A 128436-nucleotide genomic window follows, 5' to 3' on the forward strand; every position below is an offset into this window, starting at 1 on the left:
GGATTATTTGTAGATAATAATACCTTTGATACTCAATGAATATAACAATAAATAATATGTATAATGGTTATCCTTGACTTTTATTTTCAATTGGTGACAGTGTAAAATGTAATGTTAGCCGAGCCTGAGACTCGAATCCATGCAGACAGATGAGATGGCAGTGATCTGGAACGGTGAGCATTATAGACCACACGGCCACCCGGGTCCCCCAAATGAATCTGAGAAGCTGCTATGTCCCTTAAAATTTTAATAGAGACTGGATTGGCCATATCACCCAAGAGTGATATAGAACCCTTCGACATGAATGGTTCATACTTCTCCATCATAAAAGTCAGACTGGGGTCTATTAGACCCAACACATGTGTTGCTTTCAATACATGGCCGTGATCTTGACCTCTTAGAAATTAGAGCATTTGGAATAGGTCTGTCTTGATTCTGATGCCTATTTTTCAATTTGTAGCAATCAGAAATAACGTGTCCTTTCTTCTTGCAATAAGTACATGTAGGAAGAGACAATGATTTTTTATCAAGCTTATCAGAATCTTGATTTTTAAAAGTTGTGCCAGATTGAGATTTAGTAGGGCTTGTAAGTACTTTTCTACCTGAAGACTGCTGGGTGGAAGTCTTATTTACAAAAGAAACTTTATGAGATAAGGAATACTTGTCAGCAGCACGAGCAGCATTTTCCGAGGCTTCGACCTTATGCTCATCAAGATAAGTTTTTACGTCAGTATGGACACAGTTCTTCAACTTTTCAAGTAATACAAGTTGTCTAAGACGTTCATAATCTTGATCAACTTTCTTGGCTAAGCACCACCTATTAAATAACTGCTCTTTTTCTCTTTCAAATTCGACATGAGATTATCCAGCTTCTTTTTATAGTTCCTGAATTTTTTCCGATAAGCAATAGAGGACTAACTCATAACCCGTTAAGATGCATTCAGTAACCAGATCATAGTCGGCACTTTGCTGTACTAACAAGGATGCATAGATATCTCGGGCTTTGTCAAAAAGTGCACACTGTAATAATAGAGTCCAATGCTCCCTTTGCCATTTTAAAGGAAAATATTTGTCAACATCTTTTCCTCTGAAAGTGGGCACTAACCAAATATTACCAAAACTTGAATTTGTATGTGAAGCGGGAACATGCATTTCACCTGCCAGCTCTATTTCTTTTATTCTAAATTGATATTCCCTCTTCCTTCTATCTTTGCATTTGCATCTCTCTCTCTCTCTCTCTCTCTCTCTCTCTCCTCTTTCTCTGATTGTAACTGCATTTGCATGTTTCTCCTCTTTCTGTAACTACAATTGTTTCTCTCTCGTGTAACTTCATTTGTTTTTTACGTAACTGCATTTCTCTCTCTCCTCTTTATCCGTTTATAACTGTATTTGTTTATGTCTTTTTCTCCAATAACATTTGCTTTTCTTCTTTCTGTAACTGCATTTGTTTTTCTTCTTTCTGTAATAACATCTGTTCTCTCTCTCTTTCTTCAATTGCAACAACATTTGTTTTTCTTCTTTATCTTTCTAAAGTTCCAGTATTCTTAACTCTAATTCCATCTTGTATTTTAATTTTAATTCCTTTACTTTTATGTCAGAGTCTGATACAGACATACTGATCAAAAGCAAAGCACTTTTATCCAAAACACTCTTTTCTACCAAATACTGGACCAAAATAATTTTTAATTCTTGCTTCGTTAAGGAAGCTTTTTCCTCAGAAAGATCATATTTTCTGGCACGTTAAATCAATTCAGCTTTTATCAAATTCAGATTTTTTCTTACTCATAGAAAGAATTTTAATTTCTTTTTTAAATGTTGTTTGCTTCAGCTCTTACTGGTTTCTGAATCAAGGTCAGGAACTAGGTCAGCATTAGATACCAAGTTTCTATTATTAGTTGTTTACAAAAAACAGCAAGTCAAACAGAACTGAACTGAATTTCTAGACAATGTCAGATCCAGTAAATAAAGTTACATTACAATAGAATATAATGGAATAAAAAAACAACAAATAACAAACAAATAATTAAATTAAATATAAATTAAATCAAATGTAAATAACAACATACATACATGCATACACACGTATGTACATACATACAGACAGACAGACAGATAGACAGGCCGACATAAAGACATGAAGAGGTGATGGTGGACGCTAACATATCCTCCTAAGACAGGTAAAGTAAATCCATCTCTGTAAATGCTGTAGATTGAAAGATTAATATAGCTAGTCAGTACATTAATTAACAGAGCATTTAGTACTGGAATCAAAAGTAAATTTAATAAAATTTATATTAATAAATGGCATTTAAGTTATCACAGCTTAAACGTTTGACAACTTTGTAGAGGTTGTTAAGGCAACTGTTTACGGTGTAATGGCTGTTGAAGCGGCTACTTTTGGAGCTGGAGCGTTCACTAATCTTGGGCTTAATTTTCCTTTAGGTTTACATGGTGTGTGAAACTATACATTTTTTTTGTTGTTGTTGCCACAAATCGTTTAGAAGACAATCTGATATAAAACAAATTTTAAAAACACGCTAAGACTGTTCACACTACCTTAAATAAGTTTAATAATGTGAATGAAATATTAGAAAAGCAATGTCACGATGAATTTAACATGACAGTAAATACAACAAATGCTTGAGACGAGACATCAAGAACACTTCGCTGGATTAAATTGGGTTATGTGCAGTTGCTTAAACACGAAGCCAAGTTATCTTAAGACAAAGTCCCGTTACATAACTGTGGACGGAATGTCTAAGAGAAATATATTTTTTCAAATCCCATCGATAACACTGATGATTGGTTATCTCAACATTTCAAATAAGCATACAACAATATAAAGTAATATATTCCACAATACAGTCTATTAGATTGAAAACAAGACCTATCAGTACTCCATAGTTTTTAAAATCTTGAAATGTACTTGAAAAAGAGGCAATGAAGGAATGAAAATTGATCGCAATGATAAGGAAAGCATAGATAATGAATGTCAAAAACATAACTCTACAATTTTAATAACTTTGAGTAATAACATGGCGTGGATAGACAACTGCAACTCTAAATTATTAGGATTTAATAGTGTGAGATCTTTAAATACATCTACCGAATTAAAAACAGTTTGTGGGTTTGGAAGCTTAAAGAAGCATATATTTTCCTTGATCAACTAAATAATTTAAAACATTCTGCTCCTAATCTATCCTGTTGGAGTTGTAAGTAATTGTGTTTTACAATTAAACTTGAAAATGAGTTTAAAGAAGCCAGTCAAAAAAGAGAAATTTAAAGAATAAGTTTAACTTGAGGGAAAATAAAATTGCATACACGTAAACCACCTAATATTTATCTATTGATTTAAGTTATAAGATGAAATATTTAGAGTATAGGGCTTCGACCTTTAAAAGATGGGAAAAACTGCTGCAATACAAATGTTCTAACGGATAGTACACTACAGATAAATAATTTATGAATAGTACTGGCATGGTACAATGAAGTATAAACGATTAAGAGTCTTTAACTATATAAAACAAAAGATACTATCCGAAACAGATTAAATAAAAAATAAACTAATAATGTCATTGATTAAAACTATCAAAAGACACAGAATGGAGTGAAAAACTGATACTGCTTAATCAGAAAGAGAGAAATCATTGACTAAATCAAATAGTTATTTGCAGTTAAAGACTGTTTCAACTGATGCTACTAATACAAAGTTTCTTGGTCACGATACAAGTCTGATTTATAATAATAAAGGTAAGATACATTTCTTCGAATGTAGTTCCATGCAGCAATTATGTTGCATTTTGCGAATAAATTATTAAATTACCCGAAGCAACACAGATATCATGAGAAAATCCAATAAATTCGACGTATATGCTTAACTACTTCATCCCAGACTTATTAAGACATTATATGTGTATACTTAGGATATTTACCTTTGGTCGTTAGGGAATTAATGACATTAAACATATATATATATATATATATATATATATATATATATATATATATATATATATATATATATATATATATATCTGCCATCAATGAAATACGCATTACAGGGCAAAATTAATTCTTGAGAGATAATTATATTGTTCTCATGCAAAGCACAAGTACAGTAAACAATGATATTCTTAGAACATAATCGAGCTTCATGTATATTCGTTGAAATAGTATATGCACAAACCAAAATATCATGTTATTACTTATTTAGATGCCTGTAATTCGGTAAGTTTCAAAAGCATACAAATGTCGGCATAAAGAAAACTTCAGGGAGATTTAAAAAAATAAATAAAACATGCTTAGGTCATCACATTATTCCACCTAATTGACGTCACATGGTTCTTATTGCTGATATTATGTTACCCGCCCTGGTTTTAAAATTATATTTTTCTGGAAGTTGCATTTCCTTTTATGTGGTGTCTATCTAATCTGTATTACGAAATTACAAATCTCATGATAGAAATCATCGATCTCTAACACATCGTATATCCGTACCAAAGCAACAATCAAAACACACGTGTTCATAGACACTTATCAAATAACAATCAAAACACACGTGTTCATAGACACTTATCAAATAACAATCTTCTTTAACAAAATTTGATTTCGTAACGAATATGCAATCAAGGATGAGTGTATAGGCTCGTAGGTAAGTTGAACCAGTACTTTTCTCTGTCACTACTAAATTCACTTATTTTATATAGCTTTCTTTCATTTCCAATTTTCTTTTTATATAGCTGATGTGTTTATTTAATAGATTCCGACCTTCGACGGTTCTGGAAGCGAACTTGTTTACAGTTTGGGGTAATGTTCCATTAAGATGATTGAGGTCTTTTTCTTCAGAAGATGGTTTTGTGACACAGGTTAAGTGGGGATATATATGTTTCGATATACGTTATTATATTCACACACATACAGAGACAGATCATTCGATCAATCAGTCATGTATGCATATATCCAATGAATTCAAAAGCCAACGAACCATCCATGAATCCATCCACCCAAAAATCTAAGACTGATCTTATTTCCTCCTCATAAGAGTGAATACATCAGGTTCAGGATAATATAAAGAACCTTACAAAATAAAAGAGAAATGCCATGTTAACAAACGTATTTACAAAATAAAAGACAAATGCCATGTTAACAAACGTATTTGCAAAATAAAACAATTAAAAAAGTACAATGACATAAATATGTCTTTAGATGTATCATATTATCTTAGCATAGCAATGGCGTCATTTTCACATTGGCCCTGTGCTGCTAACGTTACACTGTAAACCTAGTATATATTAACAAATGATTAATAGTATCTTTCAGATGGTGAAAGCGAGGATTGGTCGGTATTGTATGTGGAATTAATCTGAGATCACTGATATAATTATTCCTACTGTATAGGACTTATACTTAAATTCAGTGATACGTAACTAGCCTGACAAACGCTACAATAATTGTAACGACACCAAGGTTCTTATCATACACATAATCTTTGCACTGAAATGTCCGAAGTTTGGAAAGAGCAAACTGGAAGATTGTGTTAATAAGTGACATATTATGACTATTCATACTAATGTAGACGGACACATGCATACACAATTTCTAATGCAAACACTTTTCATAAATAATCCATATTTAGCAACATATATAACTCTTGATACATATATGATTGTAACAATGAAGGAAAACAAGAAAAAAAAATCGAAAATTTTCGTTGTATCTCCGAATGGATATTTGCATGCATGTATGTATGACTGGCTGACATACATTTTTTTTAAAAAAAAATCGGCCTTTAAATAGATATTACAGCAGGTTTGTCAAATTTAGGACGGTACGTAATTTCGACGTACAACCATGAATAAAAATATAAAATTGTTATCGCATTTACAAGAGGGAACATCTAACTAAGTACAGCCGTATGATATGTCCCTTTAGATGTTAGAACTGACATCGTTTGACCGGGGCCCCGAGTGGCCGAGTGGTCTAAAGCGCTCTCCGTTACGGATCACTGCCATCTCACCTCTGTCTGCGTGGGTTCGAGTCTCAAATTCGGCCAACGTGCCAGTAGCTTCTCGTGGGTCGGTGGTTCTTTCCGGGGGGTTTTCCGGCTTCTTCCTCCACTATTAATACTGGCTGCCATGTATAGCCTATCGTGTGCTGAAAAATGGCGTTAAACCCTACAACAACTACAACTACAACATCGTTTGGCTTGGTACAACAATGGTGTTCAACATGCGCCTCATGCCAGCAATGCTCCAATGTGTGCAAGTATACGCGGTATTAATTGGTGAATGATTTTTAGCAATTACTGCTATGATTTTATATATATATATATATATATATATATATATATATATATATATATATATATATATATATATATATATATATATATATATTTGTGTGTGTGAACCAAATCCGTTTTGCTAATATCAAAAAATACCTGGAATATCTACTCGAGATAAAGCTTGTAAATATCTGGCGGACCTAAAATGACTTTTTCTTAACTATGTACGCTTGCCATTACATGGGACCATGTGTTGATATCAATAATATCATATAATAGTAATTCAAAATGACGTATTTGTTCGATATGAGCTGATAGAGGGAGGGTGTACGTATATTTGTCATATTTTTGTTAACTTTAAATACGAGGGATTTTGTTTACTGTATTACCACAGACAATGGCATGAAAGCCAAACCGACGTGCTATTAAACACAACATTACCGGTTTTAATCCAAGCGGAATAGAAAAATGAATCTTTAATATTTGGGAAGACCACAGAGTCTAAGCTGGTGAAATATGAAAATGAAAGCAAATATGGTGAAGTAAAGCTGATGTCAGTTACAGATACGTCGCACGCATAATCGTTGATGCGTATCTGATTTCCAGTGAGCGCTGAAACTTCTAGGGGTTCATCTAGGGCGTCTTGGAAATCGTTGTAACTGATGTGGACTGCAAACGGTAGCTTCTTATGGAACAGCTTACAAATAGTCGTGTGCCAATAATCTCAAAGAACTAATTCGAAAGCACATACAATGGCGAAAAATAGTCAAGCGATCGACGCTAATACTATTTTGAAGGAATTTATGGAGGTCTAAAATTGGTGTTAAGCTGCAAAGGCAACGACAATGACTTTGGAGATGCTTTAGAAACACTTGACTGTGCTGAAAAATGAGTAATACAGAGCCATACGTAATAAAGGCACATGTTTGTGAAAGATAACTAAAATACAAATGGTGTTCGAACTCCGAGTAGCGAAACAAAACAGGGTGTTATGTTAAGCGACATTACTGCGAGATACAAGCTTTACATCCATCTATCTGCAATACCCTCTGACGAAAACTTACCTAGGTTAGGCCACAAGACAGATGGGATCATATCACAGTTTGTCCTTTAGTAGCTTCTCCACATACAGTAATCATTGCGATCCACATATTATAACACTCTTCAAAGCCTAGTACGCGATAAACTGGGTTATCTCCCTTATATCATAAATTCGACAATGCAAAGTACTTAGTAAGCTTAAAAGGCATTCAATGAAATACGCATTACAGGGCAAAATTAATTCTTGAGAGATAATTATATTATTCTCAGGCAAAGCACAAGTACAGTAAACAATGATATTCTTATAACAGAATCGAGCTTCATGTATATTCGTTGAAATAGTATATGCACAAACCAAAATATCATGTTATTACTTATTTAGATGCCTGTAATTCGGTAAGTTTCAAAAGCATACAAATGTCGGCATAAAGAAAACTTCAGGGAGATTATTTTAAGAAAAACATGCTTAGGTCATCACATTATTCCACCTAATTGACGCCACATGGTTCTTATTGCTGATATTATGTTACCCGCCCTGGTTTTAAAATTATATTTTTCTGGAAGTTGCATTTCTTTATGTGGTGTCTACCTAATCTGTATTACGAAATTACAAATCTCATGATAGAAATCATCGATCTCTAACACATCGTATATGCGTACCAAAGCAACAATCAAAACACGTGTTCATAGACACTTATCAAATAACAATCAAAACACGTGTTCATAGACACTTATCAAATAACAATCTTCTTTAACAAAACTTGATTTCGTAACGAATATGCAATCAAGGATGAGTGTATAGGATTGTAGGTTAGTTGAATAGCTTGTAGGTTAGTTGAATAAGTACTTTCCTCTGCCACTACTAAATTCACTTATTTTATATAGCTTTCTTTCATTTCAAATTTTCTTTTTTTATAGCTGGTGTGTTTATTTAATAGATTCCGACCTTCGACGGTTCTAGAAGCGAACTTGCTTTCAGTTTGGTGTAATGTTCCATTAAGATGATTGAGGTTTTTTTTTCAGAAGATGGTATTGTGACACAGGTTAAGTGGGGATATAGATGTTTCGATATACGTTGGTATATACACACACATACAGAGACAGATCATTCGATCAGTCAGTCATGTATGCATATATCCATTGAAATCAAAAGCCAACGAACCATCCATGAATCCATCCACCCAAAAATATAAGACTGATCGTATTTCCTCCTTATAAGAGTGAATACATCAGGTTCAGGATAATATAAAGAACCTTACAAAATAAAAGAGAAATGCCATGTTAACAGACGTATTTACAGAATAAAACAACTAAATAAGTACAATGACATAAATATGTCTTTAGATATATTATCTTAGTATCGCAATGACGTCATTTTCACATTGGCCCTGTGCTGCTAACGTTACACTGTAAACCTAGTATATATTAACAAATGATTAATAGTATCTTTCAGATGGTGAAGGCGAGGATTGGTCGGTATTGTATGTGGAATTAATCTGAGATCACTGATATAATTATTCCTACTGTATAGGACTTATACTTAAATTCAGTGATACGTAACTAGCCTGATAAACGCTACAATAATTGTAAAGACACCAAGGTTCTTATCATATACATAATCTTTGCACTGAAATGTCCGAAGTTTGGAAAGAGCAAACTGGAAGATTGTGTTAATAAGTGACATATTATGACTATTCATACTAATGTAGACGGACACACGCACACACATACAATTTCTAATGCAAACACTTTTCATAAATAATTCACATTTAGCAACATATATAACTCTTGATACATATATGATTGTAACAATGAAGGAAAACAAGAAAAAAATCGAAAATTTTCGTTGTATCTCCGAATGGATATTTGCATGCATGTATGTATGACTGGCTGACATACTTTTTTAAAATAAAAATCGGCCTTTAAATAGATATTACAGCAGGTTTGTCTAATTTAGGACGGTACGTGATTTCGACATACAACCATGAATAAAAATATAAAATTGTTATCGCATTTACAAGAGGAAACATCTAACTAAGTACAACCGTATGATATGTCCCTTTAGATGTTAGAACTGACATCGTTTGGCCGGGGCCCCGAGTGGCCGAGTGGTCTAAAGCGCTCTCCGTTACGGATCACTGCCATCTCACCTCTGTCTGCGTGGGTTCGAGTCTCGGATTCGGCCAACGTGCCAGTAGCTTCTCTTGGGTCGGTGGTTCTTTCCGGGGGGTTTTCCGGCTTCTTCCTCCACCATTAATACTGGCTGCTATGTATAGCCTATCGTGTGCTGAAAAATGGCGTATGTATTTGTGTGTGTGAACCAAATCCGTGTTGCTAATATCGAAAAATACCTGGAATATCTACTTGAGATAAAGCTTGTAAATATCTGGCAGACCTAAAATGACTTTTTCTTAACTATGTACGCTTGCCATTACATGGGACCATGTGTTGATATCAATAATATCATATAATAGTAATTCCAAATGAGGTATTTGTTCGATATGAGCTGATAGAGGGAGGGTGTACGTATATTTGTCATATTTTTGTTAACTTTAAATACGAGGGATTTTGTTTACTGTATTACCACAGACAATGACATGAAAGTCAAACCGTCGTGCTGTCAAACACAACATTACCGGTTTGAATCCAAGTAGAGGAGAAACATGAATCTTTAATATTTGGGAAGACCACAGAGTCTAAGCTGGTAAAATATGAAAATTAAAGTAAATATGGTGAAGTAAAGCTGATGTCAGTTACAGATACGTCGCACGCATAATCGTTGATGCGTATCTGATTTCCAGTGAGCGCTGAAACTTCTAGGGGTTCATCTAGGGCGTCTTGGAAATCGTTGTAACTGATGTGGACTGTAGACGGTAGCTTCTTATGGAACAGCTTACAAATAGTCGTGTGCCAATAATCTCAAAGAACTAATTCGAAATCACATACAGTGGCGAAAAATAGTCAAGCGATCGACGCTAATACTATTTTGAAGGAATTTATGGAGGTCTAAAATTGGTGTTAAGCTGCAAAGGCAACGACAACGACTTTGGAGATGCTTTAGAAACACTTGACTGTGCTGACAAATGAGTAATACAGAGCCATACGTAATAAAGGCACATGTTTGTGAAAGAAAACTAAAACACAAATGGTGTTCGAACTTCGAGTAGCGAAACAAAAACAGGGTGTTCTGTTAAGCAACATTACCGCGAGATACAAGCTTTACATCCATCTATCTGCAATACCCTCTGACGAAAACTAACCTAGGTTAGGCCACAGGACAGGTGGGAACATATCACAGTTTGTCCTTTAGTAGCTCCTCCACATACGGTCATCATTGCGATCCACATGTTATAATTATAACACTCTTCAAAGCCTAGTACGCGATAAACTGGGTTATCTCCCTTATACCATAAATTCAACAATGCGAAGTACTTTGTTGTGGCGGTAGTCGTGTAGATTACCGAAAATTTCATTCCATGCAAGCATTTAATAAAATTGTATAATTTATTCTTTTTTAAATTTAAATTCGCTCGCTCAATATATCTTTCCTTCCGATTCTGAAGAACAATTCACTGATTTGACATGTCTTTTTGGATGTTATAAAGAACCAGAAATTTATTTGTCATGACATTTTGGACTGTAAACAAGACCTTCTTCTGAGTTATTTTACGATGCGTTCGTGAAACGGGGCCGGGAATCAGCTCCGTTGCGATTGTTTAATATTTCCTGATATACATCCGTGTAAGGACCGTGCAAGTTGTTTGATTTATTACATACATGAAATTAGCATGTACAGATAAATGCCATGATGCAAGCCTGTGTATAAAACGAAGAAAAAAAGGCAAACACAAAGATTTATTTGTTGTTGTTTTATTTCTCCATAATATGCTTAAATTTTGATTTAAAAATGATATTGATAAACGATGAAAATAAAAAAGAAATGCATTGATATAAATTGCATTTCGTTTACACCAAACTGACAAATTGCTAGGGTATTTTTAAAGTTTGTTTCAATGGAGCTGAGATATTTGCCAGATGTATGTTGTGTAGAAGTGTCAGCGAAGAGATCAGTGTTACAGCGCACTGAATACAAAGCTAAGTCATAGATAAACAGCGGAAAATGATCTTCCTAATGTACGGCCTTCATGAACACCACTTAAAATATGTCTCCAATCAGAAGCATATTTACCAGTACAGTCTGCAATCTATTAACAAGATATGATGTGAACCACAAATCCCAGATTGAGATTGAAGAAAACATGTAAGCTGATAACTTTTAATTAGCACCAAATGTTCAAATAAATCGAATGCTTTTTCTTAAATTAATGAAGATTGGACCTGTAAGTTAAATCGCTAGCAGACGCTGGTCGTCTGTATATTTCGTCACGGCATTTGCACATGTTTTTAAAGGAAACCTGGGTGTGATTTATGGAGGTTACGATTTATGGACGATTTTGTTTTTGTTAAGATTACGGAAAATGTGATTGCAACATATTTGTTTGTATTGCTTTTTGAAAGTACAAACAGAATTTATATTATTCAGTAGTTCGATGAGTCATTCTTTTCATTTCCCTTATGAATCGCCAAACATAATAAGCTAATTTCAATGAATATTGATATTCAATGGCAATGACAATATATCTAATAGCTTTCTTCAATGAATCAGATATTAACATATTCGACATTTTCAGAATTTTGGGTTAAATTCCGTCTAGAACCGCCGATTTATTAGTGTGTTTTTTTTTATAGTGATTATATCAATAGGACCAATTAGTGCAATTAGGGGGATATTACGAAGGTAGTACATTTATCTGTGTTAGGTTCTGTACAAGTAAATCTATCAAGAGTTTGGGAAAATCTATTAAAAAAGAGGTTGAATTTGTTTGCAATATCGCGATCGTCGGTGTAAATAGTGCCATCTTCTATAATTATACAAGGAAGAATATAGATTCGTTCATCCCTATACGATAATTGGCACATCCTTTAGGTTTATGACAGTAGTCTTATTTACTTTACTCCTCAGCGACTTCAATAGAATAAGATTATGAGTGATGTGATCATTAAATGGGAGCGTGTTTATTTCGCGATATGAAGAAAGCGGGTTCAAAAGAGACAAACTCTAATCGTGATCTATTTTAAAAAGGGTCAGTGAGCTAATATTCTTGGGCAGATTAGAGAGAAATTCATGTTCAGCATTTATTTTTAAAAATAAAAATTAAAACTGCATTGCATATAGAAAAGTGAGTACTTCTTTGTACTCAGCAGCTTACCAGTTACACAAACGGTTATAATGGTCACAAATAGAGAAATTGGATACTTTGTATCTCATAGGGTTTGTCGGAGTGGGTAGTGTTGATGGATAGCAGAACATGTTGTTACTCTTGTTTGAGTATTGATTACTTATATAAGGTGAGGCGTTTGTGCCATTTGAAGCCATTAGTGCTAATATCCGCAACAAAAAGAATATTAAAGTCTTCCATGATAAATACTTCGTTGTTAAAAGAAAGCGTCCTCTACCTTGTCTTCAAATTGATCAGTCCACGATGAAAGAGAGACAGACAGACAGTTTGGTGGTTATTAATCAGAGCAGTTATAAATAAATTTCCTATTAAGGAAATGAATACATGTACATGTACTTTATAGTATTGCGTCAAAGCTTGCCAAAGAGGCATTTATTCACTGTCAAAACCTCGAAAACTTGTTAGACTTCCCCACTCCCTAAACAAGAATCCATTTGATTCCTTTCGGCGAAATACTATAATGCATACCTTGCATTGATTTCTGTGTTTCGTTGATGTGCGTGAATATTTCTGGATAATTATTTTTAACAACATCACAGGACTCTTTAATTAATTGATTCGATGCCAATTGCTATACTTTGTGGTATTAATAGGCACTTGAAATTTTGTTGATTACTCATGATTTAATGTTTACTATGATATTGGACATGACATTCTTTGCTCGATCCATTTTAAAACATACAAATCTTAAACAGACCAATGAATATTTCAAGTATGTCATACAACCTATACAATTAGTCATGCAAAGCCTCCACAAATTATTAAAGGAAATGATGATAATGCATTGCTTTGAATACATCTTAATTTCAAAATATTCATATAATGAATTTGAGTTTAAACTCTTAAGGACACATAAATGATCAAACAATAATACCACAGAAGCGTCACCAATAGCTAGTTGTTACTTCAGAGTGTGTTCCGTGTACGCCAAGTTACGTAAATACATTTTTTTTAAAAAAATAGTTCCTTTTATTCTGTTATACATTGTCAGATAATATTTTTTTTTGTCTTGTTTGTAGCCTGGAGGCAATAATAAATGTAACCCATTCGTCTTCTGCTATTTGTGTCGCTAGGTGACAGGTTATAATTTACATGATGTATTTGCATAAGAGTGACGTACTATATGAATGCGTGGAGCTGATTGGCTACGAGGTGTTACCGCGTGAAGCCTACTGTTCGTCATATAGGTATATAATGCCCGAAGAAGGTTCAGACAGCAGTGAGACGAGGAGTAACACTTGAATCAAGAATGGTAAGCGATATTGTATTCATCTGTACGCATATTTTAGCATTACATAAATGTTCAGAATATCATTCGATATGAATAAGATATGCTATTTTTCAGCACTTTGTAATGGAAACAGGATGATTTGCGCAAGATATCTCATAAATAAAATTATTTTGAAAAAGAAAAGAAAACGAAATTCCTGCGGAGCATAGAGGAACTAAGTAATCGTTTTTTATTGTTTACTTAAAAATGTCATCATCATTACGTTTTAATAAGCTGCTTAATTATATCCTCAGTTCTAATTGACTTGCAGAAACTGCTAACTTACGTCGCCGTGTTCGTTGCCGCAGTCGGCGTCGTTTTGAGTTGTCAATTGCCTCCCTATACCGACATGTTCAGGTGGGATGATGGCTTCATCTGCAACAAAAAGCTTAACAGTTATGTCAACTGTTCTGATCCTTACCTGGATCCGTATGCCCGTGAGAATTTCTGTGCTTATCCAACGTGAGTATATTCTGTTTTTATCTCTGACTTACTCAGCCTCTCTATCCTTCCGTTGTCCCTGATCTTTCCTTCTGTTGCTCTGATTCTCTGCCTCCCTCTGCATTCTCAACAGCAAATCATTTCATCGCTTCGATAAATGTGAGACAAATTTTGTAAAATTTTAGACTAGTAATGGTTTCTTTCAGAGGTATAAGATGAGAGACAATGCCGTAGGTTCAACATTTATGCATGCTATTGAAATGCAAGTGCATTGCTTGTTTTGTACATGCATTCATATTTAAAGCATAATTAGAGTCACAAAGGAAAGGAAGTTTATGTCACGGACTTCAATGCCCGCACTGGTTAGCCTGGGTTGAACACAAAATCGAATTTCCACAAGACGTAATAATCATAGAAAATTGGCGTTTTTAAGTCCGCATATTTGCGACAAACGACATTCGATGCATTTTAACCAATGATACACTTCGACCACCACGCTGACCACTAAACATGGTGAACATTTTAAGTTACTTGATTCAACTGCAATTTGTTTTTGTTTTGTTGGGTTGGAGTTTTGGGTGTGTGTGATTAAATATTGCTCAAGTATTTATTTATCTATACATGTTTAAGAAGATATAACTATCTATTTTGGAGGGAGGGGTGCAATTGATCATCGGTGTAAAAGTTGGGAATAACAACGTTCGCTGAGGAAAGTTTGAACATGTAACAGATTTATACACTAAAAATAATCACTCTCTTTATCAAAACTGTATGCCATAAGACAAGTAGATACTAATACATGAATCCAAGTCTATCTTGTTTGACAATCTTTTCATAGACTTTGTAAGATACACACAATATAAATAATTCCGCGCCTCATACTTATGTGCAATGCAATATCAGTATTATAGGTTTTTTTATTGTTCTCTTTTTTTTACCAGGAGCCAGATCGGATACGTACTGGACAATTACCCTACCGAACGCGATGAACTATATAACTTCGTGAAATACTACAAGGGGTTGAACTACAATCCCAACTTTGGGTAAGTAGTAGTGGTAGTGGTAGTAGTAGTAGTAGCAGTAGTTGTGGCTACAGTAGTAGTAGTAGTAGTAATATTGCTAATAGTAGAAGTAGTAGCAAGAAAGAAAGAAGCAATATTTAATAGAGATTGTTCTTTGTAGTTGTTCTGAGCGTCAGAGCAAAAGAAGCAGTAGCAGTAAATCATCATCATCATCATCATCATCATCATCACAATTGGTATCGATATGATGACCATGACAATGTTGTTCCTTTTATTGTTATTGTTATTATCATTATTATTATTATTATTAAGGCCCAAGTCAGGCGCTAAATGGGAATGCAGAGGATTGTGTGACGCCCCATCAGAGAGGCTTGAGACGGTGTTCTACACTGAACCCAACGGACAACAGCAAATCTGCTGGGTAGTGCAGCCTCAAGAACTTTACTTCAAACGATGCTCGTAAGTAACTCGTTGTTTAGACTGAACTTAATGGGATATTATTGTTTTAACACAAAAAAACAATATGTCTATAGATTCGTGTTCAGAAAGTGCTGAGACATATCTGTGAAAGCCATATGTTGACATTGGATGGTCGTAGCGGTACCAGAAACAAAATAATTATAACGTTTTGCCACAGAGTGTAGAATTCAATTCCTTGCCCTCCTTGACCTAAGGTCTTTCACCCTGCGTCAGAAGATAATAGTGGGTTTTTTCCTTTTTAAACATATGGAGAAGTTACACTATTAAGAGTAAAATGAAATAAGCCCAAGACGCATAGCGATTTGGGACGACATAGCTTTTAGAAAAAATTCTGTATTTATAACCTTTTGGAACTTTCTAGGTAACTAATACCCTTTATCTTGTAGGATATAGATGACAAAATAAAGAAATGTATCGCACATTGGCGTCAAAAGCTTTGAAATGTGATGAATATATTCACTTCAGAGTGATATATGTCACGGAGGGGAAAAAAAACGAAGAAAATAAACCCATGAAAAAGAAAATAATCAATGAATTATTTGAAAGTTCTTTTACAAGATAATATTCAAGCAAATACACTATATAAACTCATATGGCACATATATTTGTACAATTATATAATTATGATTAATATGGAATGAGCTTATTTTCCTTTTCACCTGTTTAATATGGCAAATGCAACAACGTTAAGCAAGAGTAGAACTCCTCTGTAGTGTACTTACACGATATGTATCCTTTTCCAGATACCAGTCATGCAACATGTTCAACCAAATCCCTGATATTGCTGACGTTAACCATGTCTGTGTTCCTGAGACAATTTACAACGTTGATGTCATCTTGTATTGTCCTCTTGCTGTGGTGAAGCAGTGCGTCAAGACGCGTCTTCAGGTACCTCTGTCATGTGACTGCAAGAGAGTCGAGTGCCCATTCAAAAAGTTGCCATGAGGAATATGAAAGGAAGACTCCATCGACAAATGAATATAAAAAACAAGATTTTGAACTGGAAACATATTTTTTTGAAACTTAAAGTCAAATTTTATTAAAAATAGGTCAACATTCTATGATTAGATTACTTCTAAATAATGTCTCTGATTGATTGTATTTCATTTGGAATTACGATGTCTGCAACTAAACGTATATTTCAATTTGTAAGATGTAATAAAACGTTTGTATATTTAAAAGGTTGCATGTAATTCAACATCTAAAACGTTTAAATTGCATCATTAATTCTCTACAACAATATGTGTGTCTTGTTTCAATGATTTTCTTGAAGTAGAACACAAACTATTTAGTAGTATGATGATGTATATCATTCATCCTTGTTCCCAAGGATTGTCAATCACAGTTGTACAAATATGTAAATAATGAGCATTCTTTTATTGATATATATGTATATGTAAATATAATGACCCTACGTTCGTAACGCATCATTTTTATATTGTTTATAATTGTTATTGTTAAGTTGTGACGATTGAAATATGCCCTTTGATTTGTGCAATTATTTATCAGTGCCAATAAAACAAACATTCACATGCGTGTGCATCTGAATCGCATTCTTTGTGCATAATTCTCCTTTACCTTCCCATACCCCTTCTCTCTCTCTCTCTCTCTCTCTCTCTCTCTCAAGTCTGATCGAAAAAATAGTTTTAAATTGCTAGAGAGAGAGAGAGAGAGTTAGAATGTCGTGGCTTTTAAAGGACAAATCACCTAAATAACTAAGACCCTTTACAGATGTCATGGCTGTTATAGAAGTACGTTCCCATCATGTATAGATTATGGATCACATGCGAAATTTTAAATTGCATGATCTATTTCTGAACGTTCTTGAGCGTGCACAACAAACAAAAGAAGAAAAAAAAAACAAACACTGATGTATTCAAAAGTCCGGAACCTGCATCTACTCAGTATTCTCTACCACCATAGTATGTAGGGAATTAATTCTTTTGTTGCATTATTAAAATGTTGTATTATTAGTATTTATAAACTGATTTTCTAGTTTTTCCGGTCTCAGAACAAGAAGAGTTATTTTTAGAATCACCCACGACTCTTATTTGTCATTAGAAAACAAAGCTGATGAAGGATGTATCATCTCTAATAGTACTGGCACAAGGTCATATATTTATCCACCGTTTTGTCAAGGTTCTTATGTTTTAATAAATTCAGGAAAAATACCATCATCAGGGAAAGGTTCCGACTGTTGTTTATTGCGATTCGTCTTAATGCATCATCGTGTCATCTACAAAGTGTTCTACAGTAACACAAGAAAGAGTGAAAACAGCAAGCTTTGAAAAATATAATAATTTATTACCCTGGAAAAATACTGTAAAAATGAAGAAAAAAATAATAACTTACGGCTTTAAGAATCAAATCCAAAAATATTCCAAGAATAATCCACGAATACAATTTTAGAAGTCCTAATAACAAAATGTTCTAATGATTTCAAGTTCGAGTCCCGACGAAGAATCCAAGATGGAAGATGACGAGTGCTAAAACCTGTAGAGTATTGAAGTCTACAGTTCCTTTTTGTAACAAGAAATATCACTCCGGTTTTGAAAATCTGAATAAATTTTTATAAAAGCTGTCCTTGTTCAAGAATTTCATATGAGCACACGTATTTTCCAGGAAAAAAGAATTAATCCTTTTGAATCCAAGTAATTTGAAATAACTCCCAAACAGCACAACATACAGTGTGAAGAAAAATCCCAACTACTGAGAATATCTCTCTAAAACAAAGGTGATATCGTATTCTAAAACGCGAAAAGGGGGTCACATGATCATGTTCCAGAACCTCGTCGAAATTATTTACTTGTTAAAGATCATGTACACCCAGTGTGGCCCTTACGAAAACCAATCATTTTATTCTAAGAAATAAAATTAAAAATATTGTTTACATATTAAATCAGTAGTCCCATCATGACCTCGACAACAACCAATCATTTTAAAATAAAAATAAAACTTTTTTACGTGGTTGTTAAAAATTTTGAATCAGGGTCAGGATCTAGGTCAACAACTGGTGTTTACTAAAACGAACAGTCAAGGTCAAACTATTTTCTCAAAAATTATCATCTCTAGTGAAAACATTTAAATTACAATAACATGTAATGAAAAATATTTTAAAAAACTGACAAACAAACAATTAAGTTGAAATAAATATACATTAGATCAGATATAATTAAATCAAATATACATAACACTTTCCCCCATAAAGAAAAAGAAAGATTTATGCATGAAGCTTTCTTTTTACCACAGACTAATTATCCAGGAGGTTAAAAATAACCCATATAAATTACACACAATGTACATGAAATAATACAGTGTTATACACGTGAAAGTGCATCTGCTATTAAATTATTGTTTCCCTTGATGTGCCTGATGTCAAGATTATATTCCTGTAACAACAAACACTACCTTAGTAGTCTTTGATTTTTATTTTTCATCTTGCCGATGAAAATAAGGAGGTTGTGGTCACTAAACACAATAATCGAAGAAGGGGGCGAACTAAGGTAAACTTCAAAATGTTGTAATGCCTATATCAAAGCCAACCTTTCATTCATCATCATCAGTCTCATGACCTAGTGTGGTCGTTGAGGCACTGTGCTGCTGAACATCTTACCGTTCCCTCCACTTGTCTTGATCATGTGCCAATACCTGTGTCTCCGCAAAACTTTTCCTGGTCCATTCTGTGATGTTGTCAGTCCACTTTTTTATCTGTCAACCTCTCCTTCTGCCACCTTGGACGCTCTATCCACAACAGTCCTGTAGGGCAGCGTCCAAGGTGGCAGAAGGAACCTTTCATTCTCGATTGCTGAATAATTTCTTTGGTGCTTATTTAATTTCTTAGAAATGTAGCACACTGGATGACCAATACAATTGTAATCTTCTTTAATCAAAACTGCTCCAACCCCAACATCACATGCAATAACAGACAGTTCAAATGATTGGCTGAAATTTGGAGCTGTAAGAACTGGCGCGCTTTTAAGTATAGCTTTCCACTTGTCAAAAGCCTCCTGAAATTTTTCAGTCCAAAGGAACTTGTTTTTCTTACTGAATAAATTTGTCCGAGTTTCAGCAATTATAGAAAAATTGGAACAAAATTTTCGATAGTATCCGGCCATACCTAAAAATCGCATCAGTTGCTTTTTATTTACAGGCAAGGGAAATTCAGGGATAGCCTTGACCATGGCATCTGTAGGTTCAAATTGTCCATGTCCCACGATATGTCCTAAAAATGTTACACTAGCACAGCAAACTCAAAGAAGTTCCGAATTGTTGCTAAATGTTCTTTTCAATTGCCGTTGTAGATAATGGCATCATCGATGTTAGCATCATAGTTGTCTAGACCAGAGGTAATCATATTCATGAGACTTTGAAATGTACTTGACGACCCTTTCATCCCAAACCGCATTACTTTATATTGGTAAAGTCCATCAGGAGTCACGAATGCCGAAATTTCCTCTGCCCTTTCCGTTAGTGGAATTTGCCAAAATCCTTTCAGAAGGTCAAATATTGTAAGATACTTGGCATTTCTGATCTTATCAATACAGTCACCGATTCTTGGTAATGGGAAAGAATCTGTTTTTATATTTGTCACACTATTCACCTTCCTATAATCAGTACACATACGGAAAATTTTATCTGGTTTTGGAACAAGTATGCATGGTGAACTCCAGTCACTTTTACTGGGCCCTATAAAATCATTCTCCAGAAAATATTGAATTTCTTTTTTCAAGTATTCCTGTTTGAGAGGGTTTATCCTGTACGGTTCTTGTTTCTTAGGTTAAGAATTTACTATTTCAGCGTCTTGGAATGTTTTGTCTGTTGTTGTATGAACATCTGGAAATAAGTGCTCATATTCAAATAATAACTGTTTAAGTTCATTTCTTTTTTGCTCTTGCAAATGTGAAAGTTTCTGGTCCAGATCTTTCATAATTTCTGAATTCCGGAGATTTGTCCCTCCAATATCAGTATAATCTGATGATATTCCTTCACATGAATCTTCACTGAGTGGGACAAGTACAACTAAATTGATTGCATGTTTAACCTGGCTATCTCTTTCAATATACTCAATTAGCATGTTTATGTGACAGGGTTGTTTTTGTTTACGCCTCCCAGGAGTATTTATGATGTAATTTAAATCATTTATTTTCCTGTCAACTGTGTAGGGACCATAATACTTGGCCTGAAGACGATTTTGTGGTATGGGTAAGACGGCCAGGACTCTATCACCAGGCTGAAAGCTCAAAACAATATGATCGAATCAAATCATATTTTTCTAAGTCTGATAGAATCTTTCATATGCCCCTTGGCTCTCAGGGTGATAGGCAGAATATTTGAATTGATGGATGCCTAATTCGTACATACCTTGCTGGAAAATTCCAGACACGAAATTTGAGCCTTGATCAGACTGGACGGATTTGGGAAGGCCAAAATGAGTTTTAAAAAAAATTATCAAAGCTTTTACTATTGATTTTGATTTTATATTTCTCAAGGGAATTGCCTCTGAAAACCTTGTTGACGCACACATAATGGCCAACATGTAGTGGTTACCTGACTTGGTCTTAGGTAAGAGACCAATACAGTCTACCATAATTCTACTAAATGGTTCGTCAAAGGCAGGAATAGGTTGTAGATGAGCTTTGGGATTTTTTTTATTTGGTTTTCCTACCGTTTCACAGGTACGATAAGCTCTTCAGTATTTACCAACATCACTTTTGATTTTTGGCCAAAAGAAGTGAGTTAAAATCTTGTGATCAGTTTTATTGATCCCTAAATGACCAGCCAATGAAATTACACGGGCAAGACTAAATATTTCTGTCTGTATGGTCTCGGAACTACAATATGTTAGTTCACTGACCATTTATCATTAACAGGTACCTCGGGATGTCTCCATTGTCTCATAAGAATTACATTTTTAGTGAAATAACATACAGGAACGTCAGTAGCTTCAGTTTCACGAATGGCTCTTTGAAACAAACAGGAGATCTCATGATCTTCTTCCTGTTCGACGACAAGTGATTGTTGTTTGCCATCCTGATTAGAATAAAGAGAATGAGTCGTTAAAAGAGGATCACTGTGATCAATACCTTCTGATTGATCCAAACAAGGAGTGAAAGTGACATCCTCAAAAGCCTGACCAATACATGTGTCGGCTAAAGGAATAATGTCCTGATCAACATTGCTCTCGAGAGCATTCTTTGCAATAGCTCTGGCAACTAAACAAGCTGGGAATAAATCAGGGAATTCTTTTTCAATTGGATCGACTTTCTGATCCAAGTAAGGCATGTCAGTTACAAGTGGATTAACCGTGGAATGTCTATAGCTAGGTCGTTGCCTAGTAATAAATGAATACTCTCAACGGGTAAAACAGAGACTGTTCCGACTGTCACTGGTCCTGAGAGTAAGTCTGATGACAAATTTACACGATGGAGAGGAACATTAACAAAGCCGCACTCTACTCCCTGAATAAGAAAACTCTCATTAGAAGAAGACTTCTCAGAAAAAGGCAAAATAACTTACAATAAAAGACTCTGAGAAGCTCTTGTGTCCCTTAAAAATTTAATAGGGATAGGACTGGCCGAATCACCCAATAGTGATATAAAGCCCTTCCATATGAATGGTTCATAATTCTCCATAATCAAATCAGACTGGGGTTTATTAGACCCAACACACGTATTGCTTTCAATACATGACCGTGACCTTGACCTCGTAGAAATAAGAGTATTTGAAATAGGTCTGTCTTGATTCTGATGCCTAGTGTTCAATTTGTAGCAATCAGAAATAACGTGTCTTTTCTTCTCGCAATAGGTACACGTAGGACGAGACAAGGATCTTGAATCAAGCTTCTCTGAAGTTTGATTTTTAGAAGTTGTGTCAGTTTGAGTTTTGGAAGGGCTTATTAAGCTGAAATACTTTTCTGCCAGAAGACTGATGAGTAGAAGTTTTATTTATAAAAGGCATTTTATGAGTTAAAAAAATACTCATCAGCAGCTCGAGCAGCATTTTCCAAGTGTCAAGCTGATGCTCGTCAAGATAAGACTTAATGTCACTATGGACACAGTTTTTGAAGTCTCCAAGTAATAGAAGTTGTTTGAGACTTTCATAATCTCGGTAAACATTCTCGGCAAAGCACTACCTATCAAATAACTGCTCTTTTTCCATAGCAAATTCAACATGAGTTTGTCCAGCTTCTATTCTATAGTTTCTGAATTTTTGCTGATAAGCTTCAGGGACTAACTCACAACCCTTAAAGATGCATTCTTTAACCACATCATAAATACCACTTTGGTGAACTGACAGTGAATTGTAAATATCACTAGCCTTACCAATGAGTACACATTGTAATAACTGAGTCCCATGATCCCTTGGCCATTTCGAATTTTCAGCAACTTTTTCAAAACGAGTAAAGTATTTGTCTACTTCTTTTTCTCTGAAAGAGGCACTAACCTAATATTTTTTGCAAGATCAAAATCTAAATTTTAATTTGAAGATTGAATATACTTTTCACTTGCCAGTTCCCTTTCTTTCATTTTACATTGATATTCTCTCTCTTTCTCTCTTTCTTCCGCTTGTAAATGTATTTGTTCTTTTTGTAACTGTATTTGTTTTTTCTTTTTCTTTTACTTCTGCTTGTAAATGCATTTGTTTTTCTCTTTCTTCTTTCTGAAGCTCCAGCTTCCTCAACTTCAATTCCATCTTGTATTTTAATTATAATTCATTTACCTTTGTTTCAGAGTCTGATACAGACTTACTAGTCGAAACCAAAGCACTTTTATCCAAAACATTCTTTTCTACCAAGTACTGAACCAAAATATTTCTTATTTCCTGCTTCGTTAAAGAAGCCTTTACCTCAGAAAGATCGTGTTTTCTGGCAAGTTGAATCAATTCCTCTTTTATAAAAAGATCTAACTGTTCCTGGGTAGGATTTGAAAGAAAGATTCCCACTTTGGTGACATTTTAGAAAAAGCTTGTCGATTTCACTAAAAATTTCAAAAATTAAGGAACTTCAGATTTCAAAAAATAAAATTTTCTGAAATATTCTAGTCAAATTTCAAAATTATCCTTAGGACGAGCTACCCAATTCTTATGTTACGTGTTTAGGCTCGAATAAACAGTAACACAAAAAAATGTGAAAACAACAAGCTTTGAAAAATATAATTTATTTCCCTGATAAAATACTGTAAAAATGAATTTTTTGTTAATAACTTACGGTTTTAAGAATCAAATCCAAAAATATTCCAGGAATAATCACGAATACAATTTTAGCATTCCTAATAACAAAATGTTCTAATGATTTCAAGTTCGAGTCCCGACGAAGAATCCAAGATGGAAGAAGATGACGTATGCTATAATCTGTAGTGTGTTGAAGTCTACAGTTCCTTTTTGTAACAAGAAATATCACTCCGGGTTTATAAATCTGAAGTTTTATAAAAGCTGTCCTTGTTCAAGAATTTCATATGAGCAAACGTATTGTCCAGGAAGAAAAAGAATTAATCCTTTTGAATCCAAGTAATTTGAAATAACTCCCAAACAGCACAACATACACCTCCCAGTGTAAAGAAAAATCCCAACTACTGAGAATATCTCTCTAAAACAATGATTATATCGTATTCTAAAACGCAAAATGGGGGTCACGTGATCATGTTCCAGAACCTCGTCGAAATTATTTATCTGTTGAAGATCACGTACATCCAGTGTGGCCCTGACAAAAACTAATAATTTTGCTCTAGGAAATAAAATATTTAAAAAATTGTTTACATATTAAATCAGTAAACCCATCATGACCACGACAATAACCAATCATTTTAAAATAAAAATAGATCTTATTTACGTGGTTGCTACTAATTTTGAATCAAGGTCAATATTTAGGTCAACACTTGGTGTTTACTAAAACGAACTGTCAAGGTCAAACTATTTTCTGGAAAAAGTATCATCTCTAGTGACTAAATTTACATTACAATAGCATGCAATGAAAAATAAAACAGAATTAAACCTGACAAACAAACAATTAAATTGCAATAAATATACATTAGATCAGATATAATAAAATCAAATATGCATAACAGTGTACAGTTCTAAAATAGCAACAGAAAAGCTGGACGATGCAAACAGCTAACTACATCAAATGGTTTAACAATGGACCGATGCAACAAGATAATCAATTCTGTATTCATGTAATTTTTTCGTTGCATTTAGTAAACCCGTCAGAGGCGCTCACGTGCAATTTTGTGTATGGTTGGCCCTGTCCTATATAAGCTTGGAGCGCAGTTTTGGTGTTCTTTTCCGTTCCGTACAGCACTATTATGAGAGGTTCGTAAGAGCTACACTAATAAATGTTAGACAATAATAAGGTACATTATTCTTTTTAAGATATATATATATATATATATATATATATATATATATATATATATATATATATATATATATATATATATATATATACATTTTATGACCCAAACTTCAATTTGATTTTGAAAATATTACAGAATTATAGAGGTAAAAAAAAAAAAAAACCTTGAAACGAGGAGCAGTCTTTAAGTGTGAGCAAAAGCATATTCCGAATTTAGAGACTGGATGATAAAATATATTTCTTACAAATTAGATAAGCATGTAAAAGTCGTTGATTTAAAACCGTATCAATAATTTCATCCAAGAGATACATAATCTTTTTCAAAAATGTCTGAACTCAGAAAACAAAAGCAAAAACGAGACAGCACATGATGCCTTTAAATAAATTATTGAGGAGAGAGAGAAAAAGAAAAATGCAGTTAAAAGAAATGAAAGAATTGTATAACGTAAAAGGCAAGTAATAATTGGAGAAAGAATAACTTATTTGGCTGCTGATAGAACGTTCAAATTTAAAAAAGGCGAGAAAGGTTACACTCACCTCAGATAGATTAAGTCAATTTAGATCATTAGTTCATTGTTCCTTTCACGTATAGCTATAGTCAATCAAATGCGCATGCAAGCTCAATCAGAGACAAAGGATCTCGTCAATTAACAGAATAATTGGTCATCGGAGCACTAGGATTTAAATCTTATGCCAACTTTCTACACCGACAAGAAAAGTATGAATTACTGCTTTCGTAATTACATAATCAATGCTGGTAAACCTTGATTCTCACTATACACAAACTCTTGTAGGTCGAAAATGGTCGTAATCGGACAAGATGAAGTCATGTCCTAGGCTGCATATTGTCAAAATAGTGTCAAAAAATGTAATTACAAAACGGCAAAATAGATATTACCAAAATTGAAACACGAGATGAAGTGTAACAATAAGACGGGGTAAATGATAACGAGTAATTCGTTTACATCCACGACGAGAATCGAATTCGGAATTGAAATTTGTGCACGATTATCATAAGTATAAAGATGCTTATTTCGAGTATCATGTTACTAATCATACTGTACCTATCCAGTGAAGGTAAAGGAAATAATTTCCCTTCTGGTGTAAACTTCCGTACCACACGCTTTTGCGTGCATTTATTTAATTTAAATTCATATTACACACGTTGTTCTTCAGTCAGTAAAGCTGTCATTTTTAGTGAACACAACATATATAAAAAGGTTAAAATGTGTCTCATATTTCATTGTCAGGATTCAACAAAATTCCAAATGTTCGAATCAGGATTTCATAAATTGCAATTATATATGCACTCCCTTTGTATGTTTTGTGGAGTAAGCTTAAGAGGCAATATTTATGAATAATTGAAATTACATAATGCCTTTACACTGTGTTAGCAAAACCAGAATCTACCTTCTACGTTCATTGTTTATCTGGCCAATACATGATGACTTTCATCAATACCGTGTCAATCTATTATACCCGTGGCTAATGTCCGTATGTAAATCACGATGTTATCTAGATGTCTTCTTATAATGAAAATAAAATACTCGTATATATTGAAATTGGGGAACGTTTCGGAATTCAGTTATTTCAAGTTCATGATTTAGAGGTATATCAACTTCATAGTTTTTCATCAAAGATTTAATAAATAATGATATAATTTTTAAAATTGTAGTCAGTGCCCATTCCACGAGTTAAAAGGTCTTTATTGCAGAAGTAACTTCATATGTTTTCGCCAATAATACGCACAAGATGAGTTTAAACCGGTGTTTTTCTGCTAGAAAAAAAAAAACAAATCCATTAGTGAAACAAACAGTACAAATCTTTAATTGTTTTAGTATTTTCCAATATAATGGCCAATATGACATTGTATCCGTAATAGGAATAACTCTATTCTATGAAATGGTTAGGGTCGACAGTACGAATATTTTTAATGAATTCGGCACAAAAATGCAAGCCAGTTTAGAAAGTAATTTTTGACTGCATGGGTTGTTCCCAATCAAACAGGATCGGGTCTTTCAGATTGGAAAAAAGCATCACTCAGAACAACTTTGCCTTTTCATGCGAGACAAAAATATGCCTTAAATACATGTCTGCGCAATAAATTAAAAAAATGACACCCTAATATATTCGTACCACTTTGGTTATTTCTTCTATTGGATTGTCTGTAGGATTGACTGATACGTTACTGACTAAAATATATTTCAATCATTCGTAACTAACGGTTACACCTTGTTTCGTAAATACCCGAAAGATCTTAATGGCAGCTATTGACATACCTTCGACCTCAACGTTCGGAATGAAAGCACACAGACAACACTAAAGTAACTGCCATTGCATATACATACCTTGTTCATTAAATGATGTCTTCACAAAGTTCATTTCGATGGACTCGACTGAGACAACTTATTATTTGGCCAAAACTTTTTTTAGCATGACCTAGATAGAGAACTTTTTTTTTGCTGAATTTTGAACAGATAATTCCATGATGAGATCATAATAATACTTTAGCTTGTGACAGAGTCCTCCGCAGTCTCCCCTTTTTACACCGCATCACTTTATCTACGCATTCACAATATAGATCTTGTTAGAAATCCCTCGAGTACAATATGGATGCGGTCCATAATCATTGTTTGGTTACCCTTTTCCTAGTTGGTTATTACAGACGTGCATGTCTATAGCTGAAGACTCCTGTACTGATTGTTTACCACCAAACATTAGTCAATGGCTACGAGGTATGATGTCAGTTTTTTAAATAACAAAAGTCAGTATTCACAGATAAATTCATAGAAATAGTTACCTTTGCTCGCACCAGCTCTTCATTGATATAGTAAAACAAATCGGAGCATTGTATTTCGAGTAGCTTTTTAGTCTGGGATTAAGTCACAAAATAGTGATCAGTATTATATTATGACTTTGCATCATATACATGAATTACTAAACTAGAAGCTCGGTATTAATTTAATATTACGACATTTTTTTAGCAAGCTGACGATTTATTTTATTGTACTCCATATGATTTATCTGTTTTGACTCGTTTTGTGTCTGTTGCACGAATTATCAGTTCTCCCCATCTGAAATAATTCGTTTTTTGGACGCAATTGATGATTATTAGCTGATGAATTTAAGGAAACATTAATAAAGTGCTGAAGCGAAAATGGCTCTAAATAATGTAAATGAGGAAAATTTAATTAACGAATAAAAGCAACTGCTTCAGGATATTTTCATGATATTTTATTATGAAAATATATAGTGCCTAATAATGTAAATAACCAGCATTCTTTTTTGCATGAAAGTATGAAAGTGCATACATATATTGGGAATTTGACATTCAATTGTGACGATTTACTATTGCACATGCCCCTTAATCGCAATTATTATTCAATGCTGAGAAAACACACACAATCACACACACACACACACACACACACACACACACACACACACACAAGGCTGATGAGATTAAAAAGAAATTATATAACATAACCAGCTGTAACTTCTCAGATACATTAAACTTAGTTTCAAAATCAAACAGATGATCAATCTCAGGGTGAATCTATTCCGTTTCTAAGCTGCTGCCTTGGGTTATTTCTTTGAATAATATCCAACCAAATGCATACAGAAGATCTGATGTTACATATTTCTAATTTGCTTCCTTCCAGCAAATAATATGTCAAATGTATTTTATAAACAATTTTGTGCAAAATTCTTCTGCAAGCTAACACTGAAAATACTGAATTTAAGTATCGGGAAACAAAGTGAGAATCGAGTGTACTTGCAACGCTGCTGTACAGTGACGACATAGACAATCCTTTAAACTAATGTATCATTCATGACGTAAGGAATTAATCAAAAACGATATTTGGAATATCTCTATATTAAGGAAAGTAATCTTCTTTCTTCACACAGCCGACCGTTTAACCCTGGAGAGGAAGAATAGGGGGAGAAGCAATTTTCTTGTCCAGTCCACAGCCACACATACTGCAGGTACAGGAAGTTGGGATACGAGCATGGTAGAAGAAATACTTTTGAACTTCCGGGCAGAAAATGACAACTTCCCTTTCAATAAATGCTCCCGGAACACAGCTGAAGTCGCGGTTGCTGCCATATGCTCCGATATCACATTGCTGCTTCAAGAAACTGTTTCTACCATCGTTGTAGCTATAATAATAATAATAATAATAATAATAATGCACTCAAAAGTCAAACAGCAGTCTGATTCATATTATCGTATCTATTTAAGAACCACCATCTCTCAATACACATGCATGTAGTACTTAATGTCTTGTTTTCAGTCTTCAGATGGACTGAAAGACCTACCCGTACAACACATTTAAATTACATCGGCTGAAACACTACATCAAGAGAAAAAAATTTCATTTTCATGTTAAAACCTTGCTGCAGACAAGTCAGAAAATTCAATTTAAACAACAAGATGAGAACATCAATCAGCTTGAGTTTTTGCACATTTGTTTTTTCATGTTTCTTAAAATGAATATTGGTGATTAATAGTCGGGATCTCTACAAACCTGTAATTTCTTGTGAAACAGAACAGCATGTAATACTGAATGAAACACAATAATTACCTAAGTCACACAAATTACCATTAATACACACACATACAGACATATTTAGAAAACGGGAACTATTAATACGTATTGTCGTTATTTTGCATGTGTCATTTACGATTAATGAGCGCAAATTCGTCATTGATCTATAGGTCTCTGGTTGAAAGAATGTTTATTTATTCGTATTATTGCGCCATAGGCGGATCACAATTTGATATACCAGTAGTATATCAAATTGGTACATCAATTTGTTTTATGCCAACGCTTTAAAAGCCACTTTATATTAGCCGGTACCACTTTCTAATTTATTAGAGTAATTTTATAAAATCCCATGCGTACAGTATGTTGCTATAATTACTGAGAGAGAGAGAGAGAGAGAGAGAGAGGGTACTTACTTTGGATGCCAGCACTTTGCGTAGTAGAGCTGTTGACTGGGATGAACAACACAGGCCTGACGGTGGGAGCCGATCGGGGTGAACCAGACAGCCTTTATCTCCACGATATCGCTTTTGCACAGGTTCTTGTATCTGTATGTCGGCTGGTTTCTAAATATAATAAAAAGTCAAAATGAAAAAAATGACGAGATAGTGCGTCACCATAGTTATGGCCAATATCAGCTTATCTCAAGTGTCATCACCATCAATCTACACGTATGGAAGTATCAATTATAACAAAACATAACCAGCTATTCTTTGTTGAGATGTTCGCTGGAATTATACATTGAATCATCTTTATCTAAGTCTTTAGGATGCCAACTACAAATTTATTATTATTATTATTATTATTATTATTATTATTTTAATCATTCTTCTTTTGATGATTTCAGATGTACTAAATGGATATTGCAGAGCCTCAGATATATTATTTTCTACTAAATATATAAACCTCTGTTCCATAAAGACTGTCAAATGATGGATAAAGAGAACACGGCAGATGTATGATTGGCCCTGCCATTACATAAAACTTTTGATAGGCAGCATGGCCCATGTCTTTCGTAAAAACAAACACTTTCACATTTGATCTTTGCATCGCAATTCTTTGGTAGAATTCTTTGCTTTTAACAAATAAAGGTCACTTACCCATCCATAGCCCAGTTATTGAAGGTGGCGCATTTCTTGGTATTATCTACGTAGGCACCAAATTGTTTGTTTTCAGCCGAGTAGAGGAATCTGGCATCAGCATCCCTTTAAGAAAATAATATTACTTACGTTGTTTAATTCTATCTATAAATCGATTCACAAACTCATAGAACTTAATACAAATTATCAGCATGAAAACAATACACGTGCATATATATGAAATTACCATGCAAATGCCTTTACATTTTATTTTATGGTGGCATTAAGTTTTTGTCCTGAGCCAGTGTCTTCGAGATATTCAATTATATATACATAGTTACTTAACGGTGAATGTTTTTAAGAAAGTAATAAGTGAACATTAAAATAGTACAACTTCATTATATATGTATATATACTTACGCAGGATAACTGAGCTTATCCGTGCAAACATCTTTCTCTAGCCAAGCTACATTGTCGTACCGCCAGTCACAATCGCTCTTGATGGGGAGCAGGAAGTTGGGTTGTGCATTACAGGCACCGAGCAGGGCGATCAGAACAAGGCCCTGGTAAATAAAATTTATGTCAAAATTATACACAGCCGTTTGCGTTAGAGTTAATTAAGACACGCCGCTAGTACTCCACCCCAACACTATTTTAAAATTTTTAATCCTGGGCAGAAATAGTAACAATAGACAAAATTTGTATCTCCTTGATATATATATATATATATATATATATATATATATATATATATATATATATATATATATATATATATACTTTAATAACATATGAGTGGTTGATACAATTGTAGCATATCTTTCATATTTAGCAAATGAATTAAATGGATCTAAAAGGTTAATCTATGTTATCATTCAGTTTGAATCATGACTAAAATATTGTTGCAAAGTAGATTAAATATAATGATTACGTATGCAAGATGCAACATTTGTATCTATCTACACAAATACTGTTAATACGTATTTTTTCTCCTCTTAAATTTCAAACTATCTTTATATATTTCTCCAGTTTCTACCTACCACTTGAATTGTATCCATCCTGTATCTCTGGAACATGTTTTGTACTTCAGAAGAGCCACGAGTCGCTATATATACAGTACCGTCAAGTAACATCTATGCAGCTCGTATCTGATTGGCCGATGGCGGGAAGAGACACAAGGTCGGAAGACATTGTGACATGTAACATATTGTTCCCCCAGGCAAGTGGAATCTGTCAAGAAAACTGTACAGGCCAACGTCATGATCTGCAGCAAACACCACTAGTCTTGATGAATAGAACACTACAAAATATTGTCGTAATAATTTATTAATACTGGTTTATGATATACGTAATCGTTAGCAAATTGCGGTAAAATCAGACGTAGGAAATCTAATTATTGATTGTTCTGAAACATTGTTTTCCATGTATTACCGTCATTCTTTCCTTCGAATTCTGATGCGAAACGGAGTCATTTGTAATTGCTTTTTGGACCACATAATCAACCAACTTCTGAGTTATGACAATTTCATGGAACCGGTCCCTATCTTTGTTTTCCCTGATATAAATCGTTGTAGCATTTGCATTATAAGGACGATGCAAGTTGCTTGACTTTATTAGGTACGTGAACTTATCAAATATATGTCATGAAGCACATCAGTCTATAAAATAAAGGATGAAAGACAAATAAAAAGATTGTCATTTTGTCATCCAGAGAATAAAAAACGTTTCGTCTAAAATGTTTTTAATATATCATGAAAATCAAAGACACATTTACCGGATGATTACAAAAGAAGTGTTCATGATGCTACTCACATATAGGTTGAAACTGAATTTAAAACTTTTAAACCAATCATGTTCAAATGGCAAATATGGAACTAACTTTGTTTAAGACTATTACCGGTCATTCGCAGGAATAAATCACATAAAAGTTGATATAAAAATATAATTTGTCTGTCTGTCTCTCTGTCTTGCTGTGTTCTTGAGTGTGTCTCGATTTTTAGGCATTTAATGTAGTCTTGGATGTTAAGGGATAGATGCTGTCTTGTTCTTACTGTCATCAATTTTCTACTATACGCATTCATATACATTCAGTTTTGCTTACCAAAGTGATACATTTTTGGGGTACATTTGAAATTTGTTTCAATACAGTATATAAATTTACCAGTTCTATGTAGTGTAAAAGCGTCAGCGAAGAAATCAGTTTTCCAAAGCTAGGTCATTGAAAAACAACAGAAAAAGATGATTCTATTGTACAGCCTTCAGGAAGACCACACAAAATACAAATCGAATCTATTTACGCGTACAAACAGCCTATAATCTATTAACTAAATATAGGGTGAACCAAACAAATAAGTTTGAAGAAGGCTTGTAGTCTGATGCCGTATGGTCAACCAAACAAATGATTTTGAAGAAGGCTTGTAGTCTGATGCCGTATGGTCAACCAACCAAATGAGTTTGAAGAAGGCTTGTAGTCTGATGCCATATTGTCAATAAAAATGTTTTGTCTAAAACGAATAAAGTTTGCCCCATTAAGTTGACATTATTTAGTCGCTAGCAGTCAGTGTACTGTATATTTCGTCAAGGTAGTTCGACACGTATTTTTCGTCAGAATTTGTGATTTATGTATAGAGGAGTTGATTCTTGTTATGATTATCGAGAAGTTGCTTGCTTACATATTTCGTGTCATGCTTTTTGAAAACACAGATAGAACAGATATTGGTCGATAGTTGGATACTCTAGTTAATTACTTCCTTCAATAACTCATAGATTGATAAAGCCGACATTTTCTAAATTTGGGATTCACTTCAATCAAGAAACACCGATTTATTAATGTATATTTTAATAATATAAATAGTATCAATTATTGTAATTAGGTGGATATTACAACTAACATGGTAGGGTACCCTTTTGTTTACGAAAGCTGTAAGTGTATCTATGTTAAGCTCTGTAAAATGAGACCTTGGGAAATTCTAGCAAAAAGGAGGCCCAGTTAGATTGCAATATCACTATTGTCGGAAAAAATAGCGCCAGTAATAATGGTTTCGTAGAATTTCATTCTCGCAAGTGATTCCATATGGAGGTATTATCAGAGTTCAGGTTATTAGTTCTTTGAAATTGGAGCCTTTATGTTTGACTAGGGAAAAGAATAAACCATAGGCTAACTAATAAGGTTACAGATTTGGAACCTTCCCCTATATTGTAGTAAGGGTTGGTGCATTCAACTTGAATCGAATACATTTGCTAATTGTACATGGGTATATAAATGTATATATTTGATAACTTAACAATTTTCTTTCGATATGTAAGACATACCATCCCATCTAGTAGCTATAGCCTATTATTATAATAATCCGACCCTGTGTTTGACGAAGGATTTGGTTTCATTCGGCCATAAACGATAATTGGTAAGGTCTTTACATGTTTGACAACAGAATCGTTTACACTAGTATAATATTTTGCTATTTTTACTTCGGGAATCTGAAATAATCTCCCCACTCCCTAAATAAGAATCTGTTTTTGATTCTTTTCGATGAAAAACTACAATGCAAACCTTTCATTGATTTCTGTTTTCCATTGACTGCTTCTTTGATGTAAATGAATATTTCTCCATAATTATCTGTTAGAATATTATAGGACTCTTAAAGCAAATGATTCCGTGCCTAATAGCTACACTCTATGGTATTAATATGCACTTGAAATAGACTTGAATACTCGTGATTTAATATTTACCACGACATTAGGCATAACCCTCATTGCTCCATACATTTTCAAACATACAGTTCTCAAATAGATCAATGATTATTTAAAGTATATTCATTCACGGTGTACAATTAATCTTGGAAAGCATCCACAACTTTTAAAATAATGATGATAATGCATTTCAATGCACACCACGTAATTTCTAACTGTTAAAATAGTGCATTTGATATCAAACTTTAAATTACGTAAGAATTACCAACTAATATTACCACAAATGTGGCAGTTACGTAAATACATTTTCACGTCTAGTTCCTTTTATTATATTATATGTTGTTATAGAGTGTTTCTTCCCTTGTATGTAGCCTGGAGGCAATGAGAAAGGTACAATGTTCGTTTTCAGCTATTTGCGTCGTTAGGTGACAGCTGATGATATCCACTTTATTTGCATTATGTATTTGCATTAAATTGATAATATATGACGTACTATGTGTATTGCTTAAGCTGATTGGATACAGGATGCTACTGCGTCAAGCCTAGTGTTCCGTGCAATATGTATATAAAGCCCGAAGAAGGTTCACATATCAGTGAGACGAGGTGTAACAATAGAACCAAAAATGGTAGGGGTAATTATATTGCTCTGTAACTTTATCCATATTTTAACATTACATGCATGTTAGAATATCACTCGATATAAATTATAAAATTTAATTTTTAGGACTGTGTAATGGAAACCAGATGAGTTGTGCCAGATATCTCATAAATATAACTATTTAAAGAATAAAACAAAATTGTTACAGAGTAGAGGAACACGTAATCGTTGTTTGTTTATTTAGTAAGATGCCATCGGCGCAAAACATCTCGATGTAAAGATTTTATTTACGCTTATTACTTTTTAATGAACCGCTTACCATTATGTTCAATTCTACTTGGCTTGCAGAAAATGCTAACATTTGTCGCCGTGTTCGTTGCCGCAGTCGGTGTCATTTGGGGTTGTCAATTGCCTCCCTATACCGACATGTTCAGGTGGGATGATGGTTTCATCTGCAACCAAAAGCTTAATAGCTATGTCAATTGCTCTGATCCTTACCTGGACCCGTATGCCCGTGAGAATTTCTGTGCTTATCCAACGTGAGTATATTCTGTGTTTATCTCTGACTTACTCAGCCTCTCTATCCTTCCGTTGTCCCTGACCTTTCCTTCTGTTGGTTTGTTTCTCTGCTCCCCCCCCCCGCATTCTCTACAGTAAATAATTTGCATCGCTTCCAAGATGTGAACCAGATATTGTAAAAGAAAAAGCAGAACATATTTTGAAATTAGTCGTGGTTTCGTATAAAGTCAAGCTAATTGCTTGTTTCGTACATGCATTATTTTTAAAAGTATAATGAGAGCTATGAAGGAAAGGGCATCCGCAGTAGCTTAACTCGCGGGCTTCCTTGCCCGCCCTGGACAGCCTGGGTTCAATATGTTGTTGTTGTTGTGGGGTTTAACGCCATTTTTCAGCATACGATATGCTATACATGGCGGCCAGTATTAATGGTGGAGGAAGAACCCGGGAAAACCCCAGAAAGAACCACCGACCCACGAGAAGCTACTGACAAGCTTTCTCACATACCCACACTGGCTGAATCCGAGACTCGAACCCACGCAGGCAGAGGAGGGATGGCAGTGATCCGTAACGGAGAGCGCGTTAGACCACTCGGCCACTCGGGGCCCTTGGGTTCAATATGAAAGCAACGTTTCCACAAGACGGGAATATCGTAGAACATTGGTATTATTGAGTCCGAATAATTCCGTCGATTGCCTATGATGCATTTATAACCATTATGCTATTCGCCTTGACAACTAGAAGTGGTGAATTTACTTGATTCAACTTTCTCTTATTGTCTATTTTCTTTAAGAAGATAAAGAAATCAAATTTTTGGGGGTGATGGTGGTGGTGTGCAATTGATCATCAGTGTAAAAGGAGAATTTTCACTGAGGAAAGTTTGAACGTGTCATATTATGTTACTGAATAAAATCAATCGCTTTATCTAAACTAAGTGCCACAAGACAGGGAAACACTAAATACACAAACCTATCATTTGATACCTATCTATGAATCCAGGACTGTTTCTTTGACAATTACATTGACATGGCAGCTTAGAAACACACATAAATAATTCCTTGCCTCTTGCTTGTCTTCAATACATTGTCAGTATTATACAGCTTTTTATATTCTTCTCTTTTTTTGACCAGGAGCCAGATCGGGTATGTACTGGACAATTATCCAACGGAGCGCGATGAACTATATAACTTCGTGAAATATTACAAGGGTTTGAACTACAATCCTAACTTCGGGTAAGTAGTAGCAGTGGTAGTAGTAGTAGTAGTAGTTTTAGGCACTAATAGTAGTAGTGGTAGTTATAAGAACATGATCAGTATTAATACCTATAGTTGCTGCCACAGCAAAATAATCATCATCATCATCATCATCATCATCATCATCATCTGTAAGAGTTGGAGTATCATTAGCAACAGCAGCATGTGTGTGTGTGTGTGTGTGTGTGTGTGTGTGTGTGTAATTTGGATTTTTAACGTAGCTTTAACAATTTTTTAGTCATATCGCTACGATGTCTGAAGTGTGACAGTTTATAGTGATGTCTAACACTGTGGCATCATGCCGCAGACATGTAGCATGATGTCCCACCCAATCACATTATCCTGACACCAGGCCGACCAGTCCTAACACTAGCCTCTTAATGCTGCGGGCCAAGTGAGGCAGCTGTTAGAAACATTTTTGTAAGTCTTTGGTATGACTCGGCCGGGGATCGAAACCACGACCTCCCTCATCCGAGGCGCAACAGCAGCAGCAGTAGTACTATCAGCATCAACTGCAGTTATAACAGTAATAGTAAAATCAGCAGCTGCAGCAGAATCAAAAGCAACAGTAATTAACTTTATTTTTATCGATAGAATGACCATGAAAATGTTATTATTATTATTATTATTATTATTAAGGCCCAGGTCAGGCGGTAAATGGGAATGCAGAGGATTGTGTGACTCCCCATCAGAGAAGCTGGAGACGGTGTTCTACACTGAACCCAACGGACAACAGCAAATCTGCTGGATAGTGCAGCCTCAAGAACTTTACTTTAAACGATGCTCGTAAGTAAATCGTTTTCTAGATTGAACTTAATGGGACATCATTATTTTTGCACAGAAAACAACAGGTCTATAGATTCCTGTTCAAAAAGTGTTGAAAAATATATGCGAAACCCAGATATTGACATGTGATAAACGTAGCGATTACACAGCTGAAATACCAGAAACAAAACAATTATAACATTTGCCACGGATTGGCAAACATTATTCATTGCATTCCTTGACGTTTTCATCCGGCGTCAGAAACTAAGAGCGTTTCCTTTACTATTTAGGCATATGGAGAAGTTACGACTTTAAGAGTAAAATAAATTAAGCACATGTCGTATACCTATTTGAGACAAGGTACCTTTCAGAATTAGTTCTTTATTTATTCTCTTTTTGGACGTTCTAGATAGGTATTTTCCTTGTGAAAAAGTAAAGAAATATATTGCATACTGGCGTAATATGTTTTAATGTTGATGAATATATTTACTTCAGGATTTATAATTGTCAATGGATTGCAGAAAATACCAGATAAAAATCTGACAAAACGAAAATCCTATATAATTGAAAACTTATTTTTGTAATAAATATTCAAACAAATACACTATTTAAACTCAAATATCACATGTATTTGTCAAGTCATTATTAGATAGAATAAGTTGAAACCCTATCCTTATTTTACTCTCGCCTTGTTGAATATACACAAATGTAACTACGATAAGCAAGACCGCATTTTGTTCAGTCTTGGTGTATGTACAGTATATGAAGTAATCATATTTTGTTCTAGCAAAACTTCTCTCTACATGATATGTATCCCTTTCCAGATATCAGTCATGCAACATGTTCAACCAGATACCTGCTGTTGCTGACGTTAACCATGTCTGTGTTCCTGAGACAATTTACAACGTTGACGTCATCTTATATTGTCCTCTTGCTGTGGTGAAGCAGTGCGTCAAGACACGCCTTCAGGTACCCTTGTCATGCGACTGCAAGAGAGTCGAGTGCCCATTCAAAAAGTTGCCATAAGGAATATTAAAGGAAACCCACATCAACAACAAATACTTATAATAAAAATGTATAATAAAACTGATTTTACACTGGAAACATTTCTTTTGTAAACCTAAAGTCAAATTTTCGTATATATATATATATATATATATATATATATATATATATATATATATATATATATATATATCAACATTATAAGATCAAAATACTTCTGAATAATGTCTGTGATTTGGAATTACAAGATTTGGAAATAAATTTTTATTTCAATTTGGAGAAATGTAGCAAAACATATTGGTATATATAAAAGGATGTATGTAATTCAATATCGTAAAGGCTGAGATTGCATAGTATTTCTCTACAAGAATACGTGCCTTGCTTTAATGGTTGTCTTGAAGTAGTACACAAACTACTCAGTAGGATGGCGATGTACGAGTAAATCATTGATCCATAGGTAAACTGGTGCAAACGTTTCTCCTGTTTGTGTTAGGTTAAACAGTTACCCCGTCATTTTGTTTGGTATGTCTTGTTCACAAAGATTTTCAATTAGTAGTTGTACAAATATGTAAATAATGAGCATTCGTGTATTGATATGTATATGTAAATACAATGTTTTTACTTAGTCATAATTTTAATATTGTTTATAGTTTTTATTTTTAAGTTGTGACGATTGAAATAAACCCTTTGATTGTTCGATTATGTATCAGTGCCAATAAAACAAAAATTCACATGCGTGTGCCTCTAAGTTGCATTTTTTGTGCATATTTCTCACCTTCCTTCCCGTCTTCCCATAGTACAGTCTCTCTCTCTCTCTCTCTCTCTCTCTCTCTCTCTCTCTCTCCGGAATAAATAACACCCATTATGCATATGTAGTAGTAAATTGATATGTCATTTATCGCGGTTCATCTGGACGCATCATCGTGCCAAATACAAAGTGCACCGTTCTGGAATAAGAACAGAAAAGTTCGACAAGGAAAACAGCAAATACATCAAAAATGGTTTAACAATGGACCTATGCAATAAGTTACTCATATAAAGTTCGTATTGCATCTTGTAAATTCGTCAGAGACTGTCAGTGACTACATTTGTGTGTGTGTGTATATATATATATATATATATATATATATATATATATATATATATATATATATATATATATATATATATCAATAACGATGCCCATAATGCCTATTCTACGACCCGAAAAATCCAATTGTTTTTGAAAATATTAGTCATCTACAGAGGCAAATTCACTAAATCGATATGCAATCTTTAACTCTGATAAGAAGCATTTTCCGAATCTGCAGATTGATGATAAAATAGTCATATGTATAATTATTTATCATAAAAAATGTATTTAACTAATTTTATAAATCTGATAAACACTTTGAAAAGATGGGCAAATATGATGTATCAGTAAAGAAGCGCAATAATGCAAGCAGTTGACAAAATATGACAACTAAATACTAATTAAAGTAAATGTAAAGGTTGTGCAGATGTAATGAAATTACTCTGGTTTTAAGAACAAGAAAATCGTACATTTCAACCAACAAAAATTACTTGTGGGTGCAAAACAAATAACTATAACAAGACGTTCACTATTCTTTCTCTAGAAATAAAATAATAAAATAAAACAAACCCTAGATTTTACACTAATTATATAAATTAAAAAGACTTGGTCGAAATTGCCCGAAACTTTGATTTAAACAAAATAGTACTTAAACGAAAGGCACAAAGTTAGCTTGATACAAAAATACCAGTTTCTAAAAGAAGGGCGTTATAAAACACACTAATATGTCCTAAAGCTAGGAGATATATAAAATAACTTCGAGTGAAAGTAAGAAAAAATGCTAAAATACTAGTGTAAAAATAATAATGAAAATAGATTTGAAGCTTACAAAAAAAAAAAAACTAGAACATTTACTGATCACGAAGTTAAGTTACGCTTACGAAAATAATGGCTACAAAGATTGGGATTTAGGTTAAGTAAAAGTCCAGCTTGGTTTTTCGATTACCTAGCAGGAACTGAAATATATTGAAATGGAGTGTATCATTATCGTTATGCAGACTGGTATCATGGATCACAAGAAACAAGCATACAGAACAAACACGTAACCGAAATTCAAAGTCGAAGAACTGATTGATATAACGAATACTTGATTTGTCCAGGAATGCAACTATATATATATATATATATATATATATATATATATATATATATATATATATATATATATATATATATATATATATATATATATATATATATATATATAAATATGTATATATATATATATATATATATATATATATATATATATATATATATATATATATATAAATATATATATATATATATATATATATATATATATATATATATATATATATATATATATATATATATATATATATAGGGGGGATTTTATAGTTGAGAGATTTGAAAATAGAATGCCCCAAGAGGTCTTCATAGTAGTAATAATAAGATTCTTAAACTGAGCTCGATTTACGGGTAAATCATTGGAGTAACTTGCTCAGCATCTAAACTACGATAAATACACAAAAATAAAATCCATTTCAATAAAATGGAATCCATAGTTTAAATATGCTTATATTTATCTATACATATCTATAGATTTCAATTGAAAGATTAAATGAAACCAAACTACCACCAATGTGGACATTTTTTTCTCTCTCAAAACTCTCTATATCAAGAATTAGCAAAGGGAATTAACAACATGTAAAATATTTTATAAAACAACTGAACCTAAATTCTATTTTTGATCTTCACGAATGCTATGTAAAGAAAGACACTTTAATATTGTATACTTTTTAATAATCAAGATGCGTCTATACGAATGCGAATAAACTAGTCTAGAACATAATTTTAGCTCGTCCTGACCTACTGATGCTGCTTGTTTCAAACTAAGTATGGTATAATTAGAACTGCAAACCAATTATGCTGTTTTTAATGATTGCATCTAAAATCGGAAGAAGAACAATTACAATACATAATAAATATGCTACAACATCATACGAGCTTAATAACACAGCATACGATGCATCATGGTTCCGGGTCTTATGTTTTGTCCCTAGACATTCATAATATGGCTGGGCCATGTGCCAACAAATTTACGTTAGAAACTTTACGCGGTCCAACAAAGAACAAAATAAATGTATTGGATAAAAGCAACAGGAACAACAACGAATAAGTGAGATTAATTCATTTTTCAGATTTTATAAGGTAGGTTTAGAAGTAACAACAAATTTGCACAACTATTGTTATCATTTGGTCAGTTCTATGCTAGGATGATTTATCTAACAACAATTACATAAATAGAGAAAGCGAGATATGTTATTTACTATCGCATTTTTCAAATCTCTCTCTCTCTCTCTCTCTCTCTCTCTCTCTCACACACACACACACACACACACACACACACACACACACACATATATATATATATATATATATATATATATATATATATATATAGAGAGAGAGAGAGAGAGAGAGAGAGAGAGAGAGAGAGCAATAAAGTTATATTCAAACATGAGTATCAGTACAATAGTACATTCAACCTAATGCAGCTTCACGATAAAATCAACCAAGCGCTTTGAAAAATATACGCATTATATTGTTTTAGAAATAAGTCATCATTATCATCATCATTATCTGTAAGGTCATATGTCTTGATATGCAGGAAAATCAACACACAATGTCCAAGTGAATCAAAAATATGCCCGTCTTTTTAATCTCATTCGAGCTTTTTAATCTGTATTTTTACCAGTTTAAATTGGAATAAATTCTGCTAAAGATGCATGAAATATATAAAGTACAAAATGTTATGGAAGAGCCGTGTTTGTGAAAGATAAAAGAAAGATATGTCTGCTCACTGTGCTTTGCACTTTGAAGTAAAAATAACATACGTGGTTGGCAATCACTTTATTGTTATTAATATTATAATTATTATTATTATAATTTTTATTATTATTATTATTATTATTATTATTACTATAAAACAGTTGTGGGCCGAAAATAGTCGTAATCGAACAAAATCATGGGTATACAAAATTGGATACCTATATGGAAAATAGTTTAAAAATAATCTAGACGGCTTTTAAATAACAAAACAAATGCTGCAGAAACTGAAGCGCTAGATGCAGTGTAGACGTGGTAAGTGATACCAAGTATTTTGTTTACATCCACGACGCGAATGGATTCGTAATTGTAATTTGTACAAATTTATCATAAGTATGAACATGTTTATTTCGCGTGTTATGTTAATAACCACATTAGTGCTATACTGCTTGTTTAGGGGAAACAAAGTTCCCCGTTATGTTGGTTTCCGCACCAGTTATGTTGGTTTCCGCACCTTTCGCGGTTGAGTGTGCTTGCATGTGCTTGTTAAATTAATTTTATATTATATGCGTTGGTACTTAGTCCCTAAGTTGTTCACTGTAGTGAAAGACATTATTTATGAATAATTGAAAATGCACAATGTCTTAGTACTGTCTTTCGCAATAACAAAAGCTACCTTGAACAAACAATGCCATAATGAGATCATCATATTAATTTATCTTGCGATAGGGTCCTCCGCCATTTTCTGCCGATTTTCCCTATTGTACTTTGTAACACTCTATCGACAAATGCACGATATAGATTCTGGTAGAAATCCACGAGGCGTTAAAATTCCGGTTATTCTTTTAGATAGCAAGACCAACAGCTTACAGTGTAAGCCCCATTCCCGAGTAAAAACATGGATGCGGTCGGTATTTATTGTCATTTTATTTATTTTAGTTGGTTGAAAGAAAAGTGATGTCGTGCTAAACATAGCTTATCCAAGTTACTGCTTCACCAATATGTCGCTATATTGCATTGTCGATGTTATTTAGTCATACTGTGTCTATTACTAAAAAAAATAGCTCATATTCATAACTATCGTACAAAAGTCATGTATTGGATTACTTACAACAGACTGTACTGAATATTAACGAGGTGATATGTCATTTTCTATATGACATTACACTGACAAAAATAAGAATTCACGGCATCCTGCTGTTGCAAATAAAATCAGAACATTTTTGAGTAGCTTCTTTGTTTAGGATTATGTCACACAAAGTGCTCAGTATTATAGTATTAATTTGCATCTAAGACACGACTTTCAAACATAAAGCTCGATATTAATTTAATATTCCGACATCATTGAACAAACATATTTTATTGTACTCCCTCTTTCCTTGTTGTACATGACTATGCCTATGTGCGTGTCTGCATATAATGTGTTTGCTTTGTCTACTCTTTTGTGTGTCTTTTGTAAGAATTATCAGTTCTCTCCATCAGAACTCATTTTTGTACGCAATCGAAGGCTATTAGCAGGCCATTTTAAGGACAATTATTTATAAAGCACTATAATAAATATGGAACGTGATGGCATGTAATTAACCAATAAAATCAACTGCAAGAAGGTCGTTTATGATGAAAATATATACTCTTTAATAATGTAACCGACAAGCATTCTTAACAAATATATACATGAAAGTGCATAAAAACATTGTTAATTTTACATTAAGTTGTGACGATTTACTATTGCACATGACCCTTAATGGCAATTATTATTAAATGCTGCAACAGTACACACACATACACACAGTTCGAAACACAGACGACATTAGAATGAAATTAGGTAACATAACAAACTAAAAGTTCTCAGATATGAAACTTAGGCTTTTAAAATCAAATGGATTGTCAGTCTCATGGTGAATCTATTCCTTTTCCAAAGCCGCTGTCGTGGATATTTCTGTTGAATAATGTTCAAATAAGTACATGCATAAACTAGCATGCTATATATTTCTCATTGACTTCCTTCACAACGAATACTGTGTAAAATGTATTTTATAAACAACTTTGTACAAATATTTCTGCAAGCTGACATTCAAAATACTAAATTTGAGTACCGGGACAAAAACTGAGAATTGAGTGTATTTACAACTTTGCTGTAAAGTGAGTATAGCGATAATGTTTTAAACAGAGGTATCATTTCGCGATGTAAGGGAAAAATATATTTGTAATAATTCTATGTTGTGGAATGAAATCCTCTTTCTTCACAAACCCGACCGTTTAACCCTGGAGAGGAAGAATAGATGAGAAGCAATTTTCTTGTCCAGTCCACAGCCACACATAATGCAGGTACAGGAAGTTGGGATACGAGCATGGTAGAAGAAATACTGTTGAACTTCCGGGCAGAAAATGACAACTTCCCTTTCAATAAATGCTCCAGGGACACAGTTGAAGTCACGGTTGCTGCCATATGCTCCGATATCACATTGCTGCTTCAAGAAACTATTTCTGCCATCGTTGTAGCTATAATAATAATAATAATAATAATAATAATAATAATAATAAATAAATAAATAAATAAATAAATAAATAAATAAATAAACAATAATCGTCACTTTAGCGAACAAAGGTCAGATTGTGGCATGATTCATGATATCCAATTTACTCGAAAGCCATCATAATTTCATACAAATACATTTAGTTCTTACTTTCTCATTTTCAATCGATCAGTACCACCGGAATACCTAATAATTTTATTTGCTGAAACATTACATCAAGAGAAAATAATATTGTTTTTGTTAAAACACTGTTACAGACAAGTCAGATAATTATGTTTAAACCTCAATATGAGAACATCAGTGCACTTAATTTCTGCGTTTTTTTGTCTTGAAAAATAACAATTACATTTATCACACAAATTACCTATGATGTATATTATCCGGTACAAGTTACTGATTTTGTTTCCTAATTTTACAAAATCCTAAATGTAAGGTATGTTGCAATTATTACTTCTAATTTGCAAATAATTTGCAACTAGGTCATATATATATATATATATATATATATATATATATATATATATATATATATATATATATATATATATATATATATATAAGAGAATGTGTGCATTGCAAACAAACACAATTTGTAAAGGATGAATGTTCTATATTTGCAAGGTCTTTTTTTGAACGTATAGGAATACCACAAGATAAAATGATGCAATTATTACCAGCGAGAGTGAGAGAGAGAGAATACTTAATGATTTAAAAGACAAATATTTGACAGCAATAGCAAATTATGTACTTTCGATGCCAGCATTTTGCATAGTAGAGCTGTTGACTGGGATGAACAATACAGGCCTGACGGTGGTAGCCGACTGGGGTGTAATACAGCCGTAATATCCACGACCTCACTTCTGCACAGGTTCTTGTATCTGTATGTCGGCTGGTTTCTGAATAGAATTATAAAGGCAAAATGAAAAGAATAATGAGACATTGCATCCGTTTGTTATGGTCAATATGTTCTTATATCACATTTCATCAACATCAATCTACATTTATAGAAATATAGATTACAACAAAACATATAAACATTCATTCTTTGTTGTGATGTTACGTTTATCTGTTTCCGGCTCTGTAAAATTAGACATATCAATTGTTTGGGAAGTTATAGTAAAATGACAGCTTAATTGGTTTGCAATATCGCGATCGTCGATGTAAACAACATAAATAATTATATTTTCTCATTGACTTAGGAGTTCTAATTTTGTAAAATTTAATTCTTGTAAGTTATGCCAGATCGATCTTTTACCAAGGCTGAGAGAATAACTTCCTTGAGAAAAATGCCTTTATATTTAACTCGAGTCCGATAAACCCATCGACTAATAAAGTCATAGACTTAGATCCTCCTTCCATATCCAAGTAATATTTGATGAATTTGCCTTGAGACGAATACATTTGCTACTTTTACATAAATAAATATATATGCTTGATGACTTTTGCTATAGGTAATACACACCTTGACCCTTCGCATATATTAGTCATAGGTCCCGTATAACCTTTATTCTGCCCCGTGTTTGACACCGAAGGATTAGGCGTTGTCCAGCCATTAGATATCATTGGTAAATTCTATTAATCTATGAACGTAGTCTCGTTTACGTTTCGATGTGATGTGTGATTTCGATTTTAACGTAGCTTTAACAATTTTTCAGTCATATCGCTAAGAAGTCTGCAATGTGGCAGTTTATAGTGATGTCTAGCACTGGGGTATCATGCCGCAGACATGTAACTTGATGTCCCACCCAGTCACATTATCCTGACATCAGGCCGACCAGTTCTAACACTAACCTCTTAATGGAGAACGCCAAGCGAGGCAGCTGTTAGTACCATTTACGCTGCACATCGGCGACTTCTCTATTATACCATAATGAATGTTTTGATCATTTAATTTTTTAAGGAGCAATGCTTAATTAAGATAGGAAAAGAAAAAATGTTTCGAGGCAGACAAATCGTAATCCGGATCTCTTTTAGAAAAGACGAATGAGTTAATATTCTAAGACAGTTCAGAGAAAAAGTCAATTTAATTGTTCTTCTTGTTTTCATTAAGATTCAGTATTGCATAGAAAAATGTGAGAACGTCTTTGCTCTCTGGTGCTTGCAAGTTATAGTATCCGGCCAATGATTACTAATAAAAAAAAATGGGTACCTTCAAGTCGTATAGCTTGTATTCCCTATGTGTCAATTAGGGTGTCAGAGCATGATGTTAATCCTGTAGGAATATTGATTACCTGTGTATAATCTAAAGCCATATAGTGCTGTTATCGGAAAGAAAAAGATAATAAAATCTCCCATGATATTTACATAATTGTTTAAATTCATCTGTCTATAATGAGAGAGAGAGAGAGAGAGAGGACAGTGATCAGTGCAGATATAATTAGATTCGCTATTGAGGAAAGAAATACATGCACATGTACTTTAAAGTACGTACGTCAAAGCTTGCCAAAGAGACAATTATTTACTGTCAAAAACCTCGGTAGCCTGTAAGACCCTTCCACTCCCTAGTGCAGGCGGCGTTACTTAATAAGATGTCATCGACGCATGACGAATTTTTCTTAATATAAAAAAATCTTTGCGCTTATTACCTTTCAATAAGCCACTTACCTGTATGTTCAATTATATTTGACTTGCAGAAACTGCTAACGTATGTCATCGTGTTCGTTGCCGCAGTTGGGTTGGTTTTGAGTTGTCAATTGCCTCCATATACCGACATGTTCAGGTGGGAGGATGACTTTATCTGCAACAAAAAGCTTAGCAGCTATGTCAATTGCTCCGATCCTTACCTGGATCCGTATGCTCGTGAGAATTTCTGTGCTTATCCAACGTGAGGCATAAGATGAGATACAGTGCCGTATGTCCAGAATTTTTCTATGCCATTGAAATGCATGTGCATTGCACATTTTGTACATGCATTAGTATCTAAGCATACTTAGAGTCATTTAAGAAAGGGCAGCCGCAGCAGCTTGGGTCGTGGGCTTCTATGTCTGCCCATGACAGCCTGGGTTGAAGACGAAAACTAGTTTCAACAAGAGAAGATTATAGAACATTGGTGTTTTTAAGTCTGCGTAATAATAATAAACATATACGAGGAATTTATAACCAATAATACACTTCGATCAGTATGCTGTTCCTCGCGATAGCTCAAAATTGATTCGGTTTTCTCTCATGTTCTCTATTTTTTCTTAAGGTGGAGTTGAGGTGGGTGTGATTCAATATGAATTTCTGAATTACTTATTTATTTATTTATACATGTTTAAGAAAATATATAAATCTATATTTTTGGATGGGAAGCAATTGATCATCAATGTAAATAGTAGCGAGGAATAGCAATGCTCCCTGAGGAAATTTTGGACACGCAATAGATTTTTACACGGAAAACAAATACTCTCTTTATCGAATGTTCACGCCCTAAAACGGGGAAACACTAAATATACAAACCCATTACGTGATACCTATATATTAGTCTATGTCTATTTTGTTTGACAGTGCTTTCATGGTCTTCGTAACTAAGAAACACACTATAAATAATTCTACCAGTATAAACGGTTTTTTAATTATTCTCTCTTTTGTCCCAGGAGCCAGATCGGATACGTCTTGGACAATTTTCCTAAAGAGCACGAACAACTATATAACTTCGTGAAATATTACAAAGGTTTGAACTACAATCCCAACTTCGGGTAAGTAGTAGTAGTAGTAGAAGTAGTAGTAGTAGTAGTAGTAGTAATAGTAGTAGTAGTAATAGCGGTAGTAGTAGTAGTAATAGCGGTAGTACTAGTAGAAAATGTAGCATCAAGAAGAACAGAGGCAGTGTTAACAGTGATAGTTCTTTGTTCATGTTCTAATTGTCAGAGCAAAATGAGCAACAGCAGTCGTATAATCATCATCATCATCATCATCATCATCATCAGTAGTAGTAGCAGTAGTACATGTAGTAGGAAGAGGAGTAGGAGACCATGTTCAGCAGCAATAGTGGTAGTATCAGCATCAGCAGCAATTTTCATATCAGCATCAGCGGTAGAAGTAGTATCAGCGTCAATAATGGTAGTATCAGCATCAATAAAGGTAGTATCACCATCAATAATGGTAGTATCAGCATCAATAATGGTAGTATCAGCATCAATAATGGTAGTATCAACATCAATAATGGTAGTATCAGCATCAATAATGGTAGTATCAGCATCAATAATGGTAGTATCAGCATCAACATCAATAATGGTAGTATCAGCATCAATAATGGTAGTATCACCATCAATAATGGTAGTATCACCATCAATAATGGTAGTATCACCATCAATAATGGTAGTATCAGCATCAATAATGGTAGTATCACCATCAATAATGGTAGTATCACCATCAATAATGGTAGTATCAGCATCAATAATGGTAGTATCACCATCAATAATGGTAGTATCACCATCAATAATGGTAGTATCAGCATCAATAATGGTAGTATCAGCATCAATAATGGTAGTATCAGCATCAACATCAATAATGGTAGTATCAGCATCAATAATGGTAGTATCACCATCAATAATGGTAGTATCACCATCAATAATGGTAGTATCAGCATCAATAATGGTAGTATCACCATCAATAATGGTAGTATCACCATCAATAATGGTAGTATCAGCATCAATAATGGTAGTATCACCATCAATAATGGTAGTATCAGCATCAATAATGGTAGTATCAGCATCAATAATGGTAGTATCACCATCAGCAGAAGTGGTAGTATAATCAGAATTAACAGTAGAGGTAGTATCAGTGTTAGTATCAGCAGCAGTTGTGTAGTATCAGCAGCAGTAGTGGTAGTATCAGCATCAGCTGCAATGGAAATAGTAATAGTTGAATCAGCAGCTACTGCAGAATATAAAAAAAAAGTTATTAAACACAAGAGGTATCGATATAATGACCATGAAAATAATAATAATAATAATAATAATAATAATAATAACAATAATAATTATTGTTATTATTATTATTATTATTATTATTATTAAGGCTTCAGTCAGGCGGTAAATGGGAATGCAGAGGATTGTGTGACGCCCCATCAGAGAAGCTGGAGACGGTTTTCTACACTGAATCTTACGGTCGGAAGCAAATATGCTGGGTAGTACAACCTCAAGAAATTTATTTTAAACGATGCTCGTAAGTAAATTAATGTCGAGATTCGCTTAATTTGCCATCAGTTTTGTTGTTGTTGTTGTTTTTCTATACAAAAGTCGATAGGTTCATAGATTCCTGCTAAAAAGACGCCGAGATGTAAATGTGAATCCCGTATGTTGATCTTGGTAGTCGCAGCGGTTCGACAGCTGGAATACCGGAAATAAACTAATTATAACATTTATCATAAAATGGCGGACAATAATCCTTTCACACCTTCACTTAAGGGTTCTCGCCCAGCGTTATAAAATAAGTAAGAGTGTTTTCTTTACTTTTAGATATATGAAGAAGATACACTTTTAAGAGCAATACAAAGTAAGCGCATGTCGCATACCTATTTGAGTCGACATACCTTTCAGAATCAATTCTGCATGTGTTCTCTATTGGACTTTCTAGATATGTATTGTCCTTTTAATTGTAGGAAATAGCTGAAGCAATAAAGAGATATATTGCATACTGGTGCCTATAGCTTTGAATCGTGAAGAATATACTCACTTAAAGATTGTTAAATATCAATAGGATGGAACAGATCCTCCCCCACCCCCACACACGAACAACAAAACTATCCTAAATGGTTGAAAAGTTCTTTTATTAGGTAATATTCAGGAAACCACAATATTTAAACTCAGAAAGCATATGTATTTGTAAAATGACATCATATAATCATTATTAGATGGAATGAGTTGAACCCTCATTAACCTTTCACGTTGTTTAGTATGGACAAATGTAACAATGTTAAGCAAGAGTAGAACTTCTCTGTAGTGTACCCACATTATATGCATCTTTTTCAGATACCAGTCATGCAATATGTTCAACCAAATCCCAGGTGTGCCTGACGTTAACCATGTCTGTGTTCCTGAGACTATGTACAATGTTGACGTTATCTTGTATTGTCCTTATGCTGTGGTGAAGCAGTGCGTCAAGACACGTCTTCAGGTGCCTCTGTCATGTGACTGCAAGAGAGTCGAGTGCCCATTCAAAGCGTTGCCAAGCGGAATATGAAAGGAAACCCGCATCAGCAAGACACAAGTATAATGAAATAGAGTTTGAACTGAAAACATTTCTTTACTGAAACTAAAGTCAAATTTTCTTTATTATATGCCAATGTTCTAAGATTATAATACTTCTAAATAGTGTCTGTGATTGATTGTCTTTCGGTTGGAATTACATGATTTGGAACCAAATTTATATTTGAATTCATAAAAATATATTTAGAAGGCTGTCGGTAATTTAGTATCTAAAATGTCTACATTGTATTAGTACTTCTCTTCAACAATGTGTGTGTGTGTGTGTGTGTGTGTGTTGTTGTAATGCTTTTATTTTTGTCGAAACATACAAACTATTTAGTAGGATGACGATGTACGAGTAAATCATTGATTCCCAGGTAAACTTGTGCAAATGTTTCTCCTGTTAGCTACGTACTAAAATATGTTGTTAGGTATGTCTTGTTCACAAGGATTTTCAAACACAGCTGTACAAATATATGAATAACGAGCATTCTTGTATAGATATATATGTGTAAATATAATGATCTTATTTTTCTAAGACACCATTTTTTATTTGTTTATAATTTTGCATTCTTTAGTTTTGACGATTGATAGTTGCCCCTTGAATGTGCAATTATTTATCAGTGCCAATAAAACAAAATTCACATGTGTGTGCAAATGTGTTGCTTTTTTATGGGTATTTCTCTCCCCCCACCCCCAATACAAGTGACTGACTGTCTCTATTATACATAAGTAGTAGTGCTTTAATGGTGATTCTGGACCACTTAAATATTTTGTGTGTGTGTGATTTGGATTTTTAACGTAGCTTTAATAATTTTTCAGACATATCGCTACGATGTCTGCAGTGTGACAGTTTTATAGTCATGTTTAGCACCCAGTCACATTATCCTGACACCAGGCCGACCAGTCCTAACACTAACCTCTTAATGATGAGCGCAAATAGAGGCAGCTGTTAGTACCATTTTTGTAAGTCTTTGGTATGACTCGGCCGGGGATCGAACCCACGACCTCCCGCATCAGAGGCTCACGCTCTAAGTACTAGGCCACCGGAGCTGTCTTAAAGATTATAAATTGTACGATTTCTTTACCACGCACAACAAACAAATCTACTCTTACTGCGTTTCACCATAATGTGTAGAGAATTAGGTTTCTTCTTGTACTATAGAAATATTGTATTCTTTAGCGCACATATCACAACCGTGTTGTATTTGTATAGACTGATTTTCACGTTTTTCCTGTTCTACAACTAGTAAAGGTTTCTAGAATCAGCCCCAATTCTTATTTATATTTATCACGAGAAAACAATGTTGATCATGTTTGTCTCTCTTAATTTTGTCATTTACCACTATTGATTCATCTCAATTTAACAAAGACACGAGAAAAAATAATTTTGTGAAAAGAACTTGAATATATTTCTGATTTAAAATTACAGTGACACAATTAGAATATGCAAGCAAACATCTGAAACAAAATACGTAATGCAGTAGAGGGTTCTGTCCATCAAGCTCCTGCAGCTTTAAAGGATCTGGAGTCAAATATGGCATGTAGAATAAAAATAGCAAGTCACATCCCAGCCTCATTTTTGCCTTTAATCCTCAAATAAAGAGTATACATCAATGGCATACAGGTGAGCAGACTGTATATTAAAGTTGTATGAACATTTCTGATCAAGTTTCAAGAACTAAGACTAAAAAACTCTACTAAAATTATATTCAATAATTAAGACATAAAAACATCATTATAATTCAACTCAGATAAATCCAGCAAACAGGTTAGAGCTGATGATCACGATGCTGGGGAAATAGAGATCTAGAACATATAAAATACATTTTAAATTTTAAATATCCGAAATATATGATCCTATTTAGTCATAATTTATCTGGTTATGATCGTCATCCAATTATTAAAGACCTGGGAGAGAAGCAACCACGATCAATAAAAATAGCATCTGAGCCACAGAGAGAGACAGACAGACAGACAGAGAGAGAGACAGACAGATAGACAGACTAAAACATTTCAACCTAAATAAAGATGTAACATTATGTGATATTTTGCAATAGTCAACATTTGTCTATATGGATCATTGTAAACTAGACCAAAATATTATTTTAGTTCATCATGACCAACAGATGATGCTGATTTTAAATATAAGGACGGTAGGAGATGAACTGCTAACCGATTTATGTTGAGTTTTAGTCAGTGTATTTTGAATCAGAGGTACAATAAAGCTCAAACTTAATATATATGCTTAACCAGGAGTGTAATAACGAAGAATGTCACGAATCAAGGTCAAGGTTTTATGATTTGTACCTAGACGTCGAGTATTGGTATACCTGAGCCATGTGGCAATCAAAGCCCGTTAGAAAGTTTAGATTGGTGGGGGGAATAGAACAACAAATATTACTCAACATAAAACAACACAAAAAAATCAAGAACAACGGATAATGTCTTGGAGTGAAAATAATTCATTAGTGGATTTGTAAAGATAGATTATTTAGTACCAATGTATTTTACCATTTATCACCAGAAACACATATACTATGTGAAGATGATATGTCTCCACTACGAAAAGTGATAGAAGGGCACAAAACTGAATTACTTATATTAACAACAACAATAAAAAAGAGAGATATGGCATTCACAATCGCAAATTTCAGTCATACAGGTTAGATAATATTTAATTCGTACTCTATGGAGATTTGAACCCAGGTCTGCGGCTAAACGGCTCATACCGCCTTGCATGTACGCACCAGTCAATATACCATCACGACGTAAGCCTGCATCACCAAAAACGTGATGCGACAAAGTGGGTAGTATATACACTCATGCGTAGCAGACACACTTGCGTGTCCAAATAGAATGTTGTGAAATATATTAGGGCAAAATACAATTTCTGAAAAATAAAATGGAATTAAAAAAAAAGAATTAAAAAAACCCCACGTATCATGTTATAGCTATTTGCAAGCTTATGTGAATGTTACAAGTATATGTGTTCCTTTGTATGACTTCTAGTCCTCTTCTATTTTCAGGAGCGCAGCTGTTTTCTGTTCGAACTTAACGTAATTTCTCAAGTCCACTAAATATTTTGTCGTTTTTTAAGCAAATGTGTTTCATGTTTACATGTCCTTTCTGATAAATATCTATCTTTACCGAGTATTTTCATCACACTAGATGTTTTGCTGCCTGTTATGGTTAATAGTGTAGGCTTCGGTATGAACACTTCCTATTTTATCAATAGTCCTTGTAGTGTCAGCAACATGCAATTTACAGTACACGGTATCTGCTATAGCGTAACCTTGATCCTCCCACTTTATTTACAGCTTTTAGATTACAATTTTACAAAAAAAAATTAATAAACATAAAAATTAATCTTGTATACGGTACTACCGTTTAGTTTTCCAGAGTGTTGGCTGTGACAATGCTTTTTTTTGGAGGTGAAATATTATTTTTTTATATCTCAAAATTATACTAATATGGTGTTATTTTGCTTTAAATATATTTTCCAGCTACTGACATACGGAAATTAAGCAAAATGTTGACAGGCCCTTGCCCCAGAACGTTGAAGTGTTGGTCCCTAATATATTTGAGGTATACTGTTGTACGCATTTTGGTACGTTCAGAAATACCGCGGTACAAAACTTTTAATGGTACTCAGCTCTGACAATTAGAATTCCGTTACAACTTCCTCTACGAAACAAATAATGAAAATAGCATTTAAATTTTTTACAAAAGACAAAGGAGAAGTAAATGCGCGTATTATATTCTTTTTAGTTTACTTCATCATCATCATCATCATCATCATCTGTAAGGCCAAATGTCTGATGTTCAAGGAAATCAAAACACAATTTACAATAGAATAGAAAGAAACAAATGTCTGCATTTTTCATTTTGTTTCAGCTTTGTAATCTGTATTTTATCGGTTTAAGCTGGAATATATTTTCGTTTACTTAAGTGAAAATGGCTATGTATGAAATGCAATGGTAGCCATATGTGTGAAATATAAAACAAATATTTAAGCAAACTTGAGTTCTACACTTTGCGGTAAATAGTATGAGTGGTCAGCATACACTCTCTTATTATCAATATGATTATTATTATTATTACCTGTGTTCTTATAGCTGTTTTTGTCATCTGAATCTGATAATAGTGCTATTTACATGAATATTGCTGCTAGTAATGAATTCAGCGAAGAACAATGGTAATGAAGGCCGCATACGTTTGTTCAATCCGTTAAGACTGCTGAAGATACCTACGATCACTTGCATCTCGGAAAGATTATGTATATTTAAATTATTTTTTATTGTTCCTTTCCCATTTGCCTATAGCTAGTCATACAAGCATGGGCTATAGCTAGTCATACAAGCATGGGCTATAGCTAGTCATACAAGCATGGACTATAGCTAGTCATACAAGCATGGACTATAGCTAGTCATACAAGCATGGACTATAGCTAGTCATACAAGAATGGACTATAGCTAGTCATACAAGCATGGAAAACAAGCTGAGATAAAGTACTTCCACAGCTGAAAAAAGTTATGGTACTCAGAACACCTCGAGGTAAATATTATTTCCACAGAGGAATGGAAATCATGAATTATTGTTTTAAAAATAATATATTCAAGGCTGTTAAGAATTGTTTCCTTTCAATTTTATCTTTTGGATTCAACATTGTTACGTGTTTAGGCTCGAATAAACAGTAACACAGAAAGAGAGGAAACAACAAGCTTTTTAAATTTAACAAATAATTGTTTTCCTGGAAAATTATGTAAAAATGAAAAAAGGAGAAGAACTTAAGGTTTCAAGAATCAAATCCAAAATTAATCTAAGAATAATCCACGAATTAAATTACAAAAGCCCTAGTAATAAATGTTCTAATAGTTTCAAGTTCGAATTCTGATGGAAAATCCAAGATGGATGACGTATACTGTAGTCAGTACTGTGCTTATCTACATTCCCTTGTCGAAATACAAATAATGGCACTCCGGTGTTGGAAATTCAAATTATATTTGTAATAAATGTCTTTCCAAAATTTCTGTGTGAGCACTTTTCAAAATATTTCCAGAGAATAAAGAATTATTCCTTTTGAAATCCAAATGATCTAAAGAAAATTATAGCTGAAGATTTGGCTACAGCAAATTAACTTGACATCAGTGTGAAAAGCCCAAAACTAAGAAATCTCTCTCAAAACAAAGATTATATTGTATCATAAGACGCAGTTTCGAAATTCCCCCAAGTTGCGAAATCGGGGAGGGGGGGGGGAAGGAACATGATTATATTTATATCACGTACACAGAATATAGCCTTGTTTAGACCAGTGATTTTATTCCTAGAATAAAAATAAAAAAAGTGTTTACTTCTTACCCCACGTAGTCCCATCGTGACCTTGACAACAACCAATCATTTTAAAATAGAATAGAACTTTGTTTACTAATTTTGAATCCAGGTCAGACTTTAGATCAACACCTGGTGTTTATAAACTAACAGTCAAGGTATAACAATAATGGTGACACACATGGAAAACAGTGTAAACATAAAATTCAGTATAAGTCCCGAAGAGATCCGAAACTGAACACAGATGGCGTGTCTATCATAGCTTATGGAGTGCAGATGTGTCAACGGTCTTTTGATGAATCACAGTAATATAATTCCAGGTTTGAATATACTAGTAATTCCAGTGAAAGTCTTTATGCAAGAATTTAAATGCGCTAGATGTTAAAGCACGAATTGACTAAGTCCTCACAGTTATAATATTATATAGTTCTCTAATTGACATCAGGTCACAAATTAACATTTTCTAAAATGATCTAATGTTTACAACACAATAACTTAGTTTTGTATAATTCACTTTGGAAATTTCAAAACCTCCACCCAAATGATAATATTGATTTTAATCCCACACATATACAGAATAATGAAACTATGTATTTCTTGTTTACACACTGAATAATATAAAATTGTCAACTTGGGTCAGCTTGGGTCAAGCAGAAATGAACTCAGTTTTGGTCAAGGTCAAGTGCAACATACAGTGTTCCATTACAATAACATGTAATAATTTCTTTTAAATATAACTAACTAACCAGCAATTAACTTAAATATACATAACATCTTATAATGGCCACATACAATGAAACTAATCAACTGTTTGGAAATCTATCATTTAAGATTTAGAGATACATCAACTACAAGATTTTTCATTCAGTATTTAATACATAATTATATAATTTCACCGCGACGGCACGTGTTAAAAGAAGGTCTTCATGGCCGATGTAACTTCGCGTGTCTCCTCCAATAGTACGAACAAAATGAGCTTCTATGGTCTTTACTTCTAGTATATTTTTTAAAAAATCCAGTAATTAAATAAATTGTATAAAAATAGATTTTAAATATTTTTTGAATTTAATGGCAATATAAGAGTTTTTATATATAATAAGAATAACTTTATTTGTGAATTTGTGAGAGTGGTGCGTGCGAATATTTCAATTAGTTCTTGCGCAAAAAAATGCAAAACATTTTAGAGACTAATTTCCGACTGCATTAGTTTTCCTCTGTCGAACATGATTATGCCATTCTGCAATGATTGGAAATAGGTATCATTCGGAATTCTCTTGGCATTTTATGCTAGACAAAACTATGCATCAGCAACTTCTCGGATAATCATTGTTTCATACATAGCCAAAGTGGTCCGAATGGCAGATATCGACGTACATTCAAGGTCTGATCCGTATAGGCCTACGTAAAATAGCAAACATAGCATATGCATACACATTGTTCAACAAATGACGCCATGTGCATATCACACCATCGCAGCGTTTATTTCGAGAGACTTGACTAAGATGACTTGTTATTTGACCAGGGCATTTTTTTTGCAAGCATGGACCCAACAGATAACTTTCTTTTGCTGAATTTCAACAAATGATTTCATAATGAGATTATAATGATACTTTAACATGCGATTGAGCCCTGAACCATCTTTCGGTAACTCTCCCTTTCTTTTAACCACGTATCACTCTATCAAAGCATGCCCAAGATGGATTGTGGCAGAAATCCACTACGTGTTCCAATTCGGGTTTTTCCAATAAATCACGAAACGAATAGCTTACGGTGCAGGCTCCTCCCCCAAACAGTCCAGGATAGAAGGAAGCGATTCGTAATGATTTGGTTTTTTTTCTTCTTTCTAGCTGGTTAAGAAACGTGGCGTTGCCTAGCCAAGCATAGCATTTCCAAGTATTTACTTGTATAACATAATATATTATTCTATAATTGATGTTATACAGTTATCTTGTCTTCATTACGTACCAAAAAAAAAATAGTTCATATACATAACTATCGCGGAAATATTCATGTTTTGAAATACTAACGCCTACTTACTGAATAACCTCGAGGTGTCCTTTCCTTTTATGCATAAAGTTACGCTCAGTAAAATCCGTATTTACAGCATACTGCATGAAAATATTTTCGTTTTTCGTACAAGCTCTTCTTGGATAGAGTTTAATAAATCGGAATATTATATTTCAAGTAGCTCTTTTGTTTAGAAGTTTGTCACAAAACAGTGATCAGTATTATAGTTTTACGTTACATCACAGATCTGACGTATTAAACCAGCTGCTCAGTATCAATTTAATATTCCGATATTCTTGAGCAGACGACATTGTTTATTGCACTTTCTCTTTGTATGTTGTGTATGACTGCCGATGCGCGTGTTTATATGTGATTTTGTCTGCTTTGTCTACTCTTGTTTTGTGACTGCTGCACGAAATATCAGTACTATCTATCCTAAATCATTTGTTATTTGGACGCAATCGAGTGATATTAGTAAGCCATATTAAAGACAAATATTCGTAAACGACTCATGCGAGAAACTGGCGCTAAGTATTTTTAAATGCGAAACATTCCATTTAATTAACGAGTAAAAGAAACTGCGTGGGGTAGTTTTCATGATCATTTATTGTTGAAATGTACACTGTTCAATAATGTAAACAACGAGCATTCTAAGAAAAATATGTACATGAAAATGCATACAAATATTCTTAATAGTACATTAAGTTGTGACGATTTACTATTGCACTTGCCCCTTAATCGCAGTTATTATTCAATGCTGAAACAGCACACATATACACAAAGTTGCAAAAGGCAGACGATAATAAAATGGAACTGGATATTGTTGTTGTAGGGTTTAACGCCATTTTTCAGCACACGATAGGCTATACATGGCCTCCAGTATTAATGGTGGAGGAAGAACCCGGGAAAACCCCGGAAAGAACCACCGACCCACGAGAAGCTACTGGCAAGCTTTCTCACATACCCACATTGGCTGAATTCGAGTCTCGAACCCACGCGGACAGAGGTGAGATGGCAGTGATCAGTAACGGACAGCGCTTTAGACCACTCGGCCACTCGGGGCCCCTGGAACTGGATAACATAACTAGCTACAGATTCTCAAACGTTATAAACTTTGGCCTTTAAAATCAAATGGATCTTCGGTCTCATGGTGAATCAGTTCTCTTTCTAAAGCTGCTGTCTTGGACTATTCGTTTGAATAATATCCAAATAAATTCAGAGAGAAAATCTGATGTTACATATTCCTAATATACCTCCTTCACAACGAATAATGTGCCAAATGTATTTATAAATTATTTTTGTAAACATTTATGTAATATAACATTAAAAATATTAAATCTGAGTACCAGGAATCGAGTTTACTTACATTTTGTTTTTTAAAAATAGCAATGTTATAGACAAAATTTAAAATTGATGTATCATTTCACGACGTAAGGAATAACTCGGAAACTGTATTTGCAATCACTCAATAATAAGAAATATTAAGGAACGAAATTTTCTTTCTTCACAGTATCGACAGCTTAACCCTGGATAGGAAGAATAGGGGGAGAAGCAATTTTCTTGTCCAGTCCACAGCCACACATACTGCAGGTACAGGAAGTTGGGATACGAGCATGGTAGAAGAAATACTTTTGAACTTCCGGGCAGAAAATGACAACTTCCCTTTCAATAAATGCTCCCGGGACACAGCTGAAGTCGCGGTTGCTGCCATATGCTCCGATATCACATTGCTGCTTCAAGAAACTGTTTCTACCATCGTTGTAGCTATAATAATAATAATAATAATAATAATGCACTCAAAGTCAAACAGCAGTCTGATTCATATTATCGTATCTATTTAAGAACCACCATCTCTCAATACACATGCGTGTAGTTTGTAATGTCTTGTTTTCAGTCTTCAGATGAACTGAAATACCTACCCGTACAAAACATTTAAGTTACATCGGCTGAAACACTACATCAAGAGAAAATAATTTCATTTTCATGTTAAAACCTTGCAGCATACGAGTCAGAAAGTTCAATTTAAACAACAAGATGAGAACATCAATCATCTTGAGTTTTTGCGCATTTGTTTTTTCATGTTTCTTGAAATAAATATTGGTGACCAATAGTCGGGATCTCTACAAACCTGTAATTTGTTGTGAAACAGAACAGCATGTAATGCTGACTGAAAAACAATAATTACCTAAATCACACAAATTACAATTAATACACACACATACAGACATATTTAGAAAACGGGAACTATTAATACGTATTGTCGTTATTTTACATCTGTCATTTATGATTAATGCGTGGAAATTTATCATTGATCTCTAGGCCTGCGGTTGAAAAAATGTTTATTTATTCGCATTATTGCGCCATAGGCGGATCACACTTTGATATACCAATAGTTTGGGTACATCAATTTGTTTTATACCAACACTTTAAAAGCCATGTTATTTTAATATATATATATAACCCGGTATCACTTTCAATTTATTAAAGTAATTTTATAAAATCCCATGCGTACAGTATGTTGCTATAATTATTGAGAGAGAGAGAGAGAGAGGGAGAGTACTTACTTTGGATGCCAGCACTTAGCGTAGTAGAGCTGTTGACTGGGATGAACAACACAGGCCTGACGGTGGGAGCCGATCGGGGTGAACCAAATAGCCTTGATCTCCACGATCTCGCTTTTGCACAGGTTCTTGTATCTGTATGTCGGCTGGTTTCTAAATATAATTAAAAGTCAAAATGAAAAAAAATGAGATAGTGCGTCACCATAGTTATTGCCAATATCTTCTTATCTCAAGTGTCATCACCATTAATCTACACGTATGGAAGTATCAATTATAACAAAAGATAAACAGCTATTCTTTGTTGAGATGTTCGCTAGAATTATACGCTGAATCATCTTTATCTAAGTCTTTAGGATGCCAACTACAAAATTATTATTATCAATTATTATTATTATTATTATTATTTTAATCATTCTTCTTTTGATGATTTCAGATATACTAAACAGATATTGCAGAGCCTCAGATATACAATTTTCTACTAAATATATAAACCTCTGTTCCATAAAGACTGTCAAATGATGGATAACGAGAACACGGCAAATGTATGATTGGCCCTGCCATTACATACAACTTTTGATAGGCAACATAGCCCATGTCTTTCGTAAAAACAAACATTTTCACATTTGATCTTTGCATCGCAATTCTTTGGTAGAATTCTTTGCTTTTTACAAATAAAGGTCACTTACCCATCCATAGCCCAGTTATTGAAGGTGGCGCATTTCTTGGTATTATCTACGTAGGCACCAAATTGTTTATTTTCAGCCGAGTAGAGGAATCTGGCATCAGCATCCCTTTAAGAAAATAATGTCACTTACGTTGTTTAATTCTATCTATAAATCGATTCACAAACACATACAACTTAGTACAAATTATCAGCATGAAAACAATACACGTGTATATATATGAAATTACCATGCAAATGCATTTACATTTTATTTTATGGTGGCATTAAGTTTTTGTCCTGAGCCAGTGTCTTCGAGATATTCAATTATATATACATAGTTACTTAACGGTGAATGTTTTCAAGAAAGTAATAACTGAACATTAAAATAGTACAACTTCATTATATATATATATATATATATATATATATATATATATATATATATATATATATATATATATATATATATATATATATATATATATATATATATATGTGTGTGTGTGTGTGTGTGTGTGTGTGTGTGTGTGTGTGTATACCTACGCAGGATAATTGAGCTTATCCGTGCAAACATCCTTCTCTAGCCAAGCTACATTGTCGTACCGCCAGTCACAATCGCTCTTGATCGGGAGCAGCAAGTTGGGTTGTGCATTACAGGCACCGAGCAGAGCGATCAGAACAAGGCCCTGGTAAATAAAATTCATGTCAAAATTATACACAGCCGTTTGCGTTAGACTTAAACCACGCCGCTAGTACTCCACCCCAACACTATTTTAAAATTTTTAATCCTGGGCAATAGACAAACTTTGTATCTCCTTAATATATAATTTTTAATCCTGGGCAGAAATAGTAACAATATATATATATATATATATATATATATATATATATATATATATATATATATATATATATATATATCTGTCTGCAGAGGTGACAGATACTTTAATAACATGTGACTGGTTGATACAATTGTAGCATATCTTTCATATTTAGCAAATGAATTACATGGATCAAAAAGGTTTATCTATGTTATCATTCAGTTTGAATCATGACTAAAATATTGTTGCAAAGTAGATTAAATATAATGATTACGTATGCAAGATGTAACATTTGTATCTGTCTACACAAATGCTGTTAATACGTATTTTTTCTCCTCTTAAATTTCAAACTATCTTTATATATTTCTCCAGTTTCTACCTACCACTTGAATTGTATCCATCCTGTATCTCTGGAACATGTTTTGTACTTCAAAATAGCCACGAGTCGCTATATATACAGTACCGTCAAGTAACATCTATGCAGCTCGTATCTGATTGGCCGATGGCGGGAAGAGACACAAGGTCGGAAGACATTGTGACATGTAACATATTGTTCCCCCAGGCAGGTGGCATCTGTCAAGAAAACTGTACAGGCTAACGTCATGATCTGCAGCAAATACCACTAGTCTTGGTGAATAGAACACTACAAAATATTGTCGTAATAATTTATTAATACTGGTTTATGATATACGTAATTGTTAGCAAATTGCGGTAAAATCAGACGTAGGAAATCTAATTATTGATTGTTCTGAAACATTGTTTTCCATGTATCACCGTCATTCTTTCCTTCGAATTCTGATGCGAAACGGAGTCATTTGTAATTGTTTTTTTGGACCACATAATCAACCAAGTTCTGAGTTATGACAATTTCATGGAACCGGTCCCTATCTTTTTTTCCCCTGATATACATCGTTGTAGCATTTGCATTATAAGGACGATGCAAGCTGCTTGACTTTATTAAGTACGTGAACTTATCAAATATATGTCATGAAGCACATCAGTCTATAAAATAAAGGATGAAAGACAAATAAAAAGATTGTCATTTTGTCATCCAGAGAATAAAAAACGTTTCGTCTAAAATGTTTTTAATATATCATGAAAATCAAAGACACATTTACCGGATGATTATAAAAGAAGTGTTCATGATGCTAGTCACATATAGTTTGAAACTGAATTTAAAACTTTCAAACTAATCATGTTCAAATGGCAAATATGGAACTAACTTTGTTTAAGACTATCACCGGTCATTCGCAGGAATAAATCACATAAAAGTTGATATGAAAATATAATGAGTCTGTCTGTCTCTCTGTTTTGCTGTGTTCTTGAGTGTGTCTCGATTTTCAGGCATTTAATGTAGTCTTGGATGTTAAGGGATAGATGCTGTCTTGTTCTTACTGTCATCAATTTTCTACTAGACGCATTCATATACATTCAGTTTTGCTTACCAAAGTGATACATTTTTGGGGTACATTTGAAATTTGTTTCAATACAGTATATAAATTTACCAGTTCTATGTAGTGTAAAAGCGTCAGCGAAGAAATCAGTTTTCCAAAGCTAGGTCATTGAAAAACAACAGAAAAAGATGATTCTATTGTACAGCCTTCAGGAAGACCACACAAAATACAAATCGAATCTGTTTACGCGTACAAACAGCCTGTAATCTATTAACTAGATATATGGTGTACCAAACAAACAAGTTTGAAGAAGGCTTGTAGTCTGATGCCGTATGGTCAACCAAACAAATGAGTTTGAAGAAGGCTTGTAGTCTGATGCCGTATGGTCAACCAAACAAATGAGTTTGAAGAAGGCTTGTAGGCTGATGCCATATTGTCAATAAAAATGTTTTTTCTAAAACGAATAAAGTTTGCCCCATTAAGTTGACATTATTTAGTCGCTAGCAGTCAGTGTACTGTATATTTCGTCAAGGTAGTTCGACACGTATTTGTCGTCAGAATTTGTGATTTATGTATAGAGGAGTTAATTCTTGTTATGATTATCGAGAAGGTGCTTGCTTACATATTTCGTGTCATGCTTTTTGAAAACACAGATAGAACAGATATTGGTCGATAGTTGGATACTCTAGTTAATTACTTCCTTCAATAATTCATAGATTGATAAAGCCGACATTTTCTAAATTTGGGATTCACTTCAATCAAGAAACACCGATTTATTAATGTATATTTTAATAATATAAATAGTATCAATTATTGTAATTAGGTGGATATTACAACTAACATGGTAGGGTACCCTTTTGTTTACGAAAGCTGTAAGTGTATCTATGTTAAGCTCTGTAAGATGAGACCTTGGGAAATTCTAGCAAAGAGGAGGCCCAGTTAGATTGCAATATCACTATTGTCGGAAAAAATAGCGCCAGTAATAATGGTTTCGTAGAATTTCATTCTTGCAAGTGATTCCATATGGAGGTATTATCAGAGTTCAGGTTATTAGTTCTTTGAAATTGGAGCCTTTATGTTTGACTAGGGAAAAGAATAAACCATAGGCTAACTAATAAGGTCACAGATTTGGAACCTTCCCCTATATTGTAGTAAGGGTTGGTGCATTCAACTTGAATCGAATACATTTGCTAATTTTACATTGGTATATAAATGTATATATTTGATAACTTCACAATTTTCTTTCGATATGTAAGACATACCATCCCATCTAGTAGCTATAGCCTATTATTATAATAATCCGACCCTGTGTTTGACGAAGGATTTGGTTTCATTCGGCCATAAACGATAATTGGTAAGGTCTTTACATGTTTGACAACAGAATCGTTTACACTAGTATAATATTTTGTTATTTTTACTTCGGAAATCTGAAATAATCTCCCCACTCCCTAAATAAGAACCTGTTTTTGATTCTTTTCGATGAAAAACTATAATGCAAGCCTTTCATTGATTTCTGTTTTCCACTGACAGCTTCTTTGATGTAAATGAATATTTCTCCATAATTATCTGTTAGAATATTATAGGACTCTTAAAGTAAATGATTCCGTGCCTAATAGCTACACTCTATGGTATTAATATGCACTTGAAATAGACTTGAATACTCGTGATTTAATATTTACCACGACATTAGGCATAACCCTCATTGCTCCATACATTTTCAAACATACAATTCTCAAATAGATCAATGATTATTTAAAGTATATTCATTCACGGTGTACAATTAATCTTGGAAAGCATCCACAACTTTTAAAATAATGATGATAATGCATTTCAATGCACACCACGTAATTTCTAACTGTTAAAATAGTGGATTTGATATCAAACTTTAAATTACGTAATAATTACCAACTAATATTACCACAAATGTGGCAGTTACGTAAATACATTTTCACGTCTAGTTCCTTTTATTCTATTATATATTGTTATAGAGTGTTTCTTCCCTTGTATGTAGCCTGGAGGCAATGAGAAATGTACAATGTTCGTTTTGAGCTATTTGCGTCGTTAGGTGACAGTTGATGATATCCACTTTATTTGCATTATGTATTTGCACTAAATTGATAATATATGACGTACTATGTGTATTGCTTAAGCTGATTGGATACAGGATGCTACTGCGTCAAGCCTAGTGTTCCGTGCAATATGTATATAAAGCCCGAAGAAGGTTCACATATCAGTGAGACGAGGTGTAACAATAGAACCGAAAATGGTACGGGTAATTATATTGCTCTGTAACTTTATCCATATATTAACATTACATACATGTTAGAATATCACTCGATATTAATTATGAAATTTAATTTTTAGTACTGTGTAATGGAAACCAGATGATTTGTGCCAGATATCTCATAAATATAACTATATAAAGAATAAAACAAAATTGCTACAGAGTAGAAGAACAAGTAATCGTTGTTTGTTTATTTAGTAAGATGCCATCATTGCAAAACATCTCGATGTAAAGATTTTATTTACGCTTATTACCTTTTAATGAACCGCTTACCATTATGTTCAATTCTACTTGGCTTGCAGAAAATGCTAACGTTTGTCGCCGTGTTCGTTGCCGCAGTCGGCGTCGTTTGGAGTTGTCAATTGCCTCCCTATACCGACATGTTCAGGTGGGATGATGGTTTCATCTGCAACCAAAAGCTTAATAGCTATGTCAACTGTTCTGATCCTTACCTGGACCCGTATGCCCGTGAGAATTTCTGTGCTTATCCAACGTGAGTATATTCTGTTTTTATCTCTGACTTACTCAGTCTTTCTATCCTTCCGTTGTCCCTGATCTTTCCTTGTGTTGGTTTGTTTCTCTGCCACCCCCCCCCCCCGCATTCTTTACAGTAAATAATTTGCATCGCTTCCAAAGATGTGAAACAGATATTGTAAAACCAATAACATTACATATTTTGAGATTAGTCGTGGTTTTTTATAAAGTGCAAGCTCATTGCTTGTTTTGTACATACATTATTTTTTAAAGTAAAATGAGAGTTATAAAGGAAAGGGCATCCGCAGTAGATTCAGTCGCGGGCTTCCTAATATGAAAGCGACATTTCCACAAGACGGGAATATCGTAAAACAGTCGTATTATTGAGTCCGAATAATTCCTTCAATTGCCTATGATGCATTTATAACCAATGATGCACATCGACCAATATGCTATTCGCCTTGACAACTAGAAGTCGCGAATTTACTTGATTCAAATTTCTCTTATTGTCTATTTTCTTGTTCCACTCGAGCTTTGTTAATGTGTTGGATTGAAAATCAACAACCCAATCATTTATTTATCTATATCTCTTTAAGAAGATAAAGAAATCAAATTTTTGGGGGGTTATGGTGGTGGTGTGCAATTGATCATCCGTGTAAAAGTAGAATTTTCACTGAGGAAAGTTTGAACGTGTCATATTATGTTACTGAATAAAATCAATCGCTTTATCTAAACTAAGTGCCATAAGACAGGGAAACCCTAAATGCAAAAACCTATCATTTGATACCTATCTATGAATCCAGGCCTGTTTCTTTGACAATTACATTGACATGGCAGCTTAGCAACACACATACAAAATTCCTTGCCTCTTGCTTGTCTTCCATACATTGTCAGTATTATACAGGTTTTTTTATTCTTCTCTTTTTTTGACCAGGAGCCAGATTGGATATGTACTGGACAATTATCCAACGGAGCGCGATGAACTATATAACTTCGTGAAATATTACAAGGGTTTGAACTACAATCCTAACTTCGGGTAAGTAGTAGCAGTGGTAGTAGTTTTAGGCACTAATAGTAGTAGTGGTAGTTATAAAAACATAATCGGTATTAAGAGGTATAGTTGCTGCCACAGCAAAATCATCATCATCATCATCATCATCATCATCAACTGTAGGAGTTGGAGTATCATCAGCAACAGCAGCATTTGTGTGTGTGTGTGTGTGTGTGTGTGTGTGTGTCTGTAATTTGGATTTTTAACGTAGCTTTAACAATTTTTTAGTCATATCTCTACGATGTCTGAAGTGTGACAGTTTATAGTGATGTCTAGGACTGTGGCATCATGCCGCAGACATGTAGCATGATGTCCCGCCCAGTCACATTATCCTGACACCAGGCCGACCAGTCCTAACACTACCTCTTAATGCTGAGGGCCAAGTGAGGCAGCTGTTAGAAACAATTTTGTAAGTCTTTGGTATGACTCGGCCGAGGATCGAAGCCACGACATCCCTCATCCGAGGCGCAACAGCAGCAGTAGTGGTACTATCAGCATCAACTGCAGTTGTAACAGTAATAGTAAAATCAGCAGAATCAAAAGCAACATTAATTAACATTATTTTTATCGATAGAATGACCAGGAAACTGTTATTATTATTATTATTATTATTATTATTTTATTATTATTAAGGCCCAGGTCAGGCGGTAAATGGGAATGCAGAGGATTGTGTGACTCCCCATCAGAGAAGCTGGAGACGGTGTTCTACACTGAACCCAACGGACAACAGCAAATCTGCTGGGTAGTGCAGCCTCAAGAACTTTACTTTAAACGATGCTCGTAAGTAAATCGTTTTTTGTAGATTGAACTTAATGGGGCATCATTCTTTTTGCACAGAAAACGACAGGTCTATAGATTCCTGTTCAAAAAGTGTTTAAAAATGTATGCGAAACCCAGATATTAACATGTGATAAACGTAGCGGTTACACAGCTGAAATACCAGAAACAAAACAATTATAACATTTACCACGGAGTGGCAAACATTACTAAGTGCATTCCTTGATGTTTTCATCCGGCGTCAGAAAATAAGAGTGTTTCCTTTACTACTTAGGCATACGGAGAAGTTACGACTTTAAGAGTAAAATAAATTAAGCACATGTCGTATACATATTTGAGACAAGATACCTTGCAGAATTAGTTCTTTATTTATTCTCGTTTCGGACGTTCTAGACATGTATTGTCCTTGTGAAAAAGTAAAGAAATATATTGCATACTGGCGTAATTTGTTTAGATGTTGATGAATATATTTACTTCAGGATTTATAAGTGTCAATGGAATGCAGAAAATACCAGAAAATAATCAGACAAAACGAAAATCCTATATGATCGAAAAGTTCTTTTTATAATAAATATTCAAGCAGATACACTATTTAAACTCAAATATCACATGTATTTGTCAAGTCATTATTAGATAGAATACGTTGAAACCCTATTCTTATTTTACTCTCGCCTTGTTGAATATTCACAATGTTACTACGCTAAGCAAGAGGCATTTTGTTCAGTCTTGGTGTATGTACAGTATATGAAGAAATCATATGTTTTCCTAGCAAAACTTCTCTCTACATGATATTTATCCCTTTCTAGATATCAGTCGTGCAACATGTTCAACCAGATACCTGCTGTTGCTGACGTTAACCATGTCTGTGTTCCTGAGACAATTTACAACGTTGACGTCATCTTATACTGTCCTCTTGCTGTGGTGAAGCAGTGCGTCAAGACGCGTCTTCAGGTACCCCTGTCATGCGATTGCAAGAGAGTCGAGTGCCCATTCAAAAAGTTGCCATGAGGAATATGAAAGGAAACCCCCATCAACAACAAATACATATAATAAAAATGTATACTAATTCTAATTTCAAACTGGAAACATTTCTTTTGTAAACCTAAGGTCAAACTTTCGTATATATAGGTCAACTTTATCAGATTAAAATACTTCTGAATAATGTCTGTGATTTGGAATTACAAGATTTGGAAATAAATGTTTATTTCAATTTGGAGAAATGTAGCAAAATAAATTGGTATACTTAAAAGGATGTATGTAATTCAATATCGCAACGCAGAGACTGCATAGTAGTTCCCTAAAACAATACGCGTCTTGCTTTAATGGTTGTCTTGAAGTAGTACACAAACCACTCAGTAGGATGGCGATGTACGAGTAAATTATTGATCCTTATGTAAACTAGAGCAAACGTTTCGCATGTTTGTGTTACGTTACAAAGTTACTCCGTCTTGTTCACAAAGATTTTCAATTACAGTTGTACAAATATGTAAATAATGAGCATTCTTGTATTGATATGTATATGTAAATACAATGTTTTTACTTAGTCATAATTTTAATATTGTTTATAATTTTTATTTTTAAGTTGTGACGATTGAAATAAACCCTTTGATTGTGCAATTACGTATCAGTGCCAATAAAACAAAAATTCACATGCGTGTGCCTCTAAGTTGCATTTTTTGTGCATATTTCTCACCTTCCTTCTCGTCCTTCCCATAGTACAGTCTCCCCCCCCCCCCTCTCTCTCTCTCTCTCTCTCTCTCTCGCAAAACACCGGAATAAATAACACCCATTATGCATATGTAGTAGTAAATTGATATGCAATTTGTCACGGCTCATCTGGATGCATCATCGTGCCAAATACAAAGTGCACCGTTCTGGAATAAGAACAGAAAAGTTCGACAAGGAAAACAGCAAATACATCAAATGGTTTAACAATGGACCTATGCATTAAGTTACTCATGCAAAGTTTGTACTACTTCTTGTAAACACGTCAGAGACTCTTAGAGACTACAATTATATATATATATATATATCCAATTGTTTTTTAAAATATTAGTCATCTACATAGGCAAATTCACTAGATCGAGGTGCAATCTTTAAATCTGATGAGAAGCATTTTCCGAATCTGCAGATTGATGATAAAATAGTCATATGTATAATGTTGTGTCATACAAAATATATTTCACTCATTTTATAAATTTGAAAAACACTTTCAAAAGATGAGACATGGGCGAAAATGATGTATCAGTAACGAAGTGCAATGATACAAGCAGTTGACAAAATATGACAACTAAATACTGATTAAAGTAGATGTAAAGGTTGTGTAGATGTAATGAAATTACTAGGGCTGTAAGAATAAGAAAATCGTACATTACAACCAACAAAAATTACTTGTGAGCGCAAACAAAAATAACTTTAACAATACATTCACTATTCTTTTTCTAGAAATAAAATAATAAAATAAAACAAACACTAGATTTTACACTAATTATATAAATTAAAAAGACTTAGTCGAAATTGCCCGAAACTTTGATTTAAACAAAATAGTACTTAAACGAAAGGCACAAAGTTAGCTCGATACAAAAATACCAATTTCTGCAAGAAGGGCGTCATAAAACACACTAATATGTCCTACAACTAGGACATATGTAAAATAACATCGAGTGAAAGTAAGAAAAAAATGCTAAAATACCAGTGTAAAAATAATAATGAAAATAGATTTGAAGCTTAAAAAAAAAACTAGAACATTTACTGATCACGAAGTTGAGTTACGCTTACGAAAATAATGGCTACAAAGATTGAGATTTAGGTTAAGTAAAAATCCAGCTTGATTTTTCGATTACCTAGTAGGAACGGAAATATAGTGAGATGGAGTGTATCATTATCGTTATGCAGACTGCTATCATGGATCACAAGAAACAAGCATACAGAACAAACACGGAACCGAAAGTCAAGTTGAAGAACTGATTGATATAACGAATACTTGATTTGTGCAGGAATGCAACGATATATTATGGGATTTTATAGTTGAGAGATTTGACAATAGAATGCCCAAGAGGTCTTCGTAGTAGTAATAATAAGATTCATAAATTGAGCTCGATTTACGGGTAAATCATTGGAGTAACTTGCTCAGCATCTAAAGTACGATAAATACACAAAAACAAAAACCATTTCAATAAAATGGAATCCATAGTTTAAATATGGCTATATTCATCTATACGTATCTATAAATTCAATTGAAAGTTTAGATTAAACCATGCTACCACCAATGTGGACATTTTTTTCTTCAAAACTATTTATATCATCAATTAGCAAAGGGAATTAACAACATGTAAAATATTTTATAAAACAATTGAACCTAAATTCTATTTTTTATCTTAACGAATGCTATGTAAAGAAAGACACTTTAGTATTTTATACATTTTAATAATCAAGATGCGTCTATACGAATGCGAATAAACTAGTCTAGAACATAATTTTAGTTCGTCCTGACCTACTGATGATGCTAGTTTCAAACTAAGTATGGTATAATTAGAACTGCAAACCAAGTATGCTGTTTTTAATGACTGCATCTAGAATCGGTGGAAGAATAATTACAATACCTAATAAATATTATATTATATTTTGGCCCTAGACATCCATAATATGGCTGGGCCATGTGCCAACAAATTTACGTTAGAAACTGTACATGGTCCAACAAAGAACAAAATAAATGTATTGGATAAAAGCAACAGGAACAACAAGGAGTAAGTGAGATTAATTCATCTTTCAGATTATATACAGTAGGTTTAGAAATAACAACAAATTTGCACGACTATTGTTATCATTTGGTCAGTTCTATGCTTGGATGATTTATCCAACAATACTAATTAATACAAAGGGCACGAGACCTTCAATACCTAAATTAAGAAAAAAAGATATGTTATTTACTATCGCATTTTTCAAATCTCTCTCCCTCTCTCTCTCTCTCTCACACACACACACACACACACACACACACACACATATATATATATATATATATATATATATATATATATATATATATATAGAGAGAGAGAGAGAGAGAGAGAGAGAGAGAGAGAGAGAGAGAGAGAGAGAGAGATTAGCCAGAAAGTTATATTCAAACATGAGTATCGATACAATCATACATTCAACCTAATGCATCTTCACGACAAAATCACCCAAGGACTTTGAAAAAGACTTTTGTAATGATGTACATTTAAAGCTTTATTATAATTGCAGTACGAGGATAATTAAATATACGCATTATATTTTTTAGAAATAAGTCATCATTATCATCATCATTATCTGTTAGGTCATATGTCTTGATATACAGGAAAATCAACACACAATTTCCAAGTGAATCAAAAACATGCCTGCATTTTTAATTTTATTTTGAGCTCTTTAATCTGTATTTTGACCAGTTTAAATGGGAATAAATTCTGCTAAAGATGCATGAAATATATCAAGTACTAAATGTTATGGAAGAGCCGTGTTTGTGAAAGATAAAAGAGAAATATGTCTGCTCACTGTGCTCTGCCCTTTGAAGTAAAAATAACATACGTGTTTAGCAATCACTTTATTATTATTTTTATTATTATTATTTATATTATTATAAAACAGTTGCGGGTCGAAAATAATCGTAATCGAACAAGATCACGTCACAGGCGACACATCCAGGCACCTCTCATGGGTATACAAAATTGGATACCTATATGGAAAATAGTTTAAAAATAATCTAGACGGTTTTTTAATTAAAAAAACAAATGCTGCAGAAACTGAAGCGCTAGATGTAGTGTAGAAATAAGACGTGGTAAGTGATACCGAGTATTTTGTTTACATCCACGACGCGAATGAAATTCGTAATTGCAATTTGTGCAAATTTACCATAAGTATGAACATGTTTATTTCGCGTGTTATGTTAATAACCAAATTAGTACTATACTGCTTGTTCCGCGGAAACAAAGTTCCCCGTTATGTTGGTTTCCGCACCTTTCGCGGTTGCGTGTGCTTGCGTGTGCTTGATAAATTAATTTCCTATTTTATAAGTTGGTATTTAGTCCCTAAAATTGTTCACTTAGTGAAAGATATTATTTATGAATAACTGAAAATACACAACTTCTTAGTACTGTCTTTCGCAATAACAAAAGCTACCTTCTTCGTTAATTCTTTATTGGACTTATCGTAATGACTGCTATCGATGAAGTAAAGACCTGTTGTACCAGTGAACCCTTTCCGTATGTAAAGAATGATGTCATCGCTATGTTTTCCTACAATAGTCACCACTTATCGTGAATAATGAAATTGATGTGGGTTTTTTATCTTCGGAATTAAGTTATTTCAAGTTCACGATTTAGAGGTTTATCAACTGCAACTTTCTTCATCCAGTATTTAATAAATAATGATATAAGTTTACCATCATGTAGTCGACACCCATTCCACGTGTTAAAATGAGTTATTCGTGGATGGTGTAACTTCACAATTGTTTTAGCAATAATACGTACATGATGAGCCTTTATCGGAGTTTTGATACTTGGATCAAGAAAAAACAAATTGCACATACCTTAAATGTTAAGTATTTTCCAATATATTGGCAACTGTAAGAGATTGTATCCGTAATAAGAATGAGTCTATTCTGTGAAATGGTTATAGTAGTGTGTACGAAGATTTTGAATGAATTCTTGTACAAAAATGGAGGCCACTTTTGAGGGTAATTTCTAATTGAACTGGATTGGGCCTTTCAGGCAAGGATTGGAAAGACGCATCAATCTGAAATACCTTCTCTTTATCTGCGAAACATAAATATGAAACGGATGCATGTCGGTGCAGTTAATTGCAGAAATAAAATACAGTGTGTTTACTGCAAATTTCAGCGCAAATAGAAATCTATTCGTACCACCTAGGCTATTTCTACGATTCCATTGACTGTAGCATTGACCGAAACATTGCCAATGAAAATATAGTCCAATAATTCGTAACTTCACGGTTAATCCTTGTTTATTAAATACCCGAAGTGGTCTTAAAGGTAGAAAGCGACATTAATTCGAGGTTTGATCTGTAGGATTGCCCTCAGAGTTCGGAATGAAAATGCATAGACAACAATAGCATATACATGTACGTTGTTCAATCAATGATGTCATGTGCACATCACATCATCACAGCCTTCATTTCTAGCGACTCAACTGAGGTGACCTATCTTCTGGATAAACAATATCTCCAACGTAAACTCGCTAGAGAACTTTCTTTTACTAACCGTGAACAAACAATGCCATAATGAGATCATCATAATAATTTAGCTTGCGACAGAGTCCTCTGCCATTTTCCGATGATTTTCCCTATTGTACTTTGTAACACTCTATCGAAAAATGCACGAGATAGATTTTGGTAGAAATCCACGAGGCGTTAAAATTCTGGTTATTCTTTTAGATAGCGAGACCAACAGCTTATAGTGTAAGCCCCACCCTCGAGTAAAAGCATGGATGCGATCGGTATTTATTGTCATTTTATTTATTTTAGTTGGTTGAAAGAAAAGTGATGTCGTGCTAAACATAGCTTATCCAAGTTATTGCTCCACCAATATATCGCTATATGGCATAGTCGATGTTATTCATTCATATTGTGTTTATTACTTACAAAATAGCTCATATACATAACTATCGTACAAAAAGTCATGTATTGGATTACTTACAACAGACTGTACTGAATATTAACGAGGTGATATGTCATTTTCTATTTGACATTACACTGACAAAAATAAGAACTCACGGCATCCTGCTGTTGCAAATAAAATAAGAACATTTTTTAGTAGCTTCTTTGTTTAGGATTAGGTCACACAAAGTACTCAGTATTATAGTATTAATCTGCATGAAAGACACGACTTTCAAACATAAAGCTCGATATTAATTTAATATTCCGACATCATTGAACCAACGTATTTTTTTGCACTCCCTCTTTCGTTGTTGTATGCCTATGTGCGTGTCTGCATGTAATGTGTCTCCTTTGTCTACTCTTTTGTGTGTCTATTGTAAGAATTATCAGTTCTCTCCATCAGAAGTCATTTTTTTACGCAATCGAAGGCTATTAGCAGACCATTTTAAGGACAATTATTTATAAAGCACTATAATAAATGCGGAACGTGACGGCATGTAATTAACCAATAAAAGCAACTGCAAGAAGGTCGTTTATGATGAAAATATATACTCTTTAATAATGTAACCGACGAGCATTCTTAACAAATATATACATGAAAGTGCATAAAAATATTGTTAATTTTACATTAAGTTGTGACGATATACTATTGCACATGACCCTTAATGGCAATTATTATTAAATGCTGCAACAGTACACACACATACACAAAGTTCGAAACACAGACGAGATTAGAATGAAATTAGGTAGCATAACTAGCTAAACGTTCTCAGATATGAAACTTAGGCTTTTAAAATCAAATGGATCTTCAGTCTCATGGTGAATCTATTCCGTTTCCAAAGCCGCTGTTCAAATAAGTACATGCATAAACTATTATGCTATATATTTCTCACTGACTTCTTTCACAACGAATACTGTGTAAAATGTATTTTATATACTACTTTGTACAAATATGTCTGCAAGCTGACATTCAAAATGCTAAATTTGAGTACCAGGACAAAAACTGAGAATTGAGTGTATTTACAACTTCGCTGTAAAGTGAGTATAGCGATAATCCTTTAAACTGAGGTATCATTTCGCGATGTAAGGGAAAAATATATTTGTAATAATTCTATGTTTTGGAATGAAATCGCTTTCTTCGCAAAACCGACCGTTTAACCCTGGAGAGGAAGAATAGGGGGAGAAGCAATTTTCTTGTCCAGTCCACAGCCACACATACTGCAGGTACAGGAAGTTGGGATACGAGCATGGTAGAAGAAATACTGTTGAACTTCCGGGCAGAAAATGACAACTTCCCTTTCAATAAATGCTCCAGGGACACAGCTGAAGTCACGGTTGCTGCCATATGCTCCGATATCACATTGCTGCTTCAAGAAACTGTTTCTACCATCGTTGTAGCTATAATAATAATAATAATAATAATAATAATAATAATAATAATAATAATAAATAATAATAAATTAAAATAAATAAATAAAAACTAATCGTCACTTTAGCGATCAAAGGTCAGATTGTGGCATGATTCATGCTATTCAATTTACTCGAAAGCCATTATAATTTCATACGAATACATTTAATTCCTACTTTCTCATTTTCAATCGATCAGTACCACTGGAATACCTAACAATTGTATTTGCTGAAACATTACATCAAAAGAAAATAATATTGAATTTGTTAAAACCTTGTTACAGAGAAGTCAGATAAATCTCTTTAAACCTCAATATGAGAACATCAGTGAACTTAATTTTTGCGCAATTTTTGTCTTGAAAAATAACAGTTACACTTATCACACAAATTACCTATGATGTATATTATCCGATACAATTTACTGATATTTTCTCCTTAATTTTACAACATCCGTAACGTAAGGTGTGTTGCAATTATTACTTCTAATTTGCAAATAATTTGCAACCAGGTCATATCGTTTCTCATATATATATATATATATATATATATATATATATATATATATATATATATATATATATATATATATATATATATATAGTTTGAAAAGGATGAATGTTCTATGTTTACAAGGTCTTTCTTTAAACGAATAGGAATACCGCAAGATAAAGATGATGCAATTATTACCTGAGATAGAGAGAGAGAGAGTGAGGCATTGATAAAACTAAATGATTTAAAAGACAAATATTTGACAGCAATAGTAAATTATGTACTTCGGATGCCAGCATTTTGCATAGTAGAGTTGTTGACTGGGATGAACAACACAGGCCTGACGGTGGTAGCCGACTGGGGTGAACCAAATAGCCTTGATCTCCACGATCTCGCTTTTGCACAGGTTCTTGTATCTGTATGTCGGCTGGTTTCTGAATAGAATTACATAGGCAAAATGAAAAGAATAACGAGACATTGCGTCCGTTTGTTATGGTAAATATGTTCTAACATCACATTTCATCAACATCAATCTACATTTATGGAAATATAGCTTACAACAAAACATATAAACATTCATTCTTTGTTATGATGTTCACTCTGATAATACGTTGAAATATCTTGATCTCGGTCTCATGGAAGAAAAGGATTACAATTATATCCATTATTATTATTATTATTATTATTATTATTCTCTAGATTAATCAATCTTTTGACGATTTCAGAGGCACCAAAACTACATTGCAGAGCCTGAGATATTTAATTCTCCACAAAGTTTATAATAATCATTTTCATAAAGACTGTCAAATGATGGATAAAGAGAATACAGCACATGTTTGATTGGCTCCGAAATTACATGCAACTTTTGAAAGGCAGTATAGCCTATATCTGTCGGGAAAATAAACACTTTCACATTTGACCTTTGCATTGCACTTCTTTTCGTAGATACTGTGCTTTTTACACTTACCCATCCATAGCCCAGTTGTTGAAGGTGGTGCATTTCTTGGTATTATTTACATAGGCTCCAAACTGATAATTTTCAGGTGAATATAGGAATCTGGCATCGGCATCCCTTAAAGAAAATAATATCACTTAACGTTAATTCTATACGTGGAAACATTCATTACTCACTAACACATAAAATATTAGTACCAATTATCAGCAATGAAACATATTGTTCGCAAGGTTTGAAATAAACATTAAAACGCATCACATTAAAACTTATCACAACCACATTATATATTGATACTTACGCGGGATAATTGAGCTTATCCGTGCAAACATCCTTCTCTAGCCAAGCTACATTGTCATACCGCCAGTCACAATCGCTCTTGATGGGGAGCAGCAAGTTAGTTTGTGAATTGCAGGCACCGAGCAGGGCGATCAGAACCAGGCCCTGGTAAATAAAATTTATGTCAAAATTATACACAGCCGTTTTCATTAGACTTAAATAAGCCACGCCCCCATTACCCACCCAAAGCTATTTTAATCGATTTAATCTTGAGCAGAAGGGACAAAAACGCAGAACAAAGACTTAATTTACATAGAAGACCACGTAATCAAATTGGTCTATTAGAACTTCGGGGATGATATCTAATAGGTCATGTAAATGCCTTGAATGAATAAGGTTTATCCATTTTTTTCTAGCCGATGCAAAACAAATTGTAACCGGTTTATCTTAGAAGCATGACTGCAATGCAGTCGCAAACTAAACTAGAGATAATGTCTACGTATGGGAGAATTTACTATTGTAACTTTCCAGCTATATAATAATATCAACACATTTTGACTCTTTAAGATCAAACTATCTATATATATTTCTCTAGTTTCTACCTACCACTTGAATAGAATCCATCCTGTATCTCTGCAGTTTGTTTTGTTCCTTAAAGGAGCCATGGCGGCTATATATGCCGTCCCATCTAGGAACATCTGTGCAGCTTGTATCTGATTGGCTGATAGTGGTAAGAGACAAGCTCTGAAGACATATCACGGTAAGAGACACAAGCTCGGAAGACACTGTGGCATATATCACATTCTTCCCTCCGGCAAATTAAATCCGTCAAGAAAACTGTACAGGCTAACGTCATAATTTGCACACACACACAAAAACGACTAATCTTGAATTGAATAATACTGGTTTAGGAAATACGTAATGGTTTGCAAATTGCGGTAGGGTCAGACGTAAGAAACATAATTATTAATTATTCTAAAATATTGCTTTCAATGTCCCATCTTCAAATATGTCACTTTCGCTCTATATTATTTCCATCGAATCTGAAGAGACATGGAGTGATTTGTAATTGCTTAATGAACTATAAAAACAATTAATGTCTGAGTTAAGACACTTTCGTTAAACGGAATCCTGTCTAATTATTCCTAAAATACATTATTGAAACATCAACAGCATAAGGACGGTGCAAGTTGCTTGACTTATTAGGTTGATAATATTAGCAATTGTAAATATATGGCATGATGCAGTCAATGTATAAAGAAAAGGATAAAATACAAATAAAAAGATTCTTTTGTTGGGATTTTTTCCTCCAGAGTATAAATATGTTTTGATTTAAAATGTTTTTATTATATCATGGAAATCAGAAAGGACACCGTTACTGGATGATTACGAAAGAAGTTTCATGATGATAATAACATATATGTTGCAACTGTATTTAAAACTTTTAAAGCAGTCATCTTCAAATGGCAGAAATGATACCACTTTTTATTAGTATTACCGTTAATCCGTAATTAGAAATCGCAACATTTGGATAAACAATTACTGCCTGCCTCTGTCTCTATGTATATTGTGTGTATGCGTGTGTGTGTGTGTCTCTTGTGAATCTTGTCTCGTATCTGTTGCATGCATTCAAAGGTCATTTAGTTTCTGAAATTCGTTTATCATATTGTGGTCTCAGGCTTCTTTGCAGACGTAGGAAATTCCAAGAGGTAAATCCTCGTAGAGTAAAAGATCTTTTTATGTTTGGTTCTCGACCTTGGAATATGGAGTTCTGTATCAGTGGTAGAGATGATGATCTTAACTCAGGTTAGATACATATCTGGAGTCGGCTTGTTTACAGACTTATATCGTCATTCTTTGATAATAAAAAGCGTTTTCGTACTGGTAAGCACTGTAGATGTGAAAATAAAACATTTGAGGGAGCCGAAATAGGAAGTTTCATCATCATTGGCTTTTTGTCTGGAGTTTAACAATTTTGGATCAATTATAAGTTAACGTGTTTCCCCATAAGGTACAGCCGTTTTCTATCAGTTGTAATATATATCCAGAAAGGCACAATTCAAGTGATGATGGAGGTTGAAATTTCAGCTATAATTATAAGAGGCTTATTCTTTTGACAACCGTTGCAGATACGTGATTCATATGTGAACACCAGCTGAGGTCCTGATAAAAAAAAATACCATCCCGATTGCGACTTTTCAAGCTAGGAAATTGAGCCACTTGAGTGAGAATTACATTCATGTCAGTGGATAGATACGATCATGTTCAAATTCTCATCAATTTTATCTCAGATGCATTGCCTCACATTCTATTTTGTTTACACCAAGCTGAGAAATCGTTAATGTCTATCTGAGGTTTGTTTCAATGTAGTGGAGATATTTTCCCGATGTATGTAGTGTAGAATCGTCAGCAAAGAGATCAGCGTGCACTGGATATAGAGCTATGACACTGATAAATAGTCGAACAGAAGAGATCAGTGTGCACTGGATATAGAGCTAAGGCATTGATAAAATAGTCGAACAGAAGAGATCCTAACATAGAGGCTTCATGGACACCACTTAAAATATGACTTGAAAAAGAACTATATTTACTCGTTCAAACAGCCTGTAATCTGTTGAAATGACATGTGAACCAGAATACCGAGTTAAAAGAAAAGTTGTGTCTGATAGTTGTGACTGGCATCAAATAGTCAACCAAAAACGAGCATTTTCTTTATAAAAATTATTTAAAATTGCGCCAGTAAGTAGGCAGGATTCAAACGATCGTAGCTATTGATTTCTACTTTTCGTCAAGGCAGTTTGCTATGAATGTTTTTGCAATAATCTGATCGGGATTTCTGGACTTAGTTCTTGTTAACATTACAGAAAAGATGCTTACTGACGACATATATTTTGAAAACCAAAATTCAAAGTACTGCTAGAATAGCTATTGGTTGATGGATCGTGCTTTTCATTTCACTTATGAATGACTGATATTGTTTTTAATCACCGTGGAAATTTACCTGATCGTGATGCTACAGTTAATTTCTTCTATCAGTGAATCAGAGATTGACAAAAAGCCGACATTTTTAAAATGTTGGGTTCAGTTTACAGCCGATTTATTATTATTTTAGTATTAGTATCAATTGTATCAATTAGTGTAATTAAGGGGATATTAAAACTGTTATGATCGGATACCCTTTCATTACAAAGGTATTACGTTTATCTGTTTCCGGCTCTGTAAAATTAGACATATCAATTGTTTGGGAAGTTATAGTAAAATGACCGTTTAATTGGTTTGCAATATATCGATCGTCGATGTAAGCAACATAAATAACTATATTTTCGCATTGACTTAGGAGTTCTGATTTTGTAAAATTTAATTCTTGCAAGTTATTCCAGATCGATCTTTTACCAGGGCTGAGAGAATACATTCCTTGAGAAAGATGTCTTTATGTTTAACTCGAGTCGGATAAACCCGTCGATTAATAAGGTCATAGCCTTAGATCCTCCTTCCATATCCAAGTAATATTTGATGAATTTGCCTTGAGACGAACACCTTTGCTACTTTTACATAGGTAAATAAATATATATGTTTGATGACTTTTGCTATATGTAATACACACCTTGACCCTTCGCATATATTAGTCATAGGTCCCTTATAACCTTCATTCTGCCCCGTGTTTGACACCGAAGGATTAGGCGTTGCCCCGCCATTAGCTATCATTGGTAAATTCTATTAATCTATGAACGTAGTCTCGTTTACGTTGCACATCGGCGACTTCTCTATTATACCATAATGAATGTTTTGATCATTTAATTATTGTAAGGAGCGTGTTTATATAAGATAGGAAAAGAAAAATGATTCGAGACAGACAAATCATAATCCGGATCTCTTTTAGAAAAGACTATATTCTAAGACAGTTCAGGTGAAAAGTAATTTTAAACATTTTTCTTCTTCTTATGTCACTTGTTTAGGCTCGAATAAACAATAACACAAGAAAGAGCGAAAACAACAAGCTTTGAAAAATACAATAATTTATTTCCCTGGAAACAACCTGTAAAGATGAAAAAAAATATGTGAACTTATAGAATCAAATCCAAAACTAATCAAAAAATAATCCAAGAATACAATTTTAGTAGTCCAAGATGGAAGACGATGACGTATGATGCAATCTGTTGTGTTGAAGTCTACAGTTCCTTGTAGAAATAAAAATTATAATACCGGTTTCTGATAGCTTAATAATTTTTTATATTAAAAAACTGTCCTTATACCACAATATTACATGAGCACACGTATTTTCCAGAAAAATAACAGAATTAATCCTTTTGAATCCAAATAATTTGAAATAACTCCAAAAATCACAACATGCAACTAATAGTTTAACAGCCCAGCTTCTACTGAGATGAATTCTCCAAAAACATGGGTTATATGGGCTTTCTAAAACGTAAACAAGGATCACGTGATCATCGTCTGGCAGTTTTAAAGAAGCAAATGCTTGTTACAGATCACGTTTATCCAGTGTGACCCTGACCAAAACCAATCATTTTTACTCTAAGAAATGAAATAAAAAAACATACTGTTTATATCTTAAAGACAAAGTCCCATTATGACCATGGAAACGACCAATCATTTTAAAATAAAATAGAACTTGTTTACGAAAGTTGCTACAAATTCTGAAACAAAGTAAGGATTTAGATCAACACCTGATGTTTATAAACTAACAGCCAAGGTCAAACTATTTTCTTAAAAAAGTATCATCTCTACTGAATAAATTTACCTTACAATATCATGTAATGAAAAATAAAAACATTTAAAACTGACAAACAATTAAATCGAAATAAATATATATTAAATCAGATATAATTAAATCAAATATACACAACATTTTGTTCATTAAGATTCAGTATTGCATAGAAAAATGTGAGTTCGTCTTTGCTCTCTGGTGCTTGCGAGTTATAGTATCCGGTCAATGATTACTAATAAAAAAATGGGTACCTTCAAGTCGTATAGCTTGTATTCCCTATGTGTCAATTAGGGTGTCAGAGCATGATGTTAATCCTGTAGGAATATTGATTACCTGTGTATAATCTAAAGCCATATAGTGCTGTTATCGGAAAGAAAAAGATAATAAAATCTCCCATGATATTTACATAATTGTTTAAATTCATCTGTCTATAAGGAGAGAGAGAGAGAGAGAGAGAGAGAGAGAGAGAGAGAGAGAGAGAGGAATCAGTGCAGATATAATTAGATTCACTATTGAGGAAAGAAATACATGAACAACATGTGCTTTAAAGTACGTACGTCAAAGCTTGCCAAAGAGACAATTATTTACTGTCAAAAACCTCGGTAGCCTGTAAGACCCTTCCACTCCCTAAAACCGACAATAAACTACAATGCTAACCTTGCATTGATTTCTGTTTTCCATTGACAGTATATTTCATATAAGTGAATATTTATGAATCATTATTTCTTAGAAGATCATAGGACTCTTGACGTCGATGACAAATGGTTCTACTTTATGGTATTAATAGCAACTTGACAATTTGTGATTACTAATGATTTCATGTTTTCCGCGCTATTAGGCAATACGTTGTTTGCTCCGTCCCTTTTAAAACATACGCTTCTCAAACATAACAATGATTACTTAAAGTATATCGTTAAAAGAAAATGAGAATGCATTGCAAAATTCGAGATCAAACTCCAAATTATGTAAGAATTATCAAAAAAGAACACCATAACCTCGGCAGTTACGTAAAAAGGGTCGTAGAGAGCGATCACGGGCCCTGGGGTAAGAAACAACCGGGCCTCTCCTAGTTCTTGTTCAAACAAAAAAAAAATTAAATAAAAAAAGTTGTTCGGCCCGGGCTCCCTTACGGCCTGGCCCCGGGGATATATCCCAGACTGCCTGCCCCCCCCCCCTCGGCTCTGTAGGTAAATACTTAATTTTTTCTTCTAATTCCCTTTGTTCTATTATATATTGTCATTAAACATTTTTTCTCTTGTAGTCTAGAGGAAAGAAGAAATGCAAAATATTCGCCATCTTTGCTGTTTGTGTCGTTGTGTGACAGCTAACGAAAACGACCTGACTTACATGATGTATTTGCATAAGAGTGACACTCTCTGACGTACTAATGTGTTGGTGGAGCTGATTGGTTACGGGGTGTTACCGTGAGAAGCCTAGTATTCCGTCAAATATGTATATAAAGCCCGACGAAGGTTCACATTGCAGTGACACGCGGGAATAACACTAGAATACAATAACAAGAATGGTAAGTATTATATAGATATGTAAATTTACCCATATTTTAACATTACATAAATGTTTAGATAATCACTCGGTATGAATGAAATATTTCAGTTTCAGTACGGTGTAATGGAAACTAGATAACTTAAGCCAGATATCGCATGAATATAATATTTGAAGAAGAAAACAAAATTATTGCAGAGTAGAGGAAGCAAATAATCGTTTAGGATTTTTTTTTTTTGGGGGGGGGGCGGGGTTATTTAATACGATGTCATCGACGCATGACGAATATGTCTTGATTAAAAAAAAATCTTTACGCTTATTACCTTTCAATAAGCCACTTACCTGTATGCTCAATTCTATTTCACTTGCAGAAACTGCTAACGTATGTCATCGTGTTCGTTGCCGCAGTTGGGTTCGTTTTGAGTTGTCAATTGCCTCCATATACCGACATGTTCAGGTGGGAGGATGACTTTATCTGCAACAAAAAGCTTAGCAGCTATGTCAATTGCTCCGATCCTTACCTGGATCCGTATGCTCGTGAGAATTTCTGTGCTTATCCAACGTGAGTAAATTATGTGTCTATCTTTTACTTACTCAGTCTGTCAATCCTTCCGTTATCTTTCCTTCTGTTGGTATATTTATCTGTCTCCACTCCTCTGCATTCTCTACCGTAAATAATTTAATCGCTTCGATACATGTGAACCAAATATTGTCAAAGCAATAAGGTAACAAATGTTTGGATTAGTCTTTGTTTCTTTCAGAGGCATAAGATGAGATGCAGTGCCGTATGTCCAAAATTTTTGTATGCCATTGAAATGCATGTGCATTGCACATTTTGTACATGCATTAGTATCTAAGCATACTTAGAGTCATTTAAGAAAGGGCAGCCGCAGCAGCTTGGGTCGTGGGCTTCTATGTCTGCCCAGGACAGCCTGGGTTGAAGACGAAAACTAGTTTCAACAAGAGAAGATTATAGAACATTGGTGTTTTTAAGTCTGGGTAATAATAATAAACATATACGAGGAATTTATAACCAATAATACACTTCGATCAGTATGCTGTTCCTCGCGATAGCTCAAAATTGATTCGGTTTTCTCTCATGTTCTCTATTTTTTCTTAGGGTGGAGGTGAGGTGGGTGTGATTCAATATGAATTTCTGAATTACTTATTTATTTACACATGTTTAAGAAGATATATAAATCTATATTTTTTGGATGGGAAGCAATTGATCATCAATGTAAATAGTAGCGAGGAATAACAATGCTCCCTGAGGAAATTCTGGACACGCAATAGATTTTTACACGGAAAACAAATACTCTCTTTATCGAATGTTCACGCCCTAAAACGGGGAAACACTAAATATACAAACCCATTACGTGATACCTATATATTAGTCTATGTCTATTTTGTTTGACAGTGCTTTCATGGTCTTCGTAACTAAGAAACACACTATAAATAATTCTACCAGTATAAACGGTTTTTTAATTATTCTCTCTTTTGTCCCAGGAGCCAGATCGGATACGTCTTGGACAATTTTCCCAAAGAGCGCGAGCAACTATATAACTTCGTGAAATATTACAAAGGTTTGAACTACAATCCCAACTTCGGGTAAGTAGTAGTACTAGTAGTAGTAATAGTAGTAGTAGTAGAAGTAGTAGTAATAGCGGGAGTAGTAGTAGTAATAGCGGTAGTACCAGTAGAAAATATAGCATCAAGAAGAACAGAAGCAGTGTTAACATTGATAGTTCTTTGTTCATTTTCTAATTGTCAGAGCAAAATAAGCAACAGGAGTCGTATAATCATTATCATCATCATCATCATCATCAGTAGTAGCAGTAGTAGTAGGAAGAGGAGTAGGAGCACCATGTTCAGCAGCAACAGTGGTAGTATCAGCATCAGCAGTAATTTTCATATCAGCATCAGCGGTAGAAGTAGTATCAGCATCAATAATGGTAGTATCACCATCAGCAGAAGTGGTAGTATAAATAGAATTAACAGTAGAGGTAGTATCAGTGTTAGTATCAGCAGCAGTTGTGTAGTATCAGCAGCAGTAATGGTAGTATCAGCAATAGTAATAGTTAAATCAGCAGCTACTGCAGAATAAAAGAAAAAAGTTATTAAACACAAGAGGTATCGATATAATGACCATGATAATAATAATAATAATAATAATAATAATTATTATTATTATTATTACTATTATTATTAAGGCTTCAGTCAGGCGGTAAATGGGAATGCAGAGGATTGTGTGACACACCATCAGAGAAGCTGGAGACGGTTTTCTACACTGAATCTTACGGTCGGAAGCAAATATGCTGGGTAGTGCAACCTCAAGAAATTTATTTTAAACGATGCTCGTAAGTAAATTAATGTCGATATTAGCTTAATTTGCCATCAGTTTTGTTGTTGTTGTTGTTTTTCTATACAAAAGTCGAGAGGTTCATAGATTCCTGCTAAAAAGACGCCGAGATGTAAATGTGAATCCTGGATTTTAATCTTGGTAGTTGCAGCGGTTCGACAGCTGGAATACCGGAAATAAACTAATTATGACATTTATCATAAGATGGCGGACAATAATCCTTTCACACCTTCACTTAAGGGTTCTCGCCCAACGTTATAAAATAAGTAAGAGTGTTTTCTTTACTTTTAGATATATGAAGAATATACACTTTTAAGAGCAATATAAAGTAAGCGCGTGTCGCATACCTATTTGAGTCGACATACCTTTCAGAATCAATTCTGCATGTGTTCTCTATTGAACTTTCTAGATATGTATTGTCCTTTTAATTGTAGGAAATAGCTGAAGCAAAAAGGAGATATATTGCATACTGGTGCCTATAGCTTTGAATCGTGATGAATATATTCACTTAAAGATTGTTTAATATCACTAGGATGGAACAGATCCTCCCCCACCCCCACACACGAACAACAAAAATATCTTAAATGGTTGAAAAGTTCTTTTATTAGGTAATATTCAGGCAACCACAATATTTTAAACTCGAATGCATATGTATTTGTAAAATGACATCACATAATCATTATTAGATGGAATGAGTTGAACCCTATACCCTCATTAACCTTTCACGTTGTTTAGTATGGACAAGTGTAACAATGTTAAGCAAGTGTAGAACTTCTCTGTAGTGTACCCACATTATATGCATCTTTTTCAGATACCAGTCATGCAATATGTTCAACCAAATCCCTGGTGTGCCTGACGTTAACCATGTCTGTGTTCCTGAGACTATGTACAATGTTGACGTTATCTTGTATTGTCCTTATGCTGTGGTGAAGCAGTGCGTCAAGACACGTCTTCAGGTGCCTCTGTCATGTGACTGCAAGAGAGTCGAGTGCCCATTCAAAGCGTTGCCAAGCGGAATATGAAAGGAAACCCGCATCAGCAACACACAAGTATAATGAAATAGAGTTTGAACTGAAAACATTTCTTTACTGAAACTAAAGTCAAATTTTCTTAATTATATGCCGATGTTCTAAGATTATAATACTTCTAAATAGTGTCTGTGATTGATTGTCTTTCGGTTGGAATTACATGATTTGGAACCAAATTTATATTTGAATTCATAAAAATATATTTAGAAGGCTGTCGGTAATTCAGTATCTAAAATGTCTACATTGTATTAGTACTTCTCTTCAACAATGTGTGTGTGTGTGTGTGTGTGTGTGTGTGTGTGTGTCTTGTTGTAATGATTTTTTTTTGTCGAAACATACAAACTATTTAGTAGGATGACGATGTACGAGTAAATCATTGATTCTCAGGTAAACTTGTGCAAATGTTTCTCCTGTTAGCTACATACTAAAATATGTTGTTAGGTATGTCTTGTTCACAAGGATTTTCAAACACAGCTGTACAAATATATGAATAACGAGCATTCTTGTATAGATATATATGTGTAAATATAATGATCTTATTTTTCTAAGACATCATTTTTTATTTGTTTATAATTTCCATTCTTTAGTTGTGACGATTGATATTTGCCCTTTGAATGTGCAATTATTTATCAGTGTCAATAAAACAAAATTCACATGTGTGTGCAAATGTGTTGCTTTTTTATGGGTATTTCTCTCCCCCCACCCCCAATACAAATGACTGACTGTCTCCATTATACATAAGTAGTAGTGCTTTAAAGGTGATTCTGGACCACTTAAATATTTTGTGTGTGTGTGTGATTTTGGATTTTTAACGTAGCTTTAACAATTTTTCAGTCATATCGCTACGATGTCTGCAGTGTGACAGTTTTATAGTGATCTCTAGCACTGTGGCATCAAGTCACATACATGTAGCATGATGTCCCAACAAGTTACATTATCCTGACACCAAGCCGACCAGTCCTAGCACTAACATCTTAATGATGAGCGCCAAGCGAGGCAGCTGTTAGTACCATTTTTGTAAGTCTTTGGTATGACTTGGCCGGGGATCGAACCCACGACCTCCCGCATCCAAGGCTCACGCTCTAACTACTAGGCCACCGGAGCGGTCTTAAAGATTTTAAATTGTATGATTTCTTTACACGCACAACAAACAAATCTACTCGTAAAGCGTTTCACCATAATGTGTAGAGAATTAGGTTTCTTCTTGTACTATGGAAATATTGTATTCTTTAGCGCACATACCCCAGGCGTGTTGTATTTGTATAGACTGATTTTCACGTTTTTCCTGTTCTACAAGAAGGCACAGGTTTCTAGAATCACCCCAATTCTTATTTATATTTATCATGAGAAAACAATGTTGATCATGTTTGTCTCTCTTAATTTTGTCCTTAATCAATATTGATTAGGATCATCTCAATTTAACAAAGACACGAGAAAAAATGATTTTGTCAGAAGAACTTGAATATATTTCTGATTTAAAATTACAGTGACACAATTAGATTATACAAGCAAACAGCAGCTTCAAAGTATCTGGAGTCAAATATGGCATGGAGAATAAAAAATAGCAAGTCGCATCCCGGCCTCATTTTTGCCTTTAATCCTCAAATAAAGAGTATACATCAATGGCATACGGATGAGCAGACTGTATATTAAAGTTGTATGAACATTTCTGATCACGTTTCAAGAACTAAGACTAAAAAAACTCTACTAAAATTATATTCAATAATTAAGATATAAAAACAACATTATAATTCAACTCAGATAAGTCCAGCAAACAGGTTAGAGCTCATGATCATTAAGCTGGAGAAATAGAGGTCTAGAACATATACAGTGCATTTTAAATTATAAATATCCGAAATATATGATCCTGTTTAGTCATAATTTGTCTGGTTATGATCGTCATCCAATTATTAAAGTGCTGGTAGAGAAGCAACCACGATCAATTAAAAAAAAATCTGAGCCACAGAGAGAGAGACAGACAGAGAGACAGACAGATAGACGGACTAAAACATTTCAACCTAAATAAAGATGTAATATTATGTGATATTTTGCAATAATCAAATTTGTCTATATGGATCATTGTAAACTAGACCAAAATATTATTTTAGTTCATCAGGACCAACAGATGATGCAAATGTTAAATATAAGAACGGTAGAAGATGAACTGCTAACCGAGTTATGCTGAGTTTTAGTCAGTGTATTTTGAATCAGAGGTACAATAAAGGTCAAACTTAATATATATGCTTAACCAGGAGTGTAATAACGAAGAATGTCACGAATCAAGGTCAAGGTTTTATGATTTGTACCTAGACGTCGAGTATTGGTATGCCTGAGCCATGTGGCAATCAAAGCCCGTTAGAAAGTTTAGATTGGGGGGGGGGGGAATAGAACAAGAAATATTATTCAGCATAAAGCAACACCCAAAAAATCAAGAACAACGGCTAATGTCTTGAAGTGAAAATAATTCATTAGTGGATTTGTAAAGATAGATTATTTAGTACCAATATATTTTACCATTTATCACCAGAAGCACCAATACTATGTGAAGATGATATGTCTCCACTACGAAAAGTGATAGAAGGGCACAAAACTTTAGTACTTATATTAACAACAACAATAAAAAAAAGAGGGATATGGCATTCACAATCGCAACTTTCAGTCATACAGGTTAGATAATATTTAATTCGTACTCTATGGAGATTTGAACCCAGGTCTGCGGCTAAACGGCTCATATAGCTTTGCCTGTACGCACCAGTCAATATACCATCACGACGTAAGCATGCATCACCAAAATCGTGATGCGACAAAGTGGGTAGTATATGCACTCATGCGTAGCAGACACACTCGCGTGTCCAAATAGAATGTTGTGAAATATATTAGGGCAAAATACAATTTCTGAAAAATAAAATGTAATAAAAAAAAGAAAAACAAAACCACGTATCATGTTATAGCTATTTGCAAGCTTATGTGAATGCCATAAGTATATATGTTCCTTTGTATGACTGCTAATCCTCTTCTATTTTCAGGAGCGCAGCTGTTTTCTGTTCGAACTTAACGTAATTTCTCAAGTTCACTAAATATTTTGTCGTTTTTAAGCAAATGTGTTTCATGTTTACATGTCCTTTCTGATAAATATCTATCTTTGCCGAGTGTTTTCATCACACTAGATGTTTTGCTGCCTATTATGGTTAATAGTGTAGGCTTCGGTATGAACACTTCCTATTTTATCAATAGTCCTTGTAGTGTCAGCAACATGTAATTTACAGTACACGGTATCTGCTATAGTGAAAGCTTGATCATCCCACTTTATTTACAGCTTTTAGATTACAATTTTACAAAAAAAATTTAATAAACATAAAAATTAATCTTCTATATAGTACTACCATTTGGTTTTTCGGAGTGGTGGCTGTGATAATTTTTTGTTTCAGCTGAAATATTTTATTTTGTATCTCAAACTTATTCTAATATGGTATTATTTTGCTTTAAATATATTTTTCCAGCTATTGACATACAGAAATTAAGCAAAATGTTGACAGGCCCTTGCCCCAGAATGTTGAAGTGTTGGTCCCTAATATATTTGAGGTATACTGATGTACGCATTTCGGTACGTTCAGAAATACCGCGGTACAAAACTTTTAATGGTACACAGCTCTGACAGTTAGAATTCCGTTACAACTTCCTCTACGAAACAAATAATGAGAATAGCATTTAAATTTTTATACAAAAGACAAAGGAGAAGAAAATGCGCGTATTATATCCTTTTTAGTTTACTTCATCATTATCATCATTATCATCATCATCATCTGTAAGGCCAAATGTCTGATGTTCAAGGAAATCAACACACAATTTACAATAGGATGGAGAAAAAAGGTCTGCATTTTTCATTTTGTTTCAGCTCTGTAATCTGTATTTTATCGGTTTAAGCTGGAATATATTTTCTTTTACTTGAGTGAAAATGGCTATGTATGAAATGCAATGGTAGCCATATGTGTGAAACATGAAACAAATATTTAAGCTAACTTGAGTTCTACACTTTGCGGTAAATAGTATGAGTGGACAGCATACACTCTGTTATTATTATTATTATTATTATTACCTTTGTTGTTATAACTGTTTTTGTCATCTGAATCTGATAATAGTGCTATTTACATGAATATTGCTGCTGGTAATGAATTCGGCGAAGAACAATGGTAATGAAGGCCGTATACGTTTGTTCAATCCGTTAAGACTGCTGAAGATACCTATCGGAAAGATCAAGTCTATTTAAATTATTTTTCATTGTTCCTTTCCCTTTTGCCTATAGCTAGTCATACAAGCATGGACTATAGCTAGTCATACAAGCATGGACTATAGCTAGTCATAAAAGCATGGACTATAGTTAGTCACACAAGCATGGACTATACCTAGTCATACAAGCATGGACTATAGCTAGTCATACAAGCATGGAAAACAAGCTGAGATAAAGTACTTCCACAGCTGAAAAATGTTATGGTACTCAGAACACCTCGAGGTAAATATTATTTCCACAGAGGAAAGGAAATCTTGAATTATTGCTTTTAAAATTACATATTCAAGGCTGTTAAGCATTGTTTCCTTTAAATTTTATCTTTTGGATTCAACATTGTTACGTGTTTAGGCTCGAATAAACAGTAACACAGAAAGAGAGAAAACAACAAACTTTTTAAAATTTAACAAATAATTTATTTTCCTGGAAAATTATGTAAAAATGAAAAAAGGAGAAGAACTTACAGTTTCAAGAATCAAACCCAAAAATAATCTAAGAATAATCCACGAATTAAATTGCAAAAGTCCTAGTAATAAATGTTCTAATAGTTTCAAGTTCGAATTCTGATGGAAAGTCCAAGATGGATGACCTGCGTATACTATAGTCAGTACTGTGCTTATCTACATTTCCTTGTAGAAATACAAATAATGGCACTCCGGTGTTGGAAATCCAAATTAAATTTGTAAACAATGTCTTTCCAAAATTTCTGTGTGAGCACTCCTCAAAATATTTCCAGAGAATAAAGAATTAATCCTTTTGAAATCCAAATGATCTGAAGAAAATTATAGCTGAAGATCTGGCTACAGCAAACTAACTTGACATCAGTGTGAAAGGCCCAAAACTGAGAAATCTCTCTCAAAACAAAAATGATATTGTATCATAAGACGCAGTTTCGAAATTCCCCCAAGTTGCGAAATCGGGGTGGGGGGGACATGATCATATTTTATCACGTACACAGAATATGGCCTTGTTTAGACCAGTGATTTTATTCCCAGAATACAATTTTAAAAAAGTGTTTACTTCTTAACCCACGTAGTCCCATCGTGACCTTGACAACAACCAATCATTTTAAAATAAAATAGAACTTTGTTTACTAATTTTGAATCCAGGTGAGAATTTAAATCAACACCTGGTGTTTATAAACTAACAGTCAAGGTCAAACAATTTTCTGAAAAAGTATCATCTCTAGTGAAAACAAGTTACATTATAATAGAATAAAAAATTTAAAACTGACAAGCAATTAAATTAAATTAAATATATATCAAATCAGATATACGGAACAACATACTCTTCTATTTACCTCATTTGAGCTAATTTTCAACTATTTATCTGCATCGTTTACTGAATCCCACCAAACACATACTGTTGTAGGTCGAAAAAGGCCGTAATTGAAAAAGATCACGTCACGTCACATGCTACACATCGAGGAACCTCTCTATTTTTCAATATAATGGCAATATAAGAGATTTTACATGTAATAAGAATAACTTTATTTGTGAATTTGTGAGAGTGGTGCGTGCGAATATTTCAATTAGTTCTGGTGCAAAAAAAATGCAAAACATTTTAGAGACTAATTTCCGACTGCATTAGTTTTCCTCGGTCGAACAGGATAATGCCATTCTGCAATGACTGGAAATACGTATCATTCGGAATTCTCTTGGCATTTTATGCTAGACAAAACTATGCATCAGCAACTTCTCGGATAATCATTGTTTCATACATAGCCAAAGTGGTCCGAATGGCAGATATCGACGTACATTCAAGGTCTGATCCGTATAGGCCTATGTAAAATAGCAAACATAGCATATGCATACACATTGTTCAACAAATGACGCCATGTGCATATCACACCATCGCAGCGTTTATTTCGAGAGACTTGACTAAGATGACTTGTTATTTGACCAGGGCATTTTTTTTTCAAGCATGGACCCAACAGATAACTTTCTTTTGCTGAATTTCAACAAATGATTTCATAATGAGATTATAATGATACTTTAACATGCGATTGAGCCCTAAACCATCTTTCGGTAACTCTCCCTTTCTTTTAACCACGTATCACTCTATCAAAGCATGCCCAAGATGGATTGTGGCAGAAATCCACTACGTGTTCCAATTCGGGTTTTTCCAATAAATCACGAAACGAATAGCTTACGGTGCAGGCTCCTCCCCCAAACAGTCCAGGATAGAAAGAAGCGATTCGTAATGATTTGGTTTTTTTTTTTCTAGCTGGTTAAGAAACGTGGCGTTGCCTAGCCAAGCATAGCATTTCCAAGTATTTACTTGTATAACATAATATATTATTCTATAATTGATGTTATATAGTTATCTTGTCTTAATTACGTACAAAAAATGTTCATATACATAACTATCGCGGAAATATTCATGTTTTGGAATACTAACGCCTACTTACTGAATAACCTCGAGGTGTCCTTTCCTTTTATGCATAAAGTTACTCTCAGAAAAATCGGTATTTACAGCAGTCTGCATGAAAATATTTTCGTTTTTCGTACAAGCTCTTCGTGGATAGAGTTTAAAAAATCGGAAGATTATATTTCAAGTAGGTCTTTTGTTTAGAATTTTGTCACAAAACAGTGATCAGTATTATAGTTTTACGTTACATCACAGATCTTACGTATTAAACCAGATGCTTAGTATCAGTTTACTATTCCCATATTCTTGAGCAAACAGACGACATTGTTTATTGTACTTTCTCTTTGTATGTTGTGTATGACTGCCGATGTGCGTGTTTATATGTGATTTTGTCTGCTTTGTCTACTCTTGTTTTGTGACTGCTGCACGAAATATCAGTACTATCTATCCTAAATCATTTGTTATTTGGATGCAATCGAGTAATATTAGTAAGCCATATTAAAGACAAATATTCGTAAACGATTCATGCGAGAAATTGGCTCTGAATATCTAAATATTTTTAAATGCGGAAGATGCCATTTAATTAACGAATAAAAGCAACTGCGTGAGGTCGTTTTCATGATCATTTATTGTTGAAATGTACACTGTTCAATAATGTAAACAACGAGCATTCTAATAAAAATATGTACATGAAAATGCATACAAATATTCTTAATAGTACATTAAGTTGTGACGATTTACTATTGCACTTGCCCCTTAATCGCAGTTATTATTCAATGCTGAAACAGCACACATATACACAAAGTTGCAAAAGGCAGACGATAATAAAATGGAACTGGATAACATAACTAGCTACAAATTCTCAAATGTATTAAACATTGGCCTTTAAAATGAAATGGATATTCAGTCTCATGGTGAATCAATTCTCTTTCTAAAGCTGCTGTCTTGGACTATTCGTTTGAATAATATCCAAATAAATTCAGAGAGAAAATATGATGTTACATATTTCTAATACACTTCCTTCACAATGAATAATATGTCAAATGTATTTATAAATTATTTTTTGTAAACATTTATGCAATGTAAAATTTAAATGATTAAATCTGAGTATCAGGAATCGAGTTTACTTACATTGTTAAAAAAATAGCAATGTTATAGACAAAATTTAAAATTGATGTATCATTTCACGACGTAATGAATAACTCGGAAACTGTATTTGCAATCATTCCATAATAAAAAATATTAAGGAAGGAAATTTTCTTTCTTCACAGTATCGACAGCTTAACCCTGGATAGGAAGAATAAGGGGAGAAGCAATTTTCTTGTCCAGTCCACAGCCACACATGCTGCAGGTACAGGAAGTTGGGATACGAGCATGGTAGAAGAAATACTTTTGAACTTCCGGGCAGAAAATGACAACTTCCCTTTCAATAAATGCTCCCGGGACACAGCTGAAGTCGCGGTTGCTGCCATATGCTCCGATATCACATTGCTGCTTCAAGAAACTGTTTCTGCCATCGTTGTAGCTATAATAATAATAATAATAATAATAATAATGCACTCACAGGTCAAACATCAGTCTGATTCATAATATCATATTTATTTAAGAACCACCATCTCTCAACACACATGCATGTAGTTCGTAATATCTTGTTTTCAGTCTTTAGATGGACTGAAAGACCTACCCGTACAACACATTTAAATTACATCGGCTGAAACACTACATCAAGAGAAAATAATTTCATTTTCCTGTTAAAACCTTGCTGCAGACAAGTCAGAAAATTCAATTTAAACAACAAGACGAGAACATCAATAAGCTTGAGACTTGCACATTTGTTTTTTTTTTTTTTTTTTGTTTCTTAAAATGAATATTGGTGATCAATAGTCGGGATCTCTACAAACCTGTAATTTCTTGTGAAACAGAACAGCATGTAATACTGACTGATAAAGAATTATTACCTAATTCACACAAATTACCATTAATACACACACATACAACGGGGACTATTAATACGTATTATCGTTATTTTACATCTGTCATTTATGATTAATGAGTGGAAATTTATCATTGATCTCTAGGCCTGCGGTTGAAAGAATGTTTATTTATTCGTATTATTACGCCATAGGCGTATCACAATTTGATATACCAGTAGTAATGGTACATCAGTTTGTTTTCTACCAACTTCTAATGTATTAGAGTAATTTTATAAAATCCCTGCGTACAGTATGTTGCCATAATTACTAAGAGAGAGAGAGAGAGAGAGAGAGAGTCCGAATCCGAGTACGTACTTTGGATGCCAGCACTTGGCATAGTAGAGTTGTTGACTGGGATGAACAACACAGGCCTGACGGTGGGAGCCGATCGGGGTGAACCAGACAGCCTTGATCTCCACGACATCGCTTTTGCACAGGTTCTTGTATCTGTATGTCGGCTGGTTTCTAAATAGATTGAAAAGTTAAAATGAAAAGAATGACGAGATAGTACGTCACCATAGGTATGGCCAATATCTTCTTATCTCAAGTGTCTTTACCATCAATCTACACGTATGGAAGTATCAATTATAACAAAACATAAACAGCTATTCTTAGTTGAGATGTTCGCTGGGATTATACGTTGAAACATCTTTATCTAAGTCTTTAGGAGGCCAACAACTACAAAATTATTATTATTATTATTATTATTATTATTATTATGTTAATCATTCTTCTTTTGATGATTTGAGATGTACTAAATGGATATTGCAGAGCCTCAGATATACAATTTTCCACTAAATATATAAACCTCTGTTCCATAAAGACTGTCAAATGATGGATAAAGAGAACACGGCAAATGTATAATTGGCCCTGCCACCACATAAAACTTTGGATAGGCAGCATGGCCCATGTCTTTCGTAAAAACAAACACTTTCACATTTGATCTTTGCATCGCAATTCTTTGGTAGAATTCTTTGCTTTTTACAATTAAAGGTCACTTACCCATCCATAGCCCAGTTATTGAAGGTGGCGCATTTCTTGGTATTATCTACGTAGGCACCAAATTGTTTATTTTCAGCCGAGTAGAGGAATCTGGCATCAGCATCCCTTTAAGAAAATAATATCACTTACATTGTTTAATTCTATCTATAAATCGATTCACTAACACATAAAAGTTAATACAAATTATCAGCATGTGAACAATACACGTGTACATATATGAAATTACCATGCAAATGTCTTTACATTTTATTTTATGGTGGCATTAAGTTTTAGTTCATAGCCACTGTCTTCGAGATATTCAATTATATCTACACAGTTACTTAACGGTGAGTGTTTTTAAGAAAGTAATAAGTGAACATTAAAATAGTACAACTTCATTATATATATATATATATATATATATATATATATATATATATATATATATATATATATATATATATATATATATATCTGTGTGTGTGTGTGTGTACTTACGCAGGATAAGTGAGCTTATCCGTGCAAACATCCTTCTCTAGCCAAGCTACATTGTCGTACCGCCAGTCACAATCGCTCTTGATGGGAAGCAGTAAATTGGGTTGTGCATTACAGGCACCGAGCAAGGCCACCAGAACCAGTCTCTGCGAAATAAAACAGGGTGAATATCATATATTATTTAGATTTAAACAAGCATTCCACCCACCAATATTCTAATCATTGTAATCCCAGAAGAACAAAACATAGAAGAACTTTTACATGTCTGGAAACAAAATGGTAGTCCTATTATATATATATATATATATATATATATATATATATATATATATATATATATATATATATATATATATATATATATATATCCTTCTGTAGAGGTGACAAGTTGGTAATTGTAGCATGCCAATAATATTTGTCACCTGAATGCTATGGATCAATAAGACTTTCAATTTTCTCTATCTGATAAAAAGTTATATTTTAGAAGCATATCTGATAAAAAGTTATATTTTAGAAGCATAACTTTAATACAATCACAAAGTAGATAAGATCTACTGTTTACATATGGAAGAAGTTACAATTTTAACTATCCAGCTTCAAAAATACGGTTTGCTCTGAAAGTTTACACTATCTATCTGTATTTCTCCAGTTTATACCTACCACTTGAATCGTATCCATCTTGTATCTCTGCCACTTGTTTTGTGCCTAAAAAGAGCCATGTGCGGCTATATATACAGTCCCATCGAGGAACATCTATAGAGCTCGTATATGATTGGCGGGCGTCGGCAAAAGGCAAGCTCGGAAGACACATTGACGTATAACAAATTGTTCCCTCAGGCAAGTGAAATCTGTCAAGAAAATTGTATACACAGTAACGTCATAATCTGCAATAAACACCTATTACAAGTGAAGTCAAAAATATCACCGCAGGATATTGTGGTAATATAATATCCTTGAATATTAATGGCTTTGGAAATGTGTAATCGTTAACAAAATTGTGGCAGGGTCAGACGTAACAGCCCTAAGTATTAATTATTCTTAAAAAATATTGTTGTTAGAGCGAATGTAAAGTTCCTCTTTTTTCCAAGAAATATAGTTTCCTGCTACGCCTTGAACACGTTTGTTTTTTCTTTTTTTTTCTTTGTGTTTCGTTCTGCTATGTCGAATATTGAGTAAAACATTTGGGTGCGTTTAATTATTCAAATGCTTTGTCGATTTTCTTGTACGAAGAGAGAACGGTTTTTTATAATTTGTGTTGACGCTCACATAATGTTGTTAATACAAATTGCAATCAAGCTGATTCAATATATATATATATATATATATATATATATATATATATATATATATATATATATATATATATATATATATATATATATATATATATATATATATATATATATATATATATGTATGTATCTATGTATCTATGTATGTATATATATACATACATACATACATACATACATACATATATATATATATATATATATATATATATATATATATATATATATATATATATATATATATATATATATATACATACATACATACATACATACATACATATCTTGTGTTAAAAATGTATCTCTCAGATATAATCGAGAATATATCGAATAGATTTTATTTTACTTTTGTTTGAACAAGATATTTGATTAAACAAATTGGTATAGTCAATTAGAGTAAGTATCATTCGTCTATTTTAGTATCCTCTCTCTCTCTCCAAACGTACACACACATATCTATATCTATCTATCTATCTATCTATCTATCTATATATATATATATATATATATATATATATATATATATATATATATATATATATATATATATATATATATATATATATATATTAATTTCGAAACATTTCTTAAATAGTACGCATAGTACATTTCTGCCGCTGAAAGGAAATTCTTATTTAATGTTTCAGGACAATTGACTATAGCAAAGGAAATCTTCCAGCATCAATTTGCCACGTTCGTTGATGATTTCTCTAAATTTAAAGGATGCTTTTACTAGTCAACCATCCTATATATTCACACATAATTGTAAACTAAATTAAGAAGAAATACATATTTACCTCGCCCTTGTTTAAACGATATTTATTTTCTCGCTTTCATAAAAAGTTCCTGCCTCTCTTACATAAATCAAATATGAACGATGTGTTTAATATGTTAACAAAATCAGAAATCAGAAACAGAAAACAGAAAAAAGAGTACGAGAAGATAGAATCTGATTATTAAGATTGGACTTGACATTTTTCTGCCATCAAAAAGAGAGATCAAAGATCTAACATTAGAATTTTACTTTGGAAACCCACCCACTCCCCGAGGGTGAAACTAAGCTAAAATAAAAAGACTTGTTTTAGTAGCACTAATGATACATTTTTATTTATGATACAATACAAGTAGAACGATAAGAAGATAGCAGTGACACGAGTAACTCTTACATTTAAATTTGGATGCCAATATTGGAATGTTTGAGCAGGTTGCGCCACTTCTGCGAGCCCTGTATGCTTTTTCTGCCGCAAAAAAATATTCCCCATGTGTTCTTAGTTATATGTATTCAAAATTTTGTTGTTGAAAATATAAGTGTTTATATAAAATGTGGCCTTCACGATAAATCATTATACACGACAATATTACATCTAATTAACAACATTTTTACTGTTATAAACACATGCCATCATTTTTAGAATTTCATATTTCATCACTGCCGTTTGGATTATAATGCGTCTCGAACGATGTTTATTTCCGAAACATTCATCGAACTCTCGTGATCACACGAGAAATGATCTCCAGCGGCCATTTAAGAGAAAGATCCAATTTATTTGAAAATGACGTTTACTGCAACATTTTCCAGATGTCTGAATTTTTCAATGGCCTGTTTTGCCACAAAATGTATGGATTCGCATACTATAATTGCAAATGTCAAGGTACAAAAATCAAAATTTAATCGTTACTTATGTTATAGCCTTAGAGAGTTAAGGACAGTTCTGTAGTCATTACGATTGCTCTCTGGGGAATTTTCCCAAAAAATTTATCAATTCAATTTCATTCCAACAGTTTTCTGTTAGCCACATAAGACATGCATCAAAGTATGATCTTGGATAAGAAAGAGATGGAAATTATTCAGCTTGAAACTTCATTTGCAGGAAGAGGTTACGAGTTTTGGGAAAGAAATGAAAATAAAAAAATTAGATAAATCTAATTCAAGGTTACACGTAGAAAAAGTAAATTGAATTCCTTTATTATGCAACGGGAGCCCTTTCCACGAAATGTACATGTAGCCCGTTTCATGAAGAATATTCCAGTTTACCACAAATGTATTTCAAGAGAGAAAAATATGCAGTCAAGCCAGCGTGACGGAACATTGCTACTAAGAAAACTGAAACTAGATAATCGGTTTTACAAAGGCACCTAAATATATCCATTGTGTACAGGACGAATTCGCAACTGGACACACCTGTTTAGATACATGATGTATAAGCCGAAAATATGATTGGGGCTTTAGCAAGAACCATGTTTGACAAAGCTAAATTGCACACTTCAACTTTATTATTCATTTCTGTCCTAATTATTTCCATTTTTATTGAAGTTTCTTTACTCTCTCATAACAATATAATATCGATGAGATACTGCTTGATTATTATTAGAAAAATAAAAATGTAGGGAATTACATTATTTGCTAATTTACTAAACTTGTTTGGTTTCACGTTTTTTGTTTAACATTATTTTTAAGAAACAGAGTCATAACACGATGTTAATATTGGCGTGTTCAAGAATTACTCTTTCACAGCTTAAATAAATCAGATATTAAGGATGTGCTTAAAATGTGTTGCATACCTATATAAAATAAAAAGAGTACAAATATACAGCATTTAGCTGCTAAGATTAGACTTGACACCGCTTCTGCGAACTACAAGACTGAGTATAGATCTACCTCTTTCGTTTAATCAGGAAGACCCGCCCCTCACCCCACCCCCAAGCGAAGTTTGAGCCAAATAAAAGTACTTTTTGTGGTTGCATTATTGACAGGTGTTGCTTTATCGTCCAGTACAGGGAGAATAATCAAAAGTTCGCAATAGCATAATGAATTCTTCGAATTAAATTTCGATGCCGCCATTGTTAATGTTTGGACAAGTTGCGTTGAATTATACGTCTTCAAAATTTGTTGTTAAAAGATGATAGGCTTCTTATATAATATGTAATTCTCCACGACAAAATTATTATGCACGACAAAATTACGTTTACGTATCAGTATTTATTATCGAATGCTATATCGTGTCATTGATGGTAGGAGCATAAGGAATCTTGAACGATATTTATTTAAGAGATAATTATTTTTAAAAGAAAAAATACTGATCTAATCTCGTGGTCAAATTCATAGCAGAACAGATCGCCAGAGGCCATTCAGTAAAAGTGGGCTTGAAAATGAATATTAAATTTCCTCTGAGAGTAAAGTGTGGTCTTACTATCGCTTTCTGGGGAACTTTTCCAAAGACGTTAAGTACAAATAATTTAGCTCTAACACTTTCCCATCAACCACAAATGAAATACAATGTAGAACGACCTTGGATAAAAAAGAGAGGAAAATTATTCAATTTGAAAAGTTGTTCTCCAGAAGAAATTACCTGTTTGTGGGAGTGAGCTGACAAAACTGGGACAAATTTGATTCATACAAAATCAGAAAGATGCACTTAGGAAAAGGCAAATTTATTTTCTTTCTTTTAGAAGTCTTTTCCACGAAACGTGCTTGTATCCCAACGTATGATAATGTTTTAGTTGACCACAGACGTCTTACCTTACAAATTAAATCAATGAGGCAGTCAAGAATGCATGACGAAAACATTTAACTAAGGAAAGTGAAATAACAAATAATCAGTTCTGCGAACACACCTAATCATATACATGTTTTAAAAGGCTAAATGCCTTTGAGGCTTTAGCTAGAACCGTTTAAAATGTACCTTTCAGCTTTGTTACTCATTTCTGTCCTAATTATGTTCCTGTTTCTTTCGTCTCTCGTGACACTATTTTTAATGAGATACTATTACATCATTTTAGAAAAATGATATTTATATTATAATAGTTGCAATCGGATACTTTTCCATCGCTTCTCAATCGTGGCCGATTAATCCCGAATCGAACTGCATATTATTCGGACTGCAAGGCTCATTTGTATCTAGATAGGCAAATTCTTTGAAGCTTAGTCTCTACGAATTTGACAGGTTTATAAGGGTGTAAGGTAAAAGAGTTTTCTGATACAGATTTAGAGCTATTTCCTCCATGATGAGTGAATATTGTTCGAAATAACGTATCTATCTATCTATCTACCTATTTACCTATCTATCTATCTATCTATTATCTCTCTCTCTCTCTCTCTCTCTCTCTCTCTCTCTCTCTATCTATATATTAAAAAAGGAATGTTTCATAGAAAAAACAACAACGAAAAGATTGACTAGTCTTACTCAAGTCTTCCCTACTAACCGACTAAATGACTAACAAATAGACTACTAGCAGAATAACTAAATAATTCAGAATTTCGGTCGGGAAGGAATGCAAATCGTGCCTTCATTGCAAATTTTCACGACAACCATTATTGAACTGTGTCACTGAATTTTACTTCAGCAATCGTATAGTAGTTGTCTCAAAATTTTTAAAACACAAAGTAAAGTCGCTGTAGTTCAGAATTTTAAAAAGAGCGTGTGTGGGACAGATGAATCATAAGATATATCGGATTTGTGGTTAAGTTTTCATTTCTTTCCCAAATGAAGAGGATACATTTGTCGCAAACAATAACTTTCCCGTTTCTTTTTGATTGATGTATTTAGAACAATCCTAAATGTAACTGATACAAACTTACGTTGTTAGCAATGTGAAAACAAATCAAGGTAAACAGAATGCGTGATGGCCCTTGATGACATGGATGAAAAGGAATAGTGTACATGAGAGGTACAGGAGGATATCAGGTTCAAATGTCGGCCTTAGATGTTCATCAAAAACTGAGAAAAAAAGCAAACTTAATCAGGGAATGTACAAAACAATAATTTAAAATAAAATTCTTATGTAAAATAAAATAGTATTCCTTGCCAATGAATGAGGTTATCATTCGCATTACAATTACATGATTATTGAACAACATCACCAGTCCTCTAATATTCGTGCTTTATGATTAGTATCTAACTCGGCCACTCTGCATGTCGAAGATCTTGCAAACACTTGCGGGCTTTAATAAAACGTTTAACGCATGGATAACTTTTGCATAAGTAATGTGTGTGTGTGTGTGTGTGAGAGAGAGAGAGAGAGAGAGAGAGAGAGAGAGAGAGAGATGTTTGTAATATATAGCTTGGATACAGTGCAGGGGACGTAAATCCATCAAAGTTAAAATTTAACTCGCCTCATATCATTTGAGTTCTTTCTCACCCGAATCCCCAAAACAATGCAACCCATGATCAGCTTTCTTCCAGTTGCCAAGTAATTTAGTCGTAGGCAGGTGGATTGTTTAAATTTAAAAAAAAATAATTTGCAGTGTTTACTAAATCGAACATTTCTTAGCGCTTTGTCTGTGCCTGTTATTATATTATCATAGGTATAGCTTTTCTTCTCAATATAACAACTATCAACATCGTGAGAATTAGTGAAAGGGAAGTAATTGATGATAGGTAAGACAAGCTGTTTTGGGTTATTATCCTTGCAAACGAAAACCGAAGACGTTTTCCATTCTTTTTCCTTGTCCATTTCAACAGTCTTTAAGGGATTTCCCCGTATATCTTTAAACTGACTGTTTTAATTAGCATAACCGTATCAAGAATGGGGTGGTCCAATTATGAATAGACTAGTCGGCATGCCCCCTCCCACATCCCCGGATTTCACGTCTAAACACTTTTTGGCCCACGTCCGTAAAGCTTAACTTACTACTACATACATGTTTGCACCCCATTCCCACCCCCTTAAATACTTATGAGGGCGCTCCTGCACGTCGGGAAACATGAAGCAGCAGAGGGGGTGAACAGACAATTTGCTTGAAAGTCCATTTATGAAAAATAAAGCTTCCTACGAAAACGAAAAAAAAAAAAAAAAGGTCAATAACGTCAAACCAAAGCTTCTAACTAACAGAGTTTCTCTAATTGGGTTAGGTTTCTTTTGTTACTTCATTGTTGTCGTTAGTGTTTGTTAAAATGTATGCGCGCGCGTTTACCCACCGTGACGCTTCAGTGAGGTCGTAGGCCCTCTGCTGCTGTAAATGTATGTGTAATTAAATCGTTATTATATCATTAATGGATTCTTACACGGCTAGATTAGCTCTAGAGCGATTAGAGGCAATAAAAAATATATCCCTGTTCGCGATGGTAACTGGTCATTCCATACCCAAGTCGTTTCGTACCCAAATGAGACGTTTCGTATCCAAAGCAATGGTCGTTTCGTACCCAGGGTGCTAGTCGTTTCGTACCCAATGCTATAGTTTTCATTTCATCAGAATAAACTAATTCTATGTTGCTTTTTTCCCTTTGTGATAGATAGATAGATAGATAGATAGATAGATAGATAGATAGATAGATAGATAGATAGAAAATTACAAAGGTAATTACACCAACGATCAGTGCTAAAATGAATCTACATGTTAGTGAAGCAACGGCTATATATAAATGGATAATAATAATAATAATAATACGATTAATAATGGGAACATAATTAAGGGATACTATTCGATGAATAATACTACATGACCTTGTAAACTTAAAAGGGAAGTATAATTAAAATGTTAAGTTATCAAATGTTAAAATCCACGGATATCTATTAAGTTGAAGCTTTCAAGCTTAATTCAATTTCACACGTGTTTGATTATTTATGTGTTTTTGTTTTACTTTGAAATAATTACACGAGGTCTCTGGGTTTTTTTTCAGCAGTCTTCTGATTCGGATAAATCTTAATAAATTCCGTGTCAAGAATTATTTGACATTGATACTCTATTTACCTTACTTGTTTACTGGGGATTTACTTTATCTTCGGAAATTTAAATCTGCTTTACTCAGGCAAATATAATGTAGTATAATGATTAGAATGCAAACTTGGAGTTATATACAACGTATTAAAATTTGTCGTTAAACCAAAAATAATCAGTTAGAAAATACATTCAATAGTTCTCATGGACGCATACATTGTTACTAATTGTCCCTGCTCTTACTCTCTTTTGTCGGTTACAATTGACATATGTTCCACTCCTAATTGTTTGTCGTCAGGTATTGTACAATTTACGTTTGATTTCTATCTCAGTTTACCTTAATGTTGTTCCATATATTTATATCAGTAAATGAAGCCACGTTTATAATGCTTCTGCGTAAACAACATTTGACAAGAAAACGCGATACAGATATAAATAGTTCAGTTGGTTTTAAAAATAAAGTGTTGTAAGAAATAGACATCAGAACACACAAGCAAATACAAGCAAGAAATGTACAACTGTGTAGTTTGTTTCCAAAGAGTAAGACCACGTCAACATGCTTTACAATGTAACGCTTGCGAAAAGTGGCAACATCGTACATGTAAGACAGGTATGTATAATGATGTTATTATTATTAATATTATTATTATTATTTCATGTTGGATATTAAAGTAACTTATCACGATATTCTTCTTTGTTCATAATTAGGTATTCAAAGTGTTGAAGCGACTTCTCCCGTCTCCTCCCTATGTCAAAGAGATCGTTGCAGACTTTGAAGCAGGTTAGTACATTAGTAGTAGTAGTAGTATTAGTAGCAGCAGCAGCAGCAGTAGTAGTAGTAGTATAAGTAGTAGTAGTATTTTTAGTTATTTTTTCTAGTCTCGTGATATTAATTTAACGGTTTTTTCTTCTCCAATTATTAGCCAACGAATTATATTGTGTAGTTTTACCGATGAACTATTTTTCTTGATTCTAGCAAGCTGTAGATCTACCAAATTATAAACTTCCTGGATATAACGTACCTGAGTTAAGAAAAACAGTGAATGATATCATTGATGAAAAGTTTCCTAAAATCGTCGAGGAATGGAAAAAAACACTACCGCCAGCAGCTATTCTCAGACATGACAATGATACACATGGTGGCGGACGTCATATTTCACCAGGAATCGTTATTATTATATGCTCATTTTTTCCCCGTTAACTTTACATTGTCAGAATCGTTCAGTAATACCTGATACTGAACTCGCGCGACAATACACATATAGCATTCACGTGCATAAAGGAACTACTTTCTATTGTAAACAAACAATGGACGCAGATGCCAGCACTTTTGATTCGTACACAAACCATGTACACTCGCGTAAGATGCTCTTTACGTTGTGGTTGTTTAAATTTGTTTCTGAATGAACAAAAACAGATGTTTCGTGGACTGCCACATACCAGCTGCTTTGGCACATTCAGCGTTGATACAATGTTACGGATTTAGGCTAGCTACATTATATAACAGACGCAATATAAGGTCCTTACAAATAATATACAAGTGACAAGTCATATACTCTCTTCTTTAGCTGGTGATAAGAATGGCAAAATAAAATATACTTACGGTTTTTCATCCTGAATTTCCTCAAAATGTATTTTCTTAATTCTGCAAATCTGAATTACATGAGCCATGTCATAGGTTTTCAATCTGGTTTACACATTTCGAAATTGTGCTGTAATTTCGATGATAAGTGCAATTGCATCCTCCTTAATGCACTCAAAATGAAATAGGTATTAAATTCCATAGCGTCTTTTTGATAATTGCAATTGAAACACTTCATAATTTTCCCACATTATGATTTCAAACATTCAGTGATAGAAACAGAAACACATTTGCAGATGTAAACACGCTTCTCCCGCGCCGCTTCAATCTGATGTATTTCATGTATAATTTGCACAGATGAATCCAGTCCAAAATCACAAACTTTCGTCGAATCGAATCAAAATACCAAAATATATTCATTCCAGATCAAATGGAAAAGTTGTTGCAATGCGCATTCATTCACAATATGACTGCAAATTTCAATTTTAACTAGACACGCCATTTTCTTTCGAAAGTTATGTCGAGCGCGCGACTAAGTTCAAATTTATCTGGGCGGAGTTATGTGCGCATTAATAAAGATGTTATTGTGTAATGACAAATCTGCGCTTGTGTATTTAGTTTGGAATACGGCATTCGTTCATTTACGTTGTTTCTTGTAGTGCATTTTGTTTATATAATTAAACCTTAGGTAGAGTTTAAAAAATGAGCATATAATAAAAAGGTTACTGCATTTGTATGGGAAAATATGAACTCGTTTTGTCGGAAAGATATACTGCACACCCAAGGTCGTGCAGTATTCCATCCCAAAACTCGTTCATAATTTCCCATACAAATGAAGTAACCTATAATATTACTTCAGTGGTCGCAGTCAATCTTGTTTGTGACGTTATTGATGGCAGTTTTCAAACAGATCTGGAAAAATCAAATCAAGCTCAGCAAGGATATATATTATATACATTTACACCGCAAGAACCTCCTGGATATTTAATCGTACAAGAACCTATTAATCCTATATATCTAAGTTGTCATGATGAATCATTATCAAGAATAAATTTTAAACTTACTGACCAAAACGGACATCTTCTGATTTAAGAAATGAAATTTTGTCAGTAAATCTCAACGTGACATCTTGATAACCGCGGCAAAATGTCGAGATATAACCGTTATTTCTAAGGTTGTATTATTGTATGTGGAAAAGTTCCAAATTACAATATTGTATGAAAAATGGGACTTTTCCACAAACAAACAAGGTCCATAAACATCTTTACCCATGGCATTTTGCCGCGGCGAAATCCCAAGATATAACCGTTATTTTGTCATTATGAGGTTATTTTGTTGTTTGTGGAAAAGTCCCAAATTACAATATTTTATAAGAAATTGGACTTTTCCACAAACACAAAAACAATTAAGATATAACCGTTATTTTTATTTTGATGCTTATATTTCTGTGGAAAAGCCCGAAATTACAGCATATAAAAAATGGGACTTTTCCACAAAGAAACAAGGTAGATAAATCTTTACCCGCGACATTTCGCCGTGGCGAAATTCAAAGATATAACTGTTATTTTGTCAACCTGAGGTCACTTTGTTGTTTGTGGAAAAGTCCCAAATTACATATAAGAAATGGGACTTTTCAACAAACACAAAAATATTTATTGTTTTTTCTTGAAAAAACAGAGGAAAAATAATCATGAAAAAGTAATCATGGAAAAGTAATTATGGAAAAATAATCATGGAAAAATAATTATAGAACAAAGATACAACCACAGAAGTACGTTTTTTTGCCTTGTATCTACACTCCATGATTATTTTTCTATGATTATTTTTTATGATTACTTTTCTATGATTATTTTTCCATGATTATTTTTCAGACATATATAATGCCTAGAGTTCCGACATATTTATCTAGCCACGACGAGGAAAAGATAATAAACCTACGTGGTCACCCCCCTCAAGAAATTGCTGCACGTTATAACATTGGTCAAACTCACCTATATAAAATTTGGGAACATGCAAGCGAACAAAAAAGATTCCCCGCAGGTCTCACTGGAACAGTCAAAGGTAAACATCTTGCTGAGAAAATAAATAAAATTAATGAAGAACTTAATGTTGTGCAGAAACAGAACAGAGAAACAAAGAAAAAATATATTAAAATAAAACATAAAAATATCAGAAAATGACGAACTAAAAATAAAATACGAAACCGAACAAGCGGATGTTGAAAAAATTAAAACTCTCGTAGATGAATACGAAAGATCTAAAAACAGATCTTGACAACAAAATTAAAGAACTTAAAACTCGTGAAGATGATTACATATGCCGCAGACATGTTTCATTATGTACCACCTGAAACCAGCCCGACCAGTCCTAAAATTAACCGCTTAATGCTGAAAGCCAAGTCAGGCAGCTGCAGTAACATTTTTATAAGTCTTTGGTACGACTCGGACGGGGTTCGAACCAACACTATTTCCACCGGAGAGGTCGACAAATACATACATACATACATACATACATACATACATACATACATACATGCATGCATGCATGCATGCATGCATGCATGCATGCATGCATGCATGCATGCATACATACATACATACATACATACATACATACATACATACATACATACATGCATTCATACATGCATACATACATTTAGGACTTGTCGCTTAATGTAGATGCTACGTACAGTATTTAGTTCATATTGTGTTTTATATCTGTTATGTACGAATTATAATTTATGGTAAAGAATGCGAAGAGTATTGATAGAATATGGATCATTTTTAAAATGTTAGATTTGGCGCACCTTGCACTTTTACAAAACAAACATAGTGTGTGTGTGTGTGTGTGTGTGTGTGTGTGTGTGTGTGTGTGTGTGTGTGTGTGCTTAAATTTGGTATAAACCGAGGACATTCATCGGATGACACACAAACGTACCGAGGACAAACCTCCAAGCGAGGACGTCCTCGGTTAGAAAATGGCAAAATATTGCTTCTACCAACTACTTAGTTTAGAATAACGTAAAATCATAATTTGTTGGAAGGTCGCCGTATACACGCTTGATGCTAGTTCGCGAATTAGGAGTGTATCTTTCTTCCAAAGCTGGAGATACAAACGCGCGAATCCATGTCCTCGATTGCCTGGAGAAGAACTTGTAGAGAGAGATCTCATCTATCAAATTATACGTTGCAAAATCGTATTATCTCCCTTTAGACAAGAGCATCAAATAGCAACTACATAGACAAACTATAAGACGAAAAGCTGGTGCATATAACAGTCCGTGGTATTTTTCTATAAATATTTCATGCATGTGAGACAATAGTGTTGGGAAAATCTCGATACATTCATACCATACGCATCCAATACATGCTAATAAATCTACGACAAGTACGAAAATGCACATCAAAATGCTGCTGAAAATACGCATGAATTCATTGTGGTGTTGTACCAAAATGGATTAATTATCCCAACCATCTGTAAGGCAAAAACGTCCTGTTTGCGGCGATATTTTACACACGAAACGATAATGAACAGACATCCTTGATATGCAAAATTTATTTTATGATTATTAAATGAGCTATATTCGCCAATATTTCATCATTTGCCTACTTGTTATTCAAACAGGAGAGAACAGATGTGAACCAAGTGAACCATCCCGCTAAGGTGAGTTCGAATTTTTACTAACCGAAGTTGGCAGTTACCCCCACGGAACGTCAGTAAATATATAGAAAGATAAACATATTATATAGAAGTCAAACATTTATCATCAAGATGATCAGTCCCATATTGAACCATGTTTTTTTTATACAGCAATATGGTTTTCATTATCGCGCTCTTAAGCCACGCGTCTTCACGTGCAGGCAATCATTAACAGTTAAATGCATTTAATGTTCTTTTAAATGTATATTCTTGCTTTATTTGGTGATTTGATGACTTTGCTTAACATATCATGAATTATGTTTGTATCGCTAGTTCTGTTGTAAACGAAGTCTTACTAAAACAACACACAAAATGTAAACACAAGGCATCCATCTATATTGTTTTCCCAAATATGAAGAGGTTTTTAACAATAGACATAACGCTCAGGATGTTCTACTGGACGCACCTGTCTTTATAACTTAAAGGGACATTTATTTAGGGCAGCATTTTACAGTAATATTCTTACTCATTTAGTCTTTTTTTCAGTATGTTTTACAAAGAAGGAGACGCGGAAAAAAGTGTTTAAAACTTGCATTCAGTGATACAAAATACCTTTACGAGGTACCTTGAATTAGCAAATGAATAAACTAAATGCTTTGGACGGTGAATTGTGAGAGAGAGAGAGAGAGAGAGAGAGAGAGAGAGAGAGAGAGAGAGAGAGAGAGATTCGTACGCGTATTATGTAAGGAAGATATTATTTCATTTTGTCAAAAAGCGAATGAGCATTGCCGATAAGGCGAGTTTCCTGCCAAGAATGCTCAAATCCAGCCAAATAGTATTATTATAAGCCAGGGGTATTTGCTTTTCCGCGCGGTGTCAAACACTGACACGATTCCGCTAGAAGTCATAAGTGTACCCCGAATTTAGAAAGACTGCCATACAGCTTCAGTTGTGAATTAGAGAGCCGGCCGTGCCCATTATATGCATACATGTTTCGCTAATCAATGCAAGACCACAGATCTCACAACTTGCCAAATATCTATCAACCGCACATCTGCATGGTTTCTCTTCATCAACTTTCCGTACCGTCAGCAGTTCACATCGTAGACACTATACAAATATCCCTTAACAAAGGGAACTATTTTTACTTAGCCACCTTAAGCCATTCAATTTATGGTTTCAATGTACATTTTATCAGTACAAATGCGTCACATTTGCTACCATGGCGACATAAACTGTATCAAAAGAGTTCCTTGTTTATTCCTTTATGTAATTTACCGGTCTCCTGACGTAAATACTGCCACTACAGTCACACCACCAATGTACACCACAAGGGGTTTAATGGGGTCTACGGTATGACAGGGGCACTCCTGCGCTTTTAACCTGAATTCACTAAAAGTCAACCATTGGCATCATGGAAACACACTAACACTTCACTCCGTGACGTATGCTCCTACTAATTGGCTAATTATTTCGGGCTAAGGAATATTTCCATTGTACCGAATTCAATAATCAAACACGTAATCACAAAAATCGAAGAATTCCTTACAACGGGACACTATAATCAAATGCGCATACTCCAAATTTATTACAGTATTAGCACCAAAGCAATGGATTAGTCCTATTAAAGTCTAATTGCAGGACAATCAGTCAATCAATAAATTCATCATTTAGTCAATAACAACAAGATATATATTCAACAAATAACGTAATTGCCCTAAAGAACAGTTGTTGACGAAACTCTTATGGAGGTTACAGTTACTTGGTACTAGTATGTGATTTGGATTTGATATTAACGTAGCATTAACTATCTCTCAGTCATATCGCTACGATGTTTGCAGTGTGGCAGTTTATAGTGATGTCTAGCATGATGTCCTAAGGAGTCACATTATTCTGGCACCAGGCCGACTAGTCCCAACACTAACCTCTTAATGCTTAGTGCCTAGCGAGGCAGCTGGTAGTACCAATTTTATTTTTTTTATGACTCGGCCTTGGTTCGAACCCGCATCCTCCCAACGTCCGAGGAGGACGCTCTAACCACTAGGCCACCTAAGCGGTCGTATTGATTGTTAAGAATGGACTAGATATGCAAACATGTCCTCGTTTGTCATAATGTACCAATGTCCATGGTCTCCGTGATTTTCTCTAATAGTATGCGTCCTTAGTTTGCATGGATTATACAGGATATTTGTGTAAACGTGTGCGTCCTCGCTTCCATCGCTAAATTTCATATTCCTTAGAACTGATAATACCATTCCCTCCTTGATACATCACCATTTGATATTAGTTTACTGTCTCACACTATTTAGTTTCACTCTAACAACGCGATAACAAATGTCCTCGGTAGGAGGTTCCATATTCGAGTCATCGATATCCACCAAATACACATTAGGACCTAGTGTGTATTATATGTTTTGCATGAATGATAATTTATGTTAAAGTATGCGAACGGGAATGATAGAATATGGATCATTTTAAGAATGTTTGATTTTTCGCACCTTGCACTTTTATCAAATAAACAGTGTGTGTGTGTGTGTGTGTGTGTGTGTGTGTGTCAGAGAGGGAGGGGGAAATAAGAATTATAAATATAGCGAAAACAAAATATTTTCGATAACCGGGGCATAACTCTTCGTTCATAGTGTCCGATATTCATATAATATGTGAATAATTATCATCAGAAATAAGCCATAAAGACCACAAAATTAAAATAATGAATACTAATTTAGATTCTACCAACATTCAGATTATTAAATGATGGCAATTAAAACTGATATAAAACAAGAGTTCAAATTCACGATACGGCAAAAAATAGCATCCATTTTACCCCAAAAATATCTGGCAAGAAATAAACGCATAAATATTTAAAAGAAACTAATGAGGACATTATTGTCCTAGATACAGAAATTATTAAACTGCAGCTTTTTTTAAAAAACAAAAAAGGGATGGAATAAAATTGTATTTAAGTAATAATTAAATCCTTATTAATTAGTATTTCTAGGATATGGAATTACACCTGAGTGAACCAAAAACATCCATTTGGTCCCGCAAACTGGTACTTCTTTTTAGACCATTAGTAAAGAAGCGTAAATACAATGAATTGTAAGCTAATGTTCATATACATTGCTAAGTAGACAGATTATCGAACACTGGCAAATGAAACCAAGTGTAGTATTACAAAACGAACAACACCAAAATGATTAACAATTCAACATAAAACCTTTGAAACTATACAGATAAAAGTACTATCTGTCACAATGTTTTCTCAATAACATTTTAACAAGTAGACCACACATTTTAAAACTGACAAGAAAAAAAACCCACACGTGATTCGTTTATTAAAGAGGTACTGACTAGCTAGATTTCGCCTCGTGTATATGCAGTTCACATTTTCATGTTTTGTATTACATTCTGCCCTAAACAAAACTTAGTAAAAGTACACATTCTGTTCATTTCTAAATGCATATTAAATGAATTATTTATGTTTAGACTGTGTAAGCTTTTAAACGGTTCCCTGTCATAAAGGGTCGAAGAAATATTTCTTGATGGAAAAGTTAATAGAAAAACCAATCTTCTCTCAATTCCTCTCAAATTTTCATGGGTGAATTTGACCAAAACAACATTTATTTAATCCGTATTCAATGCGGCAATCTCATCTGCCATTTGATTAATTAATATTAATCACAAACAACAGTCTCCCTTCTTTGCTTTTTACAAAGGGTCTGTTATCGGCTATTTTCGCAAGGTGTGAATGTTGTACGCGAACTGCGGTTGGCGCAACTCCTAATTTCGACATTGGCAAACATTTTCACACGGATTTAACCAACTGGAAATGATACTGTACTGTTGTTGTTGTTTTTTTAAAGTATCTGCATATTAATCCACCATGGAGACAGATTTGTTGAAATTGACTTTCGTGTTAGATAGAGGTAATACCTCTGATGATTTAACAAACCAGGAGTCAATTTGTGCCAGGTAGCCAGATTAACAAAGTTGTTTTTGTTTTGTTTTGTTTTGTTTTGTTATTGAGTGTTGTTACGACACTATGATCATAAAATAAGTAACAAAAAGAAGCAAAACCAACATGTCTTGTAAAATGTAAATAATATAATTATCTAACTTATAAACGAAAATGCGAGAGGAACTTACATCATTATGAAATAAATTCAAAATGATCCTGAGAAAAAAAAATGTTCTGTTAAAGTCCAAACGAATGAAAAGGTCTATATAAATTCCAGAACCGGAAATGTACTGGTGTGCCAGGAATCATTGCTTGGTCAAAATGGCATTGTCCAGAACTCCTTTGAATAATTCACAATAGTTCCAAAATAATATTATAGTCCAATGAACATTTTCTAGTTCCACTGAACAGTCCAAACAAATGATTTTATTCTCAAATAATTTATAAGTACAACATTAAAAAACTTCTGCAGACATGATGTTGCAACAGGAACACAAGAAATATGAATAAGTAAACTGCCAAATCCGAGTTACTTATATACTGGCGGGAAAGCTCAAGCACTGAGGCAATAACACTAATACAAAAGAAAACAAAAAAACCACGAAGAGCTGAACTTTCATTCTCTCTCTCTCTCTCTCTCTCTCTCTCTCTCTCTCTCTCTCATATATCGGACCATATTTTATTTTGATCGCGAGATGCACAAAGAAAAATGCGATGGAACACATTCATCTTTCTCTCTGTATCTCTCTGTATCTCTCTTCCCCTCAGTCTCCACCAGACTTTTGTAAACTCATTATTTCTTTTAGCAAAAGGAATCAACAAGAATTAGAAGAAAAGCTACACCTTACAGTTTAGTTTTTCAGATGTGTGACCACATGCAGTAGATAGAGGGGTTTCAGAGTTCACTAGTATAAGATTTGAACCCTGGAATTTATGATTGAGATGAGTAGGTCCATGTCTTACATTCTATGGCAAGGGGTTCACCAGTAAAAGTAGAAATATAAAAGTGAAAAACTGATATAGTTGCCTATTTCGAGTACAATGAACCACCCTGTTTCCTTAAATAATCGCTGTATACAAAATGCTTACTTTGTCTCAGTACATGTTAAAGTACTGTACATTACTCTAATAATGATAATATTAACTTTATTTAGATTGGATCAGGACAATGTCACAAGTAGCATTACATGTTACAAATAAAAGTCGCATAACATTGACACATCTACACACACATAAATATATATATATATATATATATATATATATATATATATATATATATATATATATATATATATATATATATATATATATATATATATATATATATATATATATATGATGCACCAAGGATACCCGATAGAAGTCTATGAAAATATATTTTCAGTGGTGTCTTGAGGAATCAAGATTTTGGGGCAGGGTAAATATTTCAAATTAAAATTATATATTCAACAAAGTATGAAACTACTATTAAGAATTAGACTTTAAAACTGATTTCAGAATTAAAAATATTACTAAAATCCTCTTCATTTTAGTAAAACATTGAACTTGATTTGCTTGATCAACTTTTCTTTTAAAAGACATGACATGACAACTGATTTAAAATGATCTGTACTTAAAATGTATGACTTGACAGCTGTTTTCAAAATGATCTGTATTTTGCAGGGTATGACTTGACAGCTGATTTGAAATTATATATTCTGAAATATAGAGAAAAGTAATATAAAGCCTATTATTTGGAATCGCCAATCCGTTGTATCCAAGTCCTTTTAAGATATAATACCGTATCAATTGTAAACTGGAATTATATCAAAGCTACCTGAATGTAAATACTCCTCATGAACATATACAATTAGTAAGCTAGAACACTTGTGCTTTAAGGATTATAGCTGTTTGTGATTTTACACGAACTGGAAACATTATATTATGTCAAGGAACATTTGTGTGAAAACTCACAATATATCGTTTATAATACAGTAATGCCAATATTTATTTACGATGAAATCCTTAAGGTGTAAACACATGATTTGTTTGAAACGTTTATTTTGGTTGCTCTGTTCAATGTATACAGACTATATATTTTCATTAAATGGTGAGAAGCCAACGTGTGCAGGTGCCCATACATTTCATTACACTCTTTCACCTTTCAACCTGAATGAAATTGTGCATTAGATTCTCGATAAAAAAAAAGTTGGAGAAAAATAGTGGGGAAAAATTTGTAACGTGCAGATTAATAATTAATCCATTTTTGAAAAAGACAGATAATTACAACAATAATATAGATGATATCGACTTATACTCACTTCACTGTGGACACTATAACTTTCTGTTCATCATAGGTTATCCTAGAAATATAGCAAAGAGAGAGAGAGAGAAAGAGAGTACCTATTTGATGGTAGCTTCTTTCTGGCAAGAGCTGGAACACATCTGATATCTTACTAAATGTCCTTGATTATCGGGTTACTAGGTGTCATTTCAATCGTTGGCTTGTGGGACATTGTTCTCATGAAATATTTCATAAAAATATAATCCATCATTATTTTATCATCATAAGTAGCCACATAGCTGCATCACTCACAGTGAAATAAAAAGTTAATATAATAATTGTCTGAACTCCATGGACAAGATATGGTAAGATCTAGATCTAACTCCAAAAAATTGAATTTGGTAATTTTACAACATTGAGACAACACATTCTTACCCATGGAGTTTTGTTGCAATTTATATGAATTGATCTTCACAACTTCAGGTATTTTAGTGGAATTGTAGCATCAGTAAGCAAAAATCAGCATTTTTTCCAACTTTGCTGGAAACCGCAGTAACACAGTTGCCAGAGCGTCGGACTCTTAAAGATCTGAATGAAATAACTTTGAGCGGACATAAATCGTTGTGCGAATTCCTATATATGTTGCAACTGCTGAAAGTTTGATATAATTACGAGTGTTGGAGTCTTTTCCATCGTCATGGTCACTTAGATACTAAAAGATGTTTACACATAAATTTATGTCTCAAATAATAAATAATAAATGAAGAACGCTGTCGGAGGAGCGAAATCTTGTTTAGGAACAACGACAAATATTGACATATCTCTAATTTGAGTTTTCTCTGACCCTTGACACCCCATTTTATATTTGGATATATATTTTGTGGTGTAGAATTGCACTATTTGTTTAGTCATGTGATTAGGAATGTAAATGCGAAACCATGTCAAATTTCATCAGCGCTACAGTTTTAACTAGTCTGTCAGCGAATTTCTTTGCAAAAAAATCATATTCCTATCGATTTCATGTAGGTAAATATCAATGGAAAGCCGTCCAAGTTAGCTAGACCAGCTAGCAAGTGGCTACCTTATGAGATACCACAAATATCGGTGAATTCCAACTTTCTTTTAGGCCATGGACACTGACCCTACACACCAACATAAATGTCCAAATATCAAACATGGGGTGCCAAGGGTCAGAGGTACTCGGATTAACCTAGCCCATGAGCTCAACTGCAAAATGTTTATCAGCAACTACAAAATCTGAATGCTAAAGCAGTGATTATCTCAAATGCTGATAAATTGGTGTATCTGCGAAAGTTCAAAAACTAGCAATTTGCAAGTTATACTTTCATAATACCACTGTAGTTAAAGTAATTTTTAATTCTGCATCATTTGCTTTCTTAATTAACATTTTCGTATTAAGCCTCTGCTCTAGAACCATTTGAATGTTTGACTGAAGGCTATATATACTAGCATCTTACGTTTTCAAACGTTCTCGGGTTTTCTTTGATTATAAATAATAATACAATGTTCATGAGAGACTAACTGTCCGTACACATCATAACTTATTTACAGTCTCTGCTGTATCGATCACAGATAACAAGTATCTGTTAAGGAAATAATTTGCTTGTGTTAAATGAAAATATCTAATTTTAATTATAGTATTAATTAAATATGCTGTATGACATATTATTTATTATTTACAAATATTTCCTTAAAAATATTATAGTTCAAGTCTGTTATTTTTATTTTTTGAAATATATGATAATTATTAAAATATCACAAATGTGTTGATAGCTTTCATAGGAACTGGGCAGTTCTTAAAACCATACAAAACTTTAATCAACATTTTATCTTTCTTTCTTTACAAGCATCAGTTGATACCTTTCACTGCTGTTTCTATATATATATATACATATATATATATATATATATATATATATATATATATATATATATATATATATATATATATATATATATATATATATATATATATATGAAATTTACTGTCAAAAGTTACAAATAAAATTGAGAGAGAGAGAGAGAGATAGAGAGAGAGAGAGATTGTTATGGTACTGAATCTATATAGGCATTATGATTTAGGGTCAACATTGTTTAATGAGATTTTCCTAATGTTGGGTGAAGTTTCATACTGATCATTAAGTGAATATTTTAATAATTATTTAATTAATTAATTCCACTACTTTAGAATAAATAAAGAAAAAAGGGCACCACTTTTTGTAAACAAGTGCCGTAATATTTTATATTCGTGTTTTTATTTTAGCCTCTGAACTTAGATTTGTATGTACAATTATTGGGAAACTTATAACTTGGAAGTGTGCCATTTCGCCTTGCTAATCACAGTATAACAAGCATAACATATGTGAACTTCTGTCTGGGGTAAATGTTAGCCGCAAATGATCATGTAGCACATCTTGAGTAGTTTCTGTCCGTCTCTTCAGCTTTCCATGTAAATTAACTTTGTTGGATCGATTTGCACCAAGGTGAACACCACAACATATATTTTCCGCCATTGTTTAATATTTTTGCATTCATGTTTTGTAATCACTCGTTAACTTAACTGAACGAGAATGATACTACAGAGGGTATTTCGTACCTGTCTTGTTCGGAGTCTGCTTACATCACGCGATAGTCACATTCACGCAGCTACAGCCGAGTCACATGACCAAGTGTACTAAGGTTTTGAATGAGCGAACGAGCGGAAGTAACATCGGATTGGTTGCTCTGTGCAGTATGGTGACCACGAAACTTGGAAATGTCAACAGTATTTAGGGTTGTGTTATTCTGCTTGGATTTACAAGTCGTCAAACATAGGAATTGATAGGAAATATGCTGTACATATCGCAAAAAGATCCCAGCAGCAGCAGAGGGGGTGGACAGACCGAAACACTTTTATGGATAACCCTCTCCAGTAAACTATTTCTCGATAGAGTGTTTCGACGACGAAATAAACCCTTCTATTCAGATCATAGAGTAAAAAAAAAAATATCTCTGAAATTCGGAGAGACTCTCCTCGAGAATTTTTTTGAATTTCGCGTGGACACACCGAAACACCCTCGGAAACTATTCCCGCTGCAACACGAAAACATTTTTATGTTAACGATACAATGTATCAAGTCCGATACGGTATCGTGTCCGCGGGTCGTGTAAATTTATTGTCACAAACCGTGCTGGTTTCTTTGAGCGTGACTAAAGAAATTCTTAAACTTATTAATATCCATATCGCCGCTACACCAGGTTTGATGAATATTTCTCAGCGTATGAACATCAACTCCATTAAACACAGCAAGAAGATTACAGTTATCCCTGATTACTTTTGGTATTTGTGTGTAACGTTGAGTAACATAAATGACATCGGTGTTTTTATGACGACCCCGGGAAAATATTCTTGCAGGATTTTTTTGCTTGTCCAGCATCACGTCGTCGTACACTACTAGGTTATTTATTTCCCCGTCGAGGTCTTCAACGCTGGGAGCTTCTTCGATATCAGTGATAAATTCAACCACGTCACCGTCTTCACTCAGCGCTTTTGCACTCTCATTAAAATCTTTTATGACATCGTAGCATCGCTGATCATCTACAGATGGTGCTACCAAATACATCTTATCCCACTTCATCCACTTCATTATCATGTTCAACAACAGTTGCGTTTTACCCGATCCTGACGGTCCTATGATGATCATTCTGATAGAGTTTGGTAGCACTGAATTATGCTTAACTGGCTCCTTTCTTCGCGTCGCAGAAAAGTCTGTAATTTCCATTTGTATATAAGGAATAATAATTATGGATTTATATTGTATGAAGTGTAAGGCACGAACCCCTACAAACGACATAACAACCATTACAACAAAAAATAACAGACAAGCAACTTCAGGTAAGTGTGCGCGATGTGGCACAAAAAAATTTAGATTTCAAAAAAAAAAAGCGGAGGTGACATTGCAGCCAAACTTGGAAAGCTCCCCGGAACTCCTTGGGGGAAGTATCCCGGAGAAAAGCATCTCCCAGGATACAATTACTGCGGTCCAGGGACACGACTAGATATCAGACTTGATGAACAATCTAAACCAAAACCGGGAGAGTATCCGATAAACGCTATCGACGCAGCGTGTCACATACATGATGTTGCTTATCGAAGTAAAGATCTACAAGACAGGCATATCGCGGATGTGAAATTAATTCATGCACTAAGCGCCATAAAAAATAAATCATTTAAGGAGTCACTCGCTAATTGGTTAATAAGATCAGCGATGAAATCTAAATTAGCATTAGGCGCTGGATAATTAATAACAATGGAAACATTTCCAATGCAAGCGATTTATTATTCCCCAATCGGATACTGGAGAGGTAACTCAGCAATTAATAAACTCGCCAACGCGGCATCAGTAACACGCGAGGTTGCCAAAAAATGGCTGTCAAAACAAGCAATATGGCAAATCTACTTACCACCACCTCGACAAATCAACTTTGCACATTTTGATGTTAGTGTCCCCAATGAAGTTCATCAGGCTGACATACTATTCCTGCCTCATGATACAGTTCGTCGTCGAACATACAAATACGCGCTAACAGTAGTTGATGTTGCTAGTAGATACAAAGAAGCGGAACCGTTAGCGACTAAAACAGCCGCTGAAGTTGCCTCTGCGTTTAAACGAATTTATCAGCGAGGACCTCTAAGTTGGCCCCGATTATTACAAGTTGATCCTGGTAAAGAATTTCACGACGCAGTATCATCACTGACAAAGCAGCATAACGTTGTTATACGACGAGGGCATACTGAAATTCATCGCGATCAGGCAATTGTTGAGCGATTTAATAGAACACTCGCTGAGAGATTATTCGGATACCAGTACGCGAGGGAATTCATTTACGATACGAGATCTCGTGAATGGGTTGCAAGACTGCCAAACGTGATAGCCGCGCTGAATAATGAAATTACCAGAACAATAAACATGAGACCTGTAAATGCAATCACAAAAAAATATATACCCGTCAGTGAACGCGGACATGTTTCAACGCAGCCAGGGACACTAGCGTCCCCACTGCTGGGTAATGTCACCGTTAGGTATTTATACGAACCAGGCGAACTAGAAGGAGGAAAAAAAAGAGCAACCGATCCCACATGGAGTGTTACTACACATAAGATATCCAGCATAACAAGATCAACTGGAAGAAACGCAATCTACAGATTAGATTCAACTGCTCCTCAGCGTGGATTCACACGCGAGCAACTTCAGGTGATTCCCACGGATACACAATTACCACCCCGATCATTGAAGTGATTCGCACTAAAGTGATTCAATCATTTAAATAACTGCAGCAACCCCCCTGCGTCGGTTACACTCAAGACAGGTCAACATCACATTTTCACGTGTATGACCGCGACTGCTATCTATTCTATCTACGGTGAATTGCCTTGGGTCGTTTTTCGAATACTGCCACAGCAATAAACAATTACAACTCGCACAGTGATTATTCTGCTGTTGTTGTAATTGTATTACAAATTCAACATCCAAACTTTGTTTGGGATCAAACTCTCTACCATTTTTTTTGTCGCTCTGTTTGTAACCGGCTAATTTCTTTCTTATTGTATCATCAGCGATTGATCTGTTGATGCTGTCGTTGATAACATCATCTAATACAATTCTTTGTAACTGAGCTATCCTTCTTACTCTTGACACGGCTAAATAAACTAAATTTGACCACTCGATGCGATCATCAACAATCCAAACTGTTGTATCTGAAATAGTTAGTCCTTGCGAACTGTGGATGGTCATAGCGTATCCTAGCGTCCACGGGGATTTGTTCATTTTCAGTGCCTGTTCGACAGCATCAACATCAACGATAACAATATCATTCAATACTAAATTTTGTTTCTCCGGACCCGACGCAGTCACGCGCCCTGGAATATCAACATCAATATTCTGCAATCGCGTATCAGCTGGTCTATAACACAACGGCACTCCCAACATGGGAAATTTCTTCTGATGTAACTGAAATAACCGCTCCTGAAGTGTGTCCCTGACTATCTTTCTACTTGCGATAATTAAATCACCTGGTTTCCACGTTTCCCAAAAGTCGCTCAGCGAAGTCTCTGGAATTATTTCACGCATTATCTCACACTGGACTTTATTGGTTTGTAGCCTGATCAGTGTCTTAAACTCTTTCAGCGTTTCATCGAGTGCTCTGTGATCGTTAGTTATTTCCTCATAATAATCTACAAAAGTTTTCAACCACGTGTGTGGAGATTCACCTGTAAATGGCGGTGGTTGACCATGATCGCCGCACATCACCACTGCGGTATTTTTCTTTAGCAACCAATCCAGAAACTGTTTTAATATATCTAACGGCACAGTGTCTATCTCATCCCAGATTATTTTCTCGGGAATATATTTCGTACCCATTCGTTCAGGTGTCCACGTGCCGCCGCTGTATTTGAAAAAACTGTGATACGTGCACGCGTTAACATCCCGTTGTCTCATCTCCCTGGCAAGTCTGTGTGTGGGAGTCAGCACGACAAGGTCAGAACCGCGAAATAATTCAATCGCGCGAGTTGTCTTACCAGAACCACCAGGCCCATTCAGATAAACTGTTTTGTGTCTTGTAACAGGGTCGTGCACCGGCGGCAACAACGAAGTTGTCCCCGAAACCGTCGAAGACATTTCTGCGCTGCGATACTCATCCTCGATTTCAACGTCAGCTGATTCACAATATCCTTGTAATATTTCATTCTTTATTCTCCACGAGCCCCACGATGAATCATCCGATATAACATTATCCAACACCGCTGAGTGTTTTTTATCGATATAAAATGAATCCGTTGCAACTCTCACTGCGACAACAGGGAATCTATTAATCATCGACAACAAATTTATGGATACATAAGCGAGCATCGAAGACCTCAAATGTGTGTACTGAGATGATTCTCCGTCGATATAACTAAAAACAGTTCCTAATTTTTCCCCGTTTGACAGAAACACATCTTCGCGGTTACAGAACATGTTGTTCGCGGCTGCATCAGCGACAACAAGATCTAATTCAGTCTTGTCCATGATTAATCGACTGTGATGTTGTTTATGATCATACGCTCCACCTTGAGTGAATTTCCCTATTATTCTTCGTCCTAGATCTTTTGCTGTGCTTTCGTCATTTCTGAGTTTGTTTTTAAGTATTTTAGGAGCTTTCTTGATGATATCATCGATAGAAGTTTCTGGATGTTCTCGTGACCAATCTTCGATGACTTCTTGTAACGTACACGTTGGAGTTGGCAACCAAACTTCGGTTTGACGACAATAACATATAATCGCTTCGCTGACCGTCAGCGACAACAGTATTCGACTGTCAAGCATGTATCGCAATAACACTATCGGGGCCCATCGCTTCTCAACGAAATGTCTACCAAACCAAACATAACACACAGGATGTAAATCCTTAGCGAATTTAAACGACGACACACAAGCAAATCCCGTCAGGTCAAAATCAGGCAATGGTCCGTTTACAGCAACTCTTGTCATCGAGTTTGTAACGTGGCCAAACCGTTTAAAATATTCACTGCATTCTCCACGTCCAAGGAAACTTCCTGGATAACACGCCGTCATGTCCACGGATATCATATCGCGGTGATCATATCGAGTATTCCACAAACCGCCGTGTCCGTATTCAACACAGCTCTGTTGGATATCCGCAAGAAAACTTTTCGGAGTTGGTCTCCATGAATTTCGTTCCCGGGCTACATGTGCGGCAACACCCGGGACAGTAAAACAGTGTGTCAGTAACGTATCAGTGTCCCCCGCATGATATTTTTCTGCGAGTTTTTTCATTTCGTGCTGTAACGCCGTTGTTCTGTATATTTCCCCGTCGGGTCTCACAAACTGATCATATTCTCCATCTTCGATACTTCTGAATAACCACACAGACACCGGATCGGTTTTACTTATCTGATAAATAAAATCAAACATAGAACCGTTAGCGGTTCCCCCGTTAGCGGTTCCCCCGTTAGCGGTTCCCCCGCTCGGCAATTCCAGATAATACTTCACAACACGGTCTCGCGGGAATATCCTAACCGAGTCAGTCCAGGCGTGACTGTTATGATCGATAATAGTTATTGATGTTCCACGGGAATTGTATTTACATTTATACAATACCTCACCGGTTAACGATGAAACCGTTATAGGAAATTTTAGTAATCGCTCTAGCTCAGCAACATCATTTATTGACGCTCCCGTATCCGCTACTTGTGTCGCCCACGCTGTTATTTTAGTTTGTCTTAACGGTGTTAGGCCGTTTCCTCGCATTGCATTTTTAAAATGTTCCATTACTCGCTCAGCTACACAATTCATCCTTGACTCTGACACCTTCATCGGTTTGAGTTTATCAACGCGTGGTTTCTTCATCGGATAAATTCCATAAATGACTGCGGTCACAGGATACGCTCTGGCATAATATGGTATATCAATCCCAACAAGTACTCCCGGTTTTGAGTCTTTACTTACGAGAATGGTTTTTCCACGAACCCGGGCATCAAGAACAGGGTCTAGTTTGTCTCTGATAATCCACTTTCCGTCGTCGACGTTGACAATAAATTTTATCTGTATGAAATATCTTCTATCGTCGAGATACCCAATTATGTTACGCGCGATTGTATCGTTCATGGTAGCATCAATGATACGCGCGCGAGCGTTTCCAGGGATAATTTTATACGAAGACCACGTGTGTGCGGCACCATCACGACGAAACTCTTCTTTGGCACTCTTGATAACACCAATTACCGTTGCTAACTCGATTCGTCGTGGATCAGCGGTTAACCGGTCAAGATCGAATCGAGAACCTGATACGGGTTTTATTCTGGATAGTCTTTGATCCTCCATATTATAATTAAGACAAATATTTAAATAGACACAAATATCATATATAATGAACCGATGCAAGTGGATTAAACTAAATTCATCAGTGCCGTGTAGCAAACCATGCAGACACGAATACTGTGGACAACATGCTCAACAGGTCCGCCGGGGGAGTCTAGGACCGATACCGTGTATCAGATGCGGCATTGGAGTACGAGGAAAAACGCAATTATGTTCAGCGTGTGGTGGAAAACGCTATCGAGAACTAAAACGGTATTATGATAAAAAATATCCAGCGGCCGATAACGATCTCGAGCGTGTAACGCTCTCGGAGCGTGTAACGCTCTCGGAGCATGATTACATAAATAAGTTTTCAGACAAATTAGACAAATGATTTTGCTTATAGTATAATGAATCAAGAATTCGTCCCACATCCAACTATTCCAAATTATGAGGCAAACCGAGATGGCATAGTGAGACACTGCACGCGAAGACGACCAGTTGGTGGAGTTGATAATGGTGGTTATTCAAGATTTACTGCCACGTGCGGAAAGAGGTATTTATGTCATCGTTTTATTTACGAATGTTTCTTTGGAGTGATCCCTAAGGGTTTTGTTGTTGATCACATTAACGGTAACATACTTGATAACTCTATAAACAATCTTCGCGTGGTCACTCAGAGCAAGAACTGCCTACTGGGCAACACAGGGCGTTGTAAAACAGTTACAAGAAGAGCTATTAAATCTGTAAACGCAATTACAGGTGAAGAAATTGTATTCCAGTCAATAAACGCCGCCGGTAGGTATTTCGGTATTTGTCCACCTGCTGTACAGCATGTCGCAGATGGGATCTACAAAACAGCATTTTCCAAGAAGCTCAAACAGAAGATTTCATTCTGTTATATAACTCCTATCATTGATAACTCGATGATGATGTTGTAACCCCCCCAAAAATAAACGATAACATGAAGGTCCGACATTTTTCGAATTTCCAAGAAAAAAAAATCCTAACAAGGACTCGAGAGTACCCGGTAACCGCTCATCTGTGTTTGCCGATGCTGGCATCGCTCATGCAAGGCATCGCCGATAAAGCATCGCTCATGCATTTAAAAATATGAAAATATATAATAATATGAATCACGAAAACATAAATACCATACTTGTTGAAATTAAAGAATTACAACAGCGAGGTTTTAATATTTTACTAGACACTGAAACAATTATGTCAGATTTTGAATCCCTGAATGAGCTATCACGACGGAGGAACAATCTCCCTGCCAGATATAGGTTCATTAAGGGGATGCAAGATTGCATTTACAAATCACTTGCTACGATAACTGAAAATCAGATATCTGAATTTATTCCACTGTGCCGTGCAGTTGAGAAGATTCGTCTTGAATTGTCACGCGAGTACGAGAATCGAAAATTAATTAGCGCGAGAGTGAGACGGTTAAAAGGTTATATAAAGAATCCAGACGCGGAAATGCCTGATATTTGTGACGCCGAAGAAGTATAAATACCACCGCGACACCCAGGTAGAACCTGAACCTGAAGCACATTTCCAAAGCAAAGTCTTGGAGGGTAAAAAAAAGTGTATTATTTTTTTTTCGCCTTGGAAATGTAAAGCACGGAAGGCTTTGCCTTCGGGTTTTCAGATTTTCAGGATTTGCTCGAGCGTTTCAGCATCAATACAACAATGAGAATAGTTCATAATCTGTTCTCGTTGACACCAAACTGTGATCATATGATTTTGCTGTAACTGCGTCAATTGTGACGGCGTCAACAAGAAGTCTTCATTGCCATACACGTCAACGATTATTTTAACGGGGAAATACTGTTCCGGGGGGTCTCCGAATGCGGTTTTTATTGCCGTGTGAAGAATTTGCTTATCAACAATACGAACTCGTGCGTGAATGTATTCACACATTATACACAACTGTTTTTTTTAAATGCGCGCGCGCACGAGAAACTCGCGCCAGAACTCGAAGAGTTCCATTTTAGGACTTCACCAGTAAGTTCACGGAGACAGTCTCGCCACGCAGGTCCAACAAATTTCCCCGGTGGTCGGCAAGTTTGAAATTTATCGTTGACAACCACGCGGTATT

General features: G+C 34.2%; 9 protein-coding genes across 11 annotated transcripts; 5 read left to right on the forward strand and 4 right to left on the reverse strand.

Annotated features, from left to right (window-relative positions):
• The first annotated feature begins 13760 nt into the window (after nucleotides 1–13760).
• On the forward strand, nucleotides 13761–17371 carry LOC149786461 (uncharacterized). Its single transcript, XM_089976912.1, has 5 exons — nucleotides 13761–13876; nucleotides 14166–14356; nucleotides 15277–15378; nucleotides 15670–15816; nucleotides 16581–17371. The coding sequence occupies exons 1-5, from the start codon at nucleotides 13874–13876 to the stop codon at nucleotides 16780–16782; spliced, it is 645 nt and encodes a 214-aa protein (XP_089833038.1). The 5' UTR covers nucleotides 13761–13873; the 3' UTR covers nucleotides 16783–17371.
• Nucleotides 17372–28403: 11032 nt separating this feature from the next.
• Nucleotides 28404–31989, reverse strand: LOC149786462 (uncharacterized). The gene is made up of 5 exons (XM_089976913.1): nucleotides 31853–31989; nucleotides 31233–31375; nucleotides 30834–30938; nucleotides 30150–30299; nucleotides 28404–29347 (listed from the first exon to the last, which is right to left on the reverse strand). The coding sequence occupies exons 1-5, from the start codon at nucleotides 31943–31945 to the stop codon at nucleotides 29104–29106; spliced, it is 735 nt and encodes a 244-aa protein (XP_089833039.1). The 5' UTR covers nucleotides 31946–31989; the 3' UTR covers nucleotides 28404–29103.
• Nucleotides 31990–35036: 3047 nt separating this feature from the next.
• On the forward strand, nucleotides 35037–39374 carry LOC149786463 (uncharacterized). The gene is made up of 5 exons (XM_089976920.1): nucleotides 35037–35128; nucleotides 35449–35639; nucleotides 36747–36848; nucleotides 37509–37655; nucleotides 38459–39374. Exons 1-5 carry the CDS (start codon nucleotides 35126–35128, stop codon nucleotides 38658–38660), a joined length of 645 nt encoding a protein of 214 aa, XP_089833046.1. The 5' UTR covers nucleotides 35037–35125; the 3' UTR covers nucleotides 38661–39374.
• Nucleotides 39375–44115: 4741 nt separating this feature from the next.
• On the reverse strand, nucleotides 44116–63095 carry LOC149786464 (uncharacterized). Of its 2 annotated transcripts, none has more exons than XM_089976914.1 (5): nucleotides 62979–63095; nucleotides 62318–62460; nucleotides 61797–61901; nucleotides 61114–61263; nucleotides 44116–45006 (listed from the first exon to the last, which is right to left on the reverse strand). In XM_089976914.1, the coding sequence occupies exons 1-5, from the start codon at nucleotides 63069–63071 to the stop codon at nucleotides 44748–44750; spliced, it is 750 nt and encodes a 249-aa protein (XP_089833040.1). In that variant the 5' UTR covers nucleotides 63072–63095; the 3' UTR covers nucleotides 44116–44747. The 2 variants fall into 2 exon arrangements, with proteins under 2 accessions (XP_089833040.1, XP_089833041.1); XM_089976915.1 differs by lacking the exon at nucleotides 44116–45006 and adding an exon at nucleotides 59138–60313 and having other exon boundaries at nucleotides 62979–63094.
• Nucleotides 47680–51861, forward strand: LOC149786465 (uncharacterized). The gene is made up of 4 exons (XM_089978211.1): nucleotides 47680–47865; nucleotides 48617–48718; nucleotides 50043–50189; nucleotides 50996–51861. The coding sequence occupies exons 1-4, from the start codon at nucleotides 47753–47755 to the stop codon at nucleotides 51204–51206; spliced, it is 573 nt and encodes a 190-aa protein (XP_089834337.1). The 5' UTR covers nucleotides 47680–47752; the 3' UTR covers nucleotides 51207–51861.
• Nucleotides 63096–66147: 3052 nt separating the features above from the next.
• LOC149786466 (uncharacterized) lies at nucleotides 66148–70228 on the forward strand. Of its 2 annotated transcripts, none has more exons than XM_089976919.1 (5): nucleotides 66148–66255; nucleotides 66576–66766; nucleotides 67682–67783; nucleotides 68432–68578; nucleotides 69382–70228. In XM_089976919.1, exons 1-5 carry the CDS (start codon nucleotides 66253–66255, stop codon nucleotides 69581–69583), a joined length of 645 nt encoding a protein of 214 aa, XP_089833045.1. In that variant the 5' UTR covers nucleotides 66148–66252; the 3' UTR covers nucleotides 69584–70228. The 2 variants fall into 2 exon arrangements, with proteins under 2 accessions (XP_089833045.1, XP_089833044.1); XM_089976918.1 differs by having other exon boundaries at nucleotides 66238–66261.
• A 2916-nt stretch (nucleotides 70229–73144) lies between these two features.
• LOC149786467 (uncharacterized) lies at nucleotides 73145–79072 on the reverse strand. Its single transcript, XM_089976917.1, has 5 exons — nucleotides 78960–79072; nucleotides 78376–78518; nucleotides 78090–78194; nucleotides 77407–77556; nucleotides 73145–76624 (listed from the first exon to the last, which is right to left on the reverse strand). The coding sequence occupies exons 1-5, from the start codon at nucleotides 78975–78977 to the stop codon at nucleotides 76381–76383; spliced, it is 660 nt and encodes a 219-aa protein (XP_089833043.1). The 5' UTR covers nucleotides 78978–79072; the 3' UTR covers nucleotides 73145–76380.
• A 5393-nt stretch (nucleotides 79073–84465) lies between these two features.
• Nucleotides 84466–88628, forward strand: LOC149786468 (uncharacterized). Its single transcript, XM_089976921.1, has 5 exons — nucleotides 84466–84604; nucleotides 84954–85144; nucleotides 86089–86190; nucleotides 86793–86939; nucleotides 87753–88628. Exons 1-5 carry the CDS (start codon nucleotides 84602–84604, stop codon nucleotides 87961–87963), a joined length of 654 nt encoding a protein of 217 aa, XP_089833047.1. The 5' UTR covers nucleotides 84466–84601; the 3' UTR covers nucleotides 87964–88628.
• Nucleotides 88629–95234: 6606 nt separating this feature from the next.
• Nucleotides 95235–98882, reverse strand: LOC149786469 (uncharacterized). The gene is made up of 5 exons (XM_089976922.1): nucleotides 98734–98882; nucleotides 98077–98219; nucleotides 97600–97704; nucleotides 96913–97062; nucleotides 95235–96149 (listed from the first exon to the last, which is right to left on the reverse strand). The coding sequence occupies exons 1-5, from the start codon at nucleotides 98749–98751 to the stop codon at nucleotides 95906–95908; spliced, it is 660 nt and encodes a 219-aa protein (XP_089833048.1). The 5' UTR covers nucleotides 98752–98882; the 3' UTR covers nucleotides 95235–95905.
• Between the last annotated feature and the right edge of the window lie 29554 nt (nucleotides 98883–128436).

The sequence above is a fragment of the Sinohyriopsis cumingii genome, chromosome 12 (genome assembly GCF_028554795.1).
Source record: "Sinohyriopsis cumingii isolate HCF-2022 chromosome 12, ASM2855479v2, whole genome shotgun sequence".
Taxonomy (NCBI): Eukaryota; Metazoa; Mollusca; class Bivalvia; order Unionida; family Unionidae; genus Sinohyriopsis; species Sinohyriopsis cumingii.

Excerpts from the sequence above, each read along its gene's own strand:
- LOC149786461 (XM_089976912.1), top strand. Across the intron at positions 14,357-15,276 it reads AATTTCTGTGCTTATCCAAC|GAGCCAGATCGGATACGTAC; the intron begins GTGAGTATATTC and ends TTTTTTTACCAG. Across the intron at positions 15,817-16,580 it reads CTTTACTTCAAACGATGCTC|ATACCAGTCATGCAACATGT; the intron begins GTAAGTAACTCG and ends ATCCTTTTCCAG.
- LOC149786462 (XM_089976913.1), bottom strand. The coding sequence starts at position 31,945 with ATGTTACTTGACGGTACTGTATATATAGCGACTCGTGGCTCTTCTGAA. Across the intron at positions 31,376-31,852 it reads GGATGGATACAATTCAAGTG|GGCCTTGTTCTGATCGCCCT; the intron begins GTAGGTAGAAAC and ends TTTATTTACCAG. Across the intron at positions 29,348-30,149 it reads GCAAAGTGCTGGCATCCAAA|CTACAACGATGGTAGAAACA; the intron begins GTAAGTACCCTC and ends TTATTATTATAG.
- LOC149786463 (XM_089976920.1), top strand. Across the intron at positions 35,640-36,746 it reads AATTTCTGTGCTTATCCAAC|GAGCCAGATCGGGTATGTAC; the intron begins GTGAGTATATTC and ends TTTTTTGACCAG. Across the intron at positions 37,656-38,458 it reads CTTTACTTTAAACGATGCTC|ATATCAGTCATGCAACATGT; the intron begins GTAAGTAAATCG and ends ATCCCTTTCCAG.
- LOC149786465 (XM_089978211.1), top strand. The coding sequence starts at position 47,753 with ATGTTCAGGTGGGAGGATGACTTTATCTGCAACAAAAAGCTTAGCAGC. Across the intron at positions 48,719-50,042 it reads AACTACAATCCCAACTTCGG|GCTTCAGTCAGGCGGTAAAT; the intron begins GTAAGTAGTAGT and ends ATTATTATTAAG. Across the intron at positions 50,190-50,995 it reads ATTTATTTTAAACGATGCTC|ATACCAGTCATGCAATATGT; the intron begins GTAAGTAAATTA and ends CATCTTTTTCAG.
- LOC149786464 (XM_089976914.1), bottom strand. The coding sequence starts at position 63,071 with ATGTTACTTGACGGTACTGTATATATAGCGACTCGTGGCTATTTTGAA. Across the intron at positions 62,461-62,978 it reads GGATGGATACAATTCAAGTG|GGCCTTGTTCTGATCGCTCT; the intron begins GTAGGTAGAAAC and ends TTTATTTACCAG. Across the intron at positions 61,264-61,796 it reads AATAACTGGGCTATGGATGG|AAACCAGCCGACATACAGAT; the intron begins GTAAGTGACCTT and ends AATTATATTTAG.
- LOC149786466 (XM_089976918.1), top strand. Across the intron at positions 67,784-68,431 it reads AACTACAATCCTAACTTCGG|GCCCAGGTCAGGCGGTAAAT; the intron begins GTAAGTAGTAGC and ends ATTATTATTAAG. Across the intron at positions 68,579-69,381 it reads CTTTACTTTAAACGATGCTC|ATATCAGTCGTGCAACATGT; the intron begins GTAAGTAAATCG and ends ATCCCTTTCTAG.
- LOC149786467 (XM_089976917.1), bottom strand. Across the intron at positions 77,557-78,089 it reads AACAACTGGGCTATGGATGG|AAACCAGCCGACATACAGAT; the intron begins GTAAGTGTAAAA and ends AATTCTATTCAG. Across the intron at positions 76,625-77,406 it reads GCAAAATGCTGGCATCCGAA|CTACAACGATGGTAGAAACA; the intron begins GTACATAATTTA and ends TTATTATTATAG.
- LOC149786468 (XM_089976921.1), top strand. Across the intron at positions 85,145-86,088 it reads AATTTCTGTGCTTATCCAAC|GAGCCAGATCGGATACGTCT; the intron begins GTGAGTAAATTA and ends CTTTTGTCCCAG. Across the intron at positions 86,940-87,752 it reads ATTTATTTTAAACGATGCTC|ATACCAGTCATGCAATATGT; the intron begins GTAAGTAAATTA and ends CATCTTTTTCAG.
- LOC149786469 (XM_089976922.1), bottom strand. Across the intron at positions 97,705-98,076 it reads GATAAGCTCACTTATCCTGC|GGATGCTGATGCCAGATTCC; the intron begins GTAAGTACACAC and ends ATTTTCTTAAAG. Across the intron at positions 96,150-96,912 it reads GCCAAGTGCTGGCATCCAAA|CTACAACGATGGCAGAAACA; the intron begins GTACGTACTCGG and ends TTATTATTATAG.